The sequence below is a fragment of the Sparus aurata genome, chromosome 1, assembly GCF_900880675.1.
Source record: "Sparus aurata chromosome 1, fSpaAur1.1, whole genome shotgun sequence".
Classification (NCBI taxonomy): Eukaryota; Metazoa; Chordata; class Actinopteri; order Spariformes; family Sparidae; genus Sparus; species Sparus aurata.
In genome coordinates, this window is record NC_044187.1 from 2,558,184 (window position 1) to 2,702,362 (window position 144,179).

The 144,179-nt window shown below is 44.0% G+C and overlaps 4 protein-coding genes and 1 pseudogene across 6 annotated transcripts; 2 read left to right on the forward strand and 3 right to left on the reverse strand.

Annotated features, from left to right (window-relative positions):
* Positions 1-11,162: 11,162 nt before the first annotated feature.
* On the reverse strand, positions 11,163-15,746 carry LOC115578628 (microtubule-associated proteins 1A/1B light chain 3C-like). The gene is made up of 4 exons (XM_030411679.1): positions 15,587-15,746; positions 15,440-15,495; positions 15,224-15,330; positions 11,163-11,477 (listed from the first exon to the last, which is right to left on the reverse strand). The coding sequence occupies exons 1-4, from the start codon at positions 15,735-15,737 to the stop codon at positions 11,315-11,317; spliced, it is 477 nt and encodes a 158-aa protein (XP_030267539.1). The 5' UTR covers positions 15,738-15,746; the 3' UTR covers positions 11,163-11,314.
* Positions 15,747-17,936: 2,190 nt separating this feature from the next.
* strn (striatin, calmodulin binding protein) lies at positions 17,937-58,752 on the forward strand. Of its 2 annotated transcripts, XM_030407596.1 has the most exons (18): positions 17,937-18,345; positions 40,140-40,243; positions 41,906-41,979; positions 42,356-42,440; positions 44,254-44,424; positions 44,685-44,820; positions 44,928-45,093; positions 48,496-48,609; positions 50,820-50,963; positions 51,092-51,228; positions 51,357-51,532; positions 51,646-51,693; positions 51,793-51,914; positions 52,005-52,172; positions 52,279-52,419; positions 53,128-53,229; positions 53,692-53,778; positions 54,307-58,752. In XM_030407596.1, the coding sequence occupies exons 1-18, from the start codon at positions 18,127-18,129 to the stop codon at positions 54,474-54,476; spliced, it is 2,364 nt and encodes a 787-aa protein (XP_030263456.1). In that variant the 5' UTR covers positions 17,937-18,126; the 3' UTR covers positions 54,477-58,752. The 2 variants fall into 2 exon arrangements, with proteins under 2 accessions (XP_030263456.1, XP_030263530.1); XM_030407670.1 differs by lacking the exon at positions 48,496-48,609.
* A 1,187-nt stretch (positions 58,753-59,939) lies between these two features.
* On the forward strand, positions 59,940-65,417 carry btbd3a (BTB (POZ) domain containing 3a). Its single transcript, XM_030411344.1, has 5 exons — positions 59,940-60,097; positions 60,428-60,676; positions 61,620-61,710; positions 61,965-62,083; positions 62,275-65,417. Exons 2-5 carry the CDS (start codon positions 60,513-60,515, stop codon positions 63,305-63,307), a joined length of 1,407 nt encoding a protein of 468 aa, XP_030267204.1. The 5' UTR covers positions 59,940-60,097; positions 60,428-60,512; the 3' UTR covers positions 63,308-65,417.
* A 3,647-nt stretch (positions 65,418-69,064) lies between these two features.
* LOC115574014 (NACHT, LRR and PYD domains-containing protein 12-like) lies at positions 69,065-101,820 on the reverse strand (annotated as a pseudogene).
* A 6,501-nt stretch (positions 101,821-108,321) lies between these two features.
* Positions 108,322-119,235, reverse strand: LOC115578476 (neoverrucotoxin subunit alpha-like). Of its 2 annotated transcripts, XM_030411453.1 has the most exons (7): positions 118,663-119,235; positions 118,303-118,476; positions 117,943-118,116; positions 116,539-116,679; positions 111,831-111,877; positions 109,604-109,741; positions 108,322-109,268 (listed from the first exon to the last, which is right to left on the reverse strand). In XM_030411453.1, exons 2-7 carry the CDS (start codon positions 118,395-118,397, stop codon positions 108,739-108,741), a joined length of 1,125 nt encoding a protein of 374 aa, XP_030267313.1. In that variant the 5' UTR covers positions 118,398-118,476; positions 118,663-119,235; the 3' UTR covers positions 108,322-108,738. The 2 variants fall into 2 exon arrangements, with proteins under 2 accessions (XP_030267313.1, XP_030267321.1); XM_030411461.1 differs by lacking the exon at positions 109,604-109,741.
* Between the last annotated feature and the right edge of the window lie 24,944 nt (positions 119,236-144,179).

Consider the following 144,179-nt stretch of genomic DNA (forward strand, 5'->3'; position numbering starts at 1 on the left):
AAATATACTCTGTTACAAGTAAAAGTACCGACGCCACTGTAAATATACTCTGTTACAAGTAAAAGTACCGACACTACTGTAAATATACTCTGTTACAAGTAAAAGTACTGACGCCACTGTACATATACTCTGTTACAAGTAAAAGTACTGACGCCACTGTAAATACACTCTGTTACAAGTAAAAGTACTGACACCACTGTAAATATACTCTGTTACAAGTAAAAGTACTGACACCACTGTAAATATACTCTGTTACAAGTAAAAGTACTGACACCACTGTAAATATACTCTGTTACAAGTAAAAGTACTGACACCACTGTAAATATACTCTGTTACAAGTAAAAGTACTGACACCACTGTAAATATACTCTGTTACAAGTAAAAGTACTGACACCACTGTAAATATACTCTGTTACAAGTAAAAGTACTGACGCCACTGTAAATATACTCTGTTACAAGTAAAAGTACTGACGCCACTGTAAATATACTCTGTTACAAGTAAAAGTACTGACACTACTGTAAATATACTCTGTTACAAGTAAAGTACTGACACCACTGTAAATATACTCTGTTACAAGTAAAAGTACTGACACCACTGTAAATATACTCTGTTACAAGTAAAAGTACTGACACTACTGTAAATATACTCTGTTACAAGTAAAAGTACTGACGCCACTGTAAATATACTCTGTTACAAGTAAAAGTACTGACGCCACTGTAAATATACTCTGTTACAAGTAAAAGTACTGACACTACTGTAAATATACTCTGTTACAAGTAAAAGTACTGACACCACTGTAAATATACTCTGTTACAAGTAAAAGTACTGACACCACTGTAAATATACTCTGTTACAAGTAAAAGTACTGACACCACTGTAAATATACTCTGTTACAAGTAAAAGTACTGACACTACTGTAAATATACTCTGTTACAAGTAAAAGTAGTGACACCACTGTAAATATACTCTGTTACAAGTAAAAGTACTGACACCACTGTAAATATACTCTGTTACAAGTAAAAGTACTGACGCCACTGTAAATATACTCTGTTACAAGTAAAAGTACCGACACCACTGTAAATATACTCTGTTACAAGTAAAAGTACCGACGCCACTGTAAATATACTCTGTTACAAGTAAAAGTAGTGACACCACTGTAAATATACTCTGTTACAAGTAAAAGTACTGACGCCACTGTAAATATACTCTGTTACAAGTAAAAGTACTGACACTACTGTAAATATACTCTGTTACAAGTAAAAGTACCGACGCCACTGTAAATATACTCTGTTACAAGTAAAGTACCGACGCCACTGTAAATATACTCTGTTACAAGTAAAAGTACTGACACCACTGTAAATATACTCTGTTACAAGTAAAAGTACTGACACCACTGTAATATACTCTGTTACAAGTAAAAGTACTGACGCCACTGTAAATATACTCTGTTACAAGTAAAAGTACTGACACCACTGTAAATATACTCTGTTACAAGTAAAAGTACTGACACCACTGTAAATATACTCTGTTACAAGTAAAAGTACTGACACCACTGTAAATATACTCTGTTACAAGTAAAAGTACTGACACCACTGTAAATATACTCTGTTACAAGTAAAAGTACTGACACCACTGTAATATACTCTGTTACAAGTAAAGTACCGACGCCACTGTAAATATACTCTGTTACAAGTAAAAGTACTGACACTACTGTAAATATACTCTGTTACAAGTAAAAGTACTGACGCCACTGTACATATACTCTGTTACAAGTAAAAGTACTGACGCCACTGTAAATATACTCTGTTACAAGTAAAAGTACTGACGCCACTGTAAATATACTCTGTTACAAGTAAAAGTACTGACACTACTGTAAATATACTCTGTTACAAGTAAAAGTACTGACGCCACTGTAAATATACTCTGTTACAAGTAAAAGTACTGACACTACTGTAAATATACTCTGTTACAAGTAAAAGTACTGACACCACTGTAAATATACTCTGTTACAAGTAAAAGTACTGACACTACTGTAAATATACTCTTGTTACAAGTAAAAGTACTGACACCACTGTAAATATACTCTGTTACAAGTAAAAGTACTGACACTACTGTAAATATACTCTGTTACAAGTAAAAGTACTGACACCACTGTACATATACTCTGTTACAAGTAAAAGTACTGACGCCACTGTAAATATACTCTGTTACAAGTAAAAGTACTGACACTACTGTAAATATACTCTGTTACAAGTAAAAGTACTGACGCCACTGTAAATATACTCTGTTACAAGTAAAAGTACTGACACCACTGTAAATATACTCTGTTACAAGTAAAAGTACTGACACCACTGTAAATATACTCTGTTACAAGTAAAAGTACTGACACCACTGTAAATATACTCTGTTACAAGTAAAAGTACTGACACTACTGTAAATATACTCTGTTACAAGTAAAAGTACTGACACCACTGTAAATATACTCTGTTACAAGTAAAAGTACTGACACCACTGTAAATATACTCTGTTACAAGTAAAAGTACTGACGCCACTGTAAATATACTCTGTTACAAGTAAAAGTACTGACGCCACTGTAAATACACTCTGTTACAAGTAAAAGTACTGACACCACTGTAAATATACTCTGTTACAAGTAAAAGTACTGACACCACTGTAAATATACTCTGTTACAATAAAGTACTGACACCACTGTAAATATACTCTGTTACAAGTAAAAGTACTGACGCCACTGTAAATATACTCTGTTACAAGTAAAAGTACTGACACCACTGTAAATATATGTAAATGTATATGTATATGTAAGAGGCTGAAGAAGCTCTGTAGAGCTGCAGAACCGGTCCAGAACCCTCGGGGAGACGCCTCCTCGGACCTGTTCTGAGCAGAGAGGGGTGATGCTCGCAGCCGTTGCCGCGGTAACCAGCTGTTAATGGATGAGCGCCGGCGGTCCTGAGGGGCGTCGGTGACATCAGACCTCGACTCTCAGCGATGCTTCCTGGAACTGATTTGTGCAGAAACAGAAACACAGTCGGAGGTTCTGGTGCAGAAGCTGGTGGAGACGGATCCGATCAGAACCACAGACGATCTGGATCACTCGGATCAGATGGTTAATCAGCTGAGAGTCGTGCAAACAGTCAGATGTGGCTCCTTCATCTGCTCTCCTGGAGTCAGTGCTGTATTGGATCAGAACGTATCGACTGCAACGCTTCGTTCCTGATCCAGTGTGTCAGACGTTGGAGCGCTGTTACGGCGGCGCCGGGTCGAATCTCCGAGTCTTCGCCTCGTGCAGCTGCTGAGGGTGGAGGCTCCGGGTTTTTGGATCCGGCCTGTGAAATGTGTCCGTCATAAAAACTTTAATGTTGAACCGCGAGACATTCGTTAAATGTGTTCTGGATGTTCTTCTGCTCACACACGCTCACAAACACACACTCACACACACACGTAAGTGTGTGTGTGAGTGTGTGTGTGTGTGTGTGTGTGTTTGACTTGTTCACACCTGAATGCTAACAGAGCCGCAGCAGGTTTTGTGAGGCGGTGAAAGGGCAGGTGTGTGTGTGTTTGTCAGGTGAGTGGAGCAGCAGGTTCACCTGGTGCCTTGCTCCAGGGTACCAGGGTCAGTGAAGGGTTAACAGCAGCTGAACACGCCCGCGTGGAAGCTGCTGCTGACGGCGCGTTCTGAGGAAGCGCGGCGGCGTTGCGACACATCGGGCCGAGCAGCTTCTGCTTTTGTTTGCCAACAGTGAAATGTGGCTGAACCAGCGATGAGTCAGCGCGGTCACTCCCTCTGACACCAACACACACCGTCTGTCACAAACACGCCGCCGCTGCACAGAGAGTGAGGTCACGGTGGGCGTGGCCTGTCAGAGGGCCTGCAGGCGTCTGCACACAGAAAAACATCCTGATGGAACCAGATGAGTCGCTGCTTGTTGTGTCAGCTGGAGGCCAAAACAGTTTGAGTCAGTGGAGCGATTGTTCAGGTGAATCATCAGCGCTGCAGCCGCTCCTGCAGACGCAGGTATGACGGAGGACGTGCGGACGTAGCTCGTCTCATTCTGCTCTGATGTGAATGTTAAAGCTTTCAGGACTTCCCTCTTCCTGCCTGAGATCACCTCGTTAGATTCCCGCTGAACTGTGCGGTATGTTCGGTATGTCTGACACTGAAACTCACCTGCTGTGTTTCTGTCACACTGAACTGGTTTCTGACTGCAGCTGAACCAGAACCACCATCTTAAAGGAGCAGGTCACCTAAACGTGACGAATCAGAGGCTGCAACGTGTCTCAGCACAGCTCGTCTGCTGCGACCACAGCCTGATCTGAGGAGGCCACATTCACTCCCTCGAAGTTCGTGCACCCGCTGCAGACGGTGTGCACGCTAACACTTTTAGCTTAGCAGCTACAGTGAAGAGTTCATCTTTAAAAGGATAAAAATAACAAGTTGTTGTTCGCCGTCTAGAATGAGGACAGTGCTGAGCTGAGCGCAGGAATGCATATAGGCTAAGCTAATGTTATTTTTCTATGCTAATGTTACTTTTCAAGCTAGTGTTACTTTTCTATGCTAACATTTCTTTTTTAAGCTAACATTACTTTTCTATGCTAACATTTCTTTGTTATGTTATCTGTGCCATATCTAATGCCTGTTGTCAGTTAGCATTATCATCGGTTTCTCACTGGAATCAAGCTAAAGCTGTTAGCTAGCTAGAACAAACAGGCATGATGTTAAATGTTTTTAAAGTACAGCTGACAGATTAACCTTTACACCGTGTTCTGACAGTGTTCCAGCGGGTTACGTCGTTTCTGAATGCTGACAAAGTCCATAATTAAGCTTTCATGACATCATCGCGATGTGTTTATTCCCAGAAACATCCTCGAGGTCCTTCCTCCTGTTCGTTGGAATAAAACAGCTGTTTGGGGGAAACTACTGAGCTGTTGTTGGTACTTGTGAGGCGTTTGTAAAGATCCAGTGAGCTCGCCGCTGAGAGCCACAGACAGGAAGTCAAATAATACTGACTAATGTTGTCGTGTTTGATCCTTTCTTGGAATGTATTGACATTAAGAACAATAAAACAGACCCGACAGATCAGAACTGTTTCCTGCTGATCCCTGATCCCCACGTTTCAAACTCCAGACGACCTTCACGCTCCTACGCTCTCGTCCCGGCTGTTACCTGGCAACACAGATTTGACGCGGGGCGGCGTTTCACCTCCACGTGGAGGATATGAGAGGAAGATACTGAACATCAACTCAACATCTGATGATGAGCTCATGTTTTGGGACAAAGCTACAGGAAGTGCAGCGCACTGACAGTCTGACGTCTCTCAGATGTGTTCAGAAAACAGAAAACAAGGACGACATCATGACGTCTATCTGCAAACACGATGATCTCCAGTAAGACAACGAGAGGCTCAAACACAAACAGGTCGTTGTAACAATGTCGCTCTGAGCTGGAGACAAATCACAGACGATGATGTGATGCCTCGGTGTCGGAGTCAATCATCGTGGATAAATCTCACACAGAGAAGTCGAGGATCCACCTAACAACAGATCTGACTGTGGGACAAACAGAGGAGGAGGACAGCAGGGCGGAGGATCAGTCTGCCACACATTCAGGGAGATCGTAACAGACAGAAACTCAGCACACGCTGCAGTTTAACCTCTGAACGTCTCCCCAAGAACAACCTGACGGTACCAGAACACACGGCCTTACGCAGCGTTCAGGCCCAGACACACAGAACGGACTTCAAACATGGTGCTTCACCTCGCGTCGGCCAAAACGCTGCACCTGAACACATCGCAAAGACTTCAGCTGTAAGCTAACTGAAGCTCACGTCATATTAACAGAATTCAAAGACTATTAAAGTTAAAGGTAGAATCAGTAGGATTTGTCCCAGCTGTTCCTGAACGCACCACAAAGACAGTTGATTGTTGAGTCTCATTCCCAGGACGTCAAATAGACACATGTTGGGTTGGTAAAGCGTCCCGAGCAGCAACAAAGAGAGAAAATCAGAAACTCTCTGCAGATACGAGACACTAACACGCCTTTTCTCCACATTGGCGTGCGATGAGACGCCACATAACAAGAATTAGTGAAGTATTTGGAGGAAGACTGACGGCCAAATCAAAGAGTGTTTGAGTGAACTCGTCCTGATGAAGTCGTTGTGTTCAGTGTTGTTGCTGCTGTTGACTTCTCTCTGAGTACACATGGAGGTGTTTCATATTCATTCTGCTCTCTTTGATGTTCAGGATTTATCGTTCAGCTCTGAGCTGCCACATGAAGAGGAAGAGAAGAAGAAGAAGAAGAAGAAGAGGAAGAGGTCTGTGTCCGCAGGGCCGGAGACGCTCGGCACTCTCATTTGTAAAGTGAACGCGGCCGCAGTCGAGGGAAAACTTCAAAGCTCAGCATGACGTCTTCGATAAAGACATCAAACAGAGGAAGTGCTCAGACGAGCTTCTCCTCTTTAATGCCACAGCAGCTGAGTCCAGCTGAGTCTGAGTCCAGCTGAGTCTGAGTCCAGCTGAGTCCAGCTGAGTCTGAGTCCAGCTGAGGCTGAGGGGACGCCGTCACTCTGCAGTCGTGACCTGATGGCGAGCAGGCAGCATGATGACACGTGTAGCTGGTTAGGAAGTGAAGCCTCTGTGTGGCAGACATGTTGGATGATGCTGTGTGTGTGTGTGTGTGTGTGTGTGTGTGTGTGTGTGTGTGTGTGTGATAGAGGAAGTAGAAACTGTTTCTCTCGTATCGATGGCATCGAGTCAAACAGGAAGCAGAGAGAGAGAGAGAGAGAGTCATGGAGGTCAGATTGCATCATCACCGTCTCTCTCGCTGAGCTGGTCAGCTCGCTGTGTTGTCAACAGGAAGTAGAGAGAGAGGAGAAGAGGACAATTCATCATCATCCTCCTCGTCAGCATCATCATCAGGGTGATGAGTTTAAACGCTCCACAGACACACAGCAGATCAGATTACAGTAGAATCGACTGAACTGTGACAACAGAAATAATCTCAGGACGAACAGAACAACGCAGTGATGACGTGGAGCGTTAGCCTGCAGGATGAGCGAGGACCGCTAACTGCTGCTGAGCCTGCCGTTAGCTAACAACACCAGTTAATCATTGAACACAAATTGGCTGCAGGCTAGCTAATTAGCATGCTAATGTTAATAGATGACAGAGAAATCTTCAGCGTGACGTCCGAACTGTTGCTCTCACATGTTATAACCTTTTACAGGAGCTGGGGTCGAGACGTGGTTAGCTTAGCTTAGCACAAAGACTGGAAGCGGAGGGAAACAGCTAGCCTGGGGGGAGCTGCCTGACGGCGGCTCGTCACAGCGAGGTGGTCAGTCGATCAGAGCTCACAGAGTTGAACTACAGACTGTTTTCTTTGTCTCTGCGAGCCGAGCAGCTCCGACAATGAGACAGTCTGTCCGCCTGTGTTCTGAACCCAGCTGAACCCAGCTGAACCCAGTCCTGGTGCTGGTTCTGAGTGCTGATGGACGCCTGGAGGTCACTTCCTCTCACTGTAAACACAGTTTTTAATCCTGACAGGCTTCACTGAGGTGTGATGTCAGAGGGACAGAGAGGATGCTGGGACGGCGGGCTGCTGCCTGGAGCCACAGCGCCTCCTGCAGGGGGAGCGAGGAGCTGCAGGAGGTCCAGGAGCATCATCATATATAATATATCTAACATACTTTATATGGTTTTTACAGAAGCTTCTTATATTTTCTGTCACACAGGAAACAAAATGATGATGATGTAGTGTGTGTGTAGGTGTGTGTGTAGGTGTGTGTAGGTGTGTGTGTGTAGGTGTGTGTGTGTGTGTGTGTGTGTGTCAGCAGACGGTGCAGCTCTGACACACACACCACAGGAAGTCTCTTCCTCCCAGCTGTCGGCGCCGGCGGGAGGTCCATTTATAATTCTGCAGTACTTTTACTTCACCTGAGTATTTGTTTCTCGCTGCTGCAAACTGAAGATATGATGTCTGTCATGTGAAACTTCCAGGAGAGAGGAGACACAACCCGGGCCTCGGTCCGGTCCAGTAACATACACTAACACGTTGAAACACGTGTGCAGCTCAGCAGGTTCTGTGAGGTGAACTGACGGGTCGGTTTGGTGCTTTGTAGGCGGCTCAGGTGATGAGACAGCTGTGTACAAACCGTCTGGTTCTGTCTCCTGCAGGATCTCACTGCTGTTGGTTCTGACAACAAACCCACGAGGTTCACTTCAGGAGAACGTGGTGGTTTGGGATGAAATGGGCGGAGCTTGTTCGACCGAACCGTGACGGTTCGGTCGAACAAGCTCCGCCCATTTCACCCCAAACCACCACTTGTTGCACCTCCTACTCCTTCACCTGACTTCCTCCTTTGCTGCTGTCATTACTGCAGCCACCAGAACCTTAAACCTGGTTCTGAATAAGCTGCTTTAGAACTTTCTAACCTCTGCTGCGACCGAGACGGGCCGACAGAACTGAAGCCGACCAGGACGGCGTGGTCGGCTGGAGGTGAGCTCATGAATATTTAAACCTCGTTCCTGCGGCGCTGCGACGGGAACACATGAACTTTTAATGAGCCGCAGGTTAAATGGGACATTTTATGTCCGTGAATGGATCCTCGAGTGTCGGCAGAATATCAATCAGTACCGAGCCGCTGAACACGGGACCGGGAGGAGGTTCTGCTGGACTTCACTCTGACATCAACGTCGCTGACTGGTGGAGTCGGACTGAACTGTGACGGACGACGGCAGGAAAACTGTGTGTGTGTGTGTGTGTGACTGTGTGTGTGTGTGTGTGTGTGTGTGTGTGACTGTGTGTGTGTGTGTGTGTGTGTGTGTGACTGTGTGTGTGTGTGTGTGTGTGTGTGTGTGTGACTGTGTGTGTGACTGTGTGTGTGACTGTGTGTGTGACTGTGTGTGTGTGTGTGTGTGTGACTGTGTGTGACTGTGTGTGTGTGTGTGTCTGTGTGTGTGTGTGTGTGTGTGACTGTGTGACTGTGTGTGTGTGTGTGTGACTGTGTGTGTGTGTGTGTGTGTGTGTGTGTGTGTGACTGTGTGTGTGTGTGTGTGTTGTGTGACTGTGTGTGTGTGTGTGTGTGTGTGTGTTGTGTGTGACTGTGTGTGTGTGTGTGTGTGTGTGTGACTGTGTGTGTGTGTGTGTGACTGTGTGTGTGTGTGTGTGACTGTGTGTGTGTGTGTGTGTGTGTGTGCAGCTGCAGCATTAAGATGCTCCTCACACACATTTTGGTTCCGTCGGCCCGCTGATGACGTGACTCTAATGTAAATAAATCTGTTAACGAAACTCGTGCTCAGCTGCTAACAGAACAGAACAGTACCGGCCCGGCATCCTCCTGGTCCGTCTGTGCAGGTGGTCGGGCTCGTCAGTGAGCTCAGGTTCTGGTCCGGGTCTCTGTGCGGGTAGACGACTCGGGTTTGGTTGTTCTGCTGCCTCTGTCAGGTGGAGGGTTGTCATGAGACTCACCTGAGCCCGGTTCTCTGTGAAGCTCACCTCCTCCTCACTGCCAGAGTCCTGTAGTTCTGCCTGGTCCGGTCCAGACAGGTGAGTCCATCCAAGATCCACAAAGCCCTGAAAACACCTCCCAGAGAACGACCTCCTCTGTCCTCTGACCCTCCACGTCACCTGAACAGACCAGGTGTGTGTATGATATGCATGTGAGCGGCGTGGATCCAGGAGGTGAAGCGGGCCGAGGTTCTGTGAGCTCTGTGAATACAACAGCTCCTGTAAACTCACGGCGCTGTTTATTGATGAGTATGACAAAATCCCATTTCCCCAAACGAGTCTGGATGAAGCCGGGACCATTACAGCTGCACAACATCAGGCGTCATTAACTGCAGCGATTGGGTTTTCCAGAGGCCCGCGGCGCCGGCTGACTGCTGCGGGACATTAACAAGAACCTCCGGCTCCATTAAACCCAAAGTTTGTCTGGAGACAAAGCACAGCTCGTCAGCTTCATGTTCGTGTTTCACCTTTATTCAACCTGACGTCCACACATTTTCTTCCTCCTCTCTTTAGTTTCTCACACGTGTTGAGAACAGAACCTCACAGGTTCTGATGGGATGCTGTGATCAGAACCGGAGCCCGCTCCTCCTCTGTGAGGCCGCTGCCGGAGGTTCAGCACACGTAATCACTTTTTTGTTAATTCCATTACGGTTAATGGAGCGTAAACTATCATCCGAACAACAGATCCACAACTCCTCTAACGACGTCTGTAATGAGACCGGGTCCAGTAACGACCTCGCCACGGCAGAACTTTTACTGCAGGCGGACCTGGAGGATGTAAGGTCCGAGAGAGAGAGCGAGAGCGCCTCCTGATGGTCACAGTGAGGAAGGACGAGTTTACCGACAGCTCAAAGTACACAAGAGTCTGTCAGTGGAGGAAGAAGCTAAAGTTCTGGTATCACACTGTGGAAATACTCAACTACAATTAAAAGTTCTGCATTCAAAACTTTGGTTTAAATGTTTTTCAAGCACTCAAAGTTTTGCGACGATGCATTTCAGCTGAGAGAGTTTCAGGGTATCACAGACATTCAGAACCAGAACATCTGGACCCACAGGGGGAGACACCGGACTCTGAAAAGTAACTAGTAACTAAACCACAGTAGAGTCACATCCTTCAGTCACACTGTCAGGAACAACTACAGTGAAAACATGTTTGTTCTCCTGTGGACCGGGCCGAACACTCTGGTTTTTATACATGACATCGAGTCGGGCCCACCCGGCTCCTGAAGTAAGCTGCTCTTAAGAGGTGTTGGTGCCACTCTGGAGCCGGTTCTTTGTCTGTCAGAAACACCAAGCACTGGTTCTGAACCAGCACCTGACCCACACGATGTAATGAGTGTTGAAGGAGTATCAGCTCCTCTGGCAGGTTCTGTGTCAGTTTGGTGGATCTCTGCTGCCACCCAGTGTCCAGACTGAGGATCACACGGGTCCATCACACAACAGAACCACAGTGAGAGAGAGTGTAACAACATTAAGGTCACAGGTCCGAGCCGGGTCAGGGTGGTGTCGTCACTCTGTGGATCATCTTCAGCTTTTGGTGCTTGGAGCTCCACAAAGTTTCATCTTGTATAAATATAAAGAATTCATGTTGTTTAAATTAAAGCTCCATCAGAACCAGACTGGACCCAGTCACCACTCAGCTCCACTGCAGATTTATTGGATCCACGTACTTTTATTAAAATCCTTCCGACACCAACGTTTACAACAAATATTACAATAAATACATGATATTTTTCTATTTACAGCAGATTTGGAGGCCGGCTGCCTTTAAACGGTGAATAAAATCTACAGCGTCAGTGTCCGAACATCTCCTGCGAGGCGTAGGTCATGTAGAGGAAGCCGTCCTCGTCCTGGTGGTCCTTGTACACCTGGGCCATGGTCAGAGACATGCTGGCCAGCCCGCTGTTGTCGATGAGCAGGTAGAAGGCCTGAGTGGGCAGCAGAGCCATCCTGTTCCTGAGAGACCGGACAGAGAGACGTTAACGTTAACGAGAGGTGTCCTGCAACGTCAACAGAACAATGGTGGATCCTCATGAGTGCGGCAGCAGCAGCAGGTATGTGAGGCAGCTAACAGACCGCACGCCGTCCGTTAGCTGCCTCACATACCTGCTGCACTCATCAGGATCCACCATTGTTCTCTGCAGGAGGAGCTACTGTCGTCTGCAGAGTCTACAGTCCATTCAGAATTACTAAACATGCTGAGAATGTGGTCAACAGACTAGAGACCAACACGTAAAGACTACAAGGTAAAGACTACAAGGTAAAGACTACAAGGTAAAGACTACAAGGTAAAGACTACAAGGTAAAGACAACATAAAGACTACAAGGTAAAGACTACAAGGTAAAGACAACATAAAGACTACAACATAAAGACTACAAGGTAAAGACTACAAGGTAAAGACTACAAGGTAAAGACTACAAGGTAAAGACTCAAATGTAAAGACAACATAAAGACTACAAGGTAAAGACTACAAGGTAAAGACTACAAGGTAAAGACTACAAGGTAAAGACTCAAATGTAAAGACAACATAAAGACTACAACATAAAGACTACAAGGTAAAGACTACAAGGTAAAGACTACAACATAAAGACTACAACATAAAGACTACAAGGTAAAGACTACAAGGTAAAGACTACAACATAAAGACTACAACATAAAGACTACAAGGTAAAGACTACAAGGTAAAGACTACAACATAAAGACTACAAGGTAAAGACTACAAGGTAAAGACTACAAGGTAAAGACTACAACATAAAGACTACAACATAAAGACTACAAGGTAAAGACTACAAGGTAAAGACTACAACATAAAGACTACAAGGTAAAGACTACAAGGTAAAGACTACAAGGTAAAGACTCAAATGTAAAGACTACAACATAAAGACTACAACATAAAGACTACAAGGTAAAGACTCAAACATGAGGACCAACACTGCATCATCTTCTGATGGAAACTGTCCAGCAGCACAAAACGTGAAACAAAGAAGACGACTTGAGGTAAAACACTTCTCAGGTTTCAAAGTCCTGTTGTTGGTTTATAAAGCATTGAATGGTTTCGGGCCAAAATACATTTCTGATCTGCTGTCGCGTTCTGAACCATCCAGAACTCTGAGATCGTCAGGTACCGGTCTGCTTTCAGTCCCCAGAGTCAGAAGTAAACATGGAGAAGCAGCTTTCAGTTACTATGCACCACATATTTGGAACAAACTCCCTGAAAACTGCAGGTCTGCTCCAACACTCACCTCTCAACCACTCAAGACTCAAAACATTTCTTTGCCACTGCTTTTAACTGAAGCAATTCAAGTCTTTGAACTGCATTATGACTCTGACTCTACAGTCCTGTTTCTTTCAAAGCTTCTCTATTTTAGCCTTCTTGTTTTGATGTTTGTTTCTTAATGTTTTACTGGTTTTAAAATGCTATTTTTAATGTCTTTTAATGTAATTTGTGTGTGCCTGTAAAGCACTTTGAGTTGCTATACAAATAAACTTGCCTTGGCTCCACTCACTGAAACATTCAGAATTAATAAAAACATCTTTACATATTTGTCTCCTACTGAAGTCCTTCTCCGTGTTTCACCTGTGAACTCTGATAGAAACACAAACTTTCCTCCTCGAGCAGAAAACAAACTGCAGAGAATTCAGAGACGAGACGGACTTTAATGACTTCATATCATTAATCTGATGTCAGAGCGTCTCGTACAGTTATCAGAGGGTTTTTGTTCCAAAGAGAAAAGCTGATATAAACCATCGCTACAGTCCACATGGTGAACCATCAGAACCACCATCAGAACCACCACAGAACCATCAGAACCACCAGTGTGTGGCATTGATTTGGGACACATTCAAGTCTCATTACATCCTGTGGGTCTAACTGGACCTGAGTTTCTTGTTCCTCCTAAGCTGCTGTTGACTGTCTGCTGTGTCATCATGACTGAGACCAGAATGAGGAATCAAACCCTAAAGATCAGCTGGACCTCAGTGTGCAGGATGGAGGAGAACCTCTGAGGCGGATCCAAATGGATCTTAAAGGATCAGTGCAGGTATTTATAAGTAGATTTCACACTGAAGGGTTAGTTCACTTCTGTGCAGGTGACAGTTTATAATCCTTTATAAGATCATATTAATATTTATACGATAACCTCTGTCAAGTCAAGACCGGTCCAGAGTCAATGTGTCACATGACGTTTCTGACCCGGCGACCTGGTGACAGAAGCAGGTATTCTGGACCAGAACATGATCTCTTCTGAACCCTAATAAAGCATTTTTTAATGTCTAAACCCAACAGACCATAACAGCGTCGTCACGACAGAAGACTGAATTAAAGACAAAGTTGTAACATAACAACATACAGCGCCGACGTTACTCTGGCGACTGGGTTGACAAAGTGGGTCCCTGTTCTCCACTGATCCAGGAACAGGTTCTGGACACGTGTGGCTGTTAAATCATTATTTAAATGTTATTTCTTTTAAGGCTCTGGGCTCCAAAAACTAAAACTCAAGTCACGTCCACCTCCTGGACTCAAAGAACCACAACAGATCTCAAACCACATCTATCTGCAAAGCTCAGAGAGAAAGAGGCCCGACCCGATACAGAACATCTTCATCCAGTTTAAATCTGTGTGACATGTTCAGAGCCGGTCCAGAGCGTTCACGGATCATCTACTTTAAAAGGCTTCTGTATAAAATGTCACTTGTTTCTTTTAACACAGATAATGAGGAGAAAATCTGAAGTGATGCGTCTCATCAGCTGATCAGCAGCTTCACTACGACCCGGTTCATTAAGACCGACGGTCAGCGTCAGAACCCGAGACTGGAACCGTTCTGCTGCGTCATCAGGAACAAGAAGCATCTCAGGAATTTAGAAAGCACACGAACAGACGACTTTCAGAGCGAGGTCCAGACCCGCCTCCACATCTGATGACTAACACTTCAGTCTCAACACCAGAACCGTGACTTCATGAAACATTACGAAAAGACAAGAAATCTGACAAATCATCTCCTGATTCTGTGAAGTGTGGTAGTCCACAGAACAGTTCTGGAGCTTCACAGTAAAACAGAGTCGTTCTGCTAAACAACTGAAGCAGCTGAGACTTGATTTAAAAACAAAGAAACAACCAAAAACAATTAAAAACTCTAAAAACGCCATTAAATCTCTGCTGAATTAGCTGTTAGCACTTCCTGTTAGCGGTGAACTCATGGAAGTAGAAGCGACCATCACTGGATCACTGTGGTACTGAAAATAAGTTAAAACGTGATGTTTCTAAAGGGAAGTTCTGCTCACAACAGGACGGTCTGTTTCCTCAACAGTTCTGGAGCTTCACAGTAAAAGAGTCGTTCTGCTAAACAACTGAAGCAGCTGAGACTTGATTTAAAAACAAAAAACAAACACAATAAATAAAAACTTTAAAACTCTGTTAAATCTTTGCAGAATTATCTGTTAGCACTTCCTGTTAGCAGTGAACTTATGTTTGTACAGACAACCGTCACTGGATCACTGTGGTACTGTAGAAAAGTTAAAACGTGATGTTTCTAAGGCAGGTTCTGAACATCAACAGGACCGTCTGTTTACTCAACACCTCTGAAGTTCATCTCATGTTCATATATCGAATATTTGGGGTTTGTGGTAGAAAATAACAGTTCAAACCATCAGAACTCTTCCTCAGGTGTTAATGATCATGAGTCCAGACTGAAGAGAACTCTACCTGATGATGGTGACGAACTGGGTCATGGTGAGCTCGTGCGGCACCAGGAACTTGGTTTTGTCCAGAGGAGGCAGGAACTTCTCCCTCTCATAGCGCTCGATGATGACCTGAGTCCGCCGGAGGAAGAGGAGGACAGGTGAGGAAGAGCAGGACAGGTGAGGAAGAGCAGGACAGGTGAGGACACTGACAGTCAGCTCGCATTTCTCCGGGACTCACCGGGATCTTGTTGGAGAACTTGGACCGGATCCCCGCCGCTTCTTGTTTCCTGGTCACTGCACAGAGAGAGAAAACAGGTGAGACTCTTCGTGTGTGAACAGCTGCTCTTCATCCTCATCATCATCATCATCGTGCTGCTGCTGTTACCGAAGTTCTTCCTCAGTTTGAACGGTTTGTTCTGCAGCTGCGTCTTGTCAAACGGAGGCATGTTGTGTGTGTGTGTGTGTGTGACGGAGCAGCGGTCTGAACCAGCAGCGTTAAATAGACGCGGCTGTGGCGCATCAGCTGATGAGCACATGGCCGCAGTCACAGCCAGTCAGCTGCGGTTCAATCACGCTACACCGACTGCGCCCCGCACACAGACCCGCAGGGCCGGCGGAGAGCTGCAGGGGCTCCAGGGTAGAGGGGTGCAGGGGCCCCAGACCTGAGAGCTGCAGGAGCCCCAGACCGGAGAGCTGCAGGGGCCCTGAGAGGTGCAGGGGCTCCAGGGTAGAGGGGTGCAGGGGCCCCAGACCTGAGAGCTGCAGGGGCTCCAGGGTAGAGGGGTGCAGGGGCCCCAGACCTGAGAACTGCAGGAGCCCCAGACCGGAGAGCTGCAGGGGCCCTGAGAGCTGCAGGGGAGTTAGACCTGCAGGGGCCCCTTGTGGTGATCAGGCCCCAGGGACTCCCCCACCAGTTGTCCACCTAGCTGTACGGCTAACTGAGCTAACATGCTAACAGTAGCCTCTGACAAGGACAGGGTATCTGAGAGCTGCAGGGGCTCCAGGGTAGAGGGGTGCAGGGGCCCCAGACCTGAGAGCTGCAGGGGCCCTGAGAGCTGCAGGGGCCCCAGACCTGAGAACTGCAGGAGCTCCAGGGTAGAGGGGTGCAGGGGCCCCAGACCTGAGAGCTGCAGGGGCTCCAGGGTAGAGGGGTGCAGGGGCCCCAGACCTGAGAACTGCAGGAGCCCCAGACCGGAGAGCTGCAGGGGCCCTGAGAGCTGCAGGGGAGTTAGACCTGCAGGGGCCCCTTGTGGTGATCAGGCCCCAGGGACTCCCCCACCAGTTGTCCACCTAGCTGTACGGCTAACTGAGCTAACATGCTAACAGTAACCTCTGACAAGGACAGGGTATCTTAAATTTACAAGTAAACATTAAAAATGTTCTTTTCCCACCAGCTCCTAAATTAATATATATCTCAGTAAAATGTCACGTTGTTATTGTTGCTTTGATTCTTTTCAGCCGTCTTTTACAATAACTTACTTTGTTTTAAACATTGATGATAAATAACAACTTTTAAAACTGAATTTATCTATTTTTCATTTTTATTATTTTTCTTTCCTGAACTTGAATCTTGGGTCGCTGGTTTGGTGACGTCATGCGCGCTCTTCATCAATTGGACCGTTTTCTTGCCACTCACCTGAGCAGCACGGTGGTGGGCGGGGCAGAGAGCAGCTGATGTTACCGCACAGGTGTGTGAAGTTACTTAATTTGAGCCAACGTGATACAGGAAACGGAAAGCTTCTGCCTTCAAAATAAAAGTCTGGTTAGACGTCGAAGATATCGGATAAGATTAGACTTTATTGATCCCTCACTGGGGGAAACAAGATACAATAGAAAAATAGAATAAAATGCAGCTGTTAATAAAATAAGTAAAGTCTATATACAGGGTGTTCACTTTGACCAAGGTGCACTGTTGCACATTATCATCACACTTGCTACTGTAAATAAACACAATGTCTGCAGAAGGCTGTCGTTCCTGTTATTGTTTGAAATGGAGTATCATAATACACCGAGTCAATACTGCAGTCATTTATTGATTAACCAATCAGCTGACACATGAGCTGTTAAGTATTTGGATGCCACTTTTTTTTTTTTTTTTTTTAAAGGATACTGAAACCAACATGTAAATATTCATGTTGACTCTTTGTAACATAAGAAAACACTCATAATAAATAAGATTTAAATAAAGTAATAATGTAATTACAACAGATATGAATGAGATCTAGCTGTCACGTAAGTGTAATTTATTACAGATTTCCTAAAAAAGTAAATTCTTTTTACAGTATTCATATCACTATGAATGTTAATTATTATAATAAATATTAATATTATTATGATTTTTATTATTGCTGTTATTATAATTATTGTTATTATTATGATTATATCTATCATCATCATTATAATTATTTTTATTATGAATACTATCATTATAAAAAATGTTATCATTATTTTTTTTATGAATATTATTATACAAAATATACATGTTATTATAATTCATTATCATGAAAATGTTATTATTGTTATTATAAATATATATATATATATATATATATATATATATATATATATATATATATATATATATATATATTAGTTATTATTACTATTATTATTATAAAACTGCTATTGTTAAAATTATTATTATAAATATTATTATTATCATTATTATTATTGTTGTTGTTATTTGCAGTGTTTTGCAGCCCATGAACGTTAACGTTTTATTGTGAAAGTCCGGAGCGGAAGTGGTGTGCGTGGTTCCGTTCGGGTCTGGACGGCGTCTCCTCAGCTGACAGCTGGTTCAGACAGGAGCGCTGCTGCCCCGCAGAGAGGACCGTGGATGGACCGTGTTTCCCTCCGGAGGATTCCTCACTGACGCGGTTGAAAGAACCGGACGGAACCAGAAGCCCACATCGACCCGGTCCGGCCATGGACGAGCAGGCGGGCCCCGGTGTGTTCTTCAACAACAACAGCTCGGGTTTACCCGGCGGGGGGAACGTTAAAGCTCCGCAGCCTGGAGACTACGGCGGCGGAGAGGCGGCCAGAGCTCAGTACAACATCCCGGGGATTTTACACTTTCTCCAGCATGAGTGGGCCCGGTTCGAGGTGGAGCGGGCCCAGTGGGAGGTGGAGCGGGCCGAGCTGCAGGTGAGCGCAGGTCTCCATCGTCGGACACTGATGTGGTTGCTAGCTTAAGCTCCGTCCTGATTGCAGAGAGCGATGCGCTGAACCGCTTAGGAAAATGTGCGAATTAAATGTTTTCTCTCTCACTGCCGCGTACATGTTACTAATGAGCTAATATTTATAACCAGGTCAGAGTGCAGACAATCTGCTTTTTCATTCGGCGCTGGTTTAACCCAGAAATAAAATCACTCTGTGGTCACATTTGGACTTTTATGGTCGCTGCCGCGCGCCTCGCTGCTGTGTGTTGGTGTGTCACGTTTACGTTACAGGCAGTGACGCACATTGTCTGTGAAATGTAAAGTTCTGCTGTTTAACGGGCCGCACTGCTGAGCATCTGACAGCCGAATTAAAGGAGAGGCCCGTGTGGGTCCAGAGCAGGTGTTGGATGTTGTGTAGTCAGGTTTGTGTGCTCATGTCAATAAAGACGACTTACAATTGTGTGATATTCAGACGGGGTTCGGCTCCATGCTGTCCGGACTGATCGTGTATGCGCTTCTTGCTAACCAGGTTAGCTGTGATGATGATGATGATGATGGTGTGTGTGTGTGTGTGTGTGTGTGTGTGTGTGATGACATCACCTGGGCCGACCTGCGCTGGTGTGTATTTGTTGACGGCTGTTTACCTGTGCAGCGCTGACCTCGACATCCATCATCGGACACGCTGCTGAACACGACCCTTTCTCTGGGTCCTTTAATCTCTCGTTCTACATCATCTGTTCACCTAAAACAAACCAGTCAGAACCAGCCGGAGTTCTGATCGTGACCCGTGAGGTTTCGGCCCCCCCGAACATGAGACTGCGCGTCCTGGTGGACCGTGTCCGATAATGGACGCATACACGGTCTATTTCCTTGTGTGATCCGGTGGAGTCACGAAACGTTGCGTTGGTGTATCAGCTGCATGTTCATATGAGGAGCCTCTGCAGGACCTGTTGTCTGGTCCAGTTCTGCAGGCTGGTCCGGTTCAGTACCTGCAGCATGTCTGTTGAGTAATCTGACATAATGTTGGATCAGAAACTACAGACTGCTCCTTTAAACTCCTCCTGTGTTCCTGTGATACGATTTAAAACCAGCAGCAGCTTCACATCCTGACCCGGTCCTTCACATCAGCCGACACAGAACCGGTCCGTCACAGACCACCTGATCTCAGAGCTGGAGATTATTTTCACTGCCAGATCATTTTGTTATTTACAGGTGGATCAAAGATGGCGTCCTGGAGTGTCTTTGTTTGTCCACAACACAAAGACACTGACTGTCACAGAGGACTTAAAGCCATTACTTGATAATCAGAATAGAATAATAAGATAGATAATCAGAACACGGGTCCAATAGCTGTTATTGGACCCGTGGTACGAGCTCGGGAAGCACTTCCTGTCTGTTAATGGCGTCTTCATGTGACACTCCCAGCCAATCCCACAGCAGCGTCCTCTCTGTGTCCTCGGGCTGTGTGATTGGCCGCGTGCTGAAGGAGACGCGACCACAGCGCCGTCTGATTTTTAATTTTCCTTCCCACTGAGCTGGAGACGATCGGAGCGTGACTGGAAACCAATTCCAGCCTGTTAATCCATTTGTTCTGCTGCCGTGTCGCTTTGAACGGACGGTGAGCCGCCGGGCGTCTCTTCCTCTGAGGTCAACCCTCCGCAGGGAAGAGGAAGAGGAAGAGGAAGAGGAAACAGAGGAAGCTGGCACACGAGATGGCAGAGATCACTGGGTTTGTTATCCAGGAGCAAAGAGAAGTCTCGTGAGGAGGAAGTTTCTTTGAGAGAGGAATCTTTGTTTTGATAAGAACATTTGATGGATCCTGTAAAGAACCGATCACACCTGTATTGATTACAGAACATCAGCACCTGTCGGCTCTGTGACACCAGGTACACTGTGATGAGTCGGACTGAGATACTTGTTCGCCAGTTTTACCTGCAGGCCGACTGATGGAGCCGTTTCAGAGGCCGGTATCAGAACAATAGTTTGGAGCAGGAAGATTCTGATTAATGGACCGACGTTAGAAACTCAAAATCAAATCAATAATACAGAAATAAATACATACACCTGCAGCATAACATCAAAACATCAGTGTGGGAGAGAAGGTGGAAACCATTGAAAACAAAACCCAGAAGTCAGAGTTCTGATGTGAGTCTGAGGTTCTGGTTGTTGATGACAGCTGGTTCTGTCTTCCAGTCGAAGCTCAGGATTATGTTTTCTTTGTGTTTTAGAAAACGGCTCGCTGGCTTTACAGTGACATATAGAACGGGCGCTCCAAAAAAACAATAACATTGGCGCGGATCAATACTGATTTGAGCGTTGGTTACCATGGCAACCGTCCACGCCGTGATGCAGCCTTAGAGTCCCGATCAATGGGACCGATGGTGACGACAAGCAAACGGGATTTGTGGGTCATTATCATGCCGTTAGTCACATTGGACCTTTAGCTCGGATGTGGAGTTCTAGTTTTACTCCAGCTGGTTCTGACTCCACACTAACGGGCCGAGCCGCTCTGGTTGAAGGTGTGTGTGTGTGTGTAGCGGAGCTCGTTGGCTCGATGGCGGTGTGACGGTTCCTCTGTGACTCCTGCTGGGACGCCACATTCAGGTGAAGTCATGCGTGAAGCTCAGCGAGCGGGTTACACATTCAGCGCTCCGGCCCGGGAGGATGTTTGCCGCTCCGCTTCCTTCCTGTCCGACCGCGGCTAAAAATACACTGCAGAGAGGACACACACACACACACACACACACACACACACACACACACACACACTTTATCCTGCCGTCTCTTTGCAGGTTCGTTTTCGTCAAGTTAAAATAATATTCACCAAACAAACAGCGAGCAGGCTCCAGTGATCCAACAGGAAACACTCAGAGTGAAACCTCTTCACAGACACATCAATAACGGATCTCTGATAGAATTAAACCAACATGTCCGACTGAGAAGAATAAGGAAGTGACGCTGCAGGCTAATGCTAAGCTAGCTGGTTGGTTTTTGGATGTACTTCCTGTGCACAAGTTGGCAAATTAGATTTTTGTTTTTATCGCCAATTTTCACTGAAACCAATGCAGAGAACTGGCTGCTGATTGGTGGTTCTGACCTTTGACCTCCTCACTGCAGCCTGATTGATCCTCGATCGTTGGGCAGTTAAATATTCTGATATTAATATGTCAGCTGACAGCATCTCCTCCTCCTGATCTTCCGGTTCTGTTGGACCCGAAGCCTCCAGCCGCCGTCTGTCAGGACGTCTGTGCTGACGTGATGGTGATCACACTCAGAGTGCTGCACGCTGACAGAGCGGAGCGAGGATCTCCTGCAGGCCAACACTTGATGAGAGAGCAGAAATAATTAAGAGCAGAAAAGTGTGAATTACGTAAGATCACAGATGTGGAGGATGAATTCTCGAGGCTGCGCGAGCACGGAGAGCTGTGGAGGTGAAGGATGTGACGAGCAGCGTCTCTGCTGGAGCGTCCACTGATTCTGTCTCAGCTCCACTGATGGGATGCCTTCACTAATGAAATGATGTTTCACACACACACACACACACACACACACACACACACACACAGAGACAGATGTGCTCTGTGTGTGTGTGTGTGTGTGTGTGTGTGTGTGTGTGTCACATAGTTCACATTCCTGCACACCTTGTTTGTGCAGCTCTGCACATGTTTCATACACATCATTCACACCCTGTGTTCTGATGACGCTCAGCTGCAGTCTGTGTGTTCTGTCTGCTCCGGGTCGGTGTTTGTGTGTTGGTTCTGTGAACAGGAGGTCCACTCGTCCTGCAGCACACGTTTAACTCAGATTCTCCATCAGAACGTGTTCTCTGGACCTTTGTATCATATGAAAGTTTGACCTCCACATTGTAAAGTACTTCAGTAAGTTTAGAAAGACTTCATGAGTCTGACATTCCACCTCTCTGTCTGTGTAAATATCAGAGGTGGGACGGTTCTGATCCGCCTGCAGGCAGAATCAGAACCGCAGAAGAGTCTGATCTTTATGTGAAGCGGTTTAAAGATAAGAGTCTGTAGATCCTCGTCTTTGTCTTCCTCCAGAAACCGGCCTCTTCTCTCTGTCGCTCTCCAGGATGCATTGTGGGTCAGGATCAGAATCACAACATGTTATAGCAGCGTAATGTCGGCGCTGCTCGGTTCAGTGTGAGCAGACGAAGGCGGGTTGGAGGCGAGTGTTAATTGTGCCGATTGTGCAGAATCTGTGAGTTTGTGAACAGCTAACGGCTAACAGCTAACAGCTAATGGCTAACAGCTAACAGCTAACGGCTAACTAGCTCTCCTCCTGACAGTGTTATCAGGAATGTGATACGTTCTTCTTCACGTTCAGTATGCTGTATGTGACTGTATGTTACCATAGTAACAGCATGAGAGGACGCGCTCGGTCCAGGTAAAGACCCTGTTCATCCCAAACCAGGTCCTGTGTAGTCTGGGTCCTGGTGTCTTAGTGATCACTGTCAGCTGGTGTGTGTGTGGTGTTGTCGTTATCTGAGGTGAAGACTCGTAGTCACACCTCAGAGGCTCTTTGTGTTCGAGCTCCCGACACTTTAAGTTCCCCTGAGGGAGCGTCGTCAGTACGTACTCTCACAGCAGAGAGAGAACATGTCAGTACGTACTCTCACAGCAGAGAGAGAACATGTCAGTACGTACTCTCACAGCAGAGAGAGAACACGTCAGTACGTACTCTCACAGCAGAGAGAGAGAGAACATGTCAGTACGTACTCTCACAGCAGAGAGAGAACATGTCAGTACGTACTCTCACAGCAGAGAGAGAGAACACGTCAGTACGTACTCTCACAGCAGAGAGAGAGAGAACATGTCAGTACGTACTCTCACAGCAGAGAGAGAACATGTCAGTACGTACTCTCACAGCAGAGAGAGAGAGAACACGTCAGTACGTACTCTCACAGCAGAGAGAGAGAGAACATGTCAGTACGTACTCTCACAGCAGAGAGAGAACATGTCAGTACGTACTCTCACAGCAGAGAGAGAACATGTCAGTACGTACTCTCACAGCAGAGAGAGAACACGTCAGTACGTACTCTCACAGCAGAGAGAGAACACGTCAGTACGTACTCTCACAGCAGAGAGAGAACACGTCAGTACGTACTCTCACAGCAGAGAGAGAGAACACGTCAGTACGTACTCTCACAGCAGAGAGAGAACATGTCAGTACGTACTCTCACAGCAGAGAGAGAACATGTCAGTACGTACTCTCACAGCAGAGAGAGAGAACACGTCAGTACGTACTCTCACAGCAGAGAGAGAACACGTCAGTACGTACTCTCACAGCAGAGAGAGAGAACACGTCAGTACGTACTCTCACAGCAGAGAGAGAACATGTCAGTACGTACTCTCACAGCAGAGAGAGAGAACACGTCAGTACGTACTCTCACAGCAGAGAGAGAGAACACGTCAGTACGTACTCTGACAGCAGAGAGAGAACATGTCAGTACGTACTCTCACAGCAGAGAGAGAGAACACGTCAGTACGTACTCTCACAGCAGAGAGAGAACATGTCAGTACGTACTCTCACAGCAGAGAGAGAACATGTCAGTACGTACTCTCACAGCAGAGAGAGAACATGTCAGTACGTACTCTCACAGCAGAGAGAGAGAACATGTCAGTACGTACTCTCACAGCAGAGAGAGAGAGAACATGTCAGTACGTACTCTCACAGCAGAGAGAGAGAGAACACGTCAGTACGTACTCTCACAGCAGAGAGAGAGAGAACATGTCAGTACGTACTCTCACAGCAGAGAGAGAACATGTCAGTACGTACTCTCACAGCAGAGAGAGAACACGTCAGTACGTACTCTCACAGCAGAGAGAGAGAACATGTCAGTACGTACTCTCACAGCAGAGAGAGAACATGTCAGTACGTACTCTCACAGCAGAGAGAGAGAACATGTCAGTACGTACTCTCACAGCAGAGAGAGAGAACATGTCAGTACGTACTCTCACAGCAGAGAGAGAACATGTCAGTACGTACTCTCACAGCAGAGAGAGAACATGTCAGTACGTACTCTCACAGCAGAGAGAGAGAACATGTCAGTACGTACTCTCACAGCAGAGAGAGAACATGTCAGTACGTACTCTCACAGCAGAGAGAGAGAACATGTCAGTACGTACTCTCACAGCAGAGAGAGAACATGTCAGTACGTACTCTCACAGCAGAGAGAGAGAACACGTCAGTACGTACTCTCACAGCAGAGAGAGAACACGTCAGTACGTACTCTCACAGCAGAGAGAGAACATGTCAGTACGTACTCTCACAGCAGAGAGAGAACATGTCAGTACGTACTCTCACAGCAGAGAGAGAACACGTCAGTACGTACTCTCACAGCAGAGAGAGAACATGTCAGTACGTACTCTCACAGCAGAGAGAGAACATGTCAGTACGTACTCTCACAGCAGAGAGAGAACATGTCAGTACGTACTCTCACAGCAGAGAGAGAACATGTCAGTACGTACTCTCACAGCAGAGAGAGAACACGTCAGTACGTACTCTCACAGCAGAGAGAGAACATGTCAGTACGTACTCTCACAGCAGAGAGAGAACATGTCAGTACGTACTCTCACAGCAGAGAGAGAGAACATGTCAGTACGTACTCTCACAGCAGAGAGAGAACATGTCAGTACGTACTCTCACAGCAGAGAGAGAACACGTCAGTACGTACTCTCACAGCAGAGAGAGAACATGTCAGTACGTACTCTCACAGCAGAGAGAGAACATGTCAGTACGTACTCTCACAGCAGAGAGAGAGAGAACATGTCAGTACGTACTCTCACAGCAGAGAGAGAACATGTCAGTACGTACTCTCACAGCAGAGAGAGAACATGTCAGTACGTACTCTCACAGCAGAGAGAGAGAACACGTCAGTACGTACTCTCACAGCAGAGAGAGAGAACATGTCAGTACGTACTCTCACAGCAGAGAGAGAACATGTCAGTACGTACTCTCACAGCAGAGAGAGAACACGTCAGTACGTACTCTCACAGCAGAGAGAGAACACGTCAGTACGTACTCTCACAGCAGAGAGAGAACATGTCAGTACGTACTCTCACAGCAGAGAGAGAGAACACGTCAGTACGTACTCTCACAGCAGAGAGAGAGAACATGTCAGTACGTACTCTCACAGCAGAGAGAGAACATGTCAGTACGTACTCTCACAGCAGAGAGAGAGAACATGTCAGTACGTACTCTCACAGCAGAGAGAGAGAACACGTCAGTACGTACTCTCACAGCAGAGAGAGAGAACATGTCAGTACGTACTCTCACAGCAGAGAGAGAACATGTCAGTACGTACTCTCACAGCAGAGAGAGAACATGTCAGTACGTACTCTCACAGCAGAGAGAGAGAGAACATGTCAGTACGTACTCTCACAGCAGAGAGAGAACATGTCAGTACGTACTCTCACAGCAGAGAGAGAACATGTCAGTACGTACTCTCACAGCAGAGAGAGAGAACACGTCAGTACGTACTCTCACAGCAGAGAGAGAACACGTCAGTACGTACTCTCACAGCAGAGAGAGAACATGTCAGTACGTACTCTCACAGCAGAGAGAGAACATGTCAGTACGTACTCTCACAGCAGAGAGAGAACATGTCAGTACGTACTCTCACAGCAGAGAGAGAACATGTCAGTACGTACTCTCACAGCAGAGAGAGAACATGTCAGTACGTACTCTCACAGCAGAGAGAGAACATGTCAGTACGTACTCTCACAGCAGAGAGAGAACATGTCAGTACGTACTCTCACAGCAGAGAGAGAACATGTCAGTACGTACTCTCACAGCAGAGAGAGAACACGTCAGTACGTACTCTCACAGCAGAGAGAGAGAACATGTCAGTACGTACTCTCACAGCAGAGAGAGAGAACATGTCAGTACGTACTCTCACAGCAGAGAGAGAGAGAACATGTCAGTACGTACTCTCACAGCAGAGAGAGAACATGTCAGTACGTACTCTCACAGCAGAGAGAGAACATGTCAGTACGTACTCTCACAGCAGAGAGAGAACACGTCAGTACGTACTCTCACAGCAGAGAGAGAACATGTCAGTACGTACTCTCACAGCAGAGAGAGAACACGTCAGTACGTACTCTCACAGCAGAGAGAGAACATGTCAGTACGTACTCTCACAGCAGAGAGAGAGAACATGTCAGTACGTACTCTGAACGCAGGAACGTTCCACCGCTTTGTGTCTGAATACTCAGAAACTCAGAAACCACGTCAGACCTGCTCCCCGCTCTGCTCCTTCAGCACTCCTTCTTTCTTTTCTTTTCTTTCCTTCCCTGTGTGTGTGTGTGTGTGTCTGTGTGTGTGTGTGTGTCTGTGTGTGTGTTGTGTGTGTGTGTGTGTGTGTGTGTGTGTGCTGCCGTATAAGGAAAGGCATGCACACCTGCTTGTTTTTCAGATGGGCGTCTGGTGCCGGGGTGAATGCCACCCGAGCCACGCCTCAGCTCTGCAGCCAGGCTTTGTTTAACCAGGCCTGCAGCCAACACAGGCTCTCCCCTCAGCCCGACATGAACCGGGCCTGCACGCAGCCGGCACCGCTGCTCACAGAACTGTACAAGTCAGCCTGCAGCCAGAGGCTCATGTTGACAATCTGTGCTAGCAGGATGAAAACAGGGAAGTCTGCAGGATGTTCTGTGTGTGGAAGATCTTTATCTCTGAGAACATGGCGTCACCTGCAGCTTCTCCAGGGTCCAATCACATGCAGACATAATGAATCACCTGTTTACTTCTACACACACAGATCTGACATGTGAAACGTTTCATTATGAAACTGATTTGTTCTTTAATGTCAGATTATTCATTCAGCCGTGAAGACAAAGAGAGTTTGGTTATTCAGTTTGTTTATCAGCCGGTGAGGATCTTCTTCTGCTCATTAACATTTCTTCAACTAAACTACAGACTGCTCCTTTAAATAGAAACAAAATCTCACGTCCATCATGACAGAAGAGGTCGATCAAATAAACCTGAACTGCAGGTGTGTTGTTATCACGCTGAAGAAGAACCGGCGAGGTTCTGGTGGATCTGATTTGCCTTTTAGCGCGAGCTAGCTGTAAGTCTCTCAGGACATCTTAACAGCACAGCAGCCATGAGATGATGCTCTGATGGCTGATTGAGTCGGACTGATGACCTGGTTCATGTTTGACCTCCGACCAGAACAAACCCGACGCTGAACTGAACCGCAGCACTGATGCGGGTCAGTGTGGACGTGGAGGAAGAGGAGGGAGGAGGAGTCCTGAGGGCACGTCAGGGAGATTAATAACGTGTTTAATAGTGTTTGTGTTGGACACATCCTGATACGTCGACAGAGAAGACAACACGAGACTAGAAGAGGAAGCCAGACTTGAAGCAGAACTCAGATTGACCGACCCGACTAACAAACACTTGACCGGCTTCTGGACCGTTTGTTTAGGTGACGTTGATCCGCTCTCCATGTTCCTATGACGACCTTTGACCTCCCAGAGTTGACAGGAAGTAGAAGTTCAGTTGAAGCACCAGAACCGTCAGGGCTCACTCTGGAGCAGCTCAGTCTGGTACCAAACCTGCTGGTGAAATCTGGTGCTACTGGTCCGGTCCGATATTCAGCTTAGGATCAAACCGGTCTGAACATTTTTACATCAGCCCAACCCGACAGAGAAACACACACACACACACCTGACAGAGTACACAATACACCCACACAGTGACACACAAACACACACACTTCACTCCTCAGCAGTGAGTGAGGATTGGCAGCCTCACACACACACACACACACACACACACACACACACACACTGTAAGTGTCAGGTGTAGGTGGTATCTGGAGTGAGTACAGAAACACAACTACAGTGAATTCTTCTGTACTGATAGTGTGTGTGCGTGTGTGTGTGTGTGTGCTTGTGTGTGTGTGTGTGCGTGTGTGTGTGTGTGTGTGTGTGTGTGTGTGCTTGTGTGTGTGTGTGCGTGAGTGTGTGTGTGCGTGAGTGTGCTTGTGTGTGTGTGTGTGCTTGTGTGCGTGAGTGTGCTTGTGTGTGTGTGTGTGTGTGCTTGTGTGTGTGTGAGTGTGCTTGTGTGTGTGCGTGTGTGTGTGTGTGTGTGTGTGTGTGTGTGAGGGATCCCGGCCTGCCTCGGCGGGTAATGTGCGTACGCTGAAGTGCTGAAATTAGATCCACTTAACGAGGGTGCTCATCAGCAGAGATAACGATGGAACAGAGTGGATGATAACAGTCGCTGTTCTGCTTCAAAGCCTCAAAGTCCAGGAGAGAAATGTCAGAACCACTGAGACCGGATCGGTTCGGATCAGCTGCTTGAAGTGTTTTAAATGTCTTTGTTAATGTCTCAGATTTAATGGACATGTTGTCGTGTGATGTCTGATGTTTTACAGACTGAATGTTAATCACAAAGTCATACAAAGGTGTGTCATAGTTTGTGACACCTGACGTGATGTCACTGACCTGAACCTGGACCGGACCTCCACATTCACCTCACTGACTGACTGAAATGAGCTCTGTTTTAATTATCGAAGTCAAAAGCAGGAAGAGAGAGAAGAAAGAAACATCAATTTAGAGAGGCTACAGCTAGCTTAGCGTTAGCCTGCAGCTAGCTTAGCATTAGACTACAGCTAGCTTAGCGTTCGCCTGCAGCTAGCTTAGCATTAGACTACAGCTAGCTTAGCATTAGCCTGCAGCGTCACTTCCAGACTCTTCCTCTGTGTGATGAAGACGACCTCGCTGACCGTCAGAGATCCTTTACTGATGTGTTTGTGAGGAGGGATCACTCTGGACAGATTTGAGGGACTGAACATTGTAACAAACTGAATTTCTCTCTTTGGCTGTTTGTTGCTGAGTCACTGAAGCTGCTGGTTGTTTATTTTTGGGTGAGTAGTATTTGAACCCTCACCTGCAAAGAGACAACAGAATACATCTATGTTGTAGAACGAGCCCGGCAGAAATATGTGGAGCGGTCGATAGTATCAGCTGGTTTTGGCCTGTCGCAGAGATATCCTGTCGATGTATTTGTGAGATTATGATGCAGAAGAAGATTTCACCTCATTGTTTCTTTCAGTCCCAAAAATCAGGTATTAGATTGGGCTCCTGTACCTCTGTACCTTTTACAGAAGAGTTTTAAAAACGATATTCTGACACAACCAGCTGAACATCATTTGGAAGCCGACAAACACTCGAGGAGTGAAGGTGATGATGGACGATGATACTCTTCATCAGGCTTTACTGAACGTCTCGGACAAGCTTATCCAGGAAAAGATGGTTGAAGAGTACTTCTTTGTCCTCCTCCTCCTCCTCCTCCTCCTCAGCTCTGCTCTTGAAGGCTTTATGTTGTTCTAATTAAAGTCTTGTCGGGTTCGGAGGAGCGCTGGCGTCGTTGGCACTCCCCAAGGGCACGAAGCGAGTGGGTAAGGGGCTTCGTCACGCCGTCACTCCTCCTCCTCATCTCTTCCCCCTTCGCCTTAGTTTCTCTTGATCTCTGCTCCTCTGGGCATCATATCAGAAGACTTCCTCCCATCGTCCTCGGCCTCATTTACGCCTCCCCTGCTTCTATCCGTCTCTTCAGCTCCATTGTCAAACCGGAGCTGCAGACTTTAGCGTGGCGGTGATGCCAGCGGCGCTCCGATGTGCCAAGACTCCTTTGCAAAATAGAAATAGAGAAGAAGGGAAGATTTGGGGGAATGTGAGCTCGTTACCGGAACGAGCTGAAGGCAGATTGTATTGAGGGAGATTTGTTTTCCTTCTGTCTGACAATTCCTTACGTCTCTGTCCCACCAACTTTCTGAACCAACGAGATGGAGAGTATCAATCAATCATCCAGTCAGTTAACCACATAAGCAGATCACACCGCTGCACTCACTTCAGAGTCCGTCAGCTTTAAAGCTTTCTCTCTCCAGAACAGTTAAATACCACAAACAGCTATGATTCATCTTCAGGGTCGACTGAAGCCGACGAGCTGAAACGTCGATCTCAGACTTCCCATCATTGTTCCAGATGCCACCCAGCATCTGTTTAGACGAAGACGTTCTGTTGAACAGAACAAACTAACATGATGGTTTGGAGTCGGACCTTCACTCTTTCTTTTGGGAATAAGAAGAGAAGGAAAGAAAATGATCTTTGCTTTTCCCCCTGAAAACAAAGCTCGGGCTCTGTGGAGACGGAGTTTATCAGCCCGACCTCCCCCCGACACCACCACCACCCCCGCTCCCTCCCTCGCTCCCTCGCTCAGCAGCTTATCCTCCGTCTCTTCACCTCCTCCTCTCCGGCTCCCTGGAAGAATAATCCCCTCACTGCTCCACATTAAGCAGCGGGGAAATCCCGTCTCCCACAGGGCTCTCCTTTGTGTCCCCAAATATTGCGGTTGTTTTTGGCGCGGCGTTAAAACGACTTCAGCGACAGGTCGTACGCAGTCACTATGTGTTTTTTGTGTCGTGGTGTCATTCGTGTGGTTATATTGGGTTATGGAGGCTCAGGTGATGTATCATGAAGACGACTGAGTGACCTTGCTGCTTTATCTTTAGACTGGAGTTGTAAAGACACAAAGATTTAAAGCCCTCCTCAGTGTTTGTACAGGGTTTAAGCTCATTTACTGACTAATGTCGTTCTTTTGTTTCCATTCATAAACCTTCAGAGACTTTTTTTTGTTTGCATGTCAGATTTAGTCCATGTCAACACGTACTAAACGATCTTTTTCCCCCGTCTTCCTTGGTATCGTTTCAAGAATATTTGCGTCTGAACAGATCCACTGTTAACGACTCAACACGCTGTAGTTCATATTCCAGCCTATAGGTGGCGCTTTTGAAATTCACCAAAAACAGAGAAGAAGTGACGGAGCATACACATAAAACTTGAGCGCTGTAAACAGACCGTAGAAGAAGAAACCAAACACAAGAAGACGATGAAAATGGCTCGTGCAATGGCTTTTCTGCTCAGCGTCGTGTCAGAGCAGCAGAATATTTTATCCCAGTAACTCTGATAGGCTCAACATCTTCTGCAGCACGAGCATGTAGTCCGCCATTGTTGTTGTTGTTGTTGTTATGAGACGTTGCGGGGTTCAGAGGTCGAGGGCTGGGGCGATGGCGTCATCAGTACGTAAAGTATGCTGATGCGCTGAGACCAGGTTTCAAAAGAGTGCGTTTACAGGATCCATGTGGACCAAAACGATGCACAACATGTTTCACACACCAAAGTGTTTCCACGTGGACGGCGACTTAGTTCAAACTGAAGACAGTAACACAAAGTCTGTGTTTGCTCTCTGGGTAGTTGAGGACGTGGTGGCGGTGTCGCTCCATCCAACAAGGTGTTTGTCGCCTCGTCCACACGTACGCAGGTTATTTTTAGTGTTCAGACAACTCTTGCCTGGGTGAAGATATTCAGAAACACTGTTTTCAACCAGTGTTTTTGTTGGCTTGTGTCCTGTGTTTGGCTGATTATCTTTACAGTAGAGGTTATATCATCACCTGTTGCTTCAACGTGTGCTGAGGGTAAAATGTGCTTTTAAGAACACCTGCACATATTTGCTGTATTTGTTTTGGAGGTTCTGCTCTGTTGACTGTTATTAAACTCTATCTGTGTCCACCTGAGACTGACTACAAACATTAGCTCTGCTCAGAGTTATTTAGTTTGACGCTCCTCACATTGATTTGGCTCATGCGACGCTGCATCGAGGCCTCATAACAGGAACGGATCATTTATCGCCTCTTGAATTTGAAGATAAAGGGTTTTTGGTTGAATTAAATGTCTAATAGTCCTGACAGACGTGACACTTGACAGAAACTTGAAATATCTATGTTTTTATATTACAGTAAAATAAATTAGGTTTGCCTTGAAAACCAGCATCTGCATCCAATCCCAGCGTGCTCTCTTCAACTGAAACATCTTAAGATGGAGTCATCAGACCCGTGTCACTACAATCGTTGTGGAAGTGGTTCTGTTGGTCTGTTCTCGGTGAGGAGCTGCTCAGCTGTGTTTCCTCCCACGCTGCCGGTCCAGCACCGCGGAGCTGTTGCTTGTTTCTTGCAGTTTCTCTCCGAGGTGCAGATCCCGGCTGCAGCGGCAGCTCCTCGGAGGCTCGTGCTGCGTGAGAACGCTCAGTAGTGGATATTGATTTATACGGAAATTAAATCAGGAAAAACTGCATCCCACAAATATCTAGAAAAGCTCCCTGCTCGCTGCGAGCAGGATGATGTGTTTCATTATGTGTTACCACAGGCCTGATCAGGCACGTAAGTGACTATATTTACCAGCACAACATGGTGTTTCACTTTCCCCAGGGAAATATGAGCGCTGTGTGGTGAGAGCGAGGCTTTAAAACACGATGTGACAGAGTGGAGGAGGCGGAGCTCGATGACCCTGAAGTTTGTATATACTCCAAAATAAACCTTGAACACAACTGTACACATTAAATGCATGTTAATCTTCAAATAGTTATGAACACCTGAATAAGAACCAATGCTGATGAATGCAGACTGCAACATTCAGTGTTTGGTGTGAGAGTGAGTGAATATGAGCTCAGAGTGGACAGCAGTCCAGAGCTGATGTGTCTGGGTGGTGTTTCCTGTATTGAGGGCAGCCGAGAGCTGCCACAGTTTAATCTTCCTGTAATCCTGCTGTCTTAAAGAAGACAAAGTAAGACTGTAGTCCAGCACGTCGTCTGTGAGAGCTGAGGATGAACCTCAGAGCCGCCAGGCGTCAAACAGCAGAAGATAAACCTTTGAGTCGCTCATAAAGAAATCAAGTTTCAACACATTCCTTTTAGTAATATATAAACACACTAAACATATCAAATTTGGCGGTGTGAGAGGCGTGAGGACACGGGGGGTTGTTCTGTGGACCTCCAGAGGATTATCAGCTGGATCAGCAGCTCCTCCCGGCTTTACAGAGCTTTACAGTGAGTTCAGCTCTCATGGTGTCGCAGCAGACAGGAGCTTCACACCTGCCTCATTCTGTTTATTTAATCGTTCCCTTCTCATTTTTGTTCTTCAGTCGTGGTTGAGTAGCTATGTAGTCGCACCATTTTGTTATTCATCTGTTTTAAAGTGCGTTTATTGTTAACACTTCCGACTGTGTTGTGCCATAGAGCCCGAGTTGGCAGCAGGTGTCTTATTTTGAAAATCATGACCTGACAAAAATTGATGAAAAATATGGAATATTCGGTGAGACTGAATATTTTGCAGTATGGCTGCTGATACCAGCTGTGTCCATGTAGCTCCGCCTCCTCCCGCCACGTTAACGACCTTTTGACGAACAGTACATCAGATTGTTAAACTCATCTTTGAGCAGAAATTGAATATTAACTTTTTTGAGGTATCTTAAAAAAGTTATCGTAACAACACCAATGTTGAGAATTAAAAAATGTCGATACTGATTTTCAATAATAGGAGTTAAGGAGAACCAATAAGCATGCAGCGTGATGAATGCTAAAAGATCTATCAGTGCTGTTGATTGGCTTGTCGAGGCATGCAGGGACATAACAGAGACGTAGATTGTTCAGGACCAGTTACCAAACTCATGATACCGGTATCGGACATCCTTTTTAACGTTACGTAGCCCAGGTAAGAGACTAGCTGGTGAACATAGTGGAGCATTTAGCAGCTAAAGACACAGATATTTCCCTCAGGAGGTGGTGGAGACCAAAAACAGAGCTAAAAGAAGGAGAATAGACTGAGACTCCAAATGAGCAGCTGTTTGCTAACATGTTCATTATAGGCAAAGTTGTATCTCCTCTTTAAATCAGGAACACGACCACATGATGTCCTCACACTGGTTAAAGCCCAGAGGTATTGTTGAGTGATGTTTAATCATCAGACATCAGCTCCGTGTGGACGTAACGATGTGTTTCTACAGCTTCATGTGCTGAAATCACAACCAGGACAAAGTGTGAAACAGGTTCTGTCACGTCAACACAGAAGGAGATTTGTTTCAGTTTTTAAAGTTATTAGAAGTTCTGCAGCCCGTTCCAGTCCGTCTGTGATCTGATGTGGGGCGCCGACTCGTTTCTAAAAAAGAAGTGAAGGCTGATGGGAATTTTTAACAAGTGGGTTACCCAGTTTGAGTCCCGGTCAGGCTGCCGTCTCAAAGTGCTCCGGTGAAGTTTGAGGATTTATTCTGGTATATTTTTAGTTTTATCAGACGCACAGGAAGTGATGTGATGTGATGTTTATTTCTGGGTGGTTTTGAATGAATAGAAGAAGAACATATTATGAGCCCCTCTACGAGCTTCTCCATGTTTGTTTTGGATCCTGAGGACAGCAAGGAGACTCGGCTCAGATAAGAAGTCTCTCCGGCTCCTTGTAATAGTTCTTCTTCTTCTTGTTGTAACAGATTTGATTGTCAGATGATCTGGTGTTTTACCTCTTTCATATCCTGGGATTTAGATGTGAATACACCAGGCAGAGAACATCAGGGAATTAGTTTACAGCAGAATGTACTTTCCAACCTGTTTAACATATTCACTGCATCCGATGATGTTCAGCCTGGATGGAAACCAGAGTGGAAAACCAGCGTGACTCAACCAGAGAAGAAGAGCAGTTTGAGGTCATCGAAGTGCTTTTAATGGAAAATCGTTGGAAAAGACCAGAGTAATTGTCCCGAGTTTGTCACAGCGCGACCTCCGGTATCGATTTGTTTTCACTGCTTTTACACTCGACTCTGCTCTCCGTCGAGCACTTTCACCGGCTGCTGCTGAAACATGACATTCAGATGTGTCAGTGAAATCTATAATTATGAGTGAAGACGCCCCCGATGTGCAGCAGATGCCCTCCTACACGAAAGCCTCGTTAAACATCACCCAACCCACGGAGTTCATCGTCGTGCTCATGGCGCCATGGCAACAGACGCAGCAGCATCACGGGATGCAGGCGATGTAGTCGCCGCACGTCGAGCGATCTCAGTGAGTCTGAATGAACTCGATACAGTTTAGAGAAGTTGTCTTGTTTCGTGGACTGAACACCGACAGACATCATGAACCAGCGCAATGTCATCTGTAACACTCTGAAGAAACTGTTTCAACTGCAAATGAACAAATGGAACATAAATTCCATCTGTGGTCCATTAAAGATAACGTTTGTACGATTTCTGCTTTAAAAAAACGATTCGACCTTTGTTCTCCTTGTTGAGTTCTCCTTTAACATTATCACTAATGTTTCCAACGATGTTCAAACCAGAGAAGTTTCCGCAAGTGATCGTCTGTCACTGTAACTTCAGTGAGGAAGGAAGTTGGAGAACGAGACGAAACATAACGTTCATGATGTTCATGAAGTAAAGTCCATTTCCCCTCCAGCTGCAGTCAGCAGAACAGAACCTGGAGGTCAGCTCTGGATCACTGCTGCAGTCAGGCTGATCAACAGGAGTGAAGATAATCTCTGAGTTCTCCTCCTGTCGGATCAGAACAGAACCTGATGAGACTCCAGGTGTTTATTCCTCCAGGAGGTCTGGATCACCACCGACTCTAACTCAGCTAACATGTTTTGTTTTGATTGAGAGGCAGAAATTATATATTGTACATTTAATTTCATTAACAGTGTCTCCACCATGACAGAGGAACTGAATGAAATAACCAACATGAAGAGGGAAGTGTTAATGTTCTTTGTCTACGATGTTCTGACACTTTGTCCTTTATTTAAAACAGATCATCAACATGATGTTGATCATTTCTTGCATTAATAAATTGCAGTCCAACAGTCCAACTCTTCACTCTCAGCAGCATTAATATTCCAACAGTCACAGAGACAAAACAGGAAAACATGTGTGTTTGTGTGTCGCTGCAGTCAGAGCGGATCGTCTGTGTTTTCTGAGCGACTCGTAACTGTTTCCAAACAGTCTCAGTTTACTGTCATCATCTCAGAGACATGCAGATGCAGCCGCCTCCAGTGACGAGCGACCCACTTATAGAGTGTGTTCGACATGAATGAAGGGCCGAGTGTCCTACTTCCTCCAGTGTGTGTGTGTGTGTGTGTGTGTGTGTTTAGTTTGCAAACATGCCATCCAGACGGTTTGTGTGTAAAATGTCCTCCAGTGTCGGTTCTGTTCCAATCAGAGCCATAAAAAATGTATTTATTCACAAACGGGTTCTTCAGTGTCTCAGACTTTTACCAGATCTAAAGGAGCGTTTCACCATTCTGCCACTTTAAACTTCCTCTCCACTAGTATTTCTTTGAGAACTTTAGCTTCTAGGTTCAGAATCAGGTTTTTCAGGCTGTGAGTTCTGATGTGTGACCCGTCAGATTGTGTTGTGTTGAAGACGGATGCTCAGACGCAACAAATGAACAAGATACAGATCATCAGAATGCTGAATATCGGTCCTGATCCAGTCCGTCAGTAGTTACCTTAGCCGAGAAGGCTCTGTTGCCACTTGTGTCCCTCTGTTTGTTTGTTCTGAGCTCGGATGGAAGATGAGTCTTGACCCAGAACAGACCCCACTAATGTTTTCAGACAAAGAGATGGATCCAGGAGTTTCTGTCTTTTACACTGTGAGATCGAGCATTTTCCAACATTTCCGATAATCTCTCAGGGAATAACTGATCTTATTCTGATTTGGGCGGCTGGTATTGGTCCACAACGTATACACAACACCTGTGCGCAACACATCTTTAGTTGTAGCTGCTGAGTGTGTGTCTCCTCTCCATCGTCAGTCATCAGACGTCGTGTTTCCATAAGTTGTTTTTCTTGTTAATGAGAAATGGAAATCAGACTGAAGTGTGAAACGACAAAGGAAGAACATTTTCAGACCTGTCAGGTGGGCAGTGCTGTGGTGGGAAGTGTTCCTGGAACGAGACTGAGGTGCAACACAAACCACTGTGTCGTATTAACACGTGTTAAATGTGGCTGGACATGGTCGTATGTTGTCCTTAAAGGGCAGCGCCACCATTTTCCACCAGTTTGTTTCTTTGGCAGTATGACTGTATATGTGGAGAAAAAGCAGTAAAAATCTTTGTGTGGCTTCAGAGGAAGATGCATGTCATGTGACTAACGGACCCCGGTGATGTCACTCAGGGGCTCTGTTGCATTGTGGGTAATGTAGGCACCAGGTTTTGAGAAGCAGTCCGCTGTCACTGTATCTGCTTTATTTTAGGATTCTCTTTACTTTTTTAACGCCACAAAAAGCAGCAGGACATGTTTGAGTTCACTCGCTGACGCTGCACATTTAAACATCTCCACATGTGACCGTTGCGTACGTACACTCGGTGGCTCTGATGCATTGTGGGAAATGTATCATGCAGTCCTGCTTTAGATTGAAGAGTCACGTGAGAAGATGGAACAGCTGACCTGGTTTTTAATGCGACACAAACACACAAACAAATATCAGTGTGAGGAGGAAGAGGGAGGGTGAACCCCAGGGGAGCAGAGGGGTGTGATGTCAGAGCTGATGTCATAGATCCAGCTGGTGAACAGCTGCATACAGAGCCAGCAGCTCTTGAACACAGTAAACTCAATGTCAAGGACGAGCGCTGTTATAGTAGCAATTATTATTTAGTGTTAAATCCTTTAACCAGGAGAGATGACAGTCCACCTCTCCTAAAACTTCAGATACTTCCTACTCCTGTAAAAGTAAAAGTACTGATACCACTTCTTTACTCCTGTAAAAGTAGAAATACTGATACAGCTTCTTTACTCCTGTAGAAGTAGAAATACTGATACAGCTTCTTTACTCCTGTAAAAGTAGAAATACTGATACAGCTTCTTTACTCCTGTAGAAGTAGAAATACTGATACAGCTTCTTTACTCCTGTAGAAGTAGAAGTACTGATACCACTTCTTTACTCCTGTAAAAGTAGAAATACTGATACAGCTTCTTTACTCCTGTAGAAGTAGAAGTACTGATACCACTTCTTTACTCCTGTAAAAGTAGAAATACTGATACAGCTTCTTTACTCCTGTAAAAGTAGAAATACTGATACAGCTTCTTTACTCCTGTAAACGTAGAATTAATAGAATTTATAGAATTAATAGAATTCAAAGAATATTTAAGTTAAAGGTAGAATCAGTAGGATTTGTCCCAGCTGTTCCTGAACGCACCACAAAGACAGTTGATTGTTGAGTCTCATTCCCAGGACGTCAAATAGACACATGTTGGGTTGGTAAAGCGTCCCGAGCAGCAACAAAGAGAGAAAATCAGAAACTCTCTGCAGATACGAGACACTAACACGCCTTTTCTCCACATTCCAGTCTCCCTCTCTGTCTGTTTACGGCTAGTTATGTCTTTTGTGTCTTTCTTCTTACGTCTTTTACGTCTTTGTCTCGTCTCGCTGCGTCTGCCGTGCGTGATGTGCTCTGATAGGTTCACATCAGTCTGCTGATGTTGGGAAATAACAATAATCCATAATTTACCTCAGATGCATCAAACCAAAGTAACGAGGCTGTTCTGAGGCTGTGAGAAGGATGTTCGGATTCATTCCACTGACTGGTCACATGTGTATAGTAAAGTGAGTATTTCATGGACAGCTCTGAGTTTATGACCTCTGCTGGGTTCAGGTGACCTCGGCTCAGAGTTGGTCACATGTTGTCTGTTCCCGCGCCGCCTCGCGTCCAACCCGCTGCAGGTCTGAGCGCAGACGTTAAGACGGATCAGACGCAGATGTGTTAGTTGGTCACAAGTTAAGGTTCAGTTCCTGTCACATTTCCCAGGAGGCTTTGGGAACCTCTTGAATACCTGCTGACCCCTCTGGACACTGGGGTACACATCTCTTCTCATAGATACACTTTTATAAACTCATGTTGGTGTTATTATATCGGTGAGAAATTCATTTTTCCTGACTTACTTCATAGAAACTCTCCTCTAACATGTCCATGTTTCTGTGACTTTGGTCTCAGTGAAAACCTTTTTGTGTTTCTACCTTCTTCATATTGTACGAGTTGTGTTGAGCAGCTTCTGTCTCTGAGGGATTTTCTCTGGAGATTAAATCTTTTTCTTTTGTCATAATGAGCAGCAACGTCACAGCCGAGTCCGAAGTCGTGGCGTCCTTCTCTGGTGGACGAACCTAATGACACCTGCAGGGAGAGACATCATTTTTTAATGAAATATGATTTCTGTTTTTCCACAGAATGATTTTAATGTAGTAGTTGAGAACCAGTCGATTAATGGAGGAAATAATCAACATAATATGATAACGTAGCAGTACGTTCCTGTTCAGTTGCACTGGAGACTGCTCTTTGCTTTGAGATGGAGTTATTTTAGCCCTCACTCTCGTCACAACACTTCCCCTCAGAGAAATCACAAACTGTTTTCTAAAATCCACTAAAAGCACGTCGGCTGCTTCCCCATTCAACCCTCGGTGGGGCGGCGGAGGAGCTGAGCGCCCCATAAGAGATAAACGAAAACAGAATTAGACTGGATGAAGGTTTAATGATCTCTGCGGGGGAATTAGATCGTCGGAGAAAATGAGTGCTCAGAGGACCGACGAGGTGAATAATTACAGCAACACAGATGAGAGCGGCTGAGAGGAGGAACGATCCTGTCGGCTGGATCCAGACTCTGTTTCACTGCTTTGTTCATTCAGCGAGTCTGTTTGAGTTCCTCATCCTCGTGTTTTAATGAAGATTAGATGTCTCATCGACCCCCTGAGGGTCTGGTTCATCTCGTCCACTCTGTCAGCGCTCGCTTCTTCCATGTGTTGCTGTTTTTCAGCCTTGTGCGATCGACTGAACTTTGGTGTTTAATAGAAAACACAGCGGGGATCGAATCTTAACGACGCAACGCACTCATTAACGATTTAAATGAAATGTGTTGTCATCCCTCATCACTCAGTATTTCCTCTGTTGTCTTCCAGGCTCAGATCGCCTTCCTGCAGGGGGAGAGGCGAGGCCAGGAGAACCTGAAGAAAGACCTGGTGAGACGAATCAAGATGCTGGAGTACGCCCTCAAACAGGAGAGGTGAGTTAAAGGAGCAGTCTGTCAGAAAAGGACAAAAACATCATGATCAGAGTGTAAAGAAACATCGGAGTCATCTACTGGAGTTAGCATGCTAACAGCTAGCCTCCTCACAGCCCTCTGTCTCTCAGAGGTGACAGTCTGACAGCCTGGAGCTTCAGTTCACTACTGAGTCTAATAAGTCAACAACAAAAACTCATAAATGTGAAGAAAGCAGAAAAATCCAACCGCCCACCGTCTGAACTCAAGTTTCTGTCTCTGACTGAACTCAGACCAGTTTAATCTGCTCGTTAACGCATCGTCAGACTCACTTCATTCAGACTGGACTCAAACAGAGTCAGAGTCACCAGAACAGTTCTGGTTTGTCTCCACAGTCTCCTCTGGTTCGGTCCAAATTAATCCTCAGTTCACAGTAACATGTGAAGATATTCTGTTTCCACACGCTGATGATGTCCGACTCTCTCTCTCTGTCCTCTCCTAATGTTTCATCTGTCCCGGAGTCATAGTCCTGTCAGAGCTGCTGTAAATCACCTCTGTAGTGTAAATCACCTCTGTAGTTCAGTCCCAGTCTGCGGTCCAGACGTCTTCACTGGCAACTGTGGTGACTCCTCCAGCGATCTGATATCGCCACCACAAAGTTAATTAGCTAACAGCAGCTTGCTACAGCTAAGGATAGCTAGCAAAGAGCAGCAGTTGCTCTGTAGTTTTGGAGCCACTTTCAAAGTCTGTCCACATCAGGTGTTCAGAGTCAATATTTGTGTCACACGGAGGAAAATCTCATATTCAGACTCAAACCAACATGTTGGTCCGTCTGAAGACTGTCTGACTTCCTGTCTGCGGCTCTCCACTCCAAGCTGATTGGTTCCCACCGAAGACATAAATCTTTACAAACACGTAACACATTTATATTTTAAAGTTCACCAAAATGCGGCTCATTGTAGTTTTTATCACACAAACAGGAGGAAATGGTTCATTTGTGCGGGACTACTTTCAGCGGCGGAGGAATCCAGATTTGGTGCTCTGGTGTGTGTTTGTGTTTGTGTTCACTGATCTGAGGTCTGAACAGAGTCAAAGTGCCGCTGATTGAAACTCGATCAGCCTGTCGGTGTGAAACTGATCTGTGCAGCTCACCGAGCAGCTGATCCTCTTATGGAGTTATTAGTAATAAATCACATAATCTGGCGACGAGTTTCTCAGTTTGCTCGTCTGAGAGTGTTTTTGATTGGCAGGTCTGGATGCTTTTCACTGAAGCGGTCAGAAGAGGGGGGTTGTGGGAAAACTACAACTGTTAAAATACCAACATGCATCAGTGTAACAGTCAGAGAACATTACATCACTAAAACAAGCTTTATTTAGGACGTGACAGCAGCTCGTTAAAGGATCAGACTGGTGTTTTTAATGCATTCGATAATTAATTACAAATCTTTAATCACTGCTGATCACTTTCTGAGTAATTTCATCTTTGTAAAGACATATTTTCTTTCTCTCAGACGTTGGTTCTCTTCGTTTAAACGTTTAAACCCCATCCTTGTGTGTCCCGGTCATGTTTTCCATCGTTTGACCTTCGACTGGAGCTCTTTTAATGACAAAACAAACATTCAGTCGTGATTTATCGTGCAGATTTTCTTTATGTTGTGTTTGTTGTGTGTGTTTGTTCACCGTCAGGGCGAAGTACCACAAGCTGAAGTACGGGACAGAACTGAACCAGGGAGAGATCAAACCTCCGAGCTACGACTCAGGTGAGACTGACGTGTCACTTCCTGTTTCTCAGCTCCAAGCTCCATCAGCAGGAGCTTCTCTGCATCATGTGGCAGCGATGAACGTTAGGATGACGATCACACCCCTCTGAGTGTGTGTTGAGGCGGTCCAGCCTCCGATCAGAACCGACTCTCTGTCGCCCCCCTGTGGTCGTCTTCAGGACCAGCAGGGGGGATTTCACATCCAGTCTGGGGGGGGAACGTCAGAATCCCCCCGAGGAGGAGCTGGAGGATGTAACCGGGGAGGAGGACGTCTCTCGCTGTGGGATTTAATGAATGGATGAATAGAAACATGTTGACAATTCACTCTCTCCTTCTCCCCCCTTCCTCCCCCCTCCTCCCCCTCTCCCTCTCTCAGATGAGGGGAATGACAGCGAGGCTCCCAGTCCTCCAAACAGCAGCCATCAGCTCAGCTGGAAACAAGGACGCCAGCTGCTCAGACAGTGAGTTTACACACACACACACACACACACACACACACACACACGCTCACACACACACATGCACACACACATACCCATTCGTGTGTGTGTGTGTGTGTGTGTGTGTGTGTGTATGTGTGCAGAGAGCAGCAAAGTCAAATCTTCTTAATGAGATTAACACTTAATGGGACTCCAGTTATTGTGGCTTTGGAACTTCCTTTCACTCCAAAAGGTAGAAAAACCTACAACAACCAGAATGCACTGTGCCCGATGACATCACACTAAAGCACGCTGGACTCTCTCTCTTCTTCTTCTACGCACTTTAAAGTCCAAATGTCTCCTGAACCCTGTAAGCACCGTCGGACATGTTGTTCTTCTTCGTTGCGTCCGTTTTGCTAACGCGACCCGTAGTGACAAGTAGTGTGTGTGTGTATGTGTGTGTGTGTGTGTGTGTGTGTTGTGACAGTGAATGGAGGATTGTGTGGAGCGTCGATGCCTCCTGCGACTGGAGAGGCTGGTACAGAGAAAGAGAGAAAAGGGGAGGATCCTCCCTCTCCCTCCTTATCCTCTCTTTCTCCTCTCTCTCTCTCTCCCCCCCCTCTCTCTCTCTCTCTCCCTCCTTATCCTCTCTTTCTCCCTCCTCTCCCTCCCTCCCTCTCTCCCTCCCTCCCTCCCTCCCCCCTCTGTGAACAAACACACTGGATGTTGTTCAGATTGAGCTTGCGGCTCGTTGAGTATAAAACCTCTGGTTAAACCTCTGGCTGCTCTCAGATCAGCAGCGTCCTGCTCTCTGCTGTCCCGGCTGAAGGTACAGTACACCAAACTTCTTCTGAGTCTGTTGCTCACTTCTGATTGGCTGATAGAATAATGTGAGTTAAAGGGTATTCTGCAAACTTTAAAACCTTTACGTCTTTGAAGAAGTGCACGCATCATATTTAACCAGAGCCAGAGACGTCAGCGGAGCGTCGACTCCTCGGATGTGTCTCGTATTACAGCAGTGATCATTTCTAACAGATGTGAGAGTGAAAGAATCAGTTTGATTACAAATGTTTTACATCCGTCTTCAGTTTTCTGTGTGCGTCCCGTCAAACACTGAGCGAACTGTTCAGACTCACAGTGGATCTGAACTCCCCCTGAACTTGGTGGCATTGCCCTTTAAGGATGCTGCTCCATTGATATAATTGTGGTGTTGTGCAGCTCAGCGGGTACAGCAAGGCACCGACCGTGAGGCGTTCAGGGCCGGCTGCTGTCGCTCAATAGACTGTATGTGTGACTGTTTACTGTCATGTAGCTGAGTAAATGTACTCAGTTACTGTACGTAACTTCATCTTTTCATACCGCTTTTTACTTCTGCTCAACTAGAGTTATCTGACACCTTTAGTTACTAGTTACTTTACAGATGTGCATACAAAACATATAAAGGTTCAATAAACTACAGAAGAGAGAAATTCATCAGTTTCTCAGATCTGTCCGGAGTGAACCCTCTTCACAGGCAAATCAATAAAGGATCTCTGAAAAAGACAGTAAACCAACATGTCCGACGCTGTACTCAGTGTCCAGTCAGCTGATCGTCTTCATCACACAGGAGAAAAGTCTGGAGGTGAAGCTGCACGCTAACGCTAAGCTAAGCTAGCTGCAGGCTAAAGCTATTCTAGCTGTGTCATCCATGAGGTGTTTTTCTTTTCTTTTGACACGTGCACATAGAAGCGGTGGAGAGAATGAAGTGCAGGAAGGACCTCCAGTTGTGCTTTGGATCTAAAGATCTGAATGAGTTGTGGTTTTCTCTCCAGCCTCCTCTGACCTGCGGCCGGTCGTCTCTTGTCTCCACCCTCAGGTACCTGCAGGAGGTCGGATACACAGACACCATCCTGGATGTGAAGTCTCAGAGAGTGAGAGCGCTGCTCGGCCTGACCGGAGACTCAGGAGACAAACCGTCAGAGAAGAAACCCGAACCGATGGTGAACGGCACCGAACCGTCGTCACTGAAGGACAGCGGCATGGTCAGGTACGACCTATGCCCTACCTGAGTTTGTCCTGTGTTTTTCTAGTTGCTTTCTCTTGGCAGTCTCGGCTGGTTGAGGTTATTTGGATCGGAACACCAAAGTCATGCAATAACACAAACAGACTTACTGATTTTAGCAGCGTTGGACCAGCAACCCTGTGTCCTGCAAGCTAAAATGACTGTTTTTGTCTATGGAGTCTGGTGGCTTTGACGTCACCAACATGTGTGAAAACTCACCTCTTCTCTTCACTCTCTGCTTCCAGTAAACCCGACATGTCCGACTCGGCCACTGTGTTGGAGGCCTTTAAGTTCATCGAGAGCGCTGCGGCAGAGTTCAGCGACGAGGACGAAGAGGAGGACAGCGAAGGACGGGACAAGACCATCTTGGACCTGGCTGCAGTAAGACTCTAACACATCCTTGACCCGCAACAAATGTTTTTGCTTTTGGTTTAATCTGCCTGTCAGCCGACCAGACTGTCACTTCCTGTCTTTGTGCCCTTTGACAGATGGTGAGGAAGAAACAGTCGTCCACGCCGTCCTCCACGACCTCCGACCTCAGCGACGACCCCGACACGGAGGAGGCTCTGAAGGGTTTTGATTTCTTGGCGAGTCCGGACGAGCTGGATGGATCGCCGCCTGAGTCGAGGAGTGGGGAGGACAGCGGAGAGTGGGGTGAGACTTTAGGATGAGGGGCTGATCAAACGTAAGCCGGTTTGAGTCATTCAGAGGAAATTAAATCCTGAACTTGTGAAGAATTTTGACTTTTCTTGAAATGTTTTTCCTTCTCCGTTGATAACTTTAATATAGCAACAACAGAAAGCAGCACCGGTGTTAACTGAAACCTTCTGTGATCTGCAAACACGTGTGTGGAGTAGAGGAGATTGCTCGATGTAGACTGAAGGCCTCAACACTCTGCGGACGGATCGAGATAATCGTGACTGAAGGCTCGGCGTGCACTTTGTTTCCCCACCACAACAAATTAGATCAGATGTGTTTAAAGACGAGCTAACCAGCAGTTATTCCTCCTGTATCTGTGCAGGAGAATCCAGAGTTACTTTGGCTCCGATGCTTCAGAGTAACTTATCAGAGTTACTGTTAACAAATAAATGCAGAGAAAGAATAAATAAAGTAGCTCAAAGTGTTTTTAAAGGTGCAGACTCTGTAATGTGTCTTCAGAGTCACAGCTAACTACTGCACACTGAAGCTGCTGTCTGATTGTTAGCTCAGTTAGCGATGCAGCTTCCCGTTCAGAACCAGGACCTCAGAGATGTTACATGTGACCCGCGTAGATATCTCGGCAGCACAGTACAAAGGCGTCTTTGACTCAATGTAAAAACTGTTGTTTCCTCTAATATTTGAATGTTGTACATTTTAATTCTTACATGTTGCACCTTTTAAACCATCGCTGGAATAATCAACCTCGTTCAGAAATAAAATGATTTCCTATTTCATGATTTAATATTTGTGTTCTGTGTGAAAGTACTTGTCACAGAAACGACAGTTCAGACGCCTTCAGAGCTCAAACGTCTTATTATAAAGAGATTAAAGACGAATGTGGTTCTGATCGTCACAGCACACGGACACTTTTCCTCTCCGTACGTATAAAAACACTCTCGCTGCACAGTAAAGTTCTGGGCTGACCCGGCTGCCCCCGCACTTTACACAAACTCCTTTTTCCTTCTGTTACTTAGCAACGCGATCAGTGTCATTCGGCCGATGACAAAAAGCTTCCCCACGCAGTCTGTGACTCAACACTTCACAGTCCAGATAGTTGTAAAGGAGTGCTGACTCAGCGCCGCGCTGAAGCCTGAGAGGAAGAACAAAAAAAAATCAGCTTTTCTCTTTTTAGATTTCTCTTTTGTTTCAAAGCTGCATCTTTTTATCCGAAGCTGTGAAACAATCGGCCGCTGGAGAGAATAAACCGAGGACAGATAAACTCGTGTTATGAAACAGATTTGTCTCTTCTGAAGTCTTTTCCTCTTGAACCCGATCCTCTGTCGGTCCTGCAGACTCTCCTCAGAGTCTGTACAGTCTCATCTTTGGATCTGCTCGTGTTCACTTTGACCATCTGCAGGTTTATTCACATCATCGTTTCAGCTGTCAGGAGAGACGGCAGCAGAATCTGGTTCCCTGATTTTAATATTCATAACACTTGGACACAGACGGGGACTTTTACTGCAGCTCGGTCCATGTCGGGTCAGCACCTGCCCACCTGTGTCATCTCCAGCAGAGCAGAGGAACAGCAGCAGGTGTGACAGCAGCGCCGCCTGCAGGCCGTCAGCGGTACAGCAGCTGATTTCTTTTGAATGTTTGGGATTCACATTTAACTCTCAAAGTCGAGCTCAGACTACAAGAGCTTCAGGCAGATTTAATCCCAGCTATCAGAGGGGAAGTCTGGTGTGGGACCTCAATCAGAACCGATGTTCAGCCCAGATTATCTGGTAATGTGAGAGGTTACAGATCCAATCTTCAGCCTCCGGAACTGTTGACAGACTCATCAGGGTATTGCCTCGATAATATCAAACGGATGTAAGAATCTGGATGATTACATCTGTAGGCGTCTCAGAGCGGCTCACAGTAAACAGCAAACAATCTTGAGGCTAACGTTAGCGAGCGTGCTACTGTTGACATATCAAAGCTGACAGTTAAAATCACTCGTCCAGTCCTCACTGAGCCTCAGTCTCCATCTTGTTTACAACTGCGTCTCCATTTTTTGTCAAGGAGCTTCATATTTTAATGGCGAGCGTCATGATCAGCTGTTCTTCTCTTCATCCTGCAGGAGGCGACGTCTTTGTTTTTGTATCTTCAGGTGTGCACAGCTGCTGTTCCTCTCTTTACCTGTAGGGGTCACCTGTTGGCCTGAAGCTGCAGGTGTGACTGTGTGTTACCACATCACGTCTCTTTGTAGTAAAAACATTGGTGTTGCTGCAGAGACTTCCTCCATCAGAGCCGCTATCATTGTGGTGACGACCTGTTCATGACATGACGAGCCGTCACATCGACATTTTACTTTCACACCAGCAGAGAAACATCAGAGTGTATTCGAAGCGTTGTCTGGATTGCAGCCGTTTGGCTTCGATGTATTTCCGCCTGCTCTGTGTTCATCTGTGTTTCCACATTCATCAGTAAAGTCACATGAACGTCATGTGACTTTGTTTTGTTTGTTTGTTTGTGCGTCCGGCTTCAGAAGAGAAGTCGGACCTGTGGTGTTGATGTTCCTCCTGTTTCTCTGTCGTCCGTGTTTCAGAAATGATTCCTGAGCAGCTCAGTTGTTCATTAACATCAGCTCATTACGAGGTATTCATTAACAGGAGCGCTGAAATGATGGTCATCGGTTCCACAGCACTTTATTTTGAAGGGCTGTGAGTTTGATGAGGGATTGTTTAATGTATGAGATCTTATTTTGTAGATCTGTTATCAGGTTAAGCTGCAGGAGGATTGACATTAAAGGAAAAAGAAGGTGATCGTTAAAGTGTTTCATGGAGGCCATACCTAGTTAGCTTAGCTTAGCATAAATACAGGAAGCAGGATGGAAACACAGCTGCTTCACTCCTCATCCAGTCTTTGTTACAGCTGCTTCACTCCTCTTCCAGTCTTTGTGCTAAAGTTCAGACATACAGTGAATAAGCACGTTTAAGTTTTCATTATTACTTCTATACATACTTCATATACTACTTCATATTCATGTGCTTGTGACGCCTCGTGACTCATTTGTAAAGTTAAAGGAACAGTTCACCAAAGAATGAAAGTTCTTAAGTCGTCATCTCCTCCCTCCATGTTGTCGAAAGTCCAAGTTAAATACAGATGTATGGGTGAACTGTTCCTTTAAGTGGAGTCTCTGCAGCACCGACTGTTGCTCCTGAAGAACCCGGTTGTTAGAATCAGAGGATATTTCCCTGTAAACATCCTCCTCCTCTTCCCGTCTGCCTCAGTAGGTTTGTCACAGTAAAGTTGGTGCATATGTGCTGTAGTGTATCCAGACACTTAACACAGGTTTCTACCCCACCTTCCTCCTCCTCCTCCTCCTCCTACTCCTCCTCCTCCCCTCCTCCTCCTCCTCCTGCTGGCCTGTAGAGAAGGATGAGCAGTCTCCTCTGGGTGAGCTGGCCTGGGACGTGGACCAGGGACTGATAGCCCAGCTCAAGGAGCAGTACAGGAAGGAACGCAAGGGCAAGAAGGGGGTAAAGAGTAAGTGGTGCTCCGGGCCTGCAGCTCATCCTCCCTCCTCACTCTTTTGATTTTCATTCCTCCGACTCTCTCTTTGTTTTTGTGTTTCCTCTCCTCTCAGTCTGGTCGGGCTTCACTGGGTTACTAACATCAGGAAGTTCATCATGAACCCAGAGACCGTCACATAAATGCTGCTTGAAAAATGCCTGATAACACCTCCGTTTGTTTGCCTACGTATGAAACTAACGGCCATGTCCACACGTACCAAAACAGTCTTTTTTCCCCCTTGGCATCCGTTGTAAACGACTCAACACGCTGTAGTTCATATTCCAGGCCTTCCGGAGCATGCAGAACGGTTGTTATCTAATCGCTCTGCGTGCGTTTACTTTGGATTCCCTGGAAGGTTTTTAAAGGATTTTGATTAATGAGTACAAACGACTGATGTGGTCAGTTGTTGTGTATCACAGTAGTAACCAGTGAGTTATTGACTGGAGCTGGTTCCCTCACAGTGATGATATAAATACATTACGGGTAGCTGATGCCTTCACTGTCCCTGTTTACAAGATATGCATCTGTGTAAACACTGCAGGGCTGATATCATTAAATCCACTGACCTCCGGTCTGCATCTGCACCGTCTGTTGTCTTAATTAGCTAATGAGACAAACATTAAAGCAAACACCTTCTGCTGCAGGTTCATGTGACTGGAGCCGCTCACCGTACGTTGCCCTCGTTAACGACTGTGAATGTTGCGCTGCAGAACAACACGTCATGCTGTCTGTGAGGGAAGAAGAAGAAGAAGAAGAATCACCTCCAAGACGGCAAACTGCAGGAAGTCTGTTTTCAATCGCTGCATTTTGGTTTCAGTTTGACAGAAGCTGAGAACTGAGAAGAGATGATATAGAAAACGTCTCAGTTTGGTGATTCGTCATCACTCTGACTGCAGCTCGTGACATCAAACTGTCAGGAAGCAGAACAGTTCTTCAGTGTAGCTCACTAATGTCTTTACAGTCCAGTAGCTCAGCTTGTTGGGAATCTGTTGAGAGCGTCTGTGTCTGAGTAGATAAATACATTTATGTATTTGACAGTGGAGACACGATATGTAGCTGTAGAGATACTTCACTACGATCAAGGATTGAACTACACCGTCCAGAAAAGATAAATTTTCCATTGTTTGTACTGGCTGCTGGAGATGAAGTGATACTGCCAGGTGATCTCTAAAGAATCATGTTACTCTCATCAGACTGTCGGTGTCAGCCGGTGCCGCTATATGCTGCAGGAACATCCAGACTGCAGATCTTTGAACAGTCGTCCTCTGGTTCTCAATGGCCAAAAATCTACATTTAACCTTTGAGATAAGGAAATAAATGCTTAAAGTCTGTCTTAACTTTGACTCTGGCATCTATATATGTCCAGCATGACTGGCTGTGTTACTTCCTGGTCACGTATGTCGACATGTGTGCAGTTTAGTTTAGTTTGGTATGAAATTAACCACCTCAGCGGTGGTTGACACGTTGTCCTGCTGCAGGAGAAGAAGTGATCGTGTTTCAGTTTCCTCCTGTTGATCTCGGAGTCTCGTCCTGTCCTGAGGATCAGTGTTGAAGCTGGTTGATGTCTGCTGATGTCGCTCTGTGGCCGCGTATGTTTCGTCTCTTCGTCTTCGTCATCATCTGTTCTCTCTCATCATCCACGTTATCTTTTCTTTATGTTTTCTACCTTAATGCATTTTTCCTGAATCTCTTCACTGACATTAAACTGTCTGATCCTCCCCTCTCATCCATTATTGAGGCCTTATTATTCATTCATCACCTAAAGCCAACAGTAACCGACTGCACGTAAATGGTGACGGCACAGTGGTGCAGTTTTCTGATAGCGATGAATCTCAATAATATCCAGACTTGTTTCCACTTGTTTGTTTCTTCACGTCTTGGTGTTGATGACTCGTGCAGCTCCAACAGCAGCTGCCACATTTCATCTGTTCTCTTCCACCTTGTTTCTGTTTGTTGTCACTTTGTGTCTCTGGTTTTATTTCCCTTCATGGTTTCTGTTCCATCTCCTGCAGAGCCGCTGCTGCTGCTTCTTCTTCAAACTCAACACATTCCCTTTTTTTCTCACTTCAGTTGTTTTCACTTTGCTAATGTCTGTTTTTTCATCTCCTTCTCCCAGAACTCTTTTCACATAATCCCCCTGAGATCTTCTTCTGACTCCATGTTTCTGCTTCCTCCTCCTCCAGGACCGAACCGGTCTAAGCTCCAGGACATGCTGGCTAACCTGCGGGATGCTGAGGACCTTCCCTCCATGCAGCCGCCCGTGACGCCCCCCTCCCGCCCCGCTGTACCCAGACTCAGTGAGCCCGAAGTGGGGCGGCCTGAAGACGGTAAGCTGCCCTCCGTCTCAGTTCATCAGTCTGTTAATCAACTTGTGTTTTCTGCACAAACAGAAGAAGATGTTCCTCATTTAAACACTTGAAACGCTTCATGAAGACCGTTTCTTTTGTCTCCGTAGAGGCGATGACCTTCCTGCCGTCGTCTGGGAAGTCGTTCATCCTGGGCAGAGTGGACGAGGCGGTTTCTAACGAGCTCGGACTGGGAGAACTGGCGGGACTGACTGTGGCCAACGAGGCCGACAGCCTGGCGTACGACGTGAGTGAACCAACCCGACAGTCTGACGGCCTCAGATGCACAGAACTCCAAACATCACATGAAAAACTAAAAGTAAACTAGAAGAAGTACCATCTGCATGTTGTAACTGAGCGCCCTCCCTCACTCAGATCACCAATAACAAAGACGCTCTGAGGAAGACCTGGAACCCCAAGTTCACCCTGCGGAGCCACTTTGACTCGGTCCGGAGTCTGGCCTTCCACCCGGTGGAGCCGGTCCTGGTCACGGCCTCCGAGGATCACACCCTCAAACTGTGGAACCTCCAGAAGACGGCGCCCGCCAAGAAGTGAGAGCTCAAACCTTCCCTGAGCTGCAGAGCTCCGACACAGGCTGCTGTTACAGACGGGCCTTTAGTTTTATTTTTATAACATGTCATGTTTTTGTTCTTGGATGTTCCAGATGTGCAGCTTTAGACGTGGAGCCCATCTACACGTTCAGAGCTCACAGGTGAGATACTGTGAATGAATAGTATAAAGACAGACGTCTCACATGTTCCGGGCAGTAGTGATGAAGTATACTGAGGCTGAATTGTCATTGATTGTGTAGCGGAGCGGTTCTGTGCGTCACCATGAGCTCCAGCGGGGAGCAGTGCTTCAGCGGCGGGGTGGACGGCACCATCCAGAGCTGGAACACCCCAAACCCCAACGTGGACCCCTACGACTCATATGGTACACTCCGGCACTGACGTGGTTTGATGAAGGTTTTTCAGGAGATGTGTTTTTTGTGGTTCTCCGTGTTTCATCTCTCTTCTCTCTCAGAGCCGGTGGTCCTGCGGGGGGCGCTGTGCGGTCACACGGACTCGGTGTGGGGTCTGGTCTACGGCCCGGCCCACCACCGCCTCCTCTCCTGCTCGGCTGACGGAACGGTCCGGCTGTGGAACGCCGCCGACACCTCGCCGTCTCTCGCTGTTTTCAACGAGAGAGGAGGTGAGTAAAACCACTCTGACTGACCGGCTCAGTGTGGGTTCTGGTTCCCTGGTTCACCTGTCGACAGCTGCTCACCTGATGACTCTGTGCTGTCTGTGTGTGTCAGAGCTCGGCGTTCCCACCTCAGTGGACCTGGTGAGCAGCGAGCCGGCTCACATGGTGACGTCTTTCACCACCGGCCACATCGGACTCTTCAACATGGAGACGCAGCAGCTCGTCCTGAAGCTGGAGTCCGCCGGGCCGCCAGGTAAATCAACCGACCAATCACAGATCCACACAGAGGTGACCTCAGCACGAGTGATGATAAAGATCTGTCGGATGACACAAACCATCAGATCTGACGGCAGGATTCTCATTCCATCGTTGTTTTTGTCTTCAGATTGTTAGAAAAGCATGAAGACGTTTATTTCATCTAATATTGTCCAAACAAAACAAAAAATTCCAGTTTCTTCAAAACATGGCTGTAGAACGACCTTAGAGGTCTGTGAAAATGTTGAATTGATGCATTTTGATTTATTTTTTTTAGAAAATTCTTGATGTATTTGTGGAGTTATATTTTCATCTTCAGCTCATAAGATGAGATAAATAAGTTGAATATAAATAGAATCAAATGAAAAGTCAACGTCTTGATGTGGTCTCCTCTGGGCTTCCTTATTTAAAGGATCAAAGACACGACAACACACCCGTCCGTCTTTTATCACTGTCTGACTTCCTGTCAGCTCTTTGGTTCCTACTGAAGACGTGAATCTCACTGATGTGTTTTTAATAGTTCTTGTTCATCAGTGAAGCTCTGCAGCACCGAGCCAGGCGTGAATCGGGCCGTGTGACACATAAAACATAAAGATCCATCTCTGAAACTCTCCTCTTCTCGTCTGCTGCCGCTCTCAGTCCTGACAGACGGAGATTGTTGGTTTTAAATGTTAATGTCGTCCTTCTCACGTCCGCCTCCACACAGACGCTCCCTGCAAGATCAACAAAGTGCTGAGTCATCCCACGCTGCCAATCACCATCACAGCTCAGGAGGACCGACACATCCAGTTCTTTGACAACAACACAGGTAACAGAACCAGCAGCACCGCATGTGTTACAGGAACCTTCCTCCACATTCACATTTGGGTTTGCTGGTCAGAAATGTTCCGGCTCAGCCCGGGAACACTGTTGTGTAATCTCCTCTGAGGCTCGGCAGGAGAGAAAACACCGGCGGTGATATCTCAGAGACAGAACACCTGAGGAGCAGGTGGAGGTGGCAGGTCAACCTCCCTGACCTGCCAGCTCCACCTGCTCCTCAGGTGTTCTGCTGAAGAACATGCTGCTCAGTTATCTTGTGTTGTGGAGTCTTTCTGTGCTTGACCTGCACTGAAAGTCAAGATTTCTCTGACTCGACCGTGGTGTCGAGATTTTGACACAATTAAAGAAAATAAGAGTTATTCAGTGCTGGATTCATCTGAACGTGAGCGAATCAACGCTGTTTGAGTGAGACGAGATCAGAAGTAATCTGTTGTTCTGTTCTGAATGGAAGGTAAGCTGATCCACTCGATGGTCGCCCACCTGGACTCTGTCACGAGTCTCGCTGTGGATCCAAACGGACTGTACCTCATGTCTGGAAGTGAGTATTTATACTGATGAACATACAATATTGTTCTTTTCCTGTTCAGCTAGAAAAATAAAAGAAATGCAGACGATTTTTGTTGTTTTATTTTGAAAAATCTAAATACTTGATGGCAGCACATTTATAAAAAAAATTATTTCTCTACAACTCCCAAAGAATTCTGTTCAAATAAAAGACGTTTCTGCCTCCAAACTACCGTACGTAGATCAGATCAGAGACTGTTTAAAACCTCTGATCATTTGTGAAGCTTTTACTCTGGAACCACATCAGACAATATAACACAATAAAGACAAACCTTTCTAATGATGTAAAGTCAGGTGAAGTGTCGTAGTTCACAGAACAGTTCTGGAGATTCACAGTAAAACAGAGTTGCAGCGTTCTGCTAAACCTCCATGCAGCTCGTCAAAACTGACTCTAAAAGTTGTTCTTTAAACTTGTAGCTGCTCAGCTAACAGTGTTAGCATGTGTGTGTGGGTGCACAAGCTCAGTCTTCCTTCTCATTGGCTCTCTGTCTCTTCCCGCCAGGTCACGACTGCTCGATCCGTCTGTGGAACATGGAGAGCAAGACGTGCATCCAGGAGTTCACCGCCCACCGCAAGAAGTTCGAGGAGTCGATCCACGACGTGGCATTCCACCCAACCAAGTGCTACATCGGCAGCGCCGGGGCCGACGCGCTGGCTAAGGTCTTCGTATGACCTGAAACTGCCTGCAGCCGCCCGGCGGAGTCCGTCTCCACCTCTGAGTCCGGATGAGGAAGCAGAAAACTGAACTGATCCTTTAAGATTTGTCGAAATATTCGTCCCACTCTCCCCCCTGCCCCTCGGACTTAGGCTGGCCTGGGTCCCGAAACAAACACACCTCCGGATGAGACGAGGAATGAAACAGGAAGTGGCGAAAAATAAAAGCAGGATCTCTCGGTACATTTAACTAAAGCTGGAACCGTTTTTCTTTCTGCCGCAGGTAAAACCGGAGCGTCGCTCTCACCACACTCTGCCGTGTTGTTCATGACGATGTGCCTTTTTTCTTCAGAACATTAATTCAACTTACAACCCAGTTTTTAAACACAGATTCAGTCGGGTCATAAATATGTCTCGAGTCGTGACGACAGAGACCCAATCTCCACATCTCTGATCAGAACTTGTGTGACCTCTGAATCTGCACAGGACTTTTAATTTGAAATCCATTTGGAGTGTTTTTTTTAATTTCCTGTTGTAAAAGAAAATGTGATCAGTCTGATTTCTGGAGAGAGTTTCATCAACGTCCACGAAGGAGGTGAGAGGTCGAAGGTTGTGACCGTGAGCTGGACTGGAGTCGGTGCCTTGCTCATGGACAGTTGTTGCCGGGTGGACAGAGACTCTGTCAGCAGGTCGAAGGACTTCTGAAGAGTTTCATTGAAAAAAAAGACAGAGGAGGAGGAGGAGGAGGAGGAGGAGGAGGAGGAGTGACTGTGTGGCTGTGAGGGATCAGTCAGAGACCGTTTGTTGTTAATAAGATCCTTGTCTCGTTCAAGAAGTGTCACTCTGAAATCTGTGGAGAGGTGAGAGAGTGCATCATCCCGACTGTCTGATGTCTGAAGTTTGATATTCAGTCGCAACATGAATTAACTCCTCTCTGCAACTCTGACTCAAGTTTCCGCCTGCAAGACAAAAAACATCTCAGTTGACTTGAAGGATCACGTTGCCGTGGTTGCAGTCGCATCACAGCTGTTTCTGTACAACTGTACCGACTGCACGACTGCACGATTTTACCGACTGCACCGACTGTACCGACTGCACGACTGTACCGACTGCACGACTGTACCGACTGCACGACTGTACCGACTGCACGACTGTACCGACTGTACCGACTGCACGACTGTACCGACTGCACGACTGCACCGACTGCACGACTGCACAACTGTACCGACTGCAAGACTGCACCGACTGCACCGACTGCACGACTGTACCGACTGTACCGACTGCACGACTGCACCGACTGCACGACTGCACGACTGTACCGACTGCACCGACTGCACGACTGCACGACTGTACCGACTGCAAGACTGCACCGACTGCACCGACTGCACGACTGTACCGTCTGCACGACTGTACCGACTGCACGACTGTACCGTCTGCACGACTGTACCGACTGCACCGACTGCACCGACTGCGCGACTGCACCGACTGCGCGACTGTACCGTCTGCACGACTGTACCGTCTGCACGACTGTACCGTCTGCATGACTGTACCGACTGTACCGACAGCACCGTCTGCATGACTGTACTGACTGCACGACTGCACGACTGCATGACTGTACCGACTGTACCGTCTGCACGACTGTACCGACTGCACGACTGCATGACTTTACCAACTGCACGACTGTAACCACTGTACAACTGTGCTGACTGCACTGTTATAGGAAGAGATAAATCTGTGGCAGCATCAATACAACAACTGTTGGAAACATTTTTTAAATGTTCGGCTGTTTCAGAGCTGCAACATCAAACGCTTTGGTTTGTGTGACACTGTTTCAGGTTCACTTGTGTTCTCCACGTTCACACCTGAGCAGTGACTCACCTGTTCTGGAGCGTACGATCCATCTCCCTCCTGCTGCCGGACGCTCTCCTCATTTTGAAATGAAACCCTTCAGTGAGTCCGAACACGTTGTGAATGAATACTGTAATATACTGAACCGCCACCTGCACACACACACCTGCTGTCATGTGACACTTTGATAGTCGTCAATCAGACGAAGTGAGATCTCACCTGAGGATCGAATCTCTTGTGATTCTGTAGTTTTGATCGACGTTGTGACGACGAGGCTGCTTGTTGTTGTGTATTTATAAGCGGATAGTGAGAACAAACCTGCAGTGAAGCTTTTTCTCATTCGTTTGTTTTACTTTGGTCATATTAATTATTTATTACGACTTTAAAAAAAAACAAAAAACGCCAAATTTAAAGCCAAAACATTTACCCGAGAGGTCTGTTGTTGCTAATGCTAATTAGCTCGTTTTGTTGAAAAAATAACACTTTAACCTGTTTCGCTCCCAAAACTGCACACAAGCTCCAGATTTGTACATGCTTTATATGCTGACTGCCTGAAAATACTGTATTTTGTGTAATTATAATTATTATTTGGAGCGATTACTAGTTTTTTAAACGACTCTTTGTGTTTGGTGACAGACTTGTAAGATACAGGTAGATATTTTTTGTAAACTTATTCTCTGTTTTACTTGAAAAGTGAAGTTGTTTTTCTTTGCGTTGGGGTTCTGCTGGTGTTGTAAGACGTATGTATACATGACTTTACCTCTCAGCACTACATAACACTTTGTTTCTGCTTCTTACCAAACTCTCGTCTCCAACACGCAGCCGAGTCCCTCTGACGGGGAACTGCGGCTGGTTTTTAAAGTGAAGCGGTGTAAAAGGGGGTGAACAGAGATGTGTACAGTTTTTAAGTATTAAAGCAGATCTATTTATAAACCTGGTGTGATTAAGGGAAATCGTGACCGCAAAGTCTACGAGTCACTCAGCAGCTCGTAGGTGAGCTGTAATACTCAACATTATCCACGCGAGTTAGCAGCCGCAGTTTGAATTCAGCCTCCCTTTAAAATGATGTAGAAAATGAATGGAGTCTGGTTGTTGTGGTGCACAGAAATGTTTATTTTTGGGTGAACTGTTCCTTTAAACGCCTGTTTTAATGTGACCACAAGACCGCGAGTTTATCATTAGCTGAACTGACATTTACAAACACCCGGCTAGATTTGAAGTGTTTTGGTTCAGATCCAGAATAAAACAACCAGAGCGTCGGTCCAGGACCGTCTGGTACTTTGGGTTCTGATGTCGTCCACACTGAGTCAGCTGATGAGTCCACAGATGTGATCGACCCGTGTTCGATAACTTTACTGCCTCGTGTTCCGCGGATCAGGAAGTGCCATTTTATCTCCACTCTGCTGAGACGACTCAACGTTCTCACAGAACCGTAGAGACTAATTCCAACATGTTCAGACGGATCGAGCTGGCAGAACCTTTCAACAACAGCACCAGATTCTGCTCTGGTCCATAAAACGCTGGACTGTTGTCTGTTTTTTAAATGTTCTGCTTTTATTATTTGTTTGTGTGAACTCGACAGACTCGGATGTGTTGGGACTTTTCTCTCATCTTTACTTTTATGATGAAGTTTCATCTCTTATAACGAGATCAGTAGAGTGCATACCTCCGCAAAGGCCCAACAGTCCTCTTTAATTCAATCAAGCCTCATCGCATATCAAATTAGCCCATAAAGAAAGTTATCTGGATCAGCACCAAACGTTAATGGGTCTGTTCTTGGTGTTGGTGAAATCTGTTCAGCAGTTTTTGTGTAATTCTGCTGACAAACAAACAGACACCGGTGAGAACAGAACCTCGTCAGTGGAGGTTCTGAAACAGCTTGATAAAGATTGTGACTGTTTGGGTCGAACATCTGAACCTGCATCGAGTCACTTGAACGTTCTCACCAAACTGAATGATGAACAGCGACAGAAAACATTAAAGGGAAGCGGGAAACGGTCAGAACCACATCGGAGCGGTGCGTTCCGTTCACATCCGTCTACTTTGTGTCAGAGCAATACACTCCGTACGTGTGCCAATGATTCCAGATGATTCAACACATTGATTTTAAAAACGAACGCCGTGCGTCGGTCACACTACATCAGCAGGAACACTAGCCAGTGGAGACGACGGCAGCTGCACCGCCAGTCAAACTGTTCTCAGAGTTATATTTTATCGTCCTCGGTGGCCAAAAGCAGAGCTGAACCTTCAAACTGAGACCCGGATGAAAAGTGTGGTCGGGTCCGGTTCGACTGTAGATTATTGTCGTCCTTTAATGTGTACAGTGAAACTATTACAGAGAGATTATAGACGCTAACCTGGCCGTACGTGACGTACACACAGGTGTCATTGTTTTCAACATGGGAGATTTATCAGTAACAACAATAAAGGAATATGTTGTATATCATCACATGTGTCTTTATTCAAACACAGACGCTCATCAGACACACAAACACTCAGTGCATGACGACAAGTTAGTGCAGAACACTGTGTACACACACAAGGTATTAATAAACAAAGAAACACAACTCATCATCAATCAATGAAGAAAAAAACACTTATTATAAAAGACGGAAATAATAAACAAGAAAAAAACATCTACTGACAAAAGGCACAAGATGAGAAGTTAAAGTTTCAGGCTGAAATTAAAGTTTGTGAGGAAAATTAGGTGAGTATGATTCAAACAGTATCATGAAATATAATCATTATTATTTCACTTTCTGAGGACATATTGTAGTTTTTATTCTGCATTGTTCAGCAGCAGAGGCTAAAGTCACGAGTCTGTGGGCTCATAACATTCTAGTTAAGAAGACTTCAGTGTGCATGAAACATCAAACATAAATGTATTTATCTAATCAGTAACAACGTGCAAAAACCTCCCTTATTCAATATGTTGAGAGTTAACGAGTGTGAAGAATGAAGAATGAACAGTTCACAATGGGAACAACATGTAATTATGCTATGTATTATTATACTGTGAATATTAATACACTTTGAATTAAAGGTAAAGTTCACCTTGGCTGCTGGGATCTCAGTCTGCAGAAGCCCAGAGATCACAAATTGATTCTGGAGGAGATGATGACTTCATAAATGTACTCAGAAAGCAGAACCTGCCTTAGAAACATCATGTTTTTAAGTTTTCTTCAGTATCAAAGGGACCCAGTGATAGCTGTCTGTACATCCACAGGAACACTGCAAACAGGAAGTGCCAGACGCTAATTCGGCTGTGTTTTAATGGAGTTCTGCTTGTTTTTCTCCAGATCTTGTTTCACTTTACTTTCCATCAGCATGTAGCGAGGAGATGATGACTGGATTTTACTTTTTTAAATTTATCTTTCAAATAAGGATTTTTAACTGCATGTCACTCCGTCTGATCACAAGTCAGAGATTAAGTCATTTTTTATTTTTTTTTTGCACCTGTCTTTCTTTTAAAAACAGATCAGAATACAAAATTACAGAGCAAAATAAGCCCTTAAAGGTAAAGTAAAATGTATTAAAAGGTATAAGTATTCAGGTAACATTAAATAACATAAAGACAGGTCATTAGTGAGTGTGTGATGGAGGTGTAGTTGCACTCTCCGGCCTGCGGGCGGCAGCAGCGCGCCGGCAGTGAGCTGAATCTGCCGCACACGTTAGCAGAAGAAGCTAGCTAGCTACTGTAAACAAAGCTGAGCCGTCAGTGTGTTAAACTACTGAACAACTGTTCAATGTGGGCGAAGATATGATCAGAAACACTTCTTCATAGCGGCACAGTGAGTAGAAACGAGGCTGTTCGATAAATATCTCGATACTGAACGAGAAGTTAACTCGCAAAAACGACCTTTTTAGTTAGTTTGTTAGCTAACCAACCAGCTAGCGTGCTGATGCTAAAGTGAAGAGGAGAGAGAGAGACAGCTCCGGGGTTTGGACTCCCACCGGTCAGCTGCTGGGTCCAGACTTGTGTTCTGACTGTATATTAGTTCGGACTGTTCACGTGTTGTCATGTTTGACTGCTGTAAACGACTCGGACTGTGTGTGGCTAGCCTGGCGAAGCTAGCTTAAAATGTCGTCAGTGTGTGAATGTGAGCTGTGTTTCTCGGCAGTGCTCTCCAGACTCCGGGAGCAGCAGTTCGGTTTCATCCGGCCCCGGTTCTGCCATGACCCGGCCTGCTGTCTGACGAGACGATAATGGCTGCAGAGCTGTTTCCCACCAAGAAGCTGGTCCCGTCCGCCTCAGCGAGCAGCAGCACGTCCATCCAGCAGTACCAGCAGCAGAACCTGACCAACAACAACACCAGCACCGCGCAGGGCTGCTGCAACTGGCAGGGCCTGTTCCCGACCATCCGAGAGAGGTCCGTCCGAACCCCTGGTGGTCCAGATACTGATGGCACTCAGATATAGTCAGCTGTAACAAGGTCCAGTTATTCTGGTCCGGGCCTGTACAGACACTGGTTCTGTTCAGGTTGCCTTGAATTTCTGTCTTGAGCTCTGCACATCCTGTTATGTTCCAGTCAGTACAGAACTTTTCTGTGTTTGAAGTCTGAAGAAAATATCAGAGGAGACACACAATTCTTACACCTGTTCCTCTGAATCCTCCTGATGGAGACAGAAAGATACTCGACTGTCAGACGGGTCGTGAAATTTGTCTCGAGTTAAAGTGAAACTCTCTCCAAAATGAAACCGAGGCTTTTTGTATGAATGTAATGAAGGTTGACTTTTAGCAAGAGTTTTACTTAAACAGCTCCGGTAGTAGCAGTAGTATTATAAAACTGTGATGTCATTCATTTTGAGACACTTGTCTCATTTCTCCTTGTGTATATTTACTGTTGCTCTTCATGAAAGCAAAACTTTCACTGATAGTTCGCATGAAGTCAATTTGCACTGAAATTAAAGAAAAATCAGCAACGAACTGGACTTTGTTAACAGCAGATCATCATAAGCATCACTGGAATTCATTCAGAGCAGCAGTGAAGTAATATAATAATAATAATAATAATAATAATAATAATAATAATAATATAAGGAATCAAGTCATTTTTATTTATAAATCCTAATATCAGGATTGTCTCAGAGGACATTCTTAACCTCATTAAAACTTTTCACACAGGTACACGTTAAAAGAATGTTGCGTGATTTCAGCAGAAAAATCAATAAGATCCTGATGATGTTTTGTTCGTCACCACAGGAAATGCCACTTCTATTATTTAAATTTCATTAATTAAACAACCATGAATTGAATTAATGTTTTTTTCTAAACATATTCTCAGAGTGTTTAAGATTCTTGTGTCCTTTCAGGAATTCAGTCATGTTCAACAATGAGATGATGGCAGATGTTCACTTCGTGGTCGGGCCTCCTGGCGGGACGCAGCGAGTGCCAGGACACAAGGTAAACATCTGATAACTGCAGATCTGAGATCAGAGAGGAAAATATGTTTGGTGTCCTGCAGAGAGTAACTCTGGTGCATTTGAAAGACACAGCGCTGTGTGGAGCCTTCAGGTTTATTAGCTGTCATACAAAAAGATGTCTGAGAGACTTTTAAAATTGTAGTTATTGAGTGTGAGTCATCTGTTGCATTTGTATCTGTTATAAATGGAGATCGTGTCTCTCACGCCATCCATGTTGTTGCTCTGCTCTGTCAGTACGTCCTGGCTGTTGGCAGCTCGGTGTTCCACGCCATGTTTTATGGAGAACTAGCTGAGGATCAGGACGAGATCAGGATCCCTGATGTGGAGCCACCTTCATTTCTGGCTATGTTGAAGTAAGTCGACCTGTGATTCATTCCGTTTTATCGGACTGATTGAACTGTTCACATTTAGCTTTGTGTCTGTATACAAACATCAGACACATAACGAAAACGCTCAGCATGCTTATTGATATAAAAAAAATACCAAAAACAACTGAAATGAAATGATTTGATGTCAAAGTGACCCCGCCCTCTGCTGCACTCAGGTATATCTACTGTGATGAGATCGACCTGTGTGCTGACACAGTGCTCGCCACGCTCTACGCCGCCAAAAAGTACATTGTGCCTCACCTGGCGCGGGCCTGCGTCAACTTCCTGGAGACCAGCCTGAGTGCCAAGAACGCCTGCGTGCTGCTGTCTCAGAGCTGCCTGTTCGAGGAGCCCGACCTGACGCAGCGCTGCTGGGAGGTGATCGACGCTCAGGCCGAGCTCGCTCTGCGCTCTGAAGGCTTCTGCGACATCGACACCCAGACGCTGGAGAGCATCCTGCGGCGGGAGACGCTCAACGCCAAAGAGATGGTGGTGTTCGAGGCGGCGCTGAACTGGGCTGAGGCTGAGTGTCAACGACAAGACCTGACGCCGACCATCGAAAACAAGCGTCTGATGCTGGGAAAGGCCATCTACCTGATCCGCATCCCCACCATGGCACTAGAGGACTTTGCCAACGGAGCGGCGCAGTCTGGTGTGCTCACACTGAACGAGACTAATGACATCTTCCTGTGGTACACCGCCGCCAACAAGCCTGAGCTGTTGTTCTGTACCAAACCTCGCAAAGGCCTGTCGCCGCAGCGCTGCCACCGCTTCCAGTCCTGCGCTTACAGGAGCAACCAGTGGCGGTACCGAGGTCGCTGTGACAGCATTCAGTTCGCTGTGGACAGACGTGTCTTCATCGCTGGCTTCGGCCTGTACGGCTCCAGCTGCGGTTCGGCAGAGTACAGCGCCAAGATCGAGCTGAAGCGCCAGGGTGTGCCAATGGCTCAGAGGATCATCAAGTACTTCTCAGATGGCTCCAGCAGCACCTTCCCTGTGTGGTTCGACTACCCTGTGCAGATCGAGCCAGACACCTTCTACACCGCTAGCGTGGTGCTGGATGGAAACGAGCTCAGCTACTTTGGCCAGGAGGGCATGACAGAGGTGCAGTGTGGGAAAGTGACCTTCCAGTTCCAGTGCTCCTCGGACAGCACCAACGGCACCGGAGTGCAGGGGGGCCAGATCCCTGAACTGATCTTTTACGCCTGAGCCGGACCGGAGGGAGGACGCCACAGAGATTCCTGCTTTACTGCCATGTAGACTTTTACTCTAAAGGTGTGGAGACGAGTTCTCAGGAAGCTGTTTAAGGAGGGAGGGACTCCTGGACGTGCTGTTGAGCCTCTGAGAGACAGATGAAGTGACAACTGAAGAAGACTGAATACTTACATTCCTTCACACCTCTGTTGTTGTTTTGTTTCACAGCAGCTGTTGTTGAGTTTCAGGTTTTGTATGTTGACGGTAGATCAAGAGTTATATTCCTTTCAAAATAAACCTTTAACATCTTTGTGGAGACGAGCACATGGAACATTAGGAGTGGGTGATACTGTAATATTACACATAACTATAAAATATGATGCATAAAACACTCTAACAGGACAGGAAAAGTGCTGCACTGAAGTATAATATAAGTATCCAATATTGGGTTATATGTATATTAGGGGCGGGCAAAAATATCGATACGGCAATATATCGCGATACTGCCCAATACAATATCGATTTCTCAACTCCAAATATCGATAAATCGCAAAGAGCGACTCTGCTGTGCAGCGGGTGTATTTCTGTAGTAGAGAGAGTGGCTGACGTCTGTGCAAAATGGATGGCAAGCTAACAATGCCTCCGCAATTTAAAATTGACGTTTGGAAGCACTTGGCTTCAAAGTTAAGAGAAATAGCAAGAACAATATTACTGCCCGGAAATGTCATGGGAATTAATAAAATGGAGAGGCTGTTTTGAATGAAATAGTTTTGACTCAATTTGTCCTCTGATCAATATCATCTGATGTACATATACAGGTGCTTGTGTTTTCATCTTTATTTATATCGCAATATCGTGATATCATGATACGTATCGCATCGTGAGGTTCTTGCCAATACCCACCCCTAATGTATATCATCTATGCATATTCCAGTACAGCCACAGTGCAGTCCTGAGCCTCGACTTACAACATTGTCCATAATGTCTTAACGCACTCACAGATGTTTAAGGGAGTGTTGCCATGTAACAACAGTGTAGTCAAATCTCAGACAGTGAGTGAACCACACAGAGAGCAGCCACCCCATGTCTCTGAATAATTAAAAAAACATTTTTATAGTCACTTTTATTCTATATTAATCTCTTTTGTTGTTCTTTTGGTTTATCATTAAGAGTCGAGAAGCCAACAGCCAGCAGGCCAAAACCTGAACGTATTAAAAATACTGACTGACTTCAGTGGTTAATTAACTGATCATGTGAGCAACAAGGATAAAGTAGACGAGGCAGTTTCAGAGCACATTTTATTACAAATCAACAACAGTACCAAAATACACAATGGTTAATTGATTAATTGGATTAATAAAATCAATCAAAGTAATTAAATTCAACACACAGTTAACACTTTACTGTTTTCATGTTCTGCCATTGAGCTTTAGGAGACACTCGGATGTTTCACGCTTCACAACGTGCCGCTCATTCAGCTGAATTCACCACTTTGTCACGTTCAGACTTTGGTTTAATTTAGAAAATTTTAAAACATTCCTGCATTTAGTGAAGGATTTAATGAAGCACTACTTTGGTGTTTTATATTTAGACACTCCTGTCTCTTTTTATACACTATTTCAGACATACTGTAACCTTCCTAAGGTGCTTTGTACTGTTTCTGCCTCCTGGAGTTCTCTGTTGAAATGTGGTAATTTAAAGAGGCATTTTGACCAGAAACCACCTGAAGTTCTACCTGTCCAACCTGCAGTGTAACAGGTTAGCTGAAAGAGTTTTAACTGCAGATGTAGACCTGTGTGTGTTGTATTTACAGGACAGTGTTCCTCAAACATCACTCTAACAGATAAAAGTCACCACATCATGTTTGTGCCAAATCCTGATTTATTGTTTCGTTGATGTTGCAGTGGGTAAATATATCGGTAATTGTATCCTGAGCTCTTATTCATCTACTCTTTGTAAATGGAGGTAAAAATGGTTTTATATGAATCCCTATTGAAGAAACATATTTTTGGATGTCTTTGTTTCCAGTTATGTGATTCCAACCAGAATGTACAGTGAGTTGGTGGCCTTATGAATGTGTTGTTGTGACTTATTTGGAAATTAAAGGTTCGGTCAGTTTGTCCAAGTTCTCTGAATCCAGTGGTTGTGCAACAACAGCAGATAGAGAAGAACTCACATGATTTACTCAAGAAGATGATTATGCTTTTTTGTTCTGTACCATTATGGAGAAAATGTTGGTTGGCCAAAGGGTATGATTCTCACTCAGGATGCTAAAGGTCCTGGGTTCAAAACCCCAAGGAGTCTTGATTGACAGATTAATGTACTACCAAGTTTCCGGTCCTATAAAGACTGGAAGCGGGGGAAAATGCTATCAATCATGTCATAGTGCATCTCATTGGTTGTATTATTGATTTATATTTGAGTTTTTGATTCTCACATAATGTGCGAGATCAAATCTGAGAACCCCTGACACTTCATACCTATCTACCTTTCACAGATGTTCCATGAGTCTATATGTATGACACAACTAAGTCAGACAACTACTGGCAAGTGTATTTAAAACATCATGGCTTCCCACACTTGAAAAGGGAAGGACTTGACCAGACTCAGGATTTCACTCTGTATTCAATTTATTTGACCAGTGAAAAACCTTTAAACATACAAAAAATAAAACAATACAAATTAAGTTCAGTCCTTTCTTTAAATACAACAAAGTACATTTAAGTTGGGCAAAAGGTAGTTATATTAAAAACATATTATTCCATTATTTAATCAAACAAGGCAGATAGGCAAATACTGTGTAAATTAAGCATTGAATAAACAGAAAACCAGTTCTACTTTTGGATCCATTTAAATAAACTTGGTTTTACCAAATCATTATATATAGATTGTACACATGACATGTATTTTTACTCATGATTTTAATCTAAATAAAATTAAGCATTCCAAATGATTTTTCTGTAGATAAATTAGTATAATGCTTTCTGAGCAGAAATATTCTTAATCTTCTTATACAAACTAAACATTACTCCTTGTATTTCAACAAGCAAAATTCGGCACTCTAATCAATATTTATAGGCTCAATCAATGTATGGGACTTGTATGTGTGAATGAATGAATTAATAAATGCGTGTAACTTCAACCAAAGATACGCAAATAGAATGGGGCGCCGATTGTAAAGCTGCGCATCCTTAAATAAACAGCAACTTTTTGCTACATGTAGCAAAAAAACATGTATAAAAAACTTGTGAATTTTTTTATGTTTCTTTTGACCAGATTTACAGCAATATTTGTGAACTTTGTGACATCTACATCTCTTGTAAAAGTATCATTTCAGTGTTTAACCTAAATGGTAAATTTAAATCTAAATGTTAAATGTTAAATCTAAATGTTAAATCTAAATATAAATGTTAAATCTAAATATAAATGTTAAATATAAATTCAAATGTTAAATGTTAAATATAAATGTTAAATGTTAAATCTAAATATTAAATCTAAATATAAATGTTAAATATAAATATAAATGTTAAATATAAATCCAAATGTTAATGTTAAATCTAAATGTTAAATATGAATCCAAATGTTAAATGTTAAATCTAAATGTTGAATGTTAAATCTAAATGTTAAATCTAAATATAAATGTTAAATATAAATCCAAATGTTAAATGTTAAATATAAATGTTAAATGTTAAATCTAAATATTAAATCTAAATATAAATGTTAAATATAAATATAAATGTTAAATATAAATCCAAATGTTAATGTTAAATCTAAATGTTAAATATGAATCCAAATGTTAAATGTTAAATCTAATTGTTAAATCTAAATATAAATGTTAAATATAAATCTAAATATTAAATGTTAAATATAAATGTTGAATCTAAATATAAATGTTAAATCTAAATCTAAATGTTAAATGTTAAACATAAATCTAAATTTTAAATAGAAATATAAATGTTAAATATAAATGTCACGGTTAAAACTTAATATTTAGCTAATATGCAAATTCACACTGCCTGTCAACGGAAGTAACAAAAGAAAAGCTCAATGACGTGAGTCAGCTCTCTCCGTGGTCTTTTCCAGGTAGTCAGACGGAGAGATTGCACTTCACTGTTTGTCACATCTCCACACCGCGCTCTCATGTTGCCTGCCAGTATGTCCAGTGACATGACTGGAAATATTGGAAGGGCCGTTTTGGCGGCAATACAGAGTCTCAGCAATACGTCTGCAACGACAGTGACAGCATCCAGCACAGAGCTGCCACAGCACTCTGTAAGTTTGTTTACTAACTGGCAAAGTAATGTTAGTATAACTAGCTAACATTAGCAAAGTAGAGGTAATTTTTGCTAGGTTATGTTGCTTGTATGTATGAATTAATTAATTAATTAATTCATGTAACTTCAACCAAAGACACCCAAATAGTATGGGGCAGCGATTGTAAAGCTGCGCATCCTTAAATAAACAGCAACTTTTTGCTACATGTAGCAAAAAAATATGTATAAAAAACGTGAATTTTTTTATGCTACTTATGACCAGATTTACAGCAATATTTGTGAACTTTGTGACATCTACATCTCTTGTAAAACTATCATTTCAGTGTTTAACCTAAATGTTAAATCTAAATCTAAATGTTAAATGTTAAATCTAAATGTCAAACATAAATCCAAATGTTAAATCTAAATGTTGAATCTAAATCTAAATGTTAAATATAAATCTAAATGTTGAATCTAAATCTAAATGTTAAATGTTAAACATAAATCCAAATGTTAAATATAAATGTTAAATATAAATACAAATGTAAAATCTAAATGTTGAATCTAAATCTAAATGTTGAATCGAAATCTAAATGTTAAATCTAAATATAAATGTTAAATGTTAAATCTAAATGTTAAATACAAATCTAAATGTTAAATATAAATCTAAATGTTAAATGTTGAATATAAATGTTAAATCTAAATATAAATGTTAAATCTAAATATAAATGTTAAGTGTTAAATATAAATGTTAAATATAAATGTCACGGTTAAAACTAAATATTTAGCTAATATGCAAATTCACACTGCCTGTCAACGGAAGTAACAAAATAAAAGCTCATTGACGCGAGCTGGCTCTCTCTGCGGTCTTCTCCAGGTAGTCAGACGGAGAGATTGCGCTCCACTGTTTGTCACATCTCCACACCGCGCTCTCATGTTGCCTGATAGTATGTCCAGTGACATGACTGGAAATATTGGAAGGGCTGTCTTAGAGGCAATACAGAGACTCAGCAATGCGTCTGCAATGACAGCGACAGCGTCCAGCAAAGAGCCGCCACAGCACTCGGTAAGTTTGTTTACTAACTGGCAAAGTATTGTTAGCATAAAACTAGCTAATGTTAGCAAAGTAGAGGTAATCTTTGCTAGGTTATGTTGCTAGTGTTCAACAACATTTGTTTGATTTTTCTGATAAACTGTAGAGACTGCTGGACATCGTTCCACACACCGAACAAAATTTATTATATTTATATTCAACATTAACATTTACATTTAGATTTATCTTTAACATTTAGATTTATATTTAACATTTAGATTTATATTTAACATTTAGATTGAACATTTAACATTTAGATTTAGATTTAACATTTAGGTTTAACACTGAAATGATACTTTTACAAGCGATGTTAATGTCACAAAGTTCACAAATATTGCTATAAATCTGGTCAAAAGTAACATAAAAAAATTCACGTGTTCTTTATACATGTCTTTTTGCTAAATGTGGCAAAAAGTTGCTGTTTATTTAAGGAAGCACAGCTTTACAATCGACGCCCCATAACATAGTCTAAACAGCTCGATAACCAAACAAACATTGGCCCTGGCAGCCGCTAAGTTTTGTCTAGCAATATCTTAACTTCATCAGTCTATCAGCAGGCAGCACATTTATATTAACAGACATTTCGTTTGTTCAGACACAGACTACTACACAGCCAGCAATCACATTTCAGTCCAGTAAAAAGACGTGAGCTTACCAGTAGCCTCTTTGATCTTTTCCTTTTCCCATGTGTTTTGATTCTGTGATACTTAAGCGATTCCTCTTTGCATCTGCTGCTGTCAGCTGCATTGCAAACCCACTGAACAAACTCATGTTGCTTCTATTGTTCTGGGGTTTCTGGTGTGTGTTATTAATTAGTCCAACTGCGTTCACCTGTTGAGTTGCGCTGCGGAGCTGTACGCTTACTTTTACACTTGCTGTTACGCGCATGTAGGGGCAAGACCGTCGTCACATGCACCCGCTCTCAGGCAAACCTCCCAGCAGATCACTGCAAGAGCTACAGAGCCTCCTCCTTATCCAAAGAAACCCTGTCTCTAGGGGTTCTGTCTTGAAACAGGCCTTGTTCTGCACTGGCCAATTGTTTTTGAACATTAGCGGTCAGCTGTTCTGATGTCTCTGTAGCTCCATTCACTCTGCAGTTTGGATGCGGGGATCCTGCTGCAATTCTCTGCCTCTGTCTCACTGTGACTTTCTCAACCAGTTTGAACGGATAAACCGGCTGTGTGTATGGAAGGTGTGTCTGTCTGACAGTCTGATAACTGCACAGGTCCTTCACTCAATTGAATACAAAGAAATGTCCCACAAAGCAACGTTTCAGGACCAAACAACAGTAACATAGTAACTGTAACTGTCTTTGGCAACTTATGAGGAAGAAGCACTGAGACAGCCCTGGTGAAAATCACAATTGACCTCCTGATGGCATCTGACTCTGGTTTACTCTCCATCCTGATTCTCTCTCAGCACAGCCTCCATTAGAATCACTGACATCCCTCTGGCTTGACTGCAATCATATCTCACTGGTCGCACACAGTTTGTCCAACTCAAGAACCTAAGATGTTCCTCCTCTCCAGTCTCCAGCGGTGTTCCCCAGGGCTCTGTCCTTGGACTCCTCCTGTTTTCTATTTACCTTCCCCTTCCCCTTGGACACATTCTCAGGAAATTCCATATCGAATTCCAGAAGAGTAACAAAACATAACTGATAAACATGTTCATATCTTTAGCTAAGGATTATATAACAGAGGAGCACATCTACAATAAAACATGATGATAAAAGTGAAATCATTAGTAAATCATACTGGTTAAGATCAAAAACACTCAGGTTATACTGACATCATATCATTGTGTTAAAAGTTACTACCAAAACTCAGCAGAGTGGAATCCTGTAAATCAGCAGTGTGTTAAGGCTGTGTGTGTGTGTGTGTGTGTGTGTGTGTGTGTCCCTCCTACAGAGAGACTGAGGAACCAGGCCAGAACCCAAACCCAGGATAAAGTTCTTCAGTGAATGTGGTGTTGAAGGTGTGGAGGTGGATCAGTGAGTCAGAGACTCTGTAGAAGGACAGAGTTCCAGCAGGACAGTCCACATACACTGCTACTCTGTTAGAGACGGAGGAGGAGGAGGAGGAGGAGGAGGAGAGAAGGAGGAGGAGGAGAATGTACTTATTTTATTGTGCCAGACAGAGTAACGACCATCATCAGAGCAGTTCAGACTCCAGGACTGATTATTCTGTCCAAACAAACAGTCATCACTGTTTCCTCTCCTCCTGAATCCTCTGTAACTCACTGATATACGAACGCTTCCTCTCCACTCGACCTCCCAGTAACAGCGACCAGTCAGATAATTTCTACACAGCAGCTGTCGGCAGTCAAACCTCTCTGGATGATCAGGATATGGCTGCTTCTCTCTCACACATGTCACCTTCTTGTTGTTGTCGGACAGTTTGAGGAATCTGTTTACTGTGTTTGTGTCCACTGTGAGTTCACAGACATCTGATGGAGAGAATAAGACACAATACAGCAGCAGTTTATCATCTAACACAGCTGATGGTTTATTTGTTGCTTTATTAACAGACTGACAGTTAATTAAATTAAAACTTCACAATGACTCATCTTTTTGGAATGAATGCAGATACACAAGCTTTAGATTTAAACTACTTTAACATGTGCTGCTTTGTTCCCAAATACAAAATACATGTTATTCACAAGATTGTCACCTTCTTCTCTTATAGACAGCAGTATCTCTACATTGAATGGGACTCCTATTGAAAGGGTTTCCAGTTACAAATATCTGGACCTCTGGATAGATGATAAGCTGTCTTTTTAAATTCATATTTCATATTTCTAAACTAACTAAAAACTAAAGAGTAAATTGTAAGTTGTTTTCTACAGTTTAAAGTAAAACAAGCTTGTTTTACTTTAAACTGTAGAAAACAACCTGTTCAGGCCACTTTTTTACCTGTTCTAGATCTACATGCATGCTGCTCTTGATGCAGTGTATCATTCTGCACTGTGTTTTATTACAGGTGATGGGTTTAGAACTCATCACTGTGTTCTTTATGACAAAGTTGGAGGCCATCTTTATCTGTAAGGAGGGAACAGCACTGCAGGATTTTATCTACAAGGCTCTGCTGCATGTTTTACCCGACTATCTCACCAGTTTGATCTCAGTTAGAACTTGTAATCTGCACACTCGTTCACAAGAGTCCTTGACTTTAAACATTCCCACTGTAAGGACTGAACTGGGGAAGACTGCTTTTCAGGTCTATGTCCCTCAGAAGTGGAATGACTTACAGCGTGTTCTTAAACTAAATCATCTTATTTCTTTAGATAGTTTCAAGTGCCTATTGTTCAATGTTCTGCAGTCTGATTGTAATTATAATTCATGATCATATTGTGTTTGTGTTTTCATGTATTTTGTACTCAGGGCATCATTGGAAAAGAGAGCTTGTTCTCAATTGACCTTCCCTGAATAAATAATGGATTCATTCATCGTTTTCATCAGTCAAAGTGAACACACACTTACACTTCCTCACACCAGGTTTCAGCCTCTGCTCTCCACCATGTTCCACCCTGGAGGAAGAAACAGAGTCAGAATGATCCTTCCAGGTCCTCTTCCACTGATTATCTCTTTTTTCCCATGTTTCACAGTTGTCAGTTCAGCAACATTATCCAGCTCTCTTCACTGATAAATGGTCAATTTAAAAACATCCCTCATCATCACTATTGTCTGCACTGTCTCCTCTTTCACTGTCGAGCAGTTCAGTGAAAGTTTCAGTCATATCCACATCTTCTCATTACCTCATTGGAGATCAGTAGGTTGGAATGTTAATTTCTGAAAAACTCACTTTTCAGCCAAAAACTCTTCAGATTTGTGTTAGTCCAGAGAACACTTCCAAAGAAAATCAACATTTCAGTAGCACAAATGATTCAGTCTCAGAAAAATAATGATCTTAATAATAAAAAACAAAAACCAAAAAAAAAAAAAAGGATTTGGATGAGAGGCTGAAGAAATGAACAGGACGAACACAGAGTCAGCAGGTGAGTGTCATGCTGAGTTTAAGGGGGAATCTATGGACATAGATGGACCAAAACGCAGTTATTCACAGGACACGAGGCAGGATTGAGGGGAATAAAATGTGAGCTTTTATTTAAACAAAAGCTGAATGTCACAACGAAAAAAAACGAAGAGGCAAGAAACAAGATAAGGCCAAAGACCAAAAAAAAGTAGCAAAGAAAACAGTTCAAGAAGGCACGAAGAAAAAGGCAAAGTTCAAGTCAAACAAATGCAAAACACAAAGTCCAAAAACACATACCAAGGGGAAACTCGAGACAGAAGGGACTATGGTGGAACATCACACAGACATGACCGTGAACAGAGGCAAGCACAGACAGAGTCAACAGACCAGAGGAGAAGACATAAATATACAACTCAACCAAAGAAATTTGGTTTTTACAGCTTCATTCATGTTTCAGGAAACTGTGACGCTTCATTTTTGTCTGCTGACTGAGTAGGAATGTATTTTTAACCTCTGTTGCAAGCAGGATAAATTTGATTGTAACACATCACTCAGGAAGAAAAAGCTTAAGAAAGTTACAAAATTGGTAAAGTCGGTGAGATAAAAGAGATGAAATAGATAAAGTAGGCGAAATAAAAGAAATGTAATAAATAAAATAACATCAAAAAAGTAGAGCAGAACTCAAAGACAGTTGTAGTAAAAACTAGACAATTCCCCGCCAGGAAATCGCGAGAGTGGGCTGTGCACTTTGCCCCGTGACGAAAAAGCAAACATGGCACCATCAAGCGGGAAAGGCCTTAAAGGAGTCATCACCCGGAAATCGCAATTTCTCTCGTTAAATCATGCATATTGGTGTTGGACCTCAGTTGAAACTTGCCTGAAAAGCTGGAGTTTGAAAGTGGCATATTTTTTTCGCTTTGGCTCTTTTTCCGAACAGGAATAGCGCACAGTAGTGCGCGTTCCTAAAGCACGAGATTTTGACTCTGCTCCTGTGGTGACGTTACCACAGGAGGCTACTTGCATATTAAGCATCGGCTCACAGCCATCCTCAGCCAGACTTTCTGAGTGAGCACGCCGAATCTGCTTATTTCTCTGTCATTTTCACGCCATACATCGTCACCGCCAGCATTAAAACTCAGGTCTTACATGTAAAACACGAGTGTGAAAAGTAAGAAGGAAAAAAAAAGAATATACCATTCAGAGACATCCTGCTGTGTCTCTTCACCGTCTCTGCCTCTTCACTCTCCCATTCGGTTTCCGACTCTGGCTCGTACATAAATGCCTGAATTCCGTAAGGTTCGTCATTTAGTGTGTGCGCCATGACAGGGGGCTGTTTATGTTTTGGAGTCTGTGTGCATGCAGGCTCGCCCCCGATTCCGGCTCTGTCCTTCCTGCGGCCAATCAACGCGCGCCTCATTACATATTAATACAATGCACATCCGGACCGGTCAAAACCTCGCGCATAATCTCGCGTGAGCAAGTCGCGGTATGAAAAAGGGTCAGAACAAGCTCTATGTTTGATTTTTTTTTTTTTTTCTAATAAGTTTTAAGAATTGATCCAAAGCGATCCAAGAGGGACTGGATATGTGAAAAACCAGGTGATGACTCCTTTAGGGAACACACACATCAAGTTTTGTGGTCCTAGTTTCAGAAATGTGGTAAGAGGAGCGAGTTAAAAAAGGCCGCAGTTTTGCAAATCCTCTTCCCGATTTACATTGGAGTGAATGGAGCCGTTGAGAGCTGCTCTTGTCGGTTAGAGGCAGATAAATCCAAAATCATAAATCCTACCGATAAAGTATACACATTGGGAGAAAGAAGACACATGTGGCTACAACTCTGGAAAATATCAGTGTTTTTGAGTAAACAAAAACTGGGAGCGTCACTGAAATACAAATTTAAATACACAGGACTTGTGCCTACATTTTAAAGTTTGAATGATGTTTCTAGGTGAATGCATGCCAGAGCAGGAGATGTTTGAAAAACATAGCAGATTTGCGAGTTTTTTGACTTCATCCCGTTCATTCCTTATGGAAAGTCTTTCGCAGCTGTTCGCGTCTTATGTCGTAAAACATTGATATTCTAGAAAACTGAATAATAGCATACAGAGTCCGATCAAGCCGCACATTGAATGAGTGAAAAAATAATCGTTAAATGTAGTTTAAATGTTGGGAAATATACTGTGTGTGTGCGTTTGTGTGCATGTGAGTGCACACTTAAGCATGGCTGTGTGTGTGTGTGTACATCTCTCTCTGTCTGTCTGTCTCATGTGTGTCTACTGTCTGTCTGTCTGTCTGTCTGATGTGTGTCTATTGTCTGTCTGTCTGTCTGTCTGTCTGTCACTCTCTCTCTTGGCCCAGCTGATTTCAGCTGCTAGGTGACAGTTGACAAGGGCCTGTAGCAACGGACTGTGAGGGAGCTGATTCGAGAGTGATTTCTGCCTCACATCGGGGATGTCAAACTAGTGCTATATAGTCATATTCATACATGATATCGTCAAAATTTCTTCACGATCAAGCCAGAAAGGCCTTAACGAAAACACTCATTAAGTTTTGTGGTCCTAGCTTCAGAAATGTGGAAATGGCAGCGAGTTAAAAAAGGGTGCAGTTTTGAAAATCCTCCTCCCGATTTACATTGGAGTGCATAGGGCAGTTGGGACCTACTTTTGTTGGGTAGCGGTCGATAATTAAAAAACTGTAAATCCTACCGATAAAGTAGACATAGTAGGAGAAAGAAGACAAGTGTGGCTATAACTCTGGGAAATATCACTGTTTTCGAGCCTAATTTGTGGCCAGAATTGTCACGGAAAGAGAAAATTTATGAGATAAATTTTGAGTCTCAATCACTCTGTTAGTTGGCCCTCTCCACTTTGCTGCACGAACATTCCACCACACACAATCATTGAAAACCCTGAATTTGTCCAAAATCACTCACCGTCATTCAAGAATCACAGTTCAAAAACTACACATCAAAGGAAAAAAGTTAAAATAAAATACTCAGGACTTGTGCCTACATTTTAAAGCTGGAATGGTGTTTCTATGTGAAAGTATGCCAGAGCAGGAGATGTTTGAAAAACGTCGCAGATTTGCGACTTTTTTGACCTCGTCCAATTCATTCCTTATGGGACATTAATCGCAGTTTTTCGCGACTTACTGCTATAGAGGTGTCCATAGTGGGCTGGCGAGCACAGCCCACTAATAAACATACAATGACCACATCACATAAAGGCAAGTCTATACAAATGAGTTTTAAGAAGTGATTTAAAAGAATTTACTGATCCTGCAAGACTTATCTCCTCAGGCAGGGCGTTCCAAAGTCGAGAGGCCCTGATGGCAAAGGCACGATCACCTTTAATTTTTAGTCTCAACTTTGGAACAGTTAGGAGGGCCCTGTGATAATGAATGGAATAGAATATCTTTATTGTCATTGTAACAGGTACAACGAAATTAAGTGCAGTCCTTATTCAGTGCAAAACATCTGCTGAGGTAGAAGATGCATAAATAAATACCTAAATAAGACTACTGTATACATATTAACACTAAAAACACATAGGAGACACACCCATACATCCATACATTCACAGTCAAAAAATTGCACATAGCCCTTTAACAAAGGTAAGTGGTGGAGTTATGCTCAGGTTGCACTATTCAGTGCAATTATGGCTGTTGGATAAAAGCTGTTTTGTAGTCTGTTCGTTCTGGTTTTCATGGACCTGTATCTCCTGCCTGACGGCAGTAGTTTGAACAGTGTGTGACCAGGGTGTTATGAGTCCTGTGGGGGCCCACTCTTACCCTCTAAGTGCAGTCTGTCAGAAAGACCTTAATCTAAAAAAGGCAGGTGGAGTGTGGTATTCCAATGTCAGACAGTTTGGACACCAGTCTGTGGGGGAGGATGGTGTTAAAAGCAGAGCTAAAGTCTATGAAGAGCAGCCTAACATAGCTCCCCTGCTGCTCCAGGTGGGTCAGTGCAGCATAGGGCTGTCAAAACGAACTTCGCTATTCGAATACAATTCAAATTTTTTAAAAAATCAGAAGATTCGAGTGTGAAAAATTATGTTCTAACTTCTGCCTTAGCAACGACGCAAATCAAAGTCAACGTTGTGCTTCGTGACATTTGGCATTGTGCTTACAAGATGGCGGGGAGCAGCGTGCCAACAGACGCAGAGCTGGAAAGCATAACTCCATCCATCCATCCATCCATTTTCTTCCGCTTATCCGGGGCCGGGTCGCGGGGGCAGCTGCCTGAGCAGGGACACCCAGACTTCCCTCTCCCCGGATACTGCCTCCAGCTCTTCCGGGAGGACCCCAAGGCGTTCCCTGGCCAGCTGAGTGACATAGTCACACCAGCGTGTCCTGGGTCTTCCTCGGGGTCTCCTCCCGGAGGGACATGCCAGGAACACCTCCCGAGGGAGGCGTCCCGGGGGCATCCGAAACAGATGCCCGAGCCACCTCAGCTGGCTCCTCTCGATGTGGAGGAGCAGCGGCTCTACTCTGAGCTCCTCCCGGGTGACAGAGCTCTTCACCCTATCTCTAAGGGAGCGCCCTGCCACCCTGCGGAGGAAACTCATTTCGGCCGCTTGTATCCGGGATCTTATTCTTTCGGTCATGACCCAGAGTTCATGGCCATAGGTGAGGGTCGGAACGTAGATTGACTGGTAAATCGAGAGCTTCGCCTTTCGGCTCAGCTCTCTCTTCACCACGACAGACCGATACAAAGACCGCATTACTGCGGCCGCTGCACCGATCCGTCTGTCAATCTCACGCTCCGTCCTTCCCTCACTCGTGAACAAGACCCCAAGATACTTAAACTCCTCCACTTGAGGCAGGAACTCTCCTCCCACCTGGAGGGAGCAGGCCACCTTTTTCCGGTCGAGAACCATGGCCTCGGATTTGGAGGTGCTGATTCTCATCCCAGCCGCTTCACACTCGGCTGCAAACCGCCCCAGGGCATGCTGGAGGTCCCGGCTCGAAGGAGCCAACAAGACCACGTCATCCGCGAAAAGCAGAGATGAGATCCATTGGCTCCCGAACCAGATCCCCTCCGGCCCGTGGCTGCGCCTAGAAATTCTGTCCATAAAAGTAATGAACAGAACCGGTGACAAAGGGCAGCCCTGCCGGAGTCCAACATGCACTGGGAACAGGTCTGACTTACTGCCGGCAATGCGAACCAGGCTCCTGCTCCGGCAGTACAGGGACCGCACTGCCCTTAACAGAGGGCCCCCGACCCCGTACTCCCGGAGCACCCCCCACAGTATGCCACGAGGGACACGGTCGAATGCCTTCTCCAAGTCCACAAAACACATGTGGACTGGTTGGGCAAACTCCCATGAACCCTCGAGCACCCTGCGGAGGGTATAGAGCTGGTCCAGTGTTCCACGGCCAGGACGAAAACCGCATTGTTCCTCCTGGATCCGAGGTTCGACTATCGGCCGAATTCTCCTCTCCAGTACCCTGGAATAGACTTTCCCGGGGAGGCTGAGGAGTGTGATCCCCCGATAGTTGGAGCACACCCTCCGGTCCCCCTTTTTAAATAGGGGGACCACCACCCCGGTCTGCCAGTCCAGAGGCACTGTCCCCGACTGCCACGCGATGCTGTAGAGACGTGTCAGCCAAGACAGCCCCACAACATCCAGAGACTTGAGGTACTCAGGGCGGATCTCATCCACCCCCGGTGCTTTGCCACTGAGGAGCTTACGGACTACCTCAGTGACTTCGGCTTGGGTGATGGATGGGTCAACCTCTGAGTCCCCAGCCTCTGCTTCCTCAATGGAAGGCGTGTCAGTGGGATTGAGGAGATCCTCGAAGTATTCCTTCCACCGCCCGACGATGTCCCCAGTCGAGGTCAACAGCTCCCCACCTCCACTGTAAACAGTGTTGGTGGAGGACTGTTTCCCCCTCCTGAGGCGCCGGATGGTTTGCCAGAATTTCTTCCAGGCCGACCGGTAGTCCTTCTCCATGGCCTCCCCGAACTCTTCCCAGACCCGAGTTTTTGCTTCCGAGACTGCCCGTGCTGCCGCACGCTTGGCCTGCCGGTACCCGTCAGCTGCCTCAGGAGTCCCCCGGGCCAGCCAGGCCCGGTAGGACTCCTTCTTCAGCTTGACGGCAACCCTTACTTCCGGGGTCCACCACCGGGTTCGGGGATTGCCGCCGCGACAGGCACCGGAGACCTTACGGCCACAGCTCCGGACAGCCGCGTCAACAATGGAGGTGGAGAACATGGTCCATTCGGACTCTATGTCCCCAGCCTCCCTCGGGATCTGGTCAAAGCTCTCCCGGAGGTGGGAGTTAAAGATCTCCCTGGCAGAGGGTTCTGCCAAACGTTCCCAGCAGACCCTCACGATACGTTTGGGCCTTCCAGGTCTGTCCAGCTTCCTCCCCCGCCAGCGGATCCAACTCACCACCAGGTGGTGATCAGTTGACAGCTCAGCCCCTCTCTTCACCCGAGTGTCCAAGACATACGGCCGGAGGTCAGATGACACGACCACAAAGTCGATCATTGATCTCCGGCCTAGGGTGTCCTGGTGCCACGTGCACATATGGACACCCTTATGCTTGAACATGGTGTTAGTTATGGACAAACTGTGACTAGCACAGAAGTCCAGTAACAAAACACCACTCGGGTTCAGATCGGGGAGGCCGTTCCTCCCAATCACACCCCTCCAGGTAACACTGTCATCGCCCACGTGGGCGTTGAAGTCCCCCAGGAGAACGACGGAGTCCCCGGTTGGAGCACTCTCCAGTACCCCTCCCAGGGACTCCAAGAAGGCCGGGTACTCTGCACCGCTGTTCGGCCCATACGCCGAGACAACGGTGAGAGCCCTATCCCCGACCCGAAGGCGCAGGGAAACGACCCTCTCGTTCACCGGGGAGAACTCCAACACATGGCGGCTGAGCTGGGGGGCTATAAGCAAGCCTACACCAGCTCGCCGCCTCTCGCGGCGGGCAACTCCAGAGTGGAAGAGAGTCCAGCCTCTCTCAAGGAGTTGGGTTCCAGAGCCCAGGCTGTGCGTGGAGGTGAGACCGACTATTTCTAGTCGGTACCGCTCAACCTCCCGCACCAGCTCAGGCTCTTTCCCCCCCAGTGAGGTGACATTCCATGTCCCCATGGCTAGAGTCACCATCCGGGGATCGGGCCGCCGGGGCCCCCGCCCACGACCGCCACCCATATCCCTCTGCACCGGCCCCTTCTGAACCCTCCCGCGAGTGGTGAGCCCACGGGAGGGCGGGCCCACGTTGCTCGTTCGGGCTGCGCCCGGCCGGGTCCCGTGGGCAGAGACCCAGCCACCAGGCGCTCGCCTGCGAGCCCCAACCCCGGGCCTGGCTCCAGGGTGGGGCCCCGGTGACGCCGATCCGGGCGACGTGCACGTCCTTGGTAGTATGACTTTCATCAGGGGCGAGTGAACCGATCTTAGTCTGACCCGTCACCTAGGACCTGTTTGCCTTGGGAGACCCTACCAGGGGCATTAAGCCCCGGACAACATAGCTCCTCGGATCATTCAGGTGCTCAAACCCCTCCACCACGATAAGGTGCCGGTTCAAGGAGCATAACTCCTGAAAACTTAAAAAGCGTTGTGTGGAAACATTTTGGATTTTCATCAAGAAACAGGATGATTCAAGAAACCGTCATTTGCAAGTTATGCTGTAAGTCGTTAAAGTACCACTCGACTACGAGCAACATTAGTGCACACCTCGATTCAATGCATTACTCGGAGTACACAGAACAGTTAGCGACTGAGGAAGAGCCACGGTTAAAACAGGCAAGAATAACATTGTTTTTGCCTCCCTCATCTCGTTGTCTGCCAGCTGCTTGGCAAGAAGCGATAACCAAAAAGCTGACTGAGTTTATCTGCAAAGATATGAGGCCAGTTAACATCTGGCAAGGGGGCGGGTTTAAAGACCGTGTAAAGCAGCAAAAAAATTGTGTTATGAGTTTGTCACACAATAGGAACATGTATCATTGACCACCGAGCCAAATTTGAAAGATTAAAAAAATTGTTAAGTATATAGAATTAGGTCTCAAAATCAAGGAAAAACAAGCACTTCTTTCTGCTGTGAAATGCTGGGGAAACGTCAGTCAGAGGCACTGGACCGAGGCTGTTTTCTGGGGGAAAGTTCCCTGAAGTCTCGGTCAGGAGGGCTGGCTGTCGCAGTGATTTCTTTTTTACATATATGCACATACATGCACATACATATTCCCCCTCTCCCCCCGCACACATGCGCGCATACAGGCTTGATCGCAGTGTTTCCACATTCTAGACGAGAACCTGGTAGAGCTCAGTTCAGAGCTGATTAAGGCTAAAATAATAAAATTTTCAGAGTCAGATACCCTACACATATATCTATATATAAGATTCCTTATTACAGCAGAGCAAGTAGGTACACCAACATTAGCAACGTTTTGGCTAGCACTGCAGCTTCTAGGAGCTTTTAACAGCAACCTCATACTGTCATTGTAGGCCACTGTAAGTCTCCACATGCTGCCTTTTTTATAGCACCGCCACAAGTGGGCACTGTATAAAGGGGTACAAAAAGCTTTAAACAGGGAGGTCTTCACAGGCACTGAACACATACTGAATTTACGCGTCAACGTGTTTGCTTGTGCATACAGCTTTCGGCATTGTCTGTAAATGTCCTTGTCATCTGATAGATCATCGGTTATGTAATGACCTAAATATTTTGCCTCATTACACACTTTAAGGGCAATGTCAGACAGGAAGAAGTCAGGAAATACACATTTTCTGGCTTCTCTGCTTCTGACAATCATAATATTACTCTTTTTTACATTATATTTGATGTCAAAATCTATCCCATATTGTGAGTATATCCTCAATAGCTGTTGAAGACCAGCACTATATGGGCATAGAATCACTACATCATCTGCATACATAAGGTGGTTAATGAGAGAGTTACCAACTAAGCACCCTGTTCCACATTCATTTAACCGCAGTGATAGATCATCCATATAAATGTTGAAGAGAAACGGGGATAAAATTCCACCCTGTCAAACACAGTAGATATAGAGTTCCCCCATTTAACTCTCATCATTTGATGAGCATACCAGAAGACCAGAATTCTCACTATAAATCTAGGAACCCCTCTTTGATCTAATTTATTAAATAGTTTTTCATGATTAACACGATCAAACGCTTTAGAGGCATCAAAAAAACACAAAAATTTTGAAATTTTGCCTATTATATTTATATAAAATCTCCTTTAGGGCAAAAATACACATATCTGTGCCATGTTTACGTTTAAAACCAAACTGGTTATCAGTAGTCAGGATATATTGTTCCAGCCTAGTTAGTAAAATTTTCTCCAGCACTTTGGATAAAATGCTAGCTAAGGCTATAGGTCTGTAATTCTCAGAACTGTTTAATTTACCAGCTTTATCTTTAATAACAGGCACTAAAACAACAGATAGAATGGAGTCAGGTAGAATACCATGGACTAATAGCCCAGTAAAAAATGGCAAGCAGAGGATAGAGTTTTTTGCTAGCAAATTTTAAGTGTTCAGCAGTTATATTGTCCATACCGCATGCCTTATTATTTCCTAGCTTCATGACTTCCTCATAGACTTCCTGTATAGAAACAATTGCGTTTTCATTGTTATCTAAGCTCCCTACTGAATACAAATTGCTTTTAACACAGTTGAACAGATCAGAATAATGTTTCTGCCACAGCTGAGAAATTTCATCTGCACCACTTACTCCATCAATATTAGACAGAAGTGATGTTTGCAGTTGTTCATCATCCTAACTTCTTTCCAGAAATCATTGTGGCTATTGTTTTGCTTATGTGCAAGTGAATCAGCCCTCATTGTTTTCTCATTCCTTTTGATAAATCGAAGGGCATATTTAAAATTCGCATTTGCACATTTCTTAAGATCAAATAAGGGTCCAAATTTATTTCTACCTGACTCAACCCATGCTTTGAAAGCCCTTCTAGCCTCAACATGAAGCTCTTCTACTTAGTCACTCCAGCCTGGCTTTACATTATATACATTAGTCTTGAGTCTATAATAATGCTTACTGGAGGCAAGGAGAGACTCCACCATAGAGTTATATATAGAGCATAAGTCATTTCTATGTTGCAGGTTCTTACAATTCATATCACAGCATGCAGTGGCATCTTTTTAATACCTCCCAGAAAGGCGTCAGAGTGAGAAGTGTATTCTTTAAGATCCTCCTTAATGAAGTTAGACCAGTCTAGTTTCCCTGCATTTGTATTGCTATCCACAGGCAATAGCAAGGGTACACTGCATAGATTCAACAAAATAAAAAAGGGTATATGATCAGTAGTGGCCAGATCGTAAAAAATCTTCAGCTCATCTAAAGAGTCATGTGCATCAGCTGTGCATACACAGTGATAAAGCCATGAAGTAGTGTGCCAAGCATCACTGACATAAGTAAAGCTATTATCTGGCATGAGCACCTTGCTAGAGAGGATCAAACCACCATCAGAGCAAAACTACATTAAATGATTGGCAAATAGAGAGTTAACATCAGACACATCAGCATTCATATCTCCAACTACATAGATGCAGGTAGAAGCATTGTCCTGAATAAAAGACATGACACATGACATGATAACTATTAAGATATTCATCTTCATTTTGGTAGCACTCATATGGTGTATAGATGTTTAAGATAATGAACTTTTTGTCATTACAATTAAACTCTAATCCAACAGCCCAATCAACATCCAGTCTGACCACATTAACCAGCTGATCATATTTCTTATTCCATAAGATAGCAACACCACTTGGTATCCTGCCTTGTATTATTTTATTACTGAGGTCAGTAGTGGATTCACCAGCCCCATAAAAGTCTTTGTGTACAGAATTGAGTCTGTCCAAATCTTGTTTGGCTAGGAATGTCTCTTGAACACACAGAATATCACAGGTCTCCAAGAGTTTGTCCACAACAACGCAACGTGATTTGTCCGCATCACTGTGGCCAACACGCAGCCCTTGTGCATTCTATGACACAACACTGATTTTCATTTAGCAAATAGTTGACTATGCCGCCTTTACTGGCTACTGACATTTGCCCGATCGAGTGCCAGGCTGTGACTCACATGTGGAGCTGCAGGTGTATTCACAGAGTGCTGCAGGTCACTCACCTCCAGTGGACCGCAGGCCTCACCGCCATTAGCTCTGGGTCTTCGAGCCTCATAATAACATCGGACATAGGTCCCAGCCGGCCAAAATTGTGGGTCATACATATCAGCAACTTCATTACATTCGGCAGTGATATGAAACGAGCTGAATCTGTTCCGGCTCGAATCAATCTTCCGGTATGACACTGAATTATTGCACAGCTTCTCAGTCAAATACTTACTTAAAGTTTCAGCATCAAGATTAGGGAAGAATCTGGTAGCAAATACACTCACCAATTTGGTTTTCACTACTTGGATGTTACTTTCAGTGCCAGTACCAATTATCCCCATTTTCTTCTGCCCTTGTTTCTAGTGGGCTTGAGCAGCACTGGGTTCAGGCCGCACCGCTGTGTTTGGGACACCGGCGTTTGTAACGTTGCTTTGTGGGATATTTCTTTGTATTTAGTTGAGTGAAGGACCTGTGTAGTTGTCAGACTGTCAGACCGACATGCCCTCGCTCCGCACCTCCGGATTATCCGTTCACACTGGGGCGGCTCACCAATAATGCAGCCCTGATACTACCGCCACATACCGCAGGTGGGAGCCCCTGGCAGCAGGACGGAGAGGGTCAGCTGCAGCGGCGGCGGCCACATTATGCCGGTGCCACTTGCTGTCAGCAGGAGGAGAGGATGCAAGCCTGGGACGGAGAGGGTCGGTTCGTGAGGATCCCAGTGACCAGCATCAACGGACTCTGCAGAAATCCAGACATTACCTGGTGATAGTTGCTGAAACTATCAGGGGTAAAGTGGATACTGCAGAGAGGTGTTGGTGGTGATGTTTAACTCCCCACAGTAACGTTAGCTCCTCTTGACAAAATCGATCCACCATTTCCTTACGTTGTCATCCGAAGGAAACTTAAATAAGCTAACAGCGCCGTCACCCTGCACACTGTGGCATCCAGGAAAGATGCACAAGCGATGTGGAGGAGACATGACTGGTTAGCTGACTGGTTGGCTGGTTAGCTAGCTGCAAACTATTGTAAGCAATGCTATCCAAGACTGGAGAGCAAGTAGAAGAACCGCTGAAGCTGACGCGCTGAACGTATTTATACCACTTCCGCAGCAGGGCCGGGTTTATGCAAATCGTAACGCGGCCCTATGATTTGCATGATTTCTAACCCGCCCATTAAATCCTGAACACAGAAATGTTGAAAAACAGTTTGTGAGCCTAGCTCGAAAATTAAATTCTACATGGCCGAATGGCTTTTACATGTTTTAAGTAAACACATTTTTGACCTGTTTAATGTGTTTAGAAGAAAATGGCTGATTTTGCTTTACACAGAGTTTAAGGAGTTCATCCACGAGACTGAGCCACGGTACACGATTCCCTCTCGTGGGACCATTACCAACAGAATTGTGAAGCTTTATGATACCACTAATAATAACATCCGTGAAATGATAAGTGGACAATTGATCGCCCTAACCACAGATGGATGGACGTCAGTGGCCACGGACTCATATGTGACGGTCACAGCACATTTTATAAATGAGAACTGGGAAATGAAAGATATTGTTCTCGAAACGACAGAATTAAAAAATAGCCACACTGCCGAGAATGTTGCCCAGGTCATAGATAACATCCTCAGAGAGTACAACATCAGTCATGAGTCAGTTCTTGCCATCACCACAGACAACGCTGGCTGTGAGGAGGGGGCTGGCAGTGCAAGCTATTGAAACTCCGCTCAGCAGACTTAAGGCCACAGCACTGCATTTTAACAAGTCGCCCATGGACAGCTATCTCCTAGAAGCTAAACAGAAGCTGTTTGGAGTTATACCTGCCCAGCTTATCAACGACTGAGCAACTTGGTGGAATAGCACGTACGATATGGTGTGTTGGGCAGCTTAGCAGCAAGCTGCAGTTACAGCTGTTTTCATGGAAAAGAAACTGTGTCGTCTGGAGTTGAGTATTAGGAGTATTAGTGACTGGTCCCTCATGGAGCAGGTGAGAGCGGTGCTTAAACCATTCAAAGTGGCGACTGAGGTTTGTCTAATGTGACAATGTCTGTACCGTTTTTAATGTAACACAGAACACTGTTCGTAAACATATCCAGTTCTGGATGTTTGAGAATGTCCCAGCAGGTCCTGTCTAAGCAGTCCTGTAGCTGCTGAGAGGCTCCATCAGGCCATGTTGTAAACGTCTTTGTGCTGGTTGGAGCAGCTTTCCTGAGGGGGGTGTACGCTGGGAATGAAAGCAGTGACAGGTGGTCGGACTGGGCCAGGTGTGGTAGTGGGCTGACCAGTGTATTAGCTCCTCTGGTTGCACACTTAACGTGCTGATGGAATTTTGGGAGCAGCGCTTTTAAGTCCATGTGGTTGAAGTCCCCCACAATGATAAACACTGCATAAGGATACCTGCTTTGCTGACTGCTATTGCTGCCATTTAAAAGTCTGAGAGCTGTGTTAGTGTTAGCATCCAGTGGAATGTACACAGCAGTGATCAGGACTACAGTAAACTCTCGTGGGAGATAAATGGGACGACATTTGATAGTCACATACTCCAGGTCTGGGGAGCAGTGACGGTCTAAATTCACTGTGTTAGTGCACCAGGTGTTGTTGACGTACACACACAGTCCCCCTCCTCTGCTCTTACCGGAGTTACAAGTCCTATCCTGGCGCTGAACGGTGTAGCCTGCTAGCTGAATAGCTAGGTCAGGGATGAGTGAGTGAAGCCAGGTTTCCGTGATCAACAGGATGCAACTGTCTTTGAAAGCATTGTTTGTTGCAACCTGAAGCCTTAGGTCATCCATTTTATTAGTGAGCGATCTTGCATGGTGAGGAAAATGCTGGGAAGCCGTGGTTTGTATGGCTCCCTCCGTAGCCTTGGTAGCGCACCGGCCCTGCAACCCCGCTTTTGTTTCCTCTCCCTCAGCCGCCTTCTCTGCCTGCCCCCTGGGTTGGTAATCCATGTAGAGCCGGGGCGCCTTGCGATGTCTGGAGGAATGTGTGGGGGTAGGGGTTGGAGAGTTGGGTTCTTTTAACTTTATTCTCCTGATTTTATTTGATGTTTCTCTTTTTCTGTACATCTCTAAATAAGGGTTGATTTGATTTGATTTGAATGTTGTGTGAGCGGAGAAAATTGGCGGAAATGCTCTGCTTGCTGCAAACCCCAAGCTTAAGGAGATCCTGTCTACCGTAGTTGTTTTTCGCACAACAGAAAGACTGGATGCACAACAACATGCACACACAATGTAGAAAGTACCGACAAGGAAAGCACTGAGCCGCTGCAACTACGTGCGTCGCCATCATGACACCTATTGACTAATATTGTTGGGGGGGTGAACAATATAATTTCTGTTTTGGAGATATTAGGCTGTAAGAAATTTTGGGCCATCCAACTGTTAACATCTTTAAGACAATCTAAGATAGCAGCTAGGCCCTTCAGGGTCACTGGGCCTTAGCGGAAGGTATATGTGTGTCGTCTGCATAGCAATGGAACAATACATTATGGTGTTTAATAATCTGGCCAAGTGGGAGCATATAAATAGAAAATAAAATCAGACCTAAAATAGAACCTTGCGGTACACCACAGGTAATTCGAGTTTTATCTGAGGAATAATTACTTGTGGTGAACGAAAAGGTTCTGTCTAAAAGGTAAGAATAAAACCAACTAAAAGCAGCATCCTTGACATGACACGCCGCTGCAGCCTCACTTGACAAGCAAGTGAGAAGTTCATTCTGGTACTGTTTTCACTGTTATCATCAGTGCTGCTGGTTCAGACTGTGAATCAACAGTCCTCAGCTTGTCAGCTCTTGTTGTCTGTTCATACCTGAAACAGTTCGGCAGCTTCACTCCTGAGTCTCCTGGATGATTGTAGGTCAGGTCCAGCTCTCTCAGATGGGAGGGGTTGGATCTCACAGCTGAGGCCAGAGAAGTACAACCTTTCTCTGTGATCAGACAGGCTGACAGTCTGGAGACACACACACACACACACACACAGAACAATGTATATTTATCAATGTGTAGAGACAGACATTCTGTGAATTCTGTATGTCGGTCCTGGGAGAAGGATCCTTCTCTTCCTGATGTTTTTTCCCCTGTTAAAATATTTCTTTTACAATATGGGAAGTTTGCCTCAGAGTCGAGGATGCCGCTCATGGTACAGATTATAAAGCCCACTGAGGCAATGTGAAAATTATATTGGTCTTCATAAATAGAATTGACAGCAGATGTGATGTGACATCATAAAAATATTTAAAATGCAGTCAGCTGCACTGGAAAAGCTCTAAATAATTATTCATCAGCAAGATCAATCTTGGAAACAGCAGTGACATAATTAATGTTTTACAAATGACCAAACACAACAAATGTTTATGCAGTTGTGCTCACATTTGTACTACCTGAAGGAACAAGTGCCAACAGCTTGAATTTCCAGCTGTACTTCCTTGAAGGACTAAATAGATGGAACCAGGACCGTCAAGCTGCATCCCTGACAGTCAAGCCTCCCTCCCTGCTCAGCTACTCTGGAGACCTTGTTCACTGTGTGAACACACGGTGTCAAGGTGCCTGGAAGGAAGCTGGTCCTTTCTTTTCAGCCACCTGCTTTTTACACTGGTTAGTTGCAGCTTTCCATCACGATGAAGCTAATTTTGAAGCTTTTGTGAAAGCCAATTTTTCTCTCTCTGTTATTTTCTTGTCTGTCCCAGGGGAGCTAATTGGTACCTATTCCATCAGACAGGAAAGGCCTTACAGGTTGTACATCCTGAGGAAACTGATCAGATGCTGGAGGATGTCGAAGCTGAGGAAAAGCTAGAAGATGAGGGCTTTGAAGATACTGGCTTTGACCCATATGTTGAAGTTCTGGACCGGTCCTCTGACCCCTCACCTGTCACCAGCAGCCCTGCCCACATTCCTCCCACCTCTCTGAAGGCCTTTGCTAGTCCTGCAGCACCAGCTGCAACTGCTTGTCCTTCCCTGTCACCACCCACCACCCTAACGGCACCTCAAGAGCAGCTGGTAAATGTTTTTATGTGACATATCATCTTTTGTTCGGTGTGTATAGTGGCGGCAACAGAAGGAGGTCCGGCCCCAGTGCCCTAATCTTTAATACGGTCCGGTACACAACATGCCAACTTATCCTTGCGTGCGGCAAAGAAATCCCTGCTCATGATGAATGGATGGCCGGTTCGCTTTTCACCCGACTACAGCGCCTACACTGTCAAGTGATGTCAAGCTTTCACCCAAGCCATGAACATGGCCCGGGCTGAATGAATGGAGTTCTTCCTGCTCTACCCCGCCATACTCAAAGTCAAAGCTGCTGGCAAAACGGAGGCTTTCCAGTCCGTGGATGAGGCCAAGAGCTTGGAGCCTGGACAATCGGACGAAGCTGTTGGCTAACCATATCCAGTTGGAACTGAATCAGCCTGCATGGTGCCCAGACTTAAATGCTGACCATCACTACGAGCTCCTGCCACAGTACGGGTGTGTTAATTCTGAGAGAGCCACAGGTTTTTACTTTTATTTTCCCTTTATGATTAGCGAGATTTTCCTTCTCTAAGAACAGTACTGGGCATACCACCACTTTCTTTTAGTGCTTTGTCTTAGACAGAGTCTTTTTACTGTTCATATACCTGGTTAGCCAGTTAATCACTGCCAGCAAGCATGATGAGGACAATCTTACTGGACTAGTGCAGCACTTCAAATTTATGTTTACTATGGACACAAGACTTTGTTATCTCTGCTGGAGGCAGCTTACTCTGGACTGATTTTAACGGTTCTGTTTATCACCCGCTGGGTGTAAGGTTAAAGTTTGAACCTTTGTGGCCCCATGTTCACACTAGATCACGGATCAACACATCAGGATTTTAGTATTTTTTCTTGGTTCAGTTTTTTAGCCTCCCTGTTCATGGGGTATTGTGTGTGTGGCATACAGAGCCATCAGTGGTGCATTATTACTATTTACTTTTAACATTTAACATGATTTCCTTTTAGCACAGCTGATGTTCAGACGGTGGTGAAAATTGTCTGTGTGTTTTATGGTGAGAAAAGGTTGGTTTATGGTATGAAAAATGCAGTGTTATCTAGCAGTATGCAGTGTCTAACTCCGACCAGCAGATGGCGCGGTTAGTACACTGTGTGTATTCAGGAACAAGGGAAGTCTCGTGTGAATAAGTTCTCCTAACTCCTTTTTTTCAGCCAGACATAAATCATTCTCAAGGATAGATTTTCTTTTCACTTCACCACAATTTTTTCCAAAAGTCATTGATGCTGCTTGCTACTTATTTATCAGACCACAAGGGAGTTTTTTCCTGTGCAACCTTGGGCTGCCTATCCAAACGCAGCTAGGTGGCGCTTTAACACCACACTGTTAAAAAATTATGATTATAGATCTCAGTTTTTTGACTTCTGGTATGAGATGCACAGGGTAGACGCGCGCTCAATTTGCTCCCACTACCGATCTTTTGAGTACCTTTTGAAGCCTCAGATTTTTCAGTATATTTTGTCTCAAACTGTTTGCAACAGGTTTTTAGAGCTGTACTGATTACTTAACAATGTCAAAGTCCAAAGGAAAAACCTCTGAAAAGGACAAGGAAACTTCGCCAGCTGCTAGCATAACTTTGTCCAAGATTAGCTTGTTACTGGAGGAGCACAGGGCGGCTCTGGCGGCTGATTTCAAGTCATCCTTCGATTCACTGTTCCTTGTTGATGTCCTCGGCACGAAGACCCTCACTTCACCCCCTGAGCTGGACCTGGCGCACCGGAGCCTCGCACCCAAACCTGCGCCGGGAGGCAGACCACTGCCCGTCATCCTATTTTTTCAGTGCATGTAGTTTCGTGATGGGTTTTTGTGCCTCATCTCGATCTGTAGACTGTGTTTTCTGCCCCTGACACTCGCCATATAGGCTGACTGATACCAAGATATGTGGCCTTGCCTTCTGGCTCATTATTATACTTTTAAAATATTCATTTTATGAATTTGTTGTATCGATTGTTTTGTATAATATATATTTATAATATATATATATATATATATATATATATATATATATATATATATATATATATATATATAAATAAATGATTTATTGTGTATATGTTTATGTTATATAATATGTTTTTCTTCATCACTTCACTCTATGTATTATTATTTTTCTATATATTTTGGAACAGATTGACCGCAGAGTTACGACTGCCATAAGCTCATGTTCAGCTGGCCGTTACATTGGCTGAGCCTTAATGTGCGACTGTTATGATTGTTATGTTTTTTGCTCGAGGTATTTAAAAAGGTTTAACTTTGTTCTTAAAGTTCACTAACGTTATGTTGTGGGAATCGAGCGTTGGGTTTAAGGAAGTATTAAGATATGCTGATCTATGTATCAGAGAGTTGTGGGTTGCTGTCCTCTGCAGCAACTTCACTGGGGTTTGGGCTAAGGGGAGGGGTTTATCTTCTGGCTGTGTGTTGTTACCTGCGTGCTGCTCCTGCAGCTTGGCATGCTTGGCCCAGTCAGGCACCCTCTTTCATCATGCTGCTGACTTGTGGGCAGAGGGCGCCAGTCATGGGGGGAGAGATGTACTGGCACAACATCCACCCAGGCCCCCTAATATCACTGTATGTTAAGTTCTAATTCCTTGACAACACCTAGGGGTGCTTTAAGATTTATTAGTTGGAATGTTAAGGGGCTGAACTCTCCTGTAAAGGGTAACACAGTGCTTAACTATCTGAAACAGCTTAACACTAAAATTGCCTTTCTACAGGAAACTCATCTCAAGCCATCAGATCACCTTAAGCTCAGTAGGAGGTGGGTAGGCCAGCTCTACCACTCCTCCTTCTCAAGTAAGGCTCGTGGTGTTGCAATTCTTGTCAATAAATCAGTAAACCCGCTTTTTCTGTCCACGGTCATATCAGACCCTAATGGGCGCTTTGTTATAATTTCAGGGAAAATTTGTGGCAATAATCTGACTTTGGCAAATGTGTATGGTCCAAATTGGGACGATGAGGATTTTTTCGAAACCTTATTTTTCTCCCTTCCTGATTTACATTCCTGCCAGCTCATTCTCGGTGTCGACTTTAACTGTTGTCTTGATCCCTCACTTGACTGCTCGTCTAACAAGCCCTGACGCGTTCCCCCTGGCGCTTTAGTTCGCTACTTCTTCGCAATTCCAGTTGTGTTAATACTATCAACAGTCACATTGACCTCTTTATTTCCACTATTGTTGATTCGACTGTGTCTGCGGCAACAATCTGGGAGGCATGCAAAGCCTATTTAAGGGGAGAAGTAATATCCTACTCTGCAGCATCGCGTGGCAGTCGGGGACAGTGCCTCTGGACTGGCAGACCGGGGTGGTGGTCCCCCTATTTAAAAAGGGGGACCGGAGGTTGTGTTCCAACTATCGGGGGATCACACTCCTCAGCCTCCCCGGGAAAGTCTATTCCAGGGTACTGGAGAGGAGAATTCGGCCGATAGTCGAACCTCGGATCCAGGAGGAACAATGCGGTTTTCGTCCTGGCCGTGGAACACTGGACCAGCTCTATACCCTCCGCAGGGTGCTCGAGGGTTCATGGGAGTTTGCCCAACCAGTCCACATGTGTTTTGTGGACTTGGAGAAAGCATTCGACCGTGTCCCTCGTGGCATACTGTGGGGGGTGCTCCGGGAGTACGGGGTCGGGGGCCCTCTGTTAAGGGCCGTTTGGTCCCTGTACTGCCGGAGCAGGAGCTTGGTTCGCATTGCCGGCAGTAAGTCAGACCTGCTCCCAGTGCATGTTGGACTCCGACAGGGCTGCCCTTTGTCACCGGTTCTGTTCATTACTTTTATGGACAGAATTTCTAGGCGCAGCCACGGGCCGGAGGGGATCTGGTTCGGGAGCCAATGGATCTCATCTCTGCTTTTCGCGGATGATGTGGTCTTGTTGGCTCCTTCGAGCCAGGACCTCCAGCATGTCCTGGGACGGTTTGCAGCCGAGTGTGAAGCGGCTGGGACGAGAATCAGCACCTCTAAATCCGAGAAAAAAGGTGGCTTGCTCCCTCCAGGTGGGAGGAGAGTTCCTGCCTCAAGTGGAGGAGTTTAAGTATCTTGGGGTCTTGTTCACGAGTGAGGGAAGGATGGAGCGTGAGATTGACAGACGGATTGGTGCAGCGGCCGCAGTAATGCGGTCTTTGTATCGGTCTGTCGTGGTGAAGAGAGAGCTGAGCCGAAAGGCGAAGCTCTCGATTTACCAGTCAATCTACGTTCCGACCCTCACCTATGGCCATGAACTTTGGGTCATGACCGAAAGAATAAGATCCCGGATACAAGCGGCCGAAATGAGTTTCCTCCGCAGGGTGGCAGGGCGCTCCCTTAGAGACAGGGAGCTACCCCCGCGACCCGGCCACGGATAAGCGGATGAAAATGGATGGATAGATGGACTGATAGTAATTGAAATAAGTATTGCGCTGTATGCTTTGCCCTTGCTAAAGTCTATGCAATAAAACCTACATAATATAGTTCAAGTTAAAGTTGTGGACATTGATTTTATGACTTGAAACAGTCCCTTAGGGCAGTGGTTCCCAACCTTTTTTCCTTGAAGCCCCCCTTGCCTTTGTCCAAGACAAGCCAGGCCCAACCCGCATACACTAAAAGAATAAAGTGGTTAATTACAAACTTTTCTTTGCAAAAATAAACAACAGCTATATCTCATAGATTTACAATGTATATAGATACATTTCTTCCTTTTTGTGTCATCAGGTGTATCACACACAAACACACACACACACACGACCAGAATAGGCCTACCAGAGAGCAGAATAGGCCTACCTCATAGGGGTGTAGGTAATCAATAGCTTAATAAATTTAAATGTGGACCCCTAGGGGGGGCGCACCACCCAGGTTGGGAACCACTGCCTTAGAGTTTACCAAAAGCCCTTAAAATCAAACCTAGCACCATAACAAGTGCACTGATCATTTATAGGAGAGCTGCCATAACGGGCGTGGCTGGTGGCCGTATCTGACTCAAGGGCTTCATGTCATGTGCCAAACCAGAGGCAGCAGGGTAGACGTTCGGATTCAGGCAGTTAGAAGCTAGGTGAGTCTCCTCACCACCAGCTGAAGAAATCCCTATTTAAATCCCCAGTTTTCAAGCAACCTCTTGTAGGTGTAGGTATCTAACAGTCTAAACGGAGAGCTGGTCAAATACCTCCTGGACAGGGGTAAAGCTCAGGATCTAACACGTGGTGCTCAACGTATAAAGAAATCCAATGGCTATGTGAGACTACCCGAGACAAGAGTGCAGCGGCACAAGGTTTCTGCCGAACGCCAGTGACAGAGGGATCCGCCAAGGCAAGGAGGATCTGCAGGCGACCAGCCAGAGTGAGCTGAGTCGCTGACAGATATCAGCCACATGAAGGACCGGACCTGGAGGGCCTGGACTCGGTCAAGGAGGGGGTCGAGGAAGCATGAGCAACAGGAGCAGCCCACAGGCTCCCCTGCAGCGTGATCCTGAGGGGAGGTGAGCACCTGGGAGATTTTTCAGCAGAGAAAAATCTTTTGTTGTTGTGTTCGAGGAGTGGGACGAGTCGCTCAGAGGAAGGATGGTCCCAGAAGTGTCCGTGGAGGGAGTGGTGCAGGCCGTGCATGCATCGTTAGGCCATGTGTGCACCCTATAATAGAATAATCTTTATTGTCATTGTACAGGAGAGTACAATGAAATTAAATATATATACAACTCTGTTTGTCATTGACACCATTGCACAGTTGATGAAAAGAAATTGATGTCAGACCTGAGAGTCTCCAGTTTACAGTATGGACTTTGCAGTCCAACAGACAGCGACTTCACTCCTGAATCCTGCAGGTCATTGTTACTCAGGTCCACCTCTCTCAGAGAAGAGGACTGGGAGCTGAAAACTGAGGACAGAGCTTCACAGCTTCTCTCTGACAGATTACAGTCACTCAGTCTGAAAAAAAAGAAGACAAGTCACACAACTGAAGACATTTCTCTCTGTTTGATTGAACCTACAGTTGTATTTTGACACACTCAGTTTCAGGACAGTGTCTGAAAAGAGAACTGGTAAAATTACAGGAGAACAATGACCACATAAAGAAACAGTTATGGTTCACTCTGTATATTTCTTTTTTAATCCTGACCTAAGAGTCTCCAGTTTACAGCGTGGACTCCTCAGTCCAACAGACAGCGACTTCACTCCTGAATCTGGCAGGTTGTTGTTATTCAGGTCCAGCTCTCTCATGTTAGAGGACTGGGAGCTGAGTGCTGAGGACAGAGCTTCACAGCTTCTCTCTGACAGATTACAGCCACTCAGCCTGAAAGAGAGTTACTGATACTGTTTCTGTCATCCACAATACAAAATACATCACATTTTTGTACAAACTGTTATTGTGTTGATGATCCAAACAATCAAGAGTCTCGGGTGATAAGTAGATGATTAGAAAATGTGCGTTTTTCATGATAGCATTTCACATTGGATTCAATTTCAGTGATTTTGTCCTCACGTTCAACTTGCTGTCAAAGTCATGTTTGTGTTTTGTGTGTCAGGTGGGTTAAATTGCTTGTCTATGGACATTCATCTTAGTTTGCCAAGATATTGAAAGTGTGTCTTGGAGAAAATGAGACACATTACGTATGTATCTGCAACTGAAGAGATGACAGCAAATTCTCATACTGAAATCAGCAGTAAAAACGAACAACACTCTCTCAACTGTCTCCAGTAGGTAAAGCTGCCACAATGTAAAAGATAGGAAACTAAGCTAAGGGTGCAACGATCAGGATTTTTGGGGAAGATCATCGGTGGCGAGAAGCAGTATCGACTAATACTGATAAATTATTGAAAAGTTTCTTTCACTTATTGGCATCTATCGTTAGTTATTAGCGGCATCAAAAGGATTTCTCTTCCTTATTATCATCTATAGTTGTTAGCATTTTAATGGTGGTTTTATTATGCCACTAATAACTGAGTCAATAAATAATTACATTTCTCTTACACTGATTAAAAGACCAAAATAGATTTGAAACAAAATAAAAAATTATCTAAACACTGTTAAAAGAAAATTTTATTTAAAAAAAAAGTCTGTGTCTTATTTTCACTTGTCTCAGTCTTTTAGGTCTTTGTGTTCTGAAGCTACCGTTTCACTACCTGGTCACTGCTTGGACCAGGATACTTTCATCTCTGTCACAAGATTGATAAAATGTCCACTGTTGTAAATTGTCTATAGCTCTAAACTCAAGGCTCTTTTACCTCCAAACAGTACTCAGCTAAGATATTTCAGTACATTCAATTTGTGGAAATGTGTTGTGTTGGCACACTAAACTGCAGTTCAGTGATTACCACTTACCACTTAATGTTGCTCTGAACTCTCAGTACTGCTGTGTGTGTTTAGCTCCACTGTGAACTTTTAGCTCTGTCAACTGTTATCTCTGTTCGTGCTCATGCTGTAGGGCTCAAAACAAACGGTGGGATGTTGTCCCCCTACTGGGGCTGAAAGAAAATGACTTATATTATAACAAACAGACAATGTCAAGTGAAATATTGAACGGTCTACTTTGTCGATAATGCTTTCAATTTCGAAATCGGAAGGCTCATGTTGACTGTTATTTCAAATTATTACAACTGGAGAAATATACAAAATTAAGAGTCTGCTGTCACTTTTTGCAAAGCTAATGTTTGTTTTGTTCAGCTAGGACTACTACAAACTAGCCCAGTTGCTAGTAGCATTGCCTTGCCAATGTGCATCAGTGAATTTGTTTTGCTATTTGTCCAAATATCAACAATCATTCTCCTGAATGATTCACCCCACCTTTAAAAGAACTAAAGTGCAACAGATTTTTTCTGTCATGGCTGCATTAATGTGCAGAGGTACAATGAGACTAATGAAACAATGCATGTTTTTCAATTGATCAACTAATTGAAATCTAAAACATTCATTAGTTGAACTTACAAGTGTGATATACAGTAGTTCATATCTGCAGTTATCTGTTCACTTACAGAGCTTTGTTGGAGGCTTTGACCACTGGCAGCATCCTCAGAAGAGCCTCCTCTGAAGCAGAGTATTTCTTCAGGTCAAACACATCCAGATCTTCTTCTGAAGACAGTAAGATGAAGACCAGAGCTGACCACTGAGCAGGAGACAGTTCATCTGTGGAGAGACTTCCTGAACTCAGGTACTGTTGGATCTCCTCCACTAGAGAACCATCATTCAGTTCATTCAGACAGTGAAACAGATTGATGCTTCTCTCTGGAGACAGATTCTCACTGAACTTCTTCTTGATGTACTCAACTGTTTCCTGATTGGTCTGTGAGCTTCTCTTCTTTTTCAGGAGGCCTTGAGGTAGAGTCTGATTGGTCTGCAGTGAAAGACCCAGAAGGAAGCGGAGGAACAAGTCCAGGTGTCCGTTTGGACTATGTAAGGCCTTGTCAATAGCAAACCTGTGGACGTCTGTCACAGACGTTTTCCTGAAAAACATTCTCATATGTTCGCTGATAGTTTGAGGTAGCTCTGACATCACATTCTTGTTTTTGTTAATGAATGACATCTCTACATACAAAGCTGCCAAAAACTCCTGAACACTGAGATGGACGAAGCTGAACATCTTGACTTCATCATTTTTCCTCCCACGTTCCTCTTTAAAGATCTCTGTGAACACTCCTGAGAACACTGAGGCTCCTCTGACATCAATGCCACTCTCTTTCAGATCTCTTTCATAGAAGATCAGGTTGCCCTTTTCCAGCTGCTGGAATGACAGTTTTGCTAATGACTTGATGTAATGAATGCGCTTCTTTGGGTTATATTTCTTCTTTGTCTGACAGATCTGAAACTCCAGGAACTCTGCATACATCTCAGTCAGGGTCTTGGGCAGCTCTCCTCCCTCTCTGGTCTTCAACACATCCTCCAGAACTGTGGCAGTGATCCAGCAGAAGACTGGGATGTGGCACATGATGTGGAGGCTTCGTGATGTCTTGATGTGGGAGATGATTCTGCTGACCTGCTTCTTCTTTCTGAATCTCTTCCTGAAGTACTCCTCCTTCTGTGGGTCAGTGAACCCTCTGACTTCTGTCACCACGTCAACAAAATCAGAATGAATCTGATTGGCTGCTGCAGGTCGTGTGGTTATCCAGAGGCGAGCAGAGGGAAGCAGATTTCTCTTGATGAGGTTTGACATCAGCACATCCACTGAGGTGGACTGTGTAACATCAAAGTCTGTTCCTTTGTTTTTATTGGTCGAGCAGTTCAGTTGAAGGCGGCTCTCATCCAGTCCATCCAAAACAAACACCAGTTTGAATTTACTTTTGTCATAGTTGGTGTTTCCTGATGACTGCAGAGTTGTAAAGATGTGATTAAGAGCCTCTTCCTGAATGTCTTTGGTCTCTCTGATAGATTTATGGATCAGCTCGGTCAGACTCAACTTTTCACCCTTCCATAAGTTGAGCTGGCGGAAGGTAAAGGGGAATATGAGATGCACATCTTGATTATTTTCTTTGTTAGTCCAGTCCAACACAAATTTCTGGACAAGAACTGTTTTGCCAATTCCTGCGATGCCATTGGTCAGCACTGTTCTTATGGATCTTCCTTCACCAGAGGGGTGTTTGAACATGTCACAGGGTTGAATTGATTCCTCTGTTGTTGGCTTCACCTCCATCTGAATGATCTCATGCTGTTTGTTGAGGTTAACGTCACCCCCAGCTGTGACGTACAGCTCTGTGTAGATATCAACCAGAAGTTCCTTCCTCTGTGCCCACCCCTCTTGTGCACAATTAAACCGATCCTCAAGGTTTGACTGAAGCTTTTTCTGGTAATATGAGATGGGTTGTGGCTTTGGTACTGGAACAATCTCATCTGAGTGACAAATAGAAACAAAAAACAACTGAAATGCAGGATTTAAAATGTACAGTTGGAGAAAGATGTCTGTGGAAACTATTATAACAGTGTGATATCTGTAGTTGTGTTACAGTAAACTATCTTAACATCATTCTCTCATGTACCCCAACAACATATAAATCTATCCAACAGGGAGCTGGTCAGTACGACCACAGTTCTTGACTGGTGACCACTGAGCAGCTGCTGGTGTTGCTGCCATCTTCTGGTTGAAATGTCACAAAGACGAGTCCTGCAGCATCAGTTTTAATATTCTCCCTCTGTCCATAAAGATATGTAGACTCAAGCTCTCTTACAGGCCCAGAAGTGTGCATTCTTAACTTCTTTCACTCTTTCTTGTTTTGTTTGAATAACTTTATGATGTTTAAAGATGGTATCATTTAAACCACTTCCAATGAAGGATGCAGGTCTGAACTGAACCACAGGTGAGCTCAGCTAGCTTTCCACTGTCACTCCACTCTGTCCTCACAGTTATCAACCATTTTGAAATGCTTCAGAAATAATGGTTTTTATTCAGTGTATCATGGCCTCCATGAAAGGAGTTGCTCTCTGATCTCTTTTTCCTCTTCACTTGACTCCATTTCTGCTGTCTGATCTCTGGCCTGCTCAAACTACATAACTACAAACTACAAACTACACAAGACCCGCCGTCTTTATAAGAGCAGCCAATCAGAACTTACAAATGAGCTCCAGCAACCTGGCTGCTGTAGTTGCAGTAGAGACAGAGTTTGATGCAGATCTGATGGTTTGGCAGTCAGTCTTGCTAACTATTAACTTTTCCAAAGTGAAAACTAAACTTTGTCTTTCAGGGCTTCCGTACATACCAGAGAATACAGCAGCTTTACCTTCACTCTGAGAGGAAGAAGGTCCTCTGTTCTCTGGAGTCTCTCCAACATCACCAACATTCACTGACACTGAGAGAGGTGAAGACAGAGATTATGGCTGGGTTGCACCAACAAGGATTCATTAAATCCAAAATCAGATCTAATCTGAGTTTAGTTAAACTAGTTAAAAATGAGTTAATCCAGGTTTTGCTGGACCATTACAATGAATCTCTGCTCAGTTAAACAATGTTTATTTCTGTGAACCAGAGCACCATCAAACCTCCATCCTCTCCATTAACAATTATTGATGCTTCAACCTTTTCTCCTCATTATGAAATCAGCCTCTTTGTTTCTCTTTGCTGAAAACAATGAGCTTCTGTACTGAGAGGCCTGTTCCTTTACAAGTATTGTGTGGTCGACTCACTCTCTTCTTCTGAAAATGATATTAAAATAAAGACTGTGACTGACCTTCTGGTCCTGAGCTGTTGGCTGACAGACTCTGCACCAGGTCATTCCTCTTGATCTTCTCTAAAATCTTCTTGGTCACCTTCAGAGCTCCATCAAGTGTAAAGGTGTTCACCATCAGATCCACTGTGTCCCGTCTTTCTGCTCTCTCCAGCCTGGACTGTTTGATGGGTTGGTAGCCTTCCAGGATGTCAGGCTGCTTCAGATACCATTTGAAATCCTTGAATTCATCAACTTTTAGATCCTCCAGAGTGTTGAAAATGTCCTCTGGTGTCATCGTGGCTCCCTGCTAAAGACAGGCAGTGTTATCACCTGAAGGAAAACCAGCCAGACTTCCATCAGCTGGGAAACATCAGGGAAGACCGGTCTGAACTGTTGAGAAGCTGCTGCATTTATGACCTGACACACTGCGACCTGTACTGACAACATACACAAACTGCTGACCTTTTTATTCTCTGCTCTGCTGGCAGAGATGATTCAAACACAGAAACATGACCCTGGTTGTACTGACTGACCAATCAGTGGTCTGCACTGTTTTAACTCCAACTGTCTTCAGACAATTCTTCAGAAATCTCACTGAGCTATTTTCATAATATAAGAGAAAGTTTCCATGTTGGTCCAGTTTTAAATATACACGGCTCACGAGTGGCATTCGTCCAATCAGGTGCAGCCAGTGAGTGTTTGCGTGGTTGTCGGACGGTGTCGCCTGTTTTGGTCGAGTGTTCAAAGCTGGGAAGCGTCCTGTGCTCTTGTGTCAAATGAACCAAGACTGAACACAGTCGTTCAGTTTGCAGCCTGAACACATTTATAGTCTACTAATGTTTATTTTCAGGCTCAGCTGGACAATAAAGTTGTAAAGCAACATTACAACATCGCTCTCTTATTGTGAGCTAACGTTACTTTGACATGTTGGAGATGATGTGGTGATAAGAGTGATACAAACACACAGCAGGACCTGACACTCCCTCATCTCTCAGCAGTAAAGTCAGCTCACATTAAAATCACTCAATTAAACAAAACATGAAAAGACTCATTTTGTTGAGAAAGTCACATTTCATAGAATAACTAGTGAGTTCATTCATGAACATTCAGAACTTCAAATCGTCTTCATTCAGTTCATCACTGCTCTCATCCACAAGTTGATGTTGTAGTTTGTTCATCAGAGGTGTGTCATGTTACCTGTCACAGTTCTCACCTGTTAAAGTCCAGATGAGGTCAAAGAGTGGTTCTTCCTTCGTCTACAGACTCTGACAGACGCTGCTGGTGTCTGTGTTCATCTGACCGACAGCCGTCACATCCTCATACCTTCAAATCCAAATCCAGACACATCAATGAGGTGAGAGCAGAAAGCCAGTGTGAGCTGTAGTGCTGCCAGTCAGCAGCAGGTGTCAGTGTTACACAAGCTCTGTCAGTCAGCGCTCTGATGGGAGAGATTTCACAGCAGTTAGACACACTGACAGAGATCCAGAGTCCAAACTGCAGGAACAATGAAGCCCCGACAACAAGAAGACAAACAACAACAGGTTGATGATTGAATGAAGGAGAGAGAACAGTCTGTAAACTCATGACAACATGTGACAAACACAAAGTGCATCAACAAAGAGACAGAGAGGTCGACTGACAGCAACAACACACATCTGACACACATTTACAATAAACTGTCTCTTTCAAATATCTGCTCTGTTTTCATTCAGTAACAACACCATTAATGTTTGGTGGCTGAATTTAAAGAGTCCTTCACATGTTGTCACATCTCAGTGTCTTAATACACAACTCACATGCTGTATGTATGTTGACAGAGTCGCTGGTTCTGCAGAACTGGCCTTTCTCTTATTGTCACATTATAATATGAATAAAATCACAATCAGCTGATCAAACTTTGATGAGCTCATGATTTTGGCTCCGTCTCTCTTGTTGAAACTAAACTTCTCTCCACAAACATGTTACATTTAGAATAACGAGCTCGTTCTCTACAAAATACATCTATATTTTTAAAGCTGCTTCAAAATAAAATCATTCTAATCTAGAACCATCTCTTTTGTTTTCTTTGCATTAACCACGAGGAAATTACTTGTACACCATTTGATAAAACCCTGCATCTCCCAAACAAGGCGTTTGTTCAACGACAGACAGAAGCCTTCCTCTTTCATTCCTTTATAGTCACTATAATATATTACATTTAGAATAATGAGGTTGTTCTGCTTCAAAATAAAATCATTCTTGTTGGTGGACTAAGAGACTGGAATGTCAGGCTGCACAACTCTTCACATTATTGGAGGAAACAGAAGAATGAAAGAATAAGCAGCTGTTTGTGATGTCATTCTTCTGGATCAGAACCTGCTGAGGAGTATTAACCTCCCATGGCCGCTCACTCACACTGTCACTTTGTCTCATACTGCTGTGGCTGCTTTGTGCTTTTCAGCAGAGTGTCTGGATCAGAACACAAACATCAGAGCTTCACTTCTTCATGTGGTTCCATGTTTGAATGGTCCAACAGAGAATCTGGTCCCTGCCTCTAAACTAGTTTGTTATTAATAAAGACACAAGTTGCATCTAAATGAATTCACTGTTTCTACACAACTAAATCTTTCCTGATGAGATAAACGGGACGTTGAGTCTGACGGAACATTTTACAGTTCACATGAAAATGTGAAAAGAATGATGAGCCTTGTTGTTTCTTCCTGATTTGCAGCGTTTCAAACTGTTCAAAACCACAAGATCCTGTTGACCAACGAGCTCGACACCTCTCACACATTTCAACAGTTTCTACTGTGATGATTGAGTCAAACTAATGAAGACACAAACAGTCTGATAACACGAGTCTTTACAGGAGAAAAGACACAAATCACACATGAAGAAGTGACATAAAAACACACATTTACCTTTTTGTCTGCAGGTAGAAATCATGTGCGTCACACCGAGACAGGAAGTGAAGTTAGAGACGGAGAGAGAAGCTGTTTACTGTCAGGACTGTTTACAGGAAGCACAAGTTCTGTCTCCATCATCTTTTAAAGTTCCCAAAACTTTTTTACTATCTGTAAAAACATTCAGCAGAAAAAAAATGTTTTCTACTAAAAAAATATTTTTTTTTTACAGAAGAAAAATAAATGAAGGAACTTTGACAGATTATCCTGTCATGTGTTATTTTTTACCACCAGCTGTCAGATCATAATTTAGATCAGACAGAAAATGGATCATTAGAAATAAAAAATGTCTTCACTGACCCCTCAGGGCTTCCGTACCTCTCAGGATCTTCTAAACTCTCTTTTCTCTCAGAGTGACAGAAACCACGTCAGTCTCTCTCTGAGCCGTCACACCTTTACATCATTAAACTAATTAACTGTGATCTGCTGATGTGAGAAGTGTTCTGCTGTGTGTGTGTGTGTGTGTGTGTGTGTGTGTGTGTGTGTGTGTGTGTGTGTGTTTGTGTCTGTGTGTGTGTGTGTGTGTGTGATGGATGTGGACTAAGTAATGAAGTGAGGTCACTAGTAACAGTCATATCCCAGACTCCATTAACAAACTGCATGATTTTACCAGTTGTTGCCTCTCGAGGAGAAACTTAATAAAGTTTGTGAAACAGCTGCAGCACATTTTAAATCTCTGGTGTCTTCTTGTGAATTCAGCTGTAAATAAAATACATTAAGATGTTTCTGTACTTGTGAAACGTGTCATGGCTGTAAGAGCCTGTCTGTTGTTCATGTTTAAAGAGCTTCTGACCTCCCAGCAGCTGTTTGAACTGTATCAGTGATGTCTGTATATTTGTATATAGAACAGGAAGTGAGATCAGATCACAAGACGAAGGTCAAGACACGTTTAAGGTCGCGTGTGAACTGATGATGGGATCACTGAGGACGGAGGGTAAAACCAACCAGTCTGTCTCTCAGGACGCACCTGTCTGTCTGCGTCCTAACGCTGGTGAGGGTTAGTTCATCTAGAGACCCAACAAAGCTCAGATTATAACTCCACCCCTGGGTCCTCTGACTGAACTGTCCATGACAGGTAATGGATTACTCATAAAGAGGTACGTATTATGTTACGTAACTACGTATCCCTTTAACACATACTTATTGAAGTATTTATAAAAATCCTCTTTTATAAACTCTGCCCTCTTTAAACTTCCTCTGCCCTGCTCATGAGCAGAGGAAGTCATGTGACAGAGGAGGACAGGTGGAACCTCCACAGGTTAACACCAGAGGCAGCTGCTCACTTCCTGTTTCCTGCCCACAGTTATATACATATATAACATGACCACGTCCCTCACTGACCTCATTGTAACCATGACGATAAAGCTCCTCTAAACTGAACTCAGTCATGTGAACCTAAAACCCAGAATGCTCTCTGAGCTCTATGTGGTCTCTAATGTCGTCTTCCTGAGCTTGTTTGTCAAAACACTTTGTAAAGGTGAAATATAAGTCAAGTTCATCTTATTCTCATCATTAAAGAAAGAATCAGAGTATCTGGACTGGAAGTTGATTTCTTTGTGTCACATTAAAGCTGAGCAGACTGTTAAAATACTTCTGACTGCACAAAGAAATCCACCTGGACTACAGCTGTTATTAAAACCAGCTGTACTGAGATCAGTCTGTAAAACACTGACAAGAAATGATTATATACACAGATTGTTGGATCAACCGGCTCCTTTCAGCAGATATTACCAATCAAAAGACACAGAAACAGAAAAGAGACAGAAAGCAGCTGCTGACACACAGCTGGAGGATCTAAAATCTCTTCTGATTGAACTTCAGTGTAACTCAGAAGCTCCAGCAGGTCAGACTGAGAGGAAGCTGCACATTTCAAATGTCTCGGCTGTTTGTTTCCTGTGACTGAGCTGAACGTCGAGCTGCAGCCTCGTCTTCAGCCACGACTGAGTCAAACTAATGAAGACACAAACAGTCTGATAACACGAGTCTTTACAGCAGGAAAGACACAAATCACACATGAAGAAGTGACATTAAAAACACACATTTACCTTTTTGTCTGCAGGCAGAAATCATGTGAGTCTCACAGAGAGAGAAGAAGTGAAGTTAGAGATGGAGAGAGAAGCTGTTTACTGTCAGGACTGTTTACAGGAAGCAGAAGTTCTGTCTTCATAATCATTTTAAGTTCCTTAATTTTTTTCATCTGCAAAAACATTCAGGAGAAATAAAATGTTTTTCATGTGTAAATAATTGTTTTGTCATGGAAATAAAAGTTAACTTGGTTTCATATTTTTTTTCTACTGGAGATTTTCATAAAGTTTTCACAGACAAATACAAATGACTTTGACAGATGATCCTGTGAAGTGTTTTTACCACCAGCTGTCAGCTCATCAACACAGGAGAGAAAAAAAAACAAGATCAGACAGAAAATGGATCACCAGAAATAAAACCATCTTCACTGACCCCTCAGGGCTTCCGTAGCTCGTTAGCTGTAGAGAAACTACCTGTGGAGCCCCTGTAGGTTTGAGGAGGAAACCCCTAAATCTGATGTATGATCAGCTGTTAACAGCTGTTATACCGTGGTCTGGGTGAATACTAGATTGTGATTGGCTGGAGGGTGTTAATGACCTTCTGATGAACAGACAGCTGTGAAACTCCTCCTGCAGCTCCAGTGTAACTGCCTGTTCACTGTTCTATATCTATGTACAGTAGATGTTTCACTGTCACCTGACACACGTCTCCTCCTGTTTATTGTAATGTGCTCCACTGGACACATGATGGAGACACACAACCACATATGGTTCCAACACAGGGTTGGAGAATGAAATGACAGTCTGTAAACTCCTTCATGCTTCACTAATGACACAACATATATACAGTTATTAATGTTACAGTTACTTTGAGGCTGTCTGTAGCTTCATGGACCCAAAGACAGACTCAGACACAATAAGGTGGAGGAAGGTGGAGGGTTATTAATAGAATCTGAGGAGGCGACGCAGACATCAGGTATGTGGCAGAAAAAGTATAAATCATTCTCATGTTATATTGATATTGATGCACTGTAGAAATTGTGTCCCACTGTTTGGCAGCAGGAGCAGATTGAGTCATCTTGGGTCCAAATGCAAACAGACGTATCTCCACTTCCTGTTCCACCTTTTTAAATCCTGATGAACACCCACCTGTGACGTCGTCTCTTCAAGCTGGATCTTCTCTTCACCGTCACTGACACAGCCGTCATGTCCGCACATCTGGAACTGGACCTCTGAAACAAACCCAACAGAACATCTGCATTGTAACAAAGACAACCACTGGAACATGTTGTGTTCAGAAACAATATGATCTGTGTCTGATCAGACTTCACTGTCACAGGTTGTCATCACTTAATGTTCCAGCAGGTTCTCTGATAGAACACTGAGGATGGTTAAATACAGAGAACTCATGTCACTGTATCAGGTGAACTTGTATCACTGTATATGTGATCAATACGTTCATTTACCTTCACACAACTTCTCCAAACACACATTCATTTCCATCTGATGCAGCTTTACATTTCTCCTCCACCACATTGATCTGACAGCTTTAGTTACTGCACACATTCTGTTTGTTCATATCCTTCCTGTCCAGTGGAAACCTTGTATCTCCAAATGATGATGTTTGAATATGAATGTTTGTGATAAACTGAAGGATGATGAAGAAGATTCTCCTTCTTCAGCTAAATAAACTCTTTAAAAACCCTCTTGGATTAAAATGCATCGTCACGAAGCTGAAAACATACGTGGTTCTCACAGGACAGCCCGGATACAAACATATGATGATCTTATAGAATCTGATGTTCTGCTGGAGATTCAACCAGCCAACAGGATATAAAGGAGTTACAATGAGCTCCACCTGAAACATCTACAGCAGTAAACTGACACATACACATTAATGCAGCATATTAATCCACAAACATCAGATTGGAGCGTCCTCAACACATATATGACATATTACTAAGCACTCGTCAGAAGGAGAACCACCTCCAGTGATTTATTAATTCATTAGGAGGAAAATTAATCACATCAAATTAATCAGTTTTACTTTTAAAAGCTGTGAATTCTGATTACATCGACCTCCATCTCTGTCATAAAGGAAAACACAAATACAAACGACTTAATTCAAGATATTTATTGAACTCTTCAGGGACGTGGATGATGAATGAGCACCAATAAACATATATTCATATGTACATATATACAGTTAGAGTGGATAAATGACAAGAGAAGAATTAATTGTAAATTCTGTTATTAAACTATTGTTGACAGAGTGAATTAAATAATTTTATCATAAATGTTTAAAAACTGAAAAAGAGGGAACACTTCACCACGATCAATAAAAGCAGAAATCATTTAAGAATGAGCTCTTCATCAGTGTTGTGCCCAGTGATGTGCAGCGGGGGGGTCGCCCCCCTTTGTGGCCCAATTGTTGAAAAATGCGCGCTAAAGTGCCCTCTTGGGTGGAAAAAACACACTAAACTACCCCCTTGGCTGGTTAAAACATGATAAACTGCCCTCTTGGGAGGCAAAAACGAGTGCTACAGTGCCCACCTGGTTGGCAAAATACAACTGCCCTCTTGGATGCTAATGTGCCCTCTTAGGAGGCAAAAATGTGTGCTAAAGTGCCCTCTTGGGAGGCAAAAATGTGTGCTAAAGTGCCTTCTTGAGAGGCAAAAAACGCATGCGAAAGTGCCCTCTTGGGCAGCAAAAACGCGCGCTAAAGTGCCCTCCTGGTTGGCAAAACACACTAAACTGTGTTCTTGGGTGGAACAAACATTAAACTGCGCTCTTGGCTGGTTAAAACATGATAAACTGTACCTTACTCTGAGTCATTATGAAAAGTTTTTCCCTGAAGCCACTGTCTGAACCATCTATTTATTTATCATTTTATTTTTTACTTTCTTCTTTTTTTAAATTGTTTATTTATTTACTTATTTATGTATTTAATTTTTAATTTGTACTCTATCCTGTACCACAAACCTGAAACGGCACATTGGACTAAAGCACCCGGCAAGTGAATAAAAAAATCAAAAGACACGGCAACAGCAAGCCAGAACAGATCGTCTACCACCCAAATTGCATTAACGGCGTACAGTGGTGGCTCCACTGTCTTCATCTACCAGCCACAGCTAGACAACCTGGTTTTGCAGAATATTGTCTGATAGCTGCAGTTTCAGTGTTAAAACTAATAGAATAATGGCTGTCTGTGGTTCTATATGGGCTGTGGCAAAAATTTTGAAAAATAATAGCTCGCATCAACATATTAAAAAAAAAAAAAAGAACTACGAACTAGTTCATTTTTGGAACTGTGAACTTAGTTCAAAATTTTTAATTATGAACTATGAACAGAACTAAATGTGGGAACTGAACTTTGAACTAGTTTATATAAAAAGTGAACTTTCCCAACAATGTTGCCGGTGACAAACGCTGTTTTTCAGGCAGAATTGTGACGAAGAGTTGGTAGGACAGGCGGAGGACAGACGCTGCTCCGCCTATAACTGCGGTATTTTTTCTCCTCATACAAGTTACCAACAACAGTTACAGTTACTACGTTACTTTTGTTTGGTCATGTAACTTTAAATTAATCATTAAATTAGTCGACTAATCGAAAAAATAATCGCTAGATTAATTGTTTGGGACAGCTCTAAATAAAAGTCAGTTTGTGACAATTACAACCTGGTGGTATTCATTTAATTTGAGCACCAAAAAAAAAAAAAAAATTTGAGCACCCATTGGCAAAAACATAAATTGGTACCTATGAATCAGATCACAAAGTTCAGAAAACTGAAATCTGAACGTTCAAAACATATTTAAAGAGATTTAAAACCACTGATGTGCAGCACATTGACCAAGAAGAGACAAAACAACTGAACAATTTCTGTCACTGTCATTTACAGAGAGTGTGTTTGTGTGTGTGTGTGTATGTGTGTGTGTGTCCCTCCTACAGAGACACTGAGGAACCTGATAACCATAACCTAAATGCAGGATAAAGAGGTTGAGTGAATGTAGTGTAGAAGGTGTGGAGGTGGATCAGTGAGTCAGAGACTCTGTAAAAGGACAGAGTGCCAGCAGGACAGTCCACATACACTGCTACTCTGTTAGAGACAGAGGAGGAGGAGGAGGAGGAGAGGACTATTCTTCTGTTATTGTGCCAGACAGAGTAACGACCATCATCGTAAGAGCAGTACAGACTCCAGGACTGATTATTCCCTCCAAACGAACCGTCATCACTGCTTCCTCTCCTGCTGATTCCTCTGTAACTCACTGATATATCAACCAGTCCTCTGCACTTGACCTCCCAGTAACAGCGACCAGTCAGATCATTTCCACACAGCAGCTGACAGCAGTCAAACCTCTCTGGATGATCAGGATATGGCTGATACTCTTCAACACGTGTCACCTTCCTGTTGTTGTCAGACAGTTTGAGGTTTCTGTTTACTGTGTTTGTGTCCACTGTGAGTTCACAGACATCTGATGGAGAGAACAAGACACAATACAGCAGCAGTTTATCATCTAACACAGCTGATGGTTTATTTCAGAGCTGGCCCAGGGCATAGGCAGTATAGGCAAATGCTAGAGGCGCCGTCATCCGGGTGGGGGGGGGGGGGGGGGGGGGGTGGGTGTTGGGGGGCGGCCGAAAACGGGGGGATAAAAAAAAAGAAGAAGAAGAATGTATATTTTTTATCAGTGCCATTACTACTATTATTTCAAAATATTATATAAGCCCACGGTAACATAACGTCATAGCAAGGACTATTAAATAACGGAGAAGCCTTTTTTCTGGGCTCTGGCTCGGTTCTCTGTACCTGTCCTCTGTGAGGGGGGGGGGTTGAGAGGCGAGCAGCCTGAATCTGTCGGGACCAAGACCCCAAGACCCAGAGAGAGATTTACTGATACTGTAACAGAACCACACGGTCCAAAACACTGAAACCATCCGGCACCCACTGAGGGAAAAGAAGGAAAGAAGAGGAAGAAAAACGTGAAGAAGATAGAGGTACAATAACGTCAATGTGATGAATTGAATGAAATTAATAGTTTAATGACTGTTGTTGGAGCAGAGTGTTAGCTTGCTAGCTTACTTCGGACGATAGCAGCATTGTTTAATAGTCAATAAATAGCTGAGTCAACGTGTGTTAATGTTACTCCACTTAAATCCATCATCCGTCTTTCCTGCTAGAATGTCAGTTAAAATGCTATTAGTTTTCCATCCCCTTTGTAATAGTGTAGTTGTAAGCCTTTGGTTTATTGTGTCACAGTTTATGTTTGTTAACGTTTACATCAGTGTTAAAGTGCAGTTAGAGTGTTTTACTGTTAATACTCCACACCTTAGCTTTTCCATATCATTTATAGGAGAAATATATATACACTGCACTCTGGTTAGACTGAATTGCTTTTCAATGACAATAAAGTTGAATGAATCTCATCACATTTTCATTATTAGTCTGTATTAGTCTTATGTATTGCACACAACAATCTGTTTGTTTGTTTGTTTTTATTAAAATGTAACATGCAGTGGTCACATATTCTTCTCTTCTCTTCAGATGCATTTCTAAAATATTTCACCACCAGCCCAGTGACACAGAATCAGGTGCTCCTGTCCCTCTACCTCAGCACAACAGAGTGACACAGCATCAGGACTAAAGGACTGGACAAATGCAATATATATATATATATATATATATATTGTATTTTTGTCACTTGTTTCTTTCCTCAGTTTTTATTTGGTGTGATATTTTTGACTTAAAAGAAATAAAATCTTGAATATATACATGAAGTTTCTGTGTGAGTGTATGAAAACTGATTGTGAAATTGACTGCGATGCAAGGAGGCGCTGGCTAAGATCTTGCCTAGGGCAAGATTAACAGTCTTAGGACTCTATCTTGCACTAAGCGCAATTGACTTTGTACACTGGCGCTTGTATAATTCCTATTTTGCATTCGGCGGACATTGGAGTTTCCCTCCACAAACACGCGTCCTTAAATTAGGGAATGACTTTGTGCTCCAGGGGGCAGTTCAGTGAAAAGAGGAGGCGTGTTCCAGCACAAACGTGCACTGGTACTATTTTGCTGTTTCAGAAAACAATTCCGCAACAGACCAGGAAAAACCTGGTCTAAAATCAGTGGCGCTTATTCAGATGCTATTTTAAGGGCGCATGCTTGGCCATAATGTAGCGTGTGCTTAACGTGCATACACTTTGCTTCTCTCATCTACAAGGAAGCAGTTCCCGTTTTTGCAAACCATACAAAAAAAAGTCGAAAAGATTTAAACAGAAGAACTCATTCTTTTTCCCTCTGATATGCGACGCGCCCGCCGTAGCCGTGAGTGGCAATGCGCGATGTGCTACTAGTGGAGCGGGTGGAGGGAGATGGAGTTGGGGGAGGAGGAGGAAGGGGCACAACAGGAGCAGGTGGTGCATTTGGACACTTGAGGTGATGCGCCTGAAAGGCCGCAGCAACATCGCCACCCGGTCAAGACGGGCATTAATACCTTGCTGCATCCCTGACAGTGCGGTCCAGTCTGACAATGCTGCCACGGCGTGTAGTGGGTCTGGATCCTCTGCACCTTGGTGTTTGCATGGGTTTCTCCCATCCCCATACAGTGCCACTTCTCGGTCTTTTACGGCCCTGACGAGAACGTCGGTCTCCTCGGCTGTGAACCGCTCCTGGCGTGCGCCTGGCAAGTTCGCCATTATAATAGCAATCCGCCTTGGAACAAGTGCGCCTGCTTTTAAAGGGAATGTGAGATGACGCTCTGATTGGTTTATTGCACGTTACGCCCAAACCACACCTATGACTTATGTAGCTACTTCAGACCAACCCATTTTAGATTTGCGTTGGGCGCGAGAGTCATTTATTCCGCCGGCATGATAGCAACAGCACCTGAGATCCGCCCACAAAGCTACTTGCGTTTTGCGTTTGATACTTGCGTTTCAGATCGTTAAGATAGAGCCCTGAATGTTAATTAGATCAAAACTTCACAATGACTCATCTTTTTGGATCTTCTTTGGATCAATCAAAGTGAACACACACTTACACTTCCTCACACCAGGTTTCAGCCTCTGCTCTCCACCATGTTCCACCCTGGAGGAAGAAACAAAGTCAGAATGATCCTTCAGAAGTGTAGGACTGTCATCTCTGCATCCTGACAGAGGCCTGTTTCTGCCTTTATGATTACCTTTCACCTACTCTGCTGTTTTCCATCAGAAGGGCCTGTGAGCCCCTCTCACCTCTTGACTTGACAAGGAAATTAGACTTTGGTTCAGTCATAAACTTTTGCTTTGCAGGAAGAGCGTCTCCTAATTCACAAGTGAAGTCACCATTGCTTTGTTTTATTCCATTTTGAGAAGGTGAATCCCCTTCTCAGGTCAAACCGATGCCCAACACTCTGGGGTTCAGGATCCGAGCATCTGGATTTGCAAAGCAAACTGTTGATCGCCAAAGAAGTGTTGATAATTGAGTGCCTTTTAATTGTAAATTTGGGAGGGATGGTCCTGGATTGTGTTGATATTTCCTTTGTTCTGACAGACGCCCCTCTATAGAAAACAACACTCTGGAACCAACATCTATTGTTCTGTCTTCCCTTTTGCTAAAGAATAATTTACGATGTGTTTAAATTTGAGGCTGTTGCAGTCTATAGAAGAGTCAGTACAACCCTGATCTCAATTTAGTCCTGATTAAGTATTAAGATAAAATCTCATCTTCCTAATAAAAGCAGATTCTCAAATAAGAGGAATGAACTAAAAATAAAGATCTTGGTTTATATGTCTGATGTTTGTTGGAACCGCAGTGCCACCTTTTGGTACGTTCTGGTATAGTTGGAAGAAAATTTCCAAACAAACTTTATTTTATACTTGTGTCGATCTTAAATTTACTTTTAATTTTTGTAATTTACTTTGTTTTTGTGACAACATTCCAAGACTAGCGATCTCAGCAGACATGCTGAAGTTTTCTCAAGTTATAACTTGTGGTATTGAAGAACCTTCTCTCAGTACTTTTATTTTGAGAAGCTCAAATAACAACGAAACCTATTTCTTTTTGTCTCTTTTTTAAAATATATTGCTAATGATCGTTACATGACTCAGAAGAAGTGAACTTAATCTAATTCTTGTATTTAGTGACGATGGAAGATTCGCCTGGCCAGGGTTTCATCCTCCAGTTATTTTTAGACAAGAAGTTGACTTAGTTTAAGCTGAAGACCAACCACTTGAAGTCTTTATTAAGACATTGATTATCATTAGGAAAGACGCTGCAGTAGCTGACTGCTCAAGAAGACGTAAAAACGTTTCCAGCTGAACAGAGACATTATCATCCAGCCAAGACCGGCTGCCCCCAGCACACTCAAGCGGACATCTCGCTGGCCTTTGGACTGAGGTTTCGTCAACAGAAATGAGACGCAACTTCCTTCTGGCTGTTGGACCGTTCGTTGAGCTGAGAGAACCGGAGGAAAACCAAAAATTGTGGACATCATCCATCTACAAACAAAGTAGGCTACACCTCCTGCACACCTGGATTCACACACGAGAATAAGTTGCTGTCTGTAAGCTTCGATCCCCATCTTTTAAGCTTAAAGAGAATTTCGGTAAGGGCCTCGTTAGTGTTAAGAATTACTCCCATAATTTAAAATTAACTACCCGTCCTGCAAATTCACCATCGCTCATAAATCACCTAACATTAATATTTTACCCTTCACAGGCTCCACATTTTCGGTTACCTGTTGTCATTTGTTTGAATTATCATTTCATTATTTTAGTTAATAAACATATATAACTGTATGTCCTTTCCTGTGCAAGTTTAATTTGAACCGATGGAAACTGTATAGAAATCACTACTTTGAATTAATTAATTTGAAGTTGATTTGAACTGTTCAATCCAAACTTGTACAGTCGGATTTTGAGTAATTTCCTCCGGATTATTCAAATAGTCAAACAACGGAGGTGGTGCCCCATTTACGAGCGTATTATTAATTGCCAGTGATTGATTACAATTCTAATACCTATAGCTGTATCTCCTACAGAAGCTTCCTCATCAATGATCTTCATAAATGATAAATAAATGATAGGAATCTTAACTCTGGTTGATGTAATAATGTGTTAGGGTTATGTGTTTGTCCACTGTTTGAGTGTTATTGAGGTCAGGTCAAGTCATTGGTAGCTTGTTTTCCTAGAATGCTGCTTCACACAGACACAAGGTCTCTGCATGCAACCAACCATCTCCTCTAACCTAGCGTCTCTCTCTCACACGAGCACACACACACACACACACACACACACGTTAGTACATGTTAGTTGGATTGTGCGTTTTCATCTTTGTGTTGAATCAAAGACTTTTGAACCTTCTAGCTGTCTATTTAATATTGTGCAAGAGTGAATGTTGCCAACCTCTACATGTCAAGAACTCCAAAATCCTTCAACCATTACAGCTGTTAGGGTCAATTTGGTTGTAGTTATTAGTTATTAATGTAATATTAATATTATGTATTTAATTTAATTATTAAGCATAGTTATAACAGTTTAGTACCTTTTTATGAGCCCGATTTGGTAAATTTGCTATGTTTCCTTTCTTTAAGGGTGGTGCACCAAGGTGATCTAATGTAAATTGGATCATATTGTTTATCATAATTAATAATTATCCCTGATAATCAGTAATTATTATTGATAGACACATTTAACCTAAAACGCCCTTTTAATGTTGCATAAATACTACTTAATTGTGCCTCATGTAATGCAAGGCCCAACATAACTCAACATGAAGAACAATATGACAACACACTTGTAGCAACCAATGATGTAATAACGGCCAACAACGTAATAATTTTGAACATTTAAAATTTAATAGAGGCAATAATGTAATAACGTTTTTGAGACAATAACGTAATAAAAATTTGCATTATTACGTTAGAGGCCTATCTTTAAAATGTAATGCGGGGGTGTAATTAAAATCCTTAATTTTGTGGAATCCTTGTTCATACATTATTTATAATTGAGAAACATTCGAGTTTTTTGGCTTGTTCTTGGTTTTGTGATTTTTTGCTCAAACTCCGCCCGGAGGTTTTGAAGCTGGCCCATGATAATCCTCTGGGTGGTCACCTTGGAGTCAATAAAATATATGACAGAGTGTTGCATTGTTTTTTTTGGCCGGGCCTTAAAGCTGATGTGCGTCACCAATGTGGGACCTGTCATGTGTGTCAGCTGTCTGATAAGCCCAATCAGACAAGTCTTTGTTTGTTTATTTCGGGGCCGTAACTAGACAAATAGCTAGTCTAACCATAAGAAAATTGCTAGCATGATACATACACAGTTGTATAGGGATAGATTTTTAATACTAGGCCAATAATGTAATAACTTATTACATTATTGGCAACTAGTTTTTAAGTTATTGGCTCAAAAATATTATTTCATTATTGGCAAGTTACTATGTTATTGGTTTTATTACATTTAAAATGGACAAAATTATTACGTTATTGGCAGGTATTACGTTGTTAGCCGTTATTACATTATTGGTTGCTACACACGCTGGTTTTAAACATTCAGGGGACAGATAACATCACTGGCGGAGTCCTTGTCTGTCCTGTAGAGGGCAGTGCTTTTTATAATGTAGCTCTAGTTACATACAATCTCAGGTAATGGTGTGACCGTGTGCTTGTTGCTATCACCTACATCACCAGAAACTACAACTCAAACATGAATAAGAGTTTAAGCATTCAGTGTTTGAATGTTGAAACACTTCATACACATCAGCAGCTCTGCTGAATCGCTGATCATCTGAACTAACATGCAACACAAAGTTTATCTAAATTGAAGATGTCATCCAGCTTCAGATCACACAGATAATTACAACCAAACAACTCGACTCTAACAGAGAACTTTCAGACTGTCTGACCTTCAACTAACAGCAAACAAGATCACAACCTCACCTAAACGGACTCTGTTATTCTTTGACTTGATGAAAATAAGTTCTTCTCTCTCTTTTATATAGCTCTCTCTTTTATAACATCTGCAGTTGTGGAAATGTGATTTCTCCCATTCATCTGTTTGAAAAGTTCATTAAAGTTCAGGGAGCTCCTGCTGAAGAGGTGGCCGGTTTAAGACCTCTCTCCTCTCAATTGAATTGGTTGTTGGTCACTGTGGTTCTTTGTTAAAAGTGGACAGTCCCATCCAGATTCTGTTGAGAAGACTCCTGACTCTGACTTTAGTTTTATGACTGTCAATAACATGTATTGACTTCTACATGAGAGCAGAAGCTATCTGGCCAAATACATAAAGAGTTGAGAAGAAAGTTAGACTCATGAGCGATACACAGCTTTTATATCAACATACGTAACATTACATGATGTGACTTTTCATGAGTTTGGTCATCATCTTAAAATGTATGAACTTTCACAAATAACACATGAATCTCCAGAACAACTATTAAATGGACTTTGAGCTGAGATATTTCTCAACTAATTTTTCCACAATCAAGAATCAACTTTAAACCTTTTGATGAGTTTTTATTCTTTTAATTAAAACTGAAGTATATTTATCAAACAGAGTGTGTGTTATATTGTCATTAAATGATCAACAGCAGGTGATGGTGTGATGTTAGTCAGGAGGTCAGTCTCAGTGTGAATAGGGACTCTCCCCACATCAGTTACTGTCTTCTCTGTTATCAGCAGTGCTGCTGGTTCAGACTGTGAGCCAACAGTCCTCAGCTTGTCAGTGTGACAGAGGAACAGTGTGTGAGCAATTGTTGTCTGTTCATACCTGAAAAAGTCCGGCAGCTTCGCTCCTGAATCTCCTGGATGATTGTAGGTCAGGTCCAGCTCACTCAGATGGGAGGGGTTGGATCTCACAGCTGAGGCCAGAGAAGTACAACCTTTCTCTGTGATCAGACAGCCTGACAGCCTGGACACACATATACACACACACACGACAATGTATATTTATTAATGTACAGAGACAGACATTCTGTGAATTGGGATTTGACAGCAGACATCATGTGACACCAGAAAAATATTGAAAATACAGTCACCTGCACTGGAAAAACTCTAAAAACATTACAAACAGTGAAGTTGTTGAAAGTAAAAAAAAAAAACACCAAAAAAAGGTCTGTAAGATACAACAATTCGTAGAGCTGAGGGGCAACACAAAGTAATTTGATAAAACGCTGTTGTTTTAAACATTTCATGCACAATTGATGAAAAAAATAACACTGATAAGAGCTGACATGGTGACTGATGAATATAACTTTACTGTACATTAAAATAAATGATGTAGTCTGCGAGGACATTGTATACCTTTTAAGAACTAGAAAAATTGCATTTCCTGCGAAAATCCAGTGTGAATGCTGACGGCTGAAGTGATTTCCGAAATCTGCTGAATGTATTGCCAGACATGCATAAAACTATAACAATGAATGGTCAGGAATTTGCCGAACAAGCTGGATTTTTCAAAAGCTGAAAAGGCAGGAAGGTTGAAAAGTAATAGGCTGAATGGGCTAAAAAAAAATTTTTAATTTTGATAACTCAACAGTTTCTCTAGCTGAACACATAAGGCGGGATGTTTGAAAAAACTGAAAAGGCTGAAAAGCTGAATATTTGAAAAAGCTGATAAAACTTGAAAGCTGAAAAGTTATAGGCTGAAAGAGCTTAAAAAGCTGAACATTTTGATGGCAGAACAGTTTCTCAAGCTGAACATAAATCTAAATGTATGAAAAAGCTGAAAAGGCAGAAAGATGAATATCTGGAAAAGCTGAAAAAGCTATAAAGTTATGGGCCGAAAGAGCCTACAAAAGGTGAACATTTTGATAGCTGAACAGTTTTGTAGCTGATCATGAAAAAGCTGAAAAAGCAGAAAGATGAATGTTTGAAGAGGTAGAAAAGCTGAAAAGTAAGAGGGCTTACAGAGCTTAAAAAGGTAAACAGTTTCTCTGGTTACACACATGCTGGAGCAGTAGCAGAGCCTGTATAACAGATGATAAAAACATAATGATAATGCTAAAAAGCAAATTCCAGAAGAACAATACTGTAAATGCTTTTTCGCATTCACACTCATAATACACAATCTCCAAAACTCCTACAAATGTTTGTTATACAGTATCATTAAGCTAATTTTAATCAGATGACAAGCGACATTTGAGTACTCATTTAACAGAAATTGAAGTCAGACCTGAGGGTCTTCAGTTTACAGTGTCGACTCTTCAGTCCAACAGACAGCGACTTCACTCCAGAATCCTGCAGGTCGTTGTTACTTAGGTCCACCATTCCCAGACGAGAGGACTGGGAGCTGAGAACTGAAGACAGAGCTTCACAGATGCTCTCTGACAGATTACAGCCACTCAGCCTGAAAAAGTAATGTAGAGTACATGTGAAGACTTTTCTCTCTGTTTGACTGAATTTACAGCTGTATTTTGACACACTCAGGTTCAGAGCAGTGTCTAAAAAGAGAACTTGTAAAATGACAGGAGAACAATGACAACATAAAGGAACAGTTATTTTTCACTCTGTACATGTCTTTTTTAATCCTGACCTGAGGGTCTTCAGTTTACAGTGTTGACTCTTCAGTCCAACAGACAGCGACTTCACTCCTGAATCCTGCAGGTCGTTGTTACTTAGGTCCACCATTCCCAGACGAGAGTACTGGGAGCTGAGAACTGAGGACAGTGCTTCACAGCTTGTCTTTGAGAGATTACAGCCACTCAGCCTGAAAAAGTAATGTAGAGTACATGTGAAGACTTTTCTCTCTTTTTGATTTAACTTACAGTTGTATTTTGATACACTCAGTTTCAGAGCAGTGTTTGAAAAAAGAGCTGGTCAAATTACAGGAGAACAATGACAACATAAAGGAACAGTTACTGTTCACTCTGTACATGTGTTTTTTAATCCTGACCTGAGAGTCTCCAGTTTACAATGTGGACTCTTCAGTCCAACAGACAGCTGCTCCACTACCAAATCCCGCAGGTTGTTATCAGTCAGGTCCAGCTCTCTCAGACTAGAGGACTGGGAGCTGAGAACTGAGGACAGAGCTTCAGAGCTTCTCTCTGACAGATTACAGCCACTCAGCCTGAAAGAGAGTTAGTGATACTCTTTCTGTCATCCACAATACAAAATACATCACATTTCTGTAGAAACGGTTTATTGTGTTGATGATTCGAACAATTGAGAGTCTCGGGTGACCAGTAGATGTTTAGACAATTAGTGTTTTTCATAATAGCATTTCACATTTGTGAAAAATTCAGAAAGGTGATCTATACTATTTCTGTCAATTTCAGTGATTACTTCCTCACGTTTAACTAGCCGTCCATGTCATGTTTGTGTTTTGTGGAGAAAACTGGAGAAAATGAGACACATTACATATGTATCTGCAACTGAAGAGCTGACAGCAAATTCTTATACTGAAATCAGTAGTAACATCACACAACACTCTCTCAACCGTCTCCAGAAGTTAAAAGTCCCATATCATAAAAAACATGTTTTCTCTGCTCACAACATATATAAGCTGGTCCTCCCTGAGCCTGCCAACTCCGAGAATGAGAAAAACAAGCGAGTCCTGCAAGGTCTCTGCAGCCCACCCACTGGTAACACGGCGCTCCTACAGGCTGTTCAGATTCAGCTCCTTTTGTAACATACCAAAAAGGAGTCATTATCATAGGCCGACCTCCTTTGCGCGATGATAGGAGATATCCGAAACGGGTGCGTTCATCCCCGAGGTGAAGTTCAGTGGGTCTAGCGTTGAGATAGCAGTGTTCTGCAATGTCGTTGCTTTTTGCAAAATTGCAAATTGCTCTGTTGTTGGTAGGAAAAATCAACATAAGTGCCTATATTCTGCCCCAGCTACAGAAGAACAGGAGAGACAGTGGTTGCGTTTCATTTTTAACAACAACGTTATGCTATGCAATGGCGTCTGAAGCGAGATTAATGTTAATATTACGAGGGAGCTTGGTTGTCACAGTAAAACGTCTGGAAACATGTGCTGACTGGAGACAGAGACGATGCGAAAAGTGTCCAAGAGTCAGGAGACTGTGTTGGAGACAAACACAGCTTTGGCTAGCTGTTAGCCATTATGTAGCAGCAGATCACTAGGACCCAAAGAGCAGAGACCAATCAAGTGACAGGAATTGGAGGTGGGACTGATAGGCAGCAGGTGTGACTGCAGCAGACACTCTTCAGATCCTTTGTGCACGCCAGGGCTGTGACTGTTTGATTCCCTGTGGCTCTGGTAGGACGGACTTTTAACATTGTTATACACTCATGTTGGCATTTTAATTGTTAGGGTATGGTAGGGGTGCTTGCACCCCGAGGTATTTGTATTTTAATGATTTTAATTGTGGGTCTGCCAAACTTGCTTTTAGGACTGACTTGACTGCCAGCACAGAGGTGTGTAAAACATACAGCTTTTAAACCTCTTGTGTTCTAAAATAAACTAACAGTGCTTTTGTTTGTTTTTAGGCAAAGCACTGACTGACGTTTATTTAAGTTTAGTATTATATATATTTTAGCTTTATTGATTTTATTGTTTTTATTGTTTAATATAGGATTGGAATTGTTTTAGAGTTTTAACATTCTGTCTCCTTTTGTGTCTAGTGCTGCGGCTGGCGAGGTCCTCCATTCACCGGTGTGGTTGATGCTGGGAGTTCACTTTAGATGGTGATATGTTTTGTGGTTGCACATTGTAATGTGGTGTTTTATTTGAAGTGTGTTGGGTTTACATTTCTTTTTGAATACTTAGTATACTCCCAGTGTCCTAGCAGTGAGTGGTTGGTGTCCCAGCCGTAGTATGACTGTCTGTCCTCTTGTCTCTTCTTGCCTGTGTTTTTAGAGTTTTAGTTGTAATAAAATAAATGGCATGTATGACCCACACTGGCTGTTGTGGCCCTTTATTGAAGCCCCTGTGTACTTGGTACCTTCTTAGAGGTTACATTTGGCATATCGAATACAGTGTTGTTGGACCTCTGAGAGCTGTGTGAAATTGATGAAAAACAGTATAATATAGGACCTTTAAACTGCCACAATGTCAACAATAGGAAACTATGCTAAGGGTGCTCTGATCCAGAGTTTGGGGGCAGATCATCGATGGCTAGAAGCAGTATTGGCCAATACCGATCACTGATCAAAAGGTTTCTTTACCTTATTATCATCTATAATTGTTAGTTATTAGTGGTATAATAAAGCCACCATTTAAATGCTGAGGAAATAAATGATTACATGTATCTTACATCTCTCTATAAAAGCAAGGAATCTCTGTCTGTCTGTGTGTGTGTGTGTGTGTGTGTGTGTGTGTGTGTGTGTGTGTGTGTGTGTGTGTGTGTGTGTGTGTATGTGTTCCTCAAATATCTCTGTGGACCAGGATCAGACTGACCTGAGAGTTTCAACATGGCTGCTGTGTGGTTAAAGGGTGTGCAACGTCGGATTTGTTTGGACTGCAATGATACCGTTCATAAATTATTTCAGAAATGCTTTACAAATTCCGTGAGCATTGTCCACCGGAGCCACCGCAGTCACGTGCGCACCAGAGCCAATCACTGCACACCGTAGCAATGTACGCATCAGAGCCAATCACTGCAGCGCTCTAGCCCACGACACACCTTAAGAACCAAGCAGATTTATACCTGCAGGGGCGCAAGCTGGACCGGGATTTTGCCGGCGGTTCGGTCCCATTCTGTTCTGTGCATCTAAACTGACTGTTGTGGATTAATGAGACTAAACGAGTGCAGACCGAGTCTGTTCGGGTCTGAGGAGATCCGGAGACGCGCGGACAACAAAGTGGAATCGGAATCTGTGGATGTTCGTGTGTAGCTAGCTGCTAGCTGCTAGCCCATCCACACGGCCCACCTCCTGATTCGACGGACCGGACCCACCGGCACGTCCAAAATCGGAATTAGGGTAAACTTAGGGACTTAGGGTGCTTTGTGTCTGGTGCAGGAAGAAATGGTACAAACGGGCTTTTGTCACGAAAGTGTCCAAGCAGCAAGTTTGGTTGTTGAGGAACAGGAAGTTGTGGGAGGGACGGGGGCGGATGAATGACAGGCAACGACGGTCGGTGTACAGACAGCGATATTGAGAGTTGGGAGATTTGTGACATTTGGAGTGTTTGGAGTGTGTAGTTAGTGTGTTATGTAGTGTTTGGTGTGGTGTGTTTAGTGTGTAGTGGAGTCGTTTTTTTGTTTAATGAGTCAGAACAATGAGGAGATGCTGAATGTGGAGCAGGCAGTGCAGATCTTCATTCAGCTGGAAGGAGCACAGGCAGACCTGAGCATTGCCTGCATTTAAATGTAAATAGTTACATATAACTTTGTACATTTTTAAAATGTATGCAAATATTTAGCAAACAACAATTTATATTTGCATTATAAGTCATAAAAAATGGTTTGTTAAACATATTTGTGGTTTTCACAGTAAAAAAAATCTAACTTTTTCTGCTCAGATTTTATGTTTTTTTTTGTGATTTTAGGTCCATTGTGTTAATACAGTGTGTCAAAATAAAAAAATAACTGTACAGTCACACGTGAGGTTGTGCCGAAAATAATGACACCAAGTAAATCGTTTTTAAGGTGAAATATAATGGCAAAATCAAGAATAGTCAAAAACGGCCAATTATACCCTGGAATATCAGATTTCACAACAAACCTAAATATCCCTGACGTCCCACCTTCAAACACAGCCTCATTTGGCCATCCATGAAAAAGCTCCTCAACCTCCCACTTTTTTATAGGAATACATATTTCCTACGGGCACTGCACTAGTTGATTTAAAGTCAGATATAGGTTTAAAAGAAAATGAGGAGTTATCTAAACACTGTTAAAAGAGAATTAAATAAAAAACATGGGACACAGAATTCTGTAACAGAAGCTGTTTTTAGACAGAGCACCAAGCCGCCGATTTGCCCATCCTTTTGGTGTCTCGGTCCGCGGTTTTAGACAGAAGGCGGCAAATTGGGGGTCTGTTTTGGTCTGCCGATTTTCCGCCTCGGAGGGTACACTTATTTCAGCCTCGCCTGCTATCTAAAAACGAGGCGGCAATGTGCCGGCCACTGCATGAGATGGGCGGAGGTGTCAACGACCTGCACTGTTGTGCGACCCACAGCCGGGGAGTTTTAAAACCAGGAAACAGCCGATCACAGCAGTCAGTCCATCGCTTCATCCGGGGACATTAAGATGAGCAATTGGACAGCCGCTGAGATCCAGGAGATGCTAGCATCTCCTCGGTCTCTGTAGCTGTTTGGTTGTGTGCAACCTAAAAAGGGCTAGAGAGATAATTTGGGAAACAGTCTGTGTCTCTTTATCACTTGTCTCAACCTTTGAGGTCTTTGTGTTCTGAAGCTACTGCTCCACCTGGTCACTGCTGGTACCAGGTTACTTTCATCTCTGTCAGAAGATTGATTAGTTGTACACTGATGTAAATTGTCTGTAGCTCCAAACTCAAGGTACACTTACCTCCAAACAGTACTCAGCTAAAATACTTCATTTTGTGTAAATGTGTTATGATGTCACATTAAACTGCAGTTCAGTGTTGACCACTTAATGTTGCTCTGAACTCTCAGTACTGCTGTGTGTGTTTAGCTCCACTGTGAACTTTTAGCCCCATCAACTGTTACCTCTGTTAGCTCTCATGCTGTAGGGCTCGAAACAAACAGTGTGGTGTTTGTCTCCCCACTGGGGCTGACAGAAAATGACTTATACTTATATTGAATAGACAATCTCAAATGATGCATATAATGTTTGTTTTTCTTCAACTATGACAAAGCGGGGAGTCACGTGGGACTGTCAGGAAAGATGGCGGCACACTAGGAGAGCTCCTGACAACCATCAACTAATTACATAAATTAGGAAGCATATACTTCGTTTTGAAACATATTAGTGGCCTCTACTTATGTAGTGTTATCATCAGTAGTCGGCCGACAAATTTCAAATTCTCAGCGAAATGGCAAACAATAGCAAAGCAAACTTTTTCAAAGGTGCGTCAACGAAAAGCAAGCTAGCTACGAAAGGCAGCCCACCGCCTGAGAACACCTCACCTGCGACAATACCAGAGAGCAACCCTCCGTCGAATAAATCAACGAGAGACCCTGGCACTGGAAGGAATATCGAGGAAAATATGTTCAAGGAAATACAAAAGATAAGCGCTACTCTAAAGGTGATGGCGGGGGATGTGGTCGCCATTAAAGAGACAACACAAGAGCTAAAAGACTCGGTGGCTAACATTCAAGAGAGACTTGGAGAGGCAGAGCAGCGGATATCATACATAGAGGATATGCATGCAGGGATGGAAAAGAGCATGGAGAAATGTGAAAAGAGACTAGAAAGACTGTGGACACGTGTGGAAGACCTCGAAAACAGAAGCAGGAGGAATAATGTCAGGATGGTCGGTCTGAAAGAAGGTAAAGAAGAGATGGGAAAAGTGGCTCAGTATGTGGAGAAGATTCTGTATGAGGGGGTCAGTCTGGTTCTGTTGAAAAAAAAGTTTTGGCTGCTTGCTTGGCGTCTCATTCATGTTGCTCCACGGTTCCTAAGCAGCAAGCTTTGTGTGTGTGTGCTGTCTCTGTAGGTGCTTCATTAAGTTAGTGTAAGCAGCAGTGGAGAGAAGTTTCCAACATGGGCAAAGTGTGGACCTTACAGTCAAGTATTTTCCTTACGTTCAACAAATTCAAAGTAATGTTTGTATCTCCAACCATCAAAAGTGGCTTTACAGGCGGGGGGTCTTCAGGCAATTTTATAGAGCACATAGCAAGAATGTAACGAGTAATGTAACGAGTAATGTAACAAATTACTTTCATCAGGGAGTAATCATGTAATGTAAGGCATTACTATTTTTGAGAGTAATGTGTAAAATATTACTTTTTTGAGTAACTAGCCCCAACACTGTTATTTACGCATACTACAAATTGTCAGGTTACAAGAAAAACTAGCACAAATCGGAGGCCATGCCTTTATCAAACACATGCCATTGTAGTTACATTACTTCATTTAATTTCAAGTGGATGCTTTCAGGTATGAAATACTTGGGTATCAAATGAAATCCATATTTGGATGAAATATCCATCATCCATCCATTTTCGTCCGCTTATCCGGGGCCAGGTCGCGGGGGCAGCTGCCTGAGCAGGGACACCCAGACTTCCCTCTCCCTGGACACTGCCTCCAGCTCTTCCGGGAGGATCCCAAGGCGTTCCCAGGCCAGCTGGGTGACATAGTCACACCAGCGTGTCCTGGGTCTTCCTCGGGGTCTCCTCCCGGCGGGACATGCCAGGAACACCTCCCGAGGGAGGCGTCCCGGGGGTATCCGAAACAGATGCCCGAGCCACCTCAGCTGGCTCCTCTCGATGTGGAGGAGCAGCGGCTCTACTCCGAGCTCCTCCCGGGTGACAGAGCTCTTCACCCTATCTCTAAGGGAGCGCCCTGCCACCCTGCGGATGAAACTCATTTCGGCCGCTTGTATCCGGGATCTTATTCTTTCGGTCATGACCCAAAGTTCATGGCCATAGGTGAGGGTCGGAACGTAGATTGACTGGTAAATCGAGAGCTTCGCCTTTCGGCTCAGCTCTCTCTTCACCACGACAGACCAATACAACGACCGCATTACTGCGTCCGCTGCACCGATCCGCCTGTCAATCTCACGCTCCATCCTTCCCTCACTCATGAACAAGACCCCAAGATACTTAAACTCCTCCACTTGAGGCAGGAACTCTCCACCCACCCGGAGGGAGCAAGCCACCTTTTTCCGGTCGAGAACCATGGCCTCAGATTTGGAGGTGCTGATTCTCATCCCAGCCGCTTCACACTCAGGCTGCAAACCGCCCCAGGACATGCTGGAGGTCCTGGCTCGAAGGAGCCCACAAGACCACATCATCCGCGAAAAGCAGAGATGAGATCCAGTGGCTCCCGAACCAGATCCCCTCCGGCCCGTGGCTGCGCCTAGAAATTCTGTCCATAAAAATAATGAACAGAACTGGTGACAAAGGGCAGCCCTGCCGGAGTCCAACATGCACTGGGAACAGGTCTGACTTACTGCCGGCAATGCGAACCAAGCTCCTGCTCCGGTCGTACAGGGACCGTACAGCCCTTAACAGAGGGCCTCCGACCCCGTACTCCCGGAGCACCCCCCACAGTATGCCACGAGGGACATGGTCGAATGCCTTCCCCAAGTCCACAAAACACATGTGGACTGGTTGGGCAAACTCCCATGAACCCTCGAGCACCCTGCGGAGGGTATAAAGCTGGTCCAGTGTTCCACGGCCAGGACGAAAACCGCATTGTTCCTCCTGAATCCGAGGTTCGACTATCGGCCGAATTCTCCTCTCCAGTACCCTTGAATAGACTTTCCCAGGGAGCTGAGGAGTGTGATCCCCCGATAGTTGGAACACACCCTCCGGTCCCCCTTTTTAAATAGGGGGACCACCGCCCCGGTCTGCCAGTCCAGAGGCACTGTCCCCGACTGCCACGTGATGCTGCAGAGACGTGTCAGCCAAGACAGCCCCACAACATCCAGAGACTTGAGGTACTCAGGGTGAATCTCATCCACCCCTGGTGCTTTGCCACCGAGGAGCTTCCGGACTACCTCAGTGATTTCGGCTTGGGTGATGGATGGGTCAACCTCTGAGTCCCCAGCCTCTGCTTCCTCTATGGAAGGCGTGTCAGTGGGATTGAGGAGATCCTCGTATTCCTTCCACCGCCCGACGATGTCCCCAGTCGAGGTCAACAGCTCCCCACCTCCACTGTAAACAGTGTTGGTGGAGGACTGCTTCCCCCTCCTGAGGCGCCGGATGGTTTGCCAGAATTTCTTCGAGGCCGACCGGTAGTCCTCCTCCATGGCCTCCCCGAACTCTTCCCAGACCCGAGTTTTTGCTTCCGAGACTGCCCTTGCTGCCGCACGCTTGGCCTGCCGGTACCCGTCAGCTGCCTCAGGAGTCCCCTGGGCCAGCCAGGCACGGTAGGACTCCTTCTTCAGCTTGACAGCAACCCTTACTTCTGGGGTCCACCACCGGGTTCAGGGATTGCCGCCGCGACAGGCACCGGAGACCTTACGGCCACAGCTCCGGACAGCCGCGTCAACAATGGAAGTGGAGAACATGGTCCATTCGGACTCAATGTCCCCAGCCTCCCTCGGGATCTGGTCAAAGCTCTCCCGGAGGTGGGAGTTAAACAGTGCGTTGACATGACACGCAAGAAAACCGAATTACTGCGTTAGTCTGACTATGAACGGATTTTTAAGATGCATGTATACACCTTTGTCTGACTAAAATCGGACCGGATCGGATTTCTCATAGTCAAATTACACTACGTAGATTATTCGATTAAAAGTCGCATTACTCCTGCATGTATACGTTTCCAGCGGATCGGTTGGATTTTGCGTTCTGCGCAGGCGCGAGATTTTTCCCCGGGGCCGTGAGCCGGAAGTAGACGGGCGGCGGCGGCGGCGGCGGCGGCTTTCCTCCGAAATCACGGCAAGAAAGAGTGCCCCTAGTCTGTGTAATTATCATGTACACCATATACGAAGTGTACAAAGATGCAGCTTCGTCTCGCTCTTCGTACACCATCTTTCTTGAATGCCGAGGCAGCTGGTGATGTAAAGAGGTCAGTCGGAGGTGCGCCGTTAACACTAGTTAAAATGGGTACAGCGCCACCTAGCGTACCGGGGTATGACATGCTTTCGGCCAGTAATTCGATTTTCTCACTGGCATGTATACTCGGATAATTGCAGTTGTCCGATTGAGTAGCATAGTCGAACTATGGCTGTAATCTGACTAAGCTGTGCATGTAAACGCACTGAAAGATCTCCCTGGCAGAGGGTTCTGCCAGACGTTCCCAGCAGACCCTCACGATACGTTTGGGTCTGCCAGGTCTGTACGGCTTCCTCCCCCGCCAGCGGATCCAACTCACCACCAGGTGGTGATCAGTTGACAGCTCAGCCCCTCTCTTCACCCGAGTGTCCAAGACATACGGCCGGAGGTCAGATGACACGACCACAAAGTCGATCATTGATCTCCGGCCTAGGGTGTCCTGGTGCCACGTGCACATATGGACAGCCTTATGCTTGAACATGGTGTTCGTTATGGACAAACGTGACTAGCACAGAAGTCCAGTAACAAAACACCACTCGGGTTCAGATCGGGGAGGCCGTTCCTCCCAATCACACTCCTCCAGGTAACACTGTCGTCGCCCACGTGGGCGTTGAAGTCCCCCAGGAGAACGACGGAGTCCCCGGTTGGAGCACTCTCCAGTACCCCTCCCAGGGACTCCAAGAAGGCCGGGTACTCTGCACCACTGTTCGGCCCATAAGCCGAGACAACGGTGAGAGTCCTATCCCTGACCCGAAGGCGCAGGGAAACGACCCTCTCGTTCACCGGGGAGAACTCCAACACATGGCGGCTGAGCTGGGGGGCTATAAGCAAGCCCACACCAGCTCGCCGCCTCTCACCGCGGGCAACTCCAGAGTGGAAGAGAGTCCAGCCTCTCTCAAGGAGTTGGGTTCCAGAGCCCAGACTGTGCGTGGAGGTGAGCCCGACTATTTCTAGCCGGTACCGCTCAACCTCCCGCACCAGCTCAGGCTCTTTTCCCCCCAGCGAGGTGACATTCCATGTCCCCATGGCTAGAGTCACCATCCGGGTATTGGGCCGCCGGGGCCCCCGCCCACGACTGCCACCCATATCCCACTGCACCGGCCCCTTCTGAACCCTCCCGCGAGTGGCGGACCCATGTTGCTCGTTCGGGCTGCGCCACCAGGCGCTCGCCTGCGAGCCCCAACCCCAGGCCTGGCTCCAGGGTGGGGCTCCGGTTACGCCGATCCGGGCGACGTGCACGTCCTTGCTGTTCTTACTGTCATTAGTTGGATGAAATAATGTCATTGAATATGGAACCACTCCTCCAAAAGATAAAATTGAATTTGGACAAATGGGGAAAATTGAAACTTAATTTATGGGGAAAAATTAATGTGATTAAAATGCTGGTTGCCCCATAATTCAATTACATTTCCATGATATTACCTGTTTGTATAACACCACAGTTTTTTAAGCAATTTGACAGAATTATAAAAGATAGGACAAGAAGAGACCAAGGATTAATATGAAGAAGATGTGGTCACCTAGGGACATAAGGGGAATGGCTCTACCCAATGTTAGACTATATAATCTCATTTGAAATGTCCAGACTGACTAAGCATTGGGAGGGAACTGACACGGAGCTGAGCTGGATCAAAATTGAGTAGGAACTGGTAAGCCCCTACAAACCTCTGGATGTTCTCTCACATGGTTCAACTACTAATGGACGTCATCATACTTCAAACCCAGTACTGGCTCATTCTAAGGTGGTATGGAGAGAAGTACACAGGATGTGTGGTATGTCACACATAAGACAATCATATGCCTCTATATGGCACAACCCTGCGATACGGATCGGGAAAAAGACTGTTTACTGGAAACAATGGCTTGTGAAAGGAATATGTAATGTAAATGACCTATATTCTGATGGTGCATTTATTTCCTTCTCTGAACTGAAGCAAAAATAGGATTTAGAAAGTAAAGATAATTTCAGGAAGTTCCTACAAATTAGAGGCAGTATAACGAAAGGCCAATTCACTCAAGACAAGAATCCAGTGATGGAATTCTTGGAATTGCATGGTATAGCACGCAGGGCAGCCGTGTTTTACAAAATCTTTAATGGGTTACCAAAAAATATATGTAAAAATTTGAGACTCGTTTGGCAGAAAGACCTAGGATGTGAGGAAAACGATTAAATCTGACTAAGAATATTAGCAAATACGGGGAAATAAAGAAGGCTAAGGGGAAATTTACTCAGTACAGATTAATACATAGGTTTTATTTTACCCCATCTAAGCTCCACAGAATGGGCTTGTTGGCTAATAACCTATGCTGATAATGTCAGGAGGAGACAGGAACATTCTTACATGCTATTTGGGAATGTAAATGTATTAACCTGTTTTGGGAAAAAAACAATAGAATAAATAGGGAGGTGGGTAGGGTTAATGATACCTGTATCACTAAATCATGCCTGCTTGGGGACCAAACAGAATTGCCCAATATATCAAAGTATGATCTTACAGTAATAAAGTTAGACTCACCCAACCTTTAAATGAACTAAGGTGCCACACATTTTTTCTGTCATGGCTGCATTCATATGCAGAGGTATAATGAAAATAATGAAACAATGCAGATTTTTCATTCAATAAACTAATTGAAATCAAAGACTTTCATTAGTCGACCCTACACATGTGATATACATGAGTTCATTTCTGCAGTTATCTGTTCACTTACAGAGCTTTGTTGGAGGCTTTGACCACTGGCAGCAGCTTCAGAAGAGCCTCCTCTGAAGCACAGTATTTTTTCAGGTCAAACACGTCCAGATTTTCTTCTGATGACAGTAAGATGAAGGCCAGAGCTGACCACTGAGCAGGAGACAGTTCATCTGTGGAGAGACTTCCTGATCTCAGGTACTGTTGGATCTCCTCCACTAGAGAACCATCATTCAGTTCATTCAGACAGTGGAACAGATTGATGCTTCTCTCTGGAGACAGATTCTCACTGATCTTCTTCTTCATGTACTCAACTGTTTCCTGATTGGTCTGTGAGCTTGTCTTATTTTCCAGGAGGCCTTGAGGGAGATTCTCATTGGTCTGCAGTGAAAGACCCAGAAGGAAGCGGAGGAACAAGTCCAGGTGTCCGTTTGGACTCTGTAAGGCCTTGTCAATAGCAAACCTGTGGACTTTTGTCACAGATGTTTTGCTGAAAAACATTCTCACACGTTCCCAGATAGATTGAGCTAGCTCTGACATCACATTCTTGTTTTTGTTAGTGAGCGACATCTCTACATACAAAGCTGCCAAACACTCCTGAACACTGAGATGGACAAAGCTGAACATCTTGACTTCATTCTTCCTCTTACGTTTCTCTTTAAAGATCTCTGTGAACACTCCTGAGCACACTGAGGCTCCTCTGACATCAATGCCACCAAGATCTCTTTCATAGAAGATGGGGTTGCCTTTTGCAAGCTGATGGAAAGCTAATTTTGCTAATGTCTCAATGTACTGAATGCACATGTTTTGGTCAAACTTCTCATTTGTCTGATGATTGTGAAACTTCAGGAACTCTACATACATCTCAGTCAGGGTCTTGGGGAGCTCTCCTCCCTCTCTGTCCTCCAACACATCCTCCAGAACTGTAGCAGTGATCCAGCAGAAGACTGGGATGTGGCACATGATGTGGAGGCTTCGTGATGTTTTGATGTGGGAGATGATTCTGCTGGCCTGCTCCTCATCTCTGAATCTCTTCCTGAAGTACTCCTCCTTCTGTGGGTCAGTGAACCCTCTGACTTCTGTCACCATGTCAACAAAATCAGAATGAATCTGACTGGCTGCTGCAGGTCGTGTGGTTATCCAGAGGCGAGCAGAGGGAAGCAGATTGCTCTCGATGAGGTTTGACATCAGCACATCCACTGAGGTGGACTTTTTAACATCAAAGTTTGTTCCTTTGTTTTTATTGGTCGAGCAGTTCAGTTGAAGGCGGCTCTCATCCAGTCCATCCAAAACAAACACCAGTTTGAATTTACTTTCGTCATAGTTGCCTTCTTCTGATAACTGCACAGTCTTTAAGATGTGATTAAGAGCCTCCTCTGGGATGCCTGTGGTCTCTGTGATACATTCATGAATCATCTTTGCCAAACTCAACTTTTCACCCTTCCATAAGTTGAGCTGGCGGAAGGTAAAGGGGAATATGAGATGCACGTCTTGATTGTGTTCTTTGTTTGTCCAGTCTGACAGAAACTTCTGGACAAGAAATGTTTTGCCAATTCCTGAGATTCCATTGGTCAGCACTGTTCTTATGGATCTTCCTTTACCAGAGGGGGGTTTGAACATGTCACAGGGTTGAATTGATTCCTCTGTTGTTGGCTTCACCTCCATCTGAATGACCTCATGCTGTTTGTTAATGTTTACATCACCTCCAGCTGTGACGTGCAGCTCTGTGTAGATATCAACCAGAGGTTGCTCATCCTTCTTCTGTGCCCACCCCTCTTGTGCACAATTAAACCTTTTCTTGAGTTTTGACTGAAGCATATTCTGGTAATGTGAGATGGGTTGTGGCTTTGGTACTGGAACAATCTTATCTGAGTGACAAATAGAGACAAAAAACAACTGAAATGCAGGATTTTAAATGTACAGTTGGAGAAAGATGGAAAGTGGAAACTATTATAACAGTGTGATATCTGTAGTTGTGTTACAGTAAACTATCTCAACATTAACATTTGAACACATCATTCTCTCATGTACCCCAACAACATATAAATCTATCCAACAGGGAGCTGGTCAGTACAACCACAGCTCTGGACTGGTGACCACTGAGCAGCTGTTGGTGTTGCTGCCATCTTCTGGTCGAAATGTCACAAAGACGAGTCCTGCAGCATCAGTTTTAATATTCTCCTTCTGTCTATAAAGATATGTAGACTCAAGCTACATAGTGTGCATTCTTAACTTCTTTCACTCTTTCTTGTTTTGTTAGAATCACTTGATGATGTTTAAACACCAGTATCATTTAAACCACTTCCAATGAAGGATGCAGGCCTGATCTGAACCACAGGTGAGCTCAGCTAGCTTTCCACTGTCACTCCACTCAGTCCTCACAGTCATCAATCAGTTTGACTTCATAGTCGGGTCAACTCCACATCTCAGTTGAAAACCATAAACTGAGATGAAGTCAGTTTCAGTTCATTCAGTTTGACAAACAGACACAAGCGAACAAAAATGCTTCAGAAATAATGGTTGTTATTCAGTGTCCATCATGGCCTCCATGAAAAGAGTTGCTCTCTGATCTCTTCTTCCTCTTCACTCGACTCCATCTCTGCTGTCTGACCTCTGGCCTGCTCATACTACATAAGACCCGCCCTCTTAAGAATAGCAGCCAATCAAAAATTATAAATGACGTCCTGCAACCTGGCTGCTGTAGCTGCAGTAGAGACAGTTTGATGCAGATCTGATGGTATGACTGAAATTCTGCATAAAAAGGATTAAGCTGCCTCCTTCAGCTCAATTCACTGTCACAACAGTCCCACTGTAGTTTTAAATCCTCCTGACAGCTCACAGCCACATACAGAATGATATGAAAACTGATGTTACAGTCTACGGAAGCCAAGAAAAAATATTTCAGACATCTGTGGATAGATTTTAAGACTATTAAATAGCTTCTAGGGTATTTTTGAAGAAACTGAATCAACTAATTTTACACCATGGTCTGGGTGAATACTCCATTCTGATTGGCTGGAGGGTGTAAGTTAAAAAGTGATATATGGACACCTACTAAGTAGTTCCAGTCAAATTGACTGTTCACCGCTGTAAATCAATACGCTAGCCGGCTTATCAAATCTGAATATTTTATTTCCAGCACTGAGTGCAGTCTGTCAGTCCTTCAGTGTCTTATCCTCTGAACACCACAGGGTGGCGACTCTAACACACAAGCTGCAGAAAGTTCGCTTCCCCTCTAAATTTACTGATATGCAAATAATCTCACATTCCGTTCGCTGTTCAGCTCTCTGCTTCAGGCTGCGGCCACAGTAACGTTACACACGGCCGGTCATTTGTTCGTGAAAATCTTGCTATCGATTTGGGGACAATGACATGACTGGTTAGCTAGCTAATCATGTTAGCTAGCATACTGTCAAATTATATTTACTGTTTGTCAACCGTATGCAATGTTATTGACTTTGAATCTTGCTAGCATAGCGTTAGCTTTCTGGCTCATCGCTGAGCGGACTAGAATATCTCCCGTTGCCAAGTCGTATCTATGATCCGTTCTATTTACTGGAGGAGTGAACAACGTCTCCGTTGCACAAGAATCTTACGGGAGAGTAATGATTGTTCCAGGTATTAGTCAAACCCTCAGGCGTTACCAGGGAAACGAAGTTATGGCTTGTGAAAAACTTTATATTTTGATTGTAAAACGCATGAAAATGTAAATTAATGGTCCGAATTTCTTTTCTTTGGCAAGTGACCATGGTATAAGCGGGATAATGCCCTTCGAGGTGTTCATTAACAGAAATGACGGTTCACGCCTCCGCGTCGTCTGATTCATTTCTGTTAATGAACACCTCGTCGGGCATTATCCCTTACGTATTCAATGACTTTCAGAGCTGCAGATACTCTGATACTGCTTCAACTAAAGATCATAAAGTACTCCTGTCTCTGCTTTCACTCAGTTATAATGCTGTCAGTCTTACTACCTTTGAATGTTTCCGAAGTAAAAACTAAACTTTGTCTTTCAGGGCTTTCATACATACCAGAGAATACAGCAGCTTTACCTTCACTCTGAGAGGAAGAAGGTTCTCTGTTCTCTGGAGTCTCTCCAACATCACCAACATTCACTGACACTGAGAGAGGTGAAGACAGAGATTATGGCTGGGTTGCACCAACAAGGATTCATTTAATCTAAGATCAGATCTAATCTGAGTTTAGTAAAACTAGTTTAAAATGAGTTAATCCAGAATCACATAAAGTACAAAACGGGCAGATGACAGGGAAGAAAAGCAGATGGTCAATAACTTTACAGGATGGTAAAGTCACATTTGCAGCTTTAAGTGTGTCATCTCCATAATATACACTACTCACAATAAGTTAGGGATATTGTTATTTACATAAGTGCTTTTCCTATTTGTTCAGAATTTTTATGAAATAAGTAAAAGTTCCCTTTGATATTACTAATAATGAATGAGAAGAAACACCATTTTCATTAGTTTAATATTTGTTACCCCCAAAATTTAGACAATAACAAGGATAGCCCCAAATAACAAAAACTGACAATGTCAGTAGCGGGTGTTTCCATCATTTGCCGCAATGACAGCTTGACAGCGACGTCTCTTGCTCCTCACTAGCCTCATGACGTTGTTCTGAGGCAATGCGTTCCACTCTTCCACAAGTGCTACACGCAGTTCTGCCAGGTCACGTGGGGGTGGGGTATGATCATCCAGTCTCTGCTTCAGCTGGTCCCAGACGTGCTCTATGGGGTTCAGGTCAGGGGACATTGCTGGCCATACCATATGAGGCACTCCGACTTCCTGAAGTCGAGCTGTGACAATTCTGGCACGATGTGGTGGAGCATTATTATCCATGAACAGAAAGTTGGGGGTGTGCTGGCGGAACTGGGGGATGATGATGGGTTCTATGATGTCTCTGAGGTAAGAACGTGCAGTGACTGAGCCATCTACAATAACCAAATCTGTTTTGCGCTGACTGGTGATGCCTGCCCAGACTGTTGGACCTCCTCCACCAAAGGGAACCCTGGGGACCATGTTGACCTCGGCGTATCGCTCACCTTGCCTTCTCCAGCAACGCTGACGACCATAATTTCTGTGCAAGGTGACCCGACACTCATCAGTGAACAGGACGGTAGACCACTGCTGCATTGTCCAGGTCACATGGTCTTGTGCCCACTGCAAAAGTTCACGGCGGTGTCTTGGTGTCAGTGGAGTCACCTGCAACGGTCGTCTGGCATTCAAGCCAAAGCGGTGGAGTCGGTTTGGAATGGTTTATCTGGAAACCCTAGTACCCCTCACATCTCGTAACTGGGCCTGCAGCTGTGTGGCAGTTGCATAACGATGTCTGAGTGCATAGGTCCTTAGGTACTGGTCATCGTTGCGGTCTGTCACTCGTGGGGCTCCACTCCTGGGTCTGTCACAAACACTGCCAGTAGTTCTGTGTCTTGATGCAAGTCTGCTGATGACACTTTGAGACACACCAAGTTCACGAGCAACATCTGACTGCCTGCCACCGACCCGAAGGCGCGCTATGGCCAGGTGGCGCTGCTTGTCCGTTAAGTGACGTGTTCATGGCTGTTTGAATGATGAACTTGGAATGACTTACTGACAATACCAGCTTGTTATACCCACAGAATGTTGAAATTGATGCCACATTGAAAAGGGTTGTCTTTTAGTTTTTTGGTATTGGCCCCAATATGTAAGGCACACTGTACACAGTGAGACCATTACGTGGAAAACACAAAATGCGGTGTGTCTATCACCCCAATACAATTGCCTCCCTATTCCAAAACTCTCTGAAGGGAAACAAACACCGTATGTATGAAATCCACTGAGTCTCTCACAATATCCCTAACTTATTGTGAGTAGTGTACTCTGTGTCATAATATCTGAATCTAGTCATGTTTTAATGGTAGAAGTATGGTGAACTTTTTTAATCATTTGGCTGTGAAAAACCTTATTTAATATACAGGTATATTGTATGTGTTTGTGTTTAAACAGCTGAATACCTTTGGTTTTGGTAGAAACATCAGTGGTCTCATCTGTTCTGGTTGGAGGTCGGACTGAAACAGAAACATACAACATCTTTTGAAAATTGCTAAATATTTAAAGGCATTTTGTTGGCTACATTTCAAGCAAGCACAACATCAAGTATACAAGATGATAATTTAATATATTAATTCAGGGGGAACATTTACCTGTGTTGTTAATGGTGATATTGGTGATAATGTCTCTTCCAACGTTTGCATTTGGCATCTGAGGAGTAAAGATGATACTTGAATGGTCTGCGTTGAGCATTGTGCTTTCCACTTGAGTTTCAGCTGTGAGAAAATAGACAAAATAATTAGGAACCACAACTCACTTTCCTTTTGTTGATGTCTCAACTATGTTAAGGGGGTTTACAGATTCTATTTTGTTAGAGCAGACTGACCTGAAAGATTAAGAACAAATAAAGTCTAGTGAAGCCTCTTGGTGAGGTCATTTGTTGAACCTCAGATTCAGGTGGAACAATGCAGATTCCACTCTGGTCATGTCACAGTGGACATTATATGGTACATGAATCTGAGCTCGTGTTGTAGCAACAGACATTGTTCAGCTTTTGTTCTTCACAAGAGGATAAAACAGTCCTGTAGATTTGGTCCTGCTTCATGTTATTTAGAAGAAAGAAAGCAGGCTAATGGAAACGCTACATGATTTTGAAAATCATAAATAAATAGCTTTGCTAGTAGCTTGGCTGCTCCCCAACACTGACTGTAATTCATCTTTAGATGATGATGAAAAACTACAAAAACACCTTCCAATATGATCCAATCCAATACTAACACAAAACACTAAGTCTCAAAAGATTAAAGGAAGTTTGGATTGTATGTGACATAACTGGACTATGAAGTGTGTCTGCTGGGTTCAGACCTGCAGGGGAGCTGCAGGTTTTTCCACTTGAAAAGGGAAAACTCAAAGCACAGACAGGAAGTATGTCTTCTTTCACTTCTGAAAACTTGCAAGGCTCGCTTGGCTGTGATTGGACAGTGAACCCAGTCCTGAAAAATGTACCATCAGGCTCTCATGCCCTGAGAGGGCGATTAAAGAGACAGGGCCGGACGGACGAAGACACATCGTATCAACAGAATCAATATTCCTGCACACACCAGGAGAAGACTGACACTATTTCATTAACAGTTACAATAAAAACAAGAGGAAGAAAAATACTTGTTTCACATGTAGCTTCATCAGATTTGCTCCGATCAGACCATGAATCTGATTAGATCGTGTCAATCGTATCCTGGTGTGGTTGGAAGATTGATGTTTGGATCTGCTGTGATTTGTCCTGTACCGACTACAGCCAGAAGGGAAGCACTGCTGTTCACTGGGGATCTTCCATTTTCAATGAGACATCTTATGTCACATGTTAAACTTCTGACATGAAAGCTTTTCATTCAAAGGAGAGCTGACCATGAAGTTAGCAGTACGACTACCAGGACCTGAACCTGAGAACTGAGGGAGAAGGTTTTATATGTTACATTATTTACTTGTTTACTCATGTGTTTGTATTCATGCATGTTTTTCACAAGCTCACATTTGGTGATATAGACACACAAACTGTTTGTTTTAGAGTGTTTTTGTGACACTTTCATCATTGATTGTCACTTTGACAGTTGGTGTTTTGAAGCAAGTACACAGATCAGTGATACTTAATGAGTAAGGTAAGAAACCATCTTACCACCTCGTGATGTTTCTGGATCCACCGCCCGGCTGGTTGTTGACCCATTTCCATCTCTGAATTCCTTCACCGACTCCTCATCTGACTTCAGAAGTATAGAAGAATAAAGATAAATACAAGGTAACTAAAATTTAATTAGATTTCACATCATAAAACACTTCTGAAGGGCAAAGGTTTGATTTGGATATTAGTGGTGACATAAAAGCATCATCTAGAACCTTATTTTATAAATGTGGTAGAAACAGAAACACTCGTAAAGAGTATATCATTTTTTCAAACCGACAGCACCGCCGCTCCCACCATGCGCATCTGTGCGTAGGGCACCAAGTGCTGAGGGGGCACCAAAAATATCATTATGAAAAATCATCATAGTCATAATAATTATAATGCAGATATTATTTCAGTATAGAAATATTATACACTTTTTAGGCATGTATATCACAGAACAGGCAGAACAACAGATATATATAATTGCTCAAGAAAGTAACTCTAGTGTCCCCCCACAAACACACACACATTCAACTTTCCCCCAGCTCCCCGTGGATGCCCCTCCCCCATCTCAAGGGTCTGTTGGATTGCACCTGAAGAAGTCTGACAGCAAGCTGTCAACGTTTTTGGAAATGGCCCCAAAAACACAGCAGGAGTCAGGAGTAGAGAAAAGAAATAATAAACTGCAAGATGATGCCTGTGCATCACTTGCAGGTAAGTCCATGTTTATTCATTCTTAAACACAGGAAATGTGCTGGTAATGTGATGGTTAGCCCAGCATACACCTTCAACTAGCTGATGTTATTGCTAATGTTAGCAAACTCAAATATATTATAACTTAGGTGCAAGCAAAATTAAGATTTTACTGTTAAACATTATCTATGCATTTTACAAGTAACTGACGCCAGCTAGCTGTTACTTTACTTTAGATATTGAGCAGCAGTTTATGGTTTATTTTGACGTGACGGTTGTCAATACTTTCTCACTAACAGGTAGCATTCAGTGCACAAGGTCGGCTATTCCTCTTGCTTCAGACCATGTATTACCATGCAGCATGCGGCTAATATTCTTCAGCCAGGCATTCAGCAAAGTGTACCTAGCATAATGTCATTTGAGAACGCATATTTTTGTGTTTGCAATGCATATAAAACCCACGACCATCTTTAGGATTGTCATTCAGTAGGATAATCTTACTGAATGACAATCCTAAAGATTTCTGCTGGATCCTACTAGGATTCAGCAGAATGTAGGCTACAGTCTCTCACACACATTAGGAGAGGTGTCGGATGTGCATATATATATATAGATAGATATAGATATAGATATATACACACACACACACAGTGGGTGATTTGTTAATTTTTATGGCCCAACGCCAGCATCATCCTGCCCCGACACACCTATGTACACACTCTTAACCATAACTATGACATTTCTAATTCTACAATTCCATTTTATCCAGTTATCTTCCTTCTCTACCTACTACAATGGTCTTTTTATAACTGAATTAAAGTATTGAGTAAGTACACCTTTAAATTGTATGCAGTGGCCTGAGTTTATTCAGGCAGCGTTTTCTCATGTTTCTCACACTTGGAATTTTTTCCATCTAAATTTCTTGAAGGACAATCAAACATTTTGCAAAATAGTAGAGCCTGACCGACTTATTTGTTGGCCGATTTAATCTATCTATTATATCTATTTATCCAGTATTATCACAGATATATCGGTATCAGCGAATATATTGTCCGATATGAAAACCTTATATTTAAAAACTACAAATACAGAATGGAGAGAGTCACTCCTGCAGGGTGCGTTTCGACGGGGGGGTAAAACAGCTCGGAAATGTAACAGCTACCTCTCTAATGGTTAAACTGTAAACCAGCACAAAAATGACAATTACCAACATAACATAAGCCACCATGTTCTTAACAGACACACTAAAAACACTCACAAAAAGTAACATTTAGTTTTAGAACATAAATAACAAACTTACTATTAATATTAAACTGTCAGAAAAAACTCATCTCTGAAAAAAAAGAAATTAAACATTACTGAAAATAAACATGTGCGTCTGCTACAGGTTTTATTCCGCCCTCATCACTGCATGATAACGGGAAGGTTTCAGAAGCGGAGTCTTTTGCCTGCCAGACTTTGTTGATCTGGTAATTTTTCGTTTTTATACAGTTGGGAGTCTGCACAGAGTGTTTTATTTTGAAAACTGGCTGGATACTCTAAGCCGTTTCCGTGTCTCTGACTTCCTGTTTACGCGATCTGCTCTGTGCAGCTTGTTGCAGCTTTCGTCAAAAATAAACCGGGCAGCCGGATCATAAAGCAGCCGTGCCCGACTGGACTCTACTGTGCGTCGGAGCTGATCGCTGCCACTTGTGATTTGTAACACACTATCGGAAGCGGATGGAGACTGATGTCAGGTTAACAAGGGGGACGGCTTTCCCCCTCAAATCGCCTACATACATATATATTTATAGTAATATTCATAAACTTACACTTTGACTTGTTGTACGGTCGTCCTGACAGTCAGCGTTTCTTTCTTTGCCTTCCATCCTGACTGACTTGTTGAACCCTCATTTATTCCTGTTTAAGACAATAGAGAGCAAATCTTAACAACAATGTGCCTTTCACTGTCAAGTTCAATGTAGACTGACTATTACATTTCTTCCCTGACAAGAAGGCAAACACTGCAGTCTACGGAAGCGAGAGTGTCCGACTTTATAGCAGCGTTTGTAGCCCCGCCCCTGCAGTCGCCAGCAGATCTGGCTTAAGATCAATAATCTTGCTTTTTGTGAAAGAAGCATGAGACTTTCAGGGTTTGTTCTTGATGACCTAAACTTTAATTTAAGATGTGGAGGCATTCTCAATATGACCTCTGAGGTCAGCTAGAGGTCATTGACCTCTGTAATATGACATGTTCATGGACAAAATTGTAAATGTGAGTATCTTAGGATCTAAATGTGATAGAAATGTAAACCAAATATGTATTTCCAAGCTTCTGGGCACGAGGAACTTATTTATGCCATTGATAGCACTCTAAGAGGTCAACATCATTAGGTGCAGTGAAGGTTACTGGGAATGTGAGTGGCTTGAGGCGAGACACTACAGGTGAATAGGTTAAAAAAATTAAATAATAGATATCACCATGAAACTTTCTCAGTTGATTACTCATGTTACGCTTAGAAAATAATGTATTGCAAGTTTTTTGTATTTTAATGTTTAGATATGCAAATGAGGCCTTATCTCGTTAAAAATGCGCTAATTTGCATACATTTTAAAAAACAAAATCAGATCATGTGATAAAGCCAGGCTCAAAATATTTTTTTCATTTTGTTGTCATATTAGATGGGAAATTAATTACAGAGGGGTTTATGGACATCTACTTCCGTTATCCTGTAAATCAGAATATACTGTCAATAGCCATAATTTTTAGAATAATCATTTCCGTGATAACATCAGGGTTTTCGTATAAATGAGAGGCCAAACCATGTGGAAATATCTGCGTTTTCCCTTCATGTAAACGGGATCTTATTTTCCCACAGTTCTGCAGTACGGGGTGTGGCAGGGTGTGGTTTCAGAAGTTCCGGCACTTGGGATCCTAAAAGGTTGTGTGCTGATCTCTCTCTCACTTTCTCCTTTGACTGTCCAACAGTACAGAGTGATAAACAGCAGGCTAGTTGTACCTCATTGGTGTCCAAATGACACAAAGCACAAAGATCCCAATTCCTTTGTGACTTGGGTTTCTTGGGCATAGGACATTTGTCTAAATATACTAGCACATGACGTTTAGCCATGATTAGTACCCAACACTACAGGCTACAACACTCTAGCTAACCCTAACACACAACCAATCACACTCGTAACACACACCTAACACAGATGACACACTGCTCACACATAGCTAATGCTCCAAGAAAGAAAGGTTAGCAGATGGTTTTTAGTTGAGGTTAGCAAATGTATTCTAAATGGGCTTCAAGAAAATATTCAATGGCACAATTATACTACTGAGGCTGCTGTTTACAGGCTACAACACACACCTCACACTCTCGCCCTAACACACACGTAACATACACACTGTGGGAAAATAAGATCCTGTTTACACAAAGGGAAAACGCAGATATGTCTATGTGGTTTGGCCTCTCATTTACACGAAAACCCTGATTTTATCACGGAAAACGATTATTCTAAAAACTATGAGCTAAAACAATATTTTGAGCCTGGCTTTATCACACGATCTGATTTCGTTTTTTTTTAAATGTATGCAAATAAGCGCATTTTTAACAAGATAAGGCCTCATTTGCATATCTAAACATTAAAATACAAAAAACTTGCAATACATTTTTCTCTAAGCTTAACATGAGTAATCAGCTGAGAAAGTTTCATGGTGATATTTATTATTTAATTTTTTTAACCTATTCACCTGTAGTGTCTCGCCTCAAGCCACTCACATTCTGAGTAGCCTTCACTGCACTTAATGATGTTGACCTCTTAGAGTGCTATCAATGGCATAAATGAGTTCCTCATGCCCAGAAGCTTGGAAATACATATTTGGTTTACATTTCTATCACATTTAGATCCTAAAATACACACATTTACAATTTTGTCCATGAACTTGTCATATTACAGAGGTCAATGACCTCTAGCTGACCTCAGAGGTCATATTGAGAATGCCTCCACATCTTATATTAAAACTTAGGTCATCAAGAACGAACCCTGAAAGTTTCATGCTTCTTTCACAAAAAGCAAGATTGTCCATATTTTAAGAGCTTAACAGCCCCACTAGTTGGGTATTATTGGGGATCTCGCTGCTGCAGGCAGTCAGCAGGAGTTCAACTTGAACGCACCTATTCTTCTAAGTCACATGACAAATATACAGACCTCTGATTGGAGGAAAATACTGAAGCGTTATGAAACAGAATGTCTTAAAATATACATAATATGTAAGAAATAAAAGTCTGAACTGTCTCTGTTCTGCTGGACTGTATATCCTTATATCCTTTTCAAAGATACTTCCTCCTCTCTCAGCAGTGAGTCAGCTCAGACTACAGTCTAACTTAACATATCAGAGAACAATTTATTAATTGATGAATAATTAAAACAATATTTAACAATGTTGAAAGAATTCATCACTGCTCTCGTCTACAAGTTCATCATGTGTCCACAAAATCTAACAATGACAGCAGAGTTTGTTCATCAGAGGTGTGTCATGTTACCTGTCACAGTTCTCACCTGTTAAAGTCCAGATGAGGTCAAAGAGTGGTTCTTCCTTCGTCTACAGACTCTGACAGACGCTGCTGGTGTCTGTGTTCATCTGACCGACAGCCGTCACATCCTCATACCTTCAAATCCAAATCCAGACACATCAATGAGGTGAGAGCAGAAAGCCAGTGTGAGCTGTAGTGCTGCCAGTCAGCAGCAGGTGTCAGTGTTACAGAAGCTCTGTCAGTCAGCGCTCTGATGGGAGAGATTTCACAGCAGTTAGACATGCTGACAGAGATCCAGAGTCCAAACTGCAGGAACAATGAAGCCCCGACAACAAGAAGACAAACAACAACAGGTTGATGATTGAATGAGGGAGAGAGAACAGTCTGTAAACTCATGACAACATGTGACAAACACAAAGTGCATCAACAAAGAGACAGAGAGGTCGACTGAAAGCAACAACACACATCTGACACACATTTACAATAAACTGTCTCTTTCAAATATCTGCTCTGTTTTCATTCAGTAACAACACCATTAATGTTTGGTGGCTGAATTTAAAGAGTCCTTCACATGTTGTCACATCTCAGTGTCTTAATACACAACTCACATGCTGTATGTATGTTGACAGAGTCGCTGGTTCTGCAGAACTGGACTTTCTCTTATTATCACATTATAATATGAATAAAATCACAATCAGCTGATCAAACTTTGATGAGCTCATGATTTTGGCTCCGTCTCTCTTGTTGAAACTAAACTTCTCTCCACAAACATGTTACATTTAGAATAATGAGCTCGTTCTCTACAAAAATACATCTTTATTTTTAAAGCTGCTTCAAAATAAAATCATTCTTGTTGGTGGACTAAGAGACTGGAATGTCAGGCTGCACAACTCTTCACATTATTGGAGGAAACAGAAGAATGAAAGAATAAGCAGCTGTTTGTGATGTCATTCTTCTGGATCAGAACCTGCTGAGGAGTATTAACCTCCCATGGCCGCTCACTCACACTGTCACTTTGTCTCATACTGCTGTGGCTGCTTTGTGCTTTTCAGCAGAGCGTCTGGATCAGAACACAAACATCAGAGCTTCAGTTCTATGTTACAGTGTGTGGGGCGGCTGCAGCTGTCAAGGTCAATAATAAATACAGAACTGCTCTCGGTGTGTATTGTTCTTTGTTTTTTGTTGTGTTTGTTGTTGTTTGTTTCAATGATGGCAGACATTTCTGTGAAAAGACAGATATCTC

Bases quoted from the DNA above. Each gene is read 5' to 3' on its own strand.
- LOC115578628 (XM_030411679.1), bottom strand. From the start codon at position 15,737: ATGTGCTCATCAGCTGATGCGCCACAGCCGCGTCTATTTAACGCTGCT. The intron at 15,331-15,439 runs GTGAGTCCCGGA...CGGCGGACTCAG, and splicing joins AGTTCTCCAACAAGATCCCG to GTCATCATCGAGCGCTATGA. The intron at 11,478-15,223 runs GTAGAGTTCTCT...CCGGTCTCTCAG, and splicing joins CAGTTCGTCACCATCATCAG to GAACAGGATGGCTCTGCTGC.
- strn (XM_030407596.1), top strand. From the start codon at position 18,127: ATGGACGAGCAGGCGGGCCCCGGTGTGTTCTTCAACAACAACAGCTCG. The intron at 51,533-51,645 runs GTGAGAGCTCAA...TGGATGTTCCAG, and splicing joins AAGACGGCGCCCGCCAAGAA to ATGTGCAGCTTTAGACGTGG. The intron at 53,779-54,306 runs GTGAGTATTTAT...TCTTCCCGCCAG, and splicing joins ACTGTACCTCATGTCTGGAA to GTCACGACTGCTCGATCCGT.
- btbd3a (XM_030411344.1), top strand. From the start codon at position 60,513: ATGGCTGCAGAGCTGTTTCCCACCAAGAAGCTGGTCCCGTCCGCCTCA. The intron at 60,677-61,619 runs GTCCGTCCGAAC...GTGTCCTTTCAG, and splicing joins TTCCCGACCATCCGAGAGAG to GAATTCAGTCATGTTCAACA. The intron at 61,711-61,964 runs GTAAACATCTGA...CTGCTCTGTCAG, and splicing joins AGCGAGTGCCAGGACACAAG to TACGTCCTGGCTGTTGGCAG.
- LOC115578476 (XM_030411453.1), bottom strand. From the start codon at position 118,397: ATGGTGGACCTAAGTAACAACGACCTGCAGGATTCAGGAGTGAAGTCG. The intron at 118,117-118,302 runs GTCAGGATTAAA...TTACTTTTTCAG, and splicing joins TGTAAACTGAAGACCCTCAG to GCTGAGTGGCTGTAATCTGT. The intron at 111,878-116,538 runs GTATGAACAGAC...TTCTTCCTCCAG, and splicing joins AAGCTGCCGGACTTTTTCAG to GGTGGAACATGGTGGAGAGC.